Source organism: Poromitra crassiceps (assembly GCF_964638095.1).
Source record: "Poromitra crassiceps genome assembly, chromosome: 9".
NCBI lineage: Eukaryota > Metazoa > Chordata > Actinopteri > Beryciformes > Melamphaidae > Poromitra > Poromitra crassiceps.
In genome coordinates, this window is record NC_139630.1 from 34,598,001 (window position 1) to 34,726,727 (window position 128,727).

The 128,727-nt window shown below is 41.5% G+C and overlaps 4 protein-coding genes across 8 annotated transcripts in view; all 4 read right to left on the bottom strand.

Annotated features, from left to right (window-relative positions):
• The window catches only part of vash2 (vasohibin 2), a gene marked incomplete at both ends in the record, with an annotated part of 51,519 nt that extends 45,656 nt beyond the window's left edge, over window positions 1–5,863 (bottom strand). The window contains one exon of the mRNA XM_083643126.1: window positions 5,534–5,863. Within this exon, the coding sequence (XP_083499252.1) occupies window positions 5,534–5,863 (330 nt within the window). The remainder of the gene's footprint in view (window positions 1–5,533) is intronic.
• A 3,871-nt stretch (window positions 5,864–9,734) lies between these two features.
• LOC310782462 (uncharacterized protein) lies at window positions 9,735–89,467 on the bottom strand. 3 transcript variants are annotated; one of them, XM_083643136.1, is made up of 13 exons: window positions 89,363–89,467; window positions 88,845–89,168; window positions 88,450–88,707; window positions 88,136–88,174; window positions 86,681–87,028; window positions 86,285–86,545; window positions 85,410–85,682; window positions 84,127–84,219; window positions 84,004–84,032; window positions 83,326–83,394; window positions 11,116–11,184; window positions 10,549–10,644; window positions 9,735–9,958 (listed from the first exon to the last, which is right to left on the bottom strand). In XM_083643136.1, the coding sequence occupies exons 1-13, from the start codon at window positions 89,421–89,423 to the stop codon at window positions 9,845–9,847; spliced, it is 2,034 nt and encodes a 677-aa protein (XP_083499262.1). In that variant the 5' UTR covers window positions 89,424–89,467; the 3' UTR covers window positions 9,735–9,844. The 3 variants fall into 3 exon arrangements, with proteins under 3 accessions (XP_083499262.1, XP_083499261.1, XP_083499263.1); XM_083643135.1 differs by having other exon boundaries at window positions 85,410–85,688; XM_083643137.1 differs by lacking the exons at window positions 9,735–9,958; window positions 10,549–10,644; window positions 11,116–11,184 and adding exons at window positions 79,966–81,053; window positions 82,643–82,732 and having other exon boundaries at window positions 85,410–85,688.
• Window positions 42,323–52,970, bottom strand: LOC310782952 (uncharacterized protein; the record flags this gene model as incomplete). Its single annotated transcript, XM_083643734.1, has 8 exons — window positions 42,323–43,464; window positions 43,736–43,825; window positions 44,523–44,591; window positions 45,256–45,284; window positions 45,379–45,471; window positions 51,654–51,695; window positions 51,925–52,188; window positions 52,910–52,970. The coding sequence occupies 8 exons, from the start codon at window positions 52,968–52,970 to the stop codon at window positions 43,348–43,350; spliced, it is 765 nt and encodes a 254-aa protein (XP_083499860.1). The 3' UTR covers window positions 42,323–43,347.
• On the bottom strand, window positions 58,328–67,602 carry LOC310782131 (uncharacterized protein). Of its 3 annotated transcripts, none has more exons than XM_083642824.1 (11): window positions 67,495–67,602; window positions 66,904–67,221; window positions 66,491–66,757; window positions 66,166–66,228; window positions 64,500–64,859; window positions 64,109–64,363; window positions 63,873–63,899; window positions 62,060–62,088; window positions 61,689–61,757; window positions 60,243–60,338; window positions 58,328–59,292 (listed from the first exon to the last, which is right to left on the bottom strand). In XM_083642824.1, the coding sequence occupies exons 1-11, from the start codon at window positions 67,553–67,555 to the stop codon at window positions 59,179–59,181; spliced, it is 1,659 nt and encodes a 552-aa protein (XP_083498950.1). In that variant the 5' UTR covers window positions 67,556–67,602; the 3' UTR covers window positions 58,328–59,178. The 3 variants fall into 3 exon arrangements, with proteins under 3 accessions (XP_083498950.1, XP_083498949.1, XP_083498948.1); XM_083642823.1 differs by having other exon boundaries at window positions 60,243–60,329; window positions 63,873–63,926; XM_083642822.1 differs by having other exon boundaries at window positions 63,873–63,926.
• Window positions 89,468–128,727: the final 39,260 nt, after the last annotated feature.

Sequence of the window (128,727 nt, forward strand, 5' to 3'; positions counted from 1 at the left end):
TTTGAGTGTCCGCCCTGAGAATGGGAGGTTGTGAGTTCGATCCCTGGCCGAGTCATACCAAAGACTATAAAAACGGGACCCATTTGCCTCCCTGCTTGGCATTCAGCATCAAAGGGTTGGAATTGGGGGGTTAGATCACCTGATGGCTCTGCTGCCGCTCACCGCTCCCCCAGGGGATGGGTCAAATGCGAAGAACAAATTTCACACATTGTGGGACTTTACTTTAACAACCAGAATCTATTTTGTTTACCAAAAGTATTTGACTGGATGAAACGTATTCTTTCATTCTCACCTGGAAGCTGCCCAGTAGCACCAGTCTAGTTATTTGATGTGAAGTGCCTTGCTCAGCAGCACCTCAACAGTGTTTTGCCAGCAGTTCCATGGATTTAAACTTGCAACCTTTGTCACAAGCTCTCTGCTCTAAACTTACAGCTCTAAGTTGAAAGAGAAACTCAACCGCTGCAGGCACACACTGTTCAAAAGCTGAAAACGGGTCGGAGCTACTGTCATGATAAATATAACACTATATGAGCCATGGCCAAAGGCTTATATCCTATATAAACAATACAAAGATCCCTATGTGTGTCTATGTGTGTGTGTGTGTGTGTGTGTGTGTGTGTGTGTGTGTGTGTGTGTGTGTGTGTGTGTGTGTCTATGTGCGTGTGTTTGTGTGCATGTGTCTGTGTGTGCACGAGCATCACATACTGCAGTATGTGTGTCTATGTGTGTGTGTGTGTGTGTGTCGATGTGCGTGTGTTTGTGTGCATGTGTCTGTGTGTGCACGAGCATCACATACTGCAGTATGTGTGTCTATGTGTGTGTGTGTGTGTGTGTGTGTGTGTGTGTGTGTCTATGTGTGTGTGTGTGTGTGTGTGTGTGTGTGTGTGTGTGTGTGTGTGTGTGTCTGTGTGTGCACGAGCACCACATACTGCAGTAAGTGTGTGTGTGTGTGTGTGTGTGTGTGTGTGTGTGTGTGTGTGTATTTGTGTGCATGTGTCTGTGTGAGCACGAGCACCACATACTGCAGTATATGTGTGTGTGTGTGTGTGTGTTTATGTGTGTGTGTGTGTGCGTGTGCGTGCGCGTGCGTGTGCGTGCGTGCGTGCGTGTGTGTGTGTGTGTGTGTGTGCGTGTGTGTGTGTGTGTGTGTGTTTGTGTGCACGTGTCTTGTGTGTGCACGAGCAGCACCCTATACTGCAGTATGGGGGCACTGGCACTAGTGTTGTCACGGTACTCGGTACTTCGGTACTTGGACGGTACTACATTGCTACGGTACTGAACGGTACCTGTTTTTCATGGTACCGAGGGTACCGAATTTACTATTTAGTTTGCCACCATGGCTTGGCTTCATGGACCCAGCCGCCAGCTAACGTTAGCCTGTCTGCCTGATCAACATACATACATACTGCGCATACAGCCCCGCGCACTTCCGGGACTACGGTGTCCCCGAACGTCCACACGTAATCGCAAACAGTCATTCACAGCTTGTAATGTTGACACGAGCAGCGCAGGCAGCGAAGATAATGGCTAACAGCTACAGCAGGAGCGGCTGCTCCTGTCCTATTCCAACAACTCAACTTGTTGAGAAGAAGAATGCAAAGAGTCGCATTTGGAAATATCAGTCCCCAAAGTCCCATCTGCAAAAAGTGTGAAAGGGAGTTCCAAACCAAACAGGATAACACATCCAATCTCGCCAAGCAGCTGAAAGACAGGCACCCAGACCTGTTCAAATGATTCAAGGTGGGTTACTTATTTCAAACGGTGTAAAATAACACGTTTAACAACATATCAAACAGACCTTATCCTGTCACATTCGTTTTTGAGATAGCTGGCAATGCATTGTGTAACCAAAAAACGTTTGCGCTAACGTTAACGTAACGTGTTTTGTAATGGAATCATTATGGGACCCGGCTAATACCTGGTACGGCGTTAGCTAGCATAGTATAACACGTGTGCAATGCAATGTTTGTAATGGAAACATTATGGGACACGGCTAATAGCCGAACTTAGCCATAGTTCAAAATAAATACAAGCTTCTTTCGGGTGAAACATGTCCGTGAATTAAAACTAGCTACATAAAATTGCTTGCACTCTACATGTGTGTATGTGCAGTTGTCTCTATCATCTCTTTATTTTAGTAAATCTCACTGACGTTACTTTCCATTTAACAGTATGCGAGAGATGAAGATGAAGAGGAAGGCACAAGTCGCGGAGCCCAAAAGACCACCCAGCAGACAATTCCTGATGTTTTTGAAAAGCAGAGGAAATATGACAAGAACTCACATGAAGCAAGAAAGTGTGATAGGGCATTGGCAGAATTCCTATGCATCGATCAAATACCAATATACACCGTTGAAAAAAAAGGATTCCAGCAATTCTGTGAAATAAATTAAATTATAATATTTAATATAATAATACAGTTAAATACTTGAGGGCTACATGCCACTGGTGTTGCACTGTCTGTACTCACTGCCATACAGAGTTGAATGTAAGAAGAAGTAAGCAGAAGCACATTGTTTTGTTTTAAAGTTGAAGGCTACATGCCATTTGTTAATTGGAAATGGTTGCATACTTTAATAAAGGAGAATATGTTCAAGAAATATCAGTCTGTTTTTTTTACCGTGGTACCGAAATTGGTACCGAGTACCGTGGAAATTCACTAGTACCGGTACCGACTACTGAATTATTGGTACCGTGACAACACTAACTGGCACTGACAGCCAACCGGGTCACTAATGACCACATGGCCAATTAGTGGACAAGCAGAGTTCCTCCTCTGCAGCCTGAGAGACATGCTGAAGAAAAACATGTATTCTTCCAAATCACTGATGGGTAAATGATGAGGGAAATCAGGAGCGAGGGGCCTCAGGAACAGCTATGCCTCATGTGCATTGTGCAGGGGACGCCATTTCTTCCATGTCTACAACATACTTTATAGCCTGTCACACATCTTTTCCATCTCTCCTGAGGCTTCACGCTACATAAACATTCAATAAAGCAGGAAATGACCTCAAGAAAGACACTATTACTCAACTTGTTTCTTTCTTTTTTTACCTATAGAGACACTGCGTAACGCGTCATCATTCAGAAACCACGCCCAAAACGGGGTAAAACAGAAACCCCCCCTCCAATCCTGGCGTTCTCCTATGTCGCGTGCATGGTTGCGTGTTGCACAAAAAGATTGTATATACGAAAGATGAACACTCCAACTTACTTCTTGCCAGCTAGATCCACATTTTTCTTCTCCCCAATTCTCAATGGCTTCCTTGTTTTGCTCAGGAGCACAAAAAAAACTTTAACTGGCGATTTTTTACATTTGTTGTCTGCGCAGCCCACCACACAACAGCTTTTAGCTATGTTTAATTCAAGGAAAATGACGCTGGTGTGTGGAAATGAACGGAGCTTTTCCCCCGTCACGGGCTATTTCATGCAGTGTCTCTATAGCGTGTTTGTGCTCTCAGAATGCTGTAATAACATTGTTAATGTTGTTCCTGTGAGTCCAATGTGCTTTACAGGAAAGTCTGTTTTTACCGTAAAATGAAAAGGAAGGAAGAGAAACAAGGAGAAGGAAATGATTCACAAGCGTCATATAGTTATAACCAAACAGCTGACAACAGACGACAAAATGTCCAAAACAAAACGGTCAGAAGCTGTGTTTATATGGAGCTTTTTGTAATCACAAGAGCAGCCCAATCAGAATAAAAATATGCCACATATAAACATAATAAACTGGCTGATCTGAATGAAATGTCATTCTGTTCTGTTTGAGAGGGGTGCTATAACAGTTTCATAGTCAGACACGTGTCAGTTTCTATCCAAATTAAATCCAAACCATCACTGCCTTCAGCTCTGTAGGAATGAACTGCGTGGCACTGATGGTGCTACAGTGTTAATTTCATACTGTACGTGGTTGATACTCTGTTGATCCCTGTAGGGAAAATCTGTGTGTGTGTGTGTGTGTGTGTGTGTGTGTGTGTGTGTGTGTGTGTGTGTGTGTGTGTGTGTGTGTGTGTGTGTGTGTGTGTGTGTGTGTGTGTGTGTGTGTGTGTCTGTGTGTGTGTGTGTCTGTGTGTGTGTGTGTGTGTGTGTGTGTGTGTGTGTGTGTGTGTGTGTGTGTGTGTGTGTGTGTGTGTGTGTGTGTGAAACAGCAATTTGAAGCTATCATTAAGAGCTCAGTGGGAGAGGAAAAGATGATGATCAAGAAGCACATACACACACACAATGAGTCACTCTCTCTCTCTCTCTCTCTCTCTCTCTCACACACACACACACACACACACACACACACACACACACACACACACACACACATACACACACACATGCACAAGCACACACACTGTGATGAAAAGTCAGAATTAACCTCACTTGACAGGTATGGCACCCCAACTTAGCACAGTTTTTGTCATGGTAACGTGTGTGTGTGTGCGTGTGTGTGTGTGTGTGTGTGTGTGTGTGTGTGTGTGTGTGTGTGTGTGTGTTTGTGTTTGTGTGTGTGTGTACGCACTAATGCGTGCATGCATTGAGGCAAGTGTCAGCGAAAGGGAGGGACAGACAGGGCATTTGTTATATTCCTGCACAAACTGAAATTAACCACCTGCAGGAGGATACCTGAGCTCTCTATCTCACCCGTCCTGCTAGTGTCTCCTCACAGCAGAGCAGAACTACACTGGCCTGGTGCGCACACACACACACACACACACACACACACACACACACACACACACACACACACACACACACACACACACACACACACACACACACACACACACACACACACACACACACACACACACACACACACACACACACACACACCCATGAGACCAGGGGAACCACAGAAGTTCCATGAGGAACCCCTTCACAAAGGACCCAGGAACCCCCCTGATGGCACTTCCCTGATCATTTACATGGTGGTGTTGTCATGTGAAAACTTGTCTGTCCAATTTTGGCTCTTTTATGGATTTTCTTAAACCTTTAGAATCCAATTAAATAACATAAAAAGTTCCTGCTGGTCGTTCTGAAAACAAGGCTGCTTTTTTTATTATATTTTTTCAGATTTGTCACCATTTTCTCCCCAATTATACTTGGCCAATTTATCCCCATGCTGCCCTATTGGCTGCCCCGGTCGCTGCGCCACCCTCTGCCGATCTGGGGAGAGCCGAGACTAGCACCATGCTTCCTCCAACACATGCGCAGTAGCCAGCCGCTTCTGTTCACGTGACAGCGGGGAGCTTCACCGACAGGACGTAGCACGTGGGAGGATCACGCTATTCCCACCAGTTCCCTTCCACCCCGACCAGGCGCCCCGGCCGACCAGAGGAGGCGCATTATAAAGTGAATACTTTGCAGTTTTTGGCTTTCTTGTACATTTTAAGAATTCGTTTGAGCTTTGGTACTTGTGATGGGCGTGTAGACTTATTTTAGACTAAATGGTTAATCGAAAAAATAATCAATAATGAAAAAATCTATGATTACAGTCCTAAGTAGTGTCCTCCTAACATTTATGAGAGGCGTGAAGCGGTCTTACCTTGTGGAGGTACGCAGCGTTTCGTATCCTGTCCACCATCTCCTGGCCCTCTGGGTGCACGGCGCCCACGTGGGCCCACATCCTCTCCCAGGTGACGCTCTCGATGGGGAAACCCGCGCGGTTAACGTAGAACAGAGCGCCCCCGTCCTTCTCCTCCTCCTCGCCCGGCGAGCGGGAGCTGTTGTTGGGGGGAGAGGAGAGGGCGGGGGACTCGTCCCCCCCGGCGCTGCAGCGGAGCAGGCAGTGGGAGCTGGAGCTCTTGGAGCGGCCGTGCCGGCTCAGCTTGGCCGGGGAGGTGCCGGCCCGGCTCGGGGAGTTGGGCCCGGTCATGGATCCCAGGAGGGCCAGAAGGAGGAAGGCTTTAGTGGTCTCCTCCCCTCCCGGTTCAAGGGCTTCTCCTTGCCTGTCAGTGTTGATCAGTTCATGGTGATCTTCGGCGGGCAGACCTGGTAGTGAGTGATACATAAACCAGAAACATTGATTGCACCGATATGCATTTTGCATCGACAAGGCTTCATTATCAAGACAGCAAAGCAGGGAAAAAGAAAGTTATCCTTATAGTGTCAGAAACTGGGGTACATTACTGTACACAAACGTACCCATGAGGTCCATCAGGTACTTGTTGCTGTGTTGGAACTTAAGTTACCCCTAAGGGTCATGTGTGCTTTTTAGCTTTGTACCAAAGCACCACAGGAAGCACATTCTGTGGGGAGTGATTTACACATCAGCTGTTCCTTTTGAGGTACAGGTGGGTACAAATATGGACCCATGCACAACGGTACAATATCCATACCCTATCAGTAAGCATTCATACCCCTTTAGGTAGGCTTACATTCTGGTACATGTAGGGAAAAGAAGAGTAATCCTGTAATGACTTTTAATATAATACTACGAAAATCACAGAAATCTGCTATATTATAGGAGTATGCTGCTGCTGTAGTAGTATATAGCAGTTAAAAACCCTAAACCCAAAGTGACCAGTTCATCCCTTAGTAACGTTAACCCTATAATAAATGTTAGAAAAATACACATATGACAGCAAAACATAGCCTAAATATTTTGATAAAAAAAAAATACCATACACTTTATGGTATATGAATTATGGCATAAGGCACACGCATGCATGCACACATACACACACACACACACACACACACACACACACACACACACACACACACACACACACACACACACACACACACTTTAATGTCTTATAATAGGAATGATAGTGATACCATAGGTTGTAGAAAAAAGTCAAAATTATAAAATTATGCTACTGTATAAGGTCACTATAAAGATGCTTATATGATATTATTACACCTATTTTATTGTGATACAAGATGACATAAAGAAATGCCATAAAGCATGATAAGGTCACTATTAATAGTGAGTATTGAACACACTACAAGCCTCTATGGAAATGCCATAGTGATTTCTCGTCAGGGTGCATGGCTGATATCAAACCGTTATTAATCCAAGTCCAACCGTACCGTATTTTGCACCGAGGCTGGACGTGAAATCAACCAGGGAAGCTCCGGTTTAAAAGGCATCTGACTGGGACACAACGCGGTGAGGTAAGTCCATTCATAACACGGTGTCGTTGTCCACAGGAGGCTGGTAAGTCTTGTTTTGGGCTCAAGGCTTTGTAACTTCACCCTTCTTATCGTCTACGTCAGGCTGGCCAGAGACAACCACAGCTGCGCCGGACATCAGCTGATGTCACTTCAAAGTAAAAGCAAAACGAGTCGCTTTTTAATAAATTAAATTTGTAAGTAATGCGAAGGTGTTGCAATCAATACACGTAAGAACAGCGATCAGTAAGGGTTTAACTAGTAAGGACTTTACGTAATTTTTTTTGGCCAAAATCAACCAACATTCACCAGGTTGTTTTTACATTGAAAATATCAACCGGAAGTCGTGGTGTTGTTTCTGGCTAGCTTGACACTGGTCCTTCTCTTCGCTCTCTCGCAGCAGTGCGGGGGCCGTTTCCTCCCACCACTACTACTCCGGTCTGGTTAAATGACCTGTGTGCGCCCCTCCCCGCCAGCAGCTACATGGCGCCTCGGTATCAGATATCCCTCCAGAAAACCCTTCTCCATGCTGATGAAGGTCCTTCTTCAACCCGTCACATGCTTCTATCTCCGGGGATAAAACGGTCCTAGTAGCTACTGTTGTCCTGTATCTCTCTCGAGCTCGTATCCCCGGCAGCCACCAACCTTTAACGGGCTCTCATTGGCCGAGCCAACAAAGAGGGGCGGGCTTGAGAGTACGTAATACCATATTTGGAAGTGACGCCTCTCTCTCATTGGTGGATTTTGATTGATGAAGGCGTCAACAAGTGACAACTGCAACAATTTGGACCCCCCCCCCCCCCCCCACTGATTGTTGCTGCATTTTGTGAGTGAACACATTTAGAAGTAATTAACGAGGTAACTGTCAATTGATAGAATAGAATAGAATAGAATAGAATAGAATAGAATAGAATAGAATAGAATAGAATGGACCCATTTCACAGCAACCATTTTGGTGGTTCCATTCCATGGTGGGCCAGTGCCAGGACCCAAATGAATGTTATTGGTTACGCATGCTTTACTTCCTGCTTTACCATCTCAAAAGGGTTGCTGTGAAAATGGGCTGTGGAATAGGATAGTGCTAAATCATACACAACAACCTAAATCTTCTTGGATGGGGGTCCATGATCAAAATGTTATCAGATCCGTAAGGCCTTCACATGAAAATGTTTGGACTTGAATAGAATAAAACAAACGATAATAGAATAGAACGACTTTATTATTATTACAGTATATTTACAACAGTACATTGTATGAACATCTAGAGCAGTGGTTCTCAAAGTGGGGTCCAGGGACCCCCAGCCACAGGGGTCCTTCTGGGGCTTCCACGGTGTCCCCAACAAAAATGTGATTATTTTTATTTTCACTATAATTCCATCCATAAGTAACACAATGACAGCATGTCTCTTTTGTTCATGGGGTTCATATACTTTCTGTAATAAAACATCTAAAACAATTCTTATCAGGTGGGCGATCCGCTGGAACAAAATCTTATACCAGTATGCTATATGCTGTGGTCTAATTTGTGTCAGTTAGGTGTCTTAGATGTGAAAAAATTTGAGAACCACTCATCTAAAACATCAGAGAAACCAACACTTTTAAAAGATTAGAAAAGTAAATATAGTAGTAGATATAAATCTCAAAATAATTCCACATGAAATAATTGTAATATAATGGTATTAAATGCTTAATCATAAAATGCAAACATAAAAGCAGTAATAAAACCTATAATAATCAAATCTAAACACAAGCACATCATCACTAAGCACAATACATTAACTATTAATGATTATATTTTAAAGCCAATGGCTATTGTCCATTATGCATATTTAGCTTTATTCAAGTACAGCACCCAGTCCATGAATGGTGGGTTATCTACTACTTCTACTTTTCACACTGTTCACTACTTTTCGCCAGTTTTCAACTGGTTAGCTTATGGCTCCCTCTTCTGGACAAAATACACACTGTCAAAAAGCTTTTTACAGCAACAAATCCTTAAAATGATCATACACAGGACAGGATAATTATAATAAAGTGAATATTAAGTCACTTGTTGTTATGGAAATTATGCTTTAAAATGTTGCAACTACAGTATGTATTGGCCTATACGCCCCCCCCCCCCCACACACACACACACACACACACAGATCATGCAATTTTCTGCTCACACCAAGTAACTGGATACAATAATATAAAATTGAATATTTTTACACATTCCAAGATTTGGACAAGCAAACACAATTCCCCCCACAGGGATCAATACAGTATCAATTAAGGTCAATATGGTAAAGGGGAAAAAAGTAACTAATATATATCACCATGAAACTTCCCCATGGTAATTATTTACATTAAGATGATTATTTTCCACGTTTTCTGAAATTGTATGTTTAAATATGCAAATGCTTCTTCCCAACTGAAATCTGCTTCTTCGAGACCCGAAATCCCCCACAAATAAGGGCTTTATCACTTCCGTCATTTTTACTAATGAAATGTTATATAAATCAGGATATGAATGATATATGAACAAACCCCTCTGTAAAAACAAACAAACATCAACTTCAGAATATTGATATAAATAAAACTGGAAAGTTTTGTGTAGTAAGTGCTACTGAAGTGGAGATTCTGGTTCGGAGTATGAGGGAAAAAACCTAATTTTAAGAAAACAATTAAAATGTATAATATGGCTATGAATGATATGAACAAACTTCTCTGTAAAAACCCTCAGAATAGTGGGGTGTTACTTCCTTGGCTTGTTGACGGTGGCGTAGAGGCTGCTGGGATCAAAGTCTCCAGCAGAGGCAGAGGAGGGTTTCACAGCAGCATAGGTCACATCTTCCTCACCATCATTAACCTGTAAAACAACATCACACCAATCACCCAACATGTCAATGCAGAAAAGTCAACACAACAAAGCACAGAACATAATACAAAAAAAGAAAAAAATCACAACAAAGCAAAACACAACAAAACAAAACACAACAAAACAAAACAAAAGACACAACAAAACACAATACAAAACAAACAAATCAGAACAAAACAAAAAGCACACAACATTGACACAACACAGCAATATGTTAATATATTAAAGGAACACTAGTTCGACAGTTTGACAGTTATTGAGAGTTGATTTGAGTAAAGTTGTGGACCAGGGATGTCATTTGTGCATGAATGACAACACTGATCATTGTTGTTAGGTCCGGTGCACTTGACAACAGCGTTGTCAAGTATATATATATACCGGTATATATATATATATATATACATGTGTTGGAACCTTAAAGCCTGATTTAAAAACTATTGTGTAATGTAAAAAATACATGGGTGGTAAAAATATGAATTATTGTCTTTTTTATATTTTTATATACATATATATTTTATAATACCTAAAAATGTTGTTGTTGTTGTTTTCCCACCAGTGATACAACAGAACAGACAGCTCACCTGTGCTTTACCAATGGTCTTCTTCTTCCTCTTCTCGTTGTTGTGGGAGTAGCTGACGGAGGCGTAGGTGAGTCCATCATCATCTGTCTGACCAGTCTGACCAGTGAATGCAACACAATGGCAGGTCAGTGGCACACTGATTTTAACGAACACGTCCACTGATTTTCTATTCTATTCTATTCTATTCTATTCTATTCTATTCTATTCTATTCTATTCCATTCTATTCTATTCTATTCTATTCTATTCCTTAACTTTTAGTACCTGTGCCAGTTATGTTTTCGTCCCGGTTAGTTAGTTTGTTGTCTGTCTGTCAGCAGGATTTCTGGTCTGGACTGGTTGACTGAGCATCTATGCACTTTGTCAGCCACACCCTGCTTCACACTTATGTCCCACTTCCTGTCTGCATGAGCTGCTCTACTCTACTCTACTCTACTCTACTCTACTCTACTCTACTCAAGGAGAGTCGAGTGTAGTCTATCCTCTGATCCTTTTAATCCCAGAAGGAAAACAGACTGCACTTTGTGTCAGTCACATGTAGTGGATAGTGTGTGTGAGTGTGATCTGACCTGGTCCTGGCTGGTTCCTGGTCCAGACTGCTTCACTACAGGATTGGCAGTGCTGACTGAGGTCAGAGCCTGGACACATATCAGCCCAGTTAGCTTTCCATTCCAGTAAAGACCGTTCTTCTAACACAATACATGCTGTGAGGTTGGGACTTGTTACAAAACCAGAAGTGGATACAAGTCTAACATGGGAAGTGTCAGTGCCATGTGTAAATTCACATATCGCTTCAGTTTTTCCTCACATTATATTTTTGCTGAATATATTGCATATCATATTCAGTAATCCATATCTAATCAAGATTGTTCATAACATCAATAAGTAGGCTAAATCCATACATGAAGTAATCCATAATCTTCCCCATGCTTGCCAGCCATACACTCTGCTAAACGTGTTGAAACTTTCAGCAGCATTATGCTCTAATCCTACAACTGTATATTTTGGGGATTTTATTGCTTTTATTATGCCTCCGCCGGCGATAGCCAGGCCGGAGGCATTATGGATCCGGGTTGTCCGTCCGTACGTACGTACGTACGGCTGTCCGTACGTCCGTACGATGTTTGTTAACGCGATATCTGAGGAACGCCTGGACGGAATTTCATCAGATTCGCCTTAAACATTCACTTAGGCTCAAGGATGATCTGATTAGATTTTGGTGGTCAAAGGTCAAAGGTCAAGGTCACTGTGACCTCTCGAACGCCATTTTCAAGCTTGTTAACGCGATATCTGAGGAACGCTTGTACGGAATTTCATCAGATTCGCCTTAAACATTCACTTAGGCTCAAGGATGATCTGATTAGATTTTGGTGGTCAAAGGTCAAAGGTCAAGGTCACTGTGACCTCTCGAACGCCATTTTCAAGCTTGTTAACGCGATATCTGAGGAACGCTTGTACAGAATTTCATCAGATTCGCCTTAAACATTCACTTAGGCTCAAGGATGATCTGATTAGATTTTGGTGGTCAAAGGTCAAGGTCACTGTGACCTCTCGAACGCCATTTTCACGCTTGTTAACGCGATATCTCAGGAATGCCTTGACAGAATTTAATCAAACTTGTCTCAAACATCGACTTGGACTCAAGGATGAACTGATTAGATTTTGGTGGGCAAAGGTCAAAGGTCAAGGTCACTGTGACCTCTCGAACGCCATTTTCAAGCTTGTTAACGCGATATCTGAGGAACGCCTGGATGGAATTTCATCAAATTTGCCTCAAACATCGACTTAGACTCAAGGATGATCTGATTAGATTTTGGTGGTCAAAGGTCAAAGCTCAAGGTCACTGTGACCTCTCGAACGCCATTTTCACGCTTGTTAACGCGATATCTCAGGAATGCCTTGACGGAATTTAATCAAACTTGTCTCAAACATCGACTTGGACTCAAGGATGAACTGATTAGATTTTGGTGGTCAAAGGTCAAGGTCACTGTGACCTCTCAAACGCCATTTTCCAGCTTGTTAACGTGATATCTCACGAATACCTTGACGGAATTTCATCAAATTTGCCTCAAACATCTACTTAGACTCAAGGATGAACTGATTCGATTTTGGTGGTCAAAAGTCAAAGGTCAAGGTCACTGTGACCGCTCAAACGCTATTTTCAAGCTTGTTAACGTGATATCTCAGGAATGCCTTGACGGAATTTAATCAAACTTGTCTCAAACATCGACTTGGACTCAATGATGATCTGATTAGATTTTGGTGGTCAAAGGTCAAAGGTCAAAGTGAGCTCTCGAACGCCATTTTCAAGCTTGTTAACGCGATATCTCAGGAATGCCTTGACGGAATTTAATCAAACTTTTCTCAAATATCGACTTGGACTCAAGGATGAACTGATTACATTTTGGTGGTCAAAGTTCAAGGTCACTGTGACTGTGACCTCTCACACACCCAATTTCCAAGCTCTGTAACGCAACATCACAGGAGCGTCTTGACGGAATCTCTTCCAATTTGCCTCAAATGGCGATTTGGACTCCAGAATCAACTAATGGCGGAGGCATAAGTCCGCGTTGCGGTCGTTCTAGTTCTTTTATTGTTCTTGTTTTTACTGTTTCTTTTTGTACATATTTGTTTTGCTATTATGTCATTTTTTATTTTGCTTTTTCATAATCAATTCATCATTATTTTGACAAGGATCAATGAAGTTTCATCTTATCTCATGCTCTGCACATTTATGGTAGACATAATCACACAGCTGATTTGCTACAGCTGTGTAAAGTCCTGACAGCATAAACATTGTATCCTTCAGTTTTAAACTCACAGTGTTGTCCTGCACTGCTGTTTGGTTCCCTGAAAAAAGCAAAAGGGAGAGGAGAGTTTATATTCTGCAGCCACAGTCTGACTTCATCAATGTGACCACATTTTACACAAGAAATGCTCTCACCTCTAGCTCTCTTCCAGTACACGACCAGGGCGACAACTATTATTATGAGTCCAGCTAAACCCACTACGATGTACAACCATTGTAGACCCCCACCTAGAAGAAGTTAAAACATTTTGTCAGCAGCTTCAAGTGACTTATTCAACTAAAATCAATTCAAACTCCTGTCAGTTAAATTGGAGAGAGTTGAACATGTGTTTCACAAATATCACATTTGGAATTTGTTGTGGTGATGAATTACAGTATGTGCTTATTGTGTCGATGTGCTTCTATTAGTTTTTTGTCTGCAAAACAAATTTCCTGTATAGGACAATGCATTTACTATAGAATATAGAACTTAGTTGCATACACAAAAAGTCAACTTTTTTTTAGAAATATCCTTAGAATTTGCAAGCAGACTTTATTTATGAGATAAAAAAAACAAGTACAAATAAAAATCAGGTAGAGAAAATGCATTCCATTAACCATGCCTGCCATGCAACAACATGTGTCATATACAAACCAGAACGCATTTAAAAATCAAATTTTTCGGAATGTGTTCAGTCTATCTTTGAAAGGTATGACTTTAAATATACTAGTCAACCTCTTCAAGAACACATTGCTTTTGTTAAACATAATCAACTTATGTGATTTCCATGTTTCATCTGAAGGATTAAATGCTCCTCTGCGGGTTCAGAAAATGATTTGCCAAGCTTGACTTATGAAACCATTTCAAAAGGTTTCTTTATTTACCATATTGTGTCGAAGGGTGCTTTCACACTGGCGCCCAGGTACCGTTCCCGAGCACACTTGTCCCCAAATTGACCCCAGTTTCGGAACGTTTGATGATTGTGAACATTGCGTTGCGTTCCGCGCCCGGGCGGGCAACGGGGAACTATGACAGGATCCACTTGAAAAGGTGGTCTGCATGGGGAATGCTTTGGCGTGCCCGGGCACGGAACACTTGCGAATGTGAAAGACAACCGTTCTGAACCACATAGACAACACACGGGCGAGGATACACTGCAGGCATAGTGCAAGTGCACTCTGCTCCGTTTCCGAGCGCGGAAGAAATGTTGTAATGTGAAAGCTGACCAGCGGGGGAGAGGGGAGGGGGGTAGGCTAATCGTACCCGGCTTAGGTCGATCTAATACAAATGGCACAGAGGTTGCTAAATAGACTACAGGTTTTCCAAGCTGAGAGAGAGGGGGGGGGGGGAGAGAGAGGAGAGAGAGAGAGAGAGAGAGAGAGAGGCTGAACTCTGGAAATATGTAATGCAAGATGGAAAGTGATTACCTTTTGAAGTGGGTGTAGAATTGGTCGTGGGCCCTGGTTTCGGTGTAGAATTGGTCGTGGGCCCTGTTTCTTTTGTTGGTGATATTTTTGGGACAAATGAAATAACAAAGCCCAACAAAATAAAGGGTCAGTCAAGAGCTCAGCAGTATATTCTATCTGTTCTGCTCTCCTCTTCCCCCTTCCCCTGCTCCCTCCCCACCTCCTCCCTTTCCCTGCTCTCCCCTCCCCCACATTCCCCTGTTCCTTCCCCACCTCCTCCCTTTCCCTGTTCTCTCCTCCCCCACATTCCCTCCCCCTTTCTCCCTTTCTCTCTGTCTCTCTCTCTATCATATGATTGTTCAATCATGTTGTTATTATTACTACTGTAATTGTTACTGTTTAGCTAGACATGTTCTCTGTGAAGTCCTCTGAGACATGCTTGTGAATTAGGGCTATACAAATAAACTTGACTTGACTTGACTTGACTCACGTGTATCATATCCAGTAAATAGGAAATAATAAAATAATATTTTGCATGGTTACTACGTTGAAAGTTTCAAGTTATGTTACATATCAAGATGCAGATACTTAAACAGTTCCTTATCACATTCTCAAAGTTTTCTCACCTGAGGACAGAGAGGGGAAGTTAAACTTTTGCAGTGTTCCACTGCGATCATCAGTCACTTCACACTGGAATCTCTTTTTGATATAATCAGGAGTCAGAAAGGACACAGTGGTCTTACAGGTAGACTTTGATATCTGAATGTTTTTGATGTTTCCACTCAAACTCACACCGTCATACAGCCACCTCAGTGTCTGCTGACAGTGTCCATATCTCACCACAGAGCAGGACAACGTCAGATTGTTCTTGTTCTTCTGTTCAGTCGCTGGTGAAGATGGAGATATTGTGAGAGGAAGAGAATAACAGGAAAATTAACTACCTTACTGTAATCAGAATTCTGATCATGTTTTATATTTTTACAAGAAGGCAGTTTGAGCTAAATAGGTAACAATGTTAATACTCACTGTTTACAAGAGACAGATAAACCGGAGCATCTGGAGCTTGTTTTCCTCCTCCTCTTTCTCTGAACTGTTGGCAGGTGTAGAGACCAGCATCCACAACTGTAACTTTCTTTATAACCAGAGAACAGTTGGCTGTAAGACTCAGTCTGGCTGCTTTAGCTTTAGCTAACTGATTTGATGCAATCTTCCCATGGGCAAACAGCTCTTCTGCGTACATGTATCTATTTGTATCATGATTTAAGTTCCAGGTAGTAAAGCCACATTCATCCTGGTTGGGTAACACATTGTCACAAGGCAGAGTGACTTTATCTCCATCTATGGCATAGAAGAAGGAGGGTGAACGTTGACCTGCTGTGGAGAAAATAATAGAGAAATATTATGAAAATTGAAGTGAATTGAATCAGAATAGGAATATGGCTGGTATGTTGATAATATATTTAATTTTCATATCGTTAATTTTTTCTTATACAACATAATTTTGCAAATGTGCCCCGATAAGTTAAAAACAGTCCACTAAACAAATCATTCAGCATGTTGACAAAAATGGCATCATTAACCGTCTTAAATTAACATTAATGAATAAAATGCAGTTATACTAATATTAGTAAGTAGTATACATTCAGTTTTGTAATGTATCTGTTATTTAATATACATTTTAATGCACCTGGCTGTTCCATGAAACACGGGTATCAAACACAAAGTGATTTTAGTCCATCTGAACTAAGCCATTCTGCTCTTTTTCTCAGTCTCTTTAACTCTATCCATATTGTTCTCTCACTCTCAACAAGCCTTTACTAATGCTTCTTAAATACAAAGATTTACTTCCTGTGGATATAGCTTGGCACTTCCTCATAGCAGCCCCAATTTCTTTCCTTTCCCTTTGTATTTGTATTTTCTCTCTCTCTTCTGTCTGGTTGAATTTAAAGAGACATACAGAGAGAGTGTCTGTGAGTTTCTATCAAACTAGATTGTGGTCATGACTTTGAATTCTGGTGAATTTTGGTGGTTGATTTCAAAGCAGCAGTGCATTGTGTGGTTGGAAAAGCAAGCAACAAGGTTTGAACCTCAGCCATGAGTGAAGAGAGAGTGAGATAAGGAGAGAGACAGACAGACAGACATGGGCCCCACACTGTACACACAGACAGAGAGAGGGAGATACAGACAGAGAGACAGAAAGAGGGAGAGACAGACAGACAGATGGACAGATGGACAGACAGACATACAGAGAGAGGCTGGATTGTGAAAATATCTAATGTGACTACCTTTTGAATCGGGTATAGGCTCTGCTTCTTTTTTCGTCGTTGTTGTTGTTGTTGTTGTTGTTGTTGATTTAGTACCTTAAATAACAAAGTCCACAAAAATATAGGGTCAGTCAAGAGCTCATGTTTATCATATCCAGTAAATGAATAAGAAATAATAAAATGGTCTTTTGTATGGTCACTTTGAAGCTATCAAATAAAAAATATTGTTTTTGTTATTTTTCATATCAAGACGCAGATATTTTAAACGGTTCCTTAACTTCCTTATATTCTCAAAGCTTTCTCACCTGAGGACAGAGAGGTGAAGTTAAACCTTTGCAATGTTCCACCATCAGTTACTTCCCACTGGAATCTCTCTTTGACATAATGAGGAGTCAGAAAGGTCACAGTGGTGTTGCAGGCAGACTGCTGTGATATCTGAATGCCTTCAGTGGTTCCACTCAACCTCACACCGTCATACAGCCACCTCAGTGTCTGTGTACACCATCCATATGTCAGCACAGAGCAGGACAACGTCAGTTTACCTGTGTCCTCCTTTTCAGTCACTGTGAAGATGGAGATATTGTGAGAGGAAGACAATAACAGGAAATTTATCTCAGAATTATTATAATGTTGTAGTATATTGTTCAAAGAAGGTATTTTGAGCTGAATAGGTTATTATGTATATATAATGTTAATACTCACTGTTTACAAGAGACAGAAAAACGTGAGTATTTGAACGTTCTGGCAGGTGGCAGGTGTAGCGACCAACATCCTCAACTGTGACTTTCTTAATAACCAGAGAACAGTCGGCTGTAACACTCAGTCTGTCTGCTCTAGCTTTAGCAAACTGATTTGATGCAATCTGACCACTGGAAACCAGCTCTACTTTAGGCTTTCTATTTGTATAATGTTCGAAGCTCCAGCCACATTTCTCCTGACTGGGTGTCACACGGTCACCTACCCAAGGCAGAGTGACTTCACCTCCATCTCTGACAAAGAAGGAGGGCCAAGCTTGTCCAGTTACTGCTGTGGAGAAAATGAGAGAAATATTATGAACATTGAATTGAATCAGAATAGGAGGCTGATATGATAGTTTCAAGTTTGCAAATGTGCATCATTGTTAAATGAAGATTATTTAATAAAGTCCAGTTAGAGTAATATTAGTAAGTTCAGTTTTGTAATGTATCTGTTATTTAATGTAAATTGTAATGCAGCCTTACCTGTTCCATGAAACACGAGTATGAAACACAAAGTGATTTGAGTCAGTCTGAATTCAGCCATTCTGCTCTTTCTCTCAGTCTCTTTAAATCTATCTATCCATCTTGTTCTCTCACTCTCAACTGTCAAAGTATCTGAACTGATGCTTCTTAAAGACAAAGATATACTTCCTGTGAGTAAAACATGTCACTTCCTCATAACAGTACCAATTTCTGCTCCGCCCCTCCCCCCTTCAGTCTGGTTGAATTTAATATATCCAATATAAACAGATATTGAAATGAAGCCATGTCTTATAAAAGTGTATTAAGCCATAACAAACTTCTCTAAACAGCATTAGAGAAGTTACTGATCATCTCAATGTATACATGATATGAAATACAGAGTTTACAGATTCAGTGAAGATGTCAAAATTGTCAAGTGTCTCTGTGTCAGCAAGGTCACTGACATGCAGTGTTGCTGAAGACCAGAGGGTGAACCTGCTCAATAACTGTCTGTATGTAGATTACGGTAATGGTGTCTATATATTGCGTCTGTGCATACGTACATTTATGTAATAACTCATATCAATAATTATCTGTATGTAATTATATAGCTTATTGAATATGAAATTTAATGAATGGAACTTTTCCATATCACTGTGAGTGTATATCTTATCGGTTTTATATCTCTCTGAATTTCTCGCAGCTGACAGAGACAGATAACAAAAGATCTGACCCACAGAATGATGTCTGTTTTGTTACAAATTGTTACATTTGAGCCATCTATTCTAATATAAAGTGACAATTAGAATGAGCGCAACACTAGAATCAGCTTCAATTCCTTCAATTGAGAATCCAGGATGAGGTGATTGAGGGGGCAGTTAAAAATTGTGATTTGAAAATGGCCATGCCAGTTTTTTCCTCACCAAGATTTACTCTCACTTGTGAGCGTTATTGCAGCCGCTTGCCGACAAGCTGGTTGGTACCAATGGATGTTTCATGATCCCAGTATCTTCACTCTAGCTTTAAAAAGGATCCTGCTACAGCCTCTGAAAACAGCAATGCCATGCTGCAAGGAGTAGAAGAGGAATTAAACTGGAGGGGCAGAAGATACAGCTGAGGGGGTGCTATGCACACTCGATTCCTAGGCTCGCCCGCTGCACGGGCTCGCCCACCCTGCACCTCGCATATGCAGCTTGGCCGCTGCGTGGCCTTGCCCTGGCTGCTCCTTGATGGCATACTTCAGGGATGCTCGATCACCTGTGCTGGAGCTGGCAACATACAGCTGTCCATGGCTGAAGATGGGGGTCTGAAGCCAGACTCCCACTGCTTTCAGTGTCTGTCCCTGGGACTTGATTTGCTCTTATGACATCACTGATGACATCATCAGTGGGACTCTTATGTCATCAATGATGATGTCACAACTGATTTCATGACATCACTGATGACATCACAACCTCTTATGACATCACTGATGATGTTACAATGCCTCTGACATCACTGATGTCACAATTTATGACATCATTGATGACATTTTCACTGGGACTTTGTGTGTGTGTGTGTGTGTGTGTGTGATGTCACAATGCCTCTGACATCACTGACGATGTCACAATTTATGACATCATCAGTGGGACAGACAGACAGAGCCCTTATTCAATTATACTAGGCACCTCGCTCGCTACTCGGCTGCTGTGTGGCCTTGCCTGCCCTATTGGTGCGCATGTCTCCCTCTCTCTCTCCCTCAGTCTCTCTCCCCCTCTCTCTCTCTCCCTCAGTCTCTCCCCCCTCTCTCTCCCTCTCCCTCCCTCTCCTCTCCCTCTCCTCTCTCTCCCTCTCCCTCAGTCTCTCTCCCCCCTCTCCCTCTCTCCCTCTCCCTCAGTCTCTTGTGAGCATCCTGTCTCTCTCATGAGCCTCAGATTGATGACATCATGACTGATGACGTCATCAGTGTATGTGCATGTGTGTGCCTGTCTGTCTCTTGTGTGTGTATGTGTGTGTCTCTCTATTTGTGGCAATGACGTGTAGTTCCCCCTCAAAACCACAAGAGAACTGAGGGAGTTTCACAGCTCACAACTAAGGTTTGAAGATTCACAGTTCAACACAAATACTGACATTATTGCAACGTTTATGTCCTTTGATTGTTTAGATTCTGCTCAGTAAAGAACAGACAGGATTTGTGCCGTGATGAAGTCTGATATCACTATAGAGGAGTGGAGAGTCTGATATCACTATAGAGGAGTGGAGAGACTGATAGCACTATAGAGGAGTGGAGAGTCTGATAGCTCTATAGAGGAGTGGAGAGTCTGATAGCTCTATAGAGGAGTGGAGAGACTGATAGCACTATAGAGGAGTGGAGAGTCTTATCGCACTATAGAGGAGTGGAGAGACTGATAACACTATAGAGGAGTGGAGAGACTGATAGCACTATAGAGGAGTGGAGAGTCTGATAGCACTATAGAGGAGTGGAGAGACTGATAGCACTATAGAGGAGTGGAGAGTCTGATAGCACTATAGAGGAGTGGAGAGTCTGATAGCACTATAGAGGAGTGGAGAGTCTGATAGCACTATAGAGGAGTGGAGAGACTGATAGCACTATAGAGGAGTGGAGAGTCTGATAACACTATAGAGGAGTGGAGAGACTGATAGCTCTATAGAGGAGTGGAGAGACTGATAGCACTATAGAGGAGTGGAGAGACTGATAGCACTATAGAGGAGTGGAGAGTCTGATAACACTATAGAGGAGTGGAGAGACTGATAGCTCTATAGAGGAGTGGAGAGACTGATAGCACTATAGAGGAGTGGAGAGTCTGATAGCACTATAGAGGAGTGGAGAGTCTGATAACACTATAGAGGAGTGGAGAGTCTGATACCTCTATAGAGGAGTGGAGAGACTGATAGCACTATAGACCAAATCAGCGGGGATGTTTACATTTACTTCCGGGTACCCCTGAGGTCCACACATTATAATGGCGGTGGACGGCACAAACTGACGTGTTGAATACAAAAACAGACAAAGAAGACAAAAATGGTTCGTCCGTGTTGTGTTGTTGTTTAATATCATTCATAACAACACTTTCACTAACGTTAGTGGAGACCAGACTAGCTAATTTACCTGTTGGACCAGACCAGAGTAGACTTGAAGCTAAATTAAATTAACGTGGCGTCAGTAGCTCTGTCTGTAACGTTAACGAGTCTGCAAAAAAACAGCGAGTTTGACAGACAAACAAACGTTATTAGCTAGCTAACACTACATAAAACAAACACAGAAGAAAGGCTAGATACGTCGGACAAGCATGTTTACCAACCGTTTAACCATTTAAATTGAAAGTACTCGGCTGAAAACAGCGAGAGGGTTTGACAGCATTTATTTGACAACACGCACATTTAAACCTGCCGCCTTCCCCAAGTGGTACCCGGAAGTAAATTTGTTTACATGGTGACGTCACGGTGATTTGGTCTATAGAGGAGTGCAGAGTTGCACTCTAAAACAGGGCAAACCCAGGTGTAACCAATACATTAATGATGGTTCCATTCCATTTAGGTATTCCAGTGCCAGGGCCCTCATTAGTGTTACTGGTTACACATGTTTACCCTGCTTTGACAGATCAAAATAGCTGCTGGGAAAAGGGTATATTTGGTTCTTGATCGCGGTGGTGCATTTGCATTATACTGTGGCAAAACACAGATATGAGGACACTTTAGTACAAGAAGTGTCAGTTCCTCATTGCAGCTTGACTCTATTTTCTGCTGAGAGATGTGAAGGACGTGTGTTGGGTGTGAACGTTGGTCCAGCCAGCAGAGGTCTGGTGGTTTGGCCTTCTCACGAGCAGATCAGCTTAACCACAGCAGGCTGACACAAACAGCCTGTCCTCAAGTGTACTTAGGAAATGATGCCAATTACAACAGTTAAATGCAACTATTTAATGAAGGTTAACTAAAATTAGTTCTCAGCTGTGGCTTAATAGAAATGATACTGCAATAGGTTGATTCAAAGTTTAGGGGCTCTGATACCAAATGCCTGATCACCTTTTGAACAATCTAAGAGCCTTTCTGGTAAATATAAGACTATGTATAAACAAATACTTACAAAAATCAACATTTTAAAATCAAGTCTAAATTCAACTTCAAGCCAATTCAAGGCAACTAAAACAAGAGTTCTATGATCTCTATGAATCCTAGCTGCTGCTCTGAACTATCTGCAGATGAGAACTAAAACAAATGAGGCAGGAAAAGACACACTTGTTTAAAACAGACTTAGTTATTACAAGATGAACAGCTTGAATATCTTTCTCCAAGTCAGGAAGAGAGAAATACACGTCTTTACTGTCATAATGCTCATTTCCTTACTTTCATAGCTGCAGTCTTTTTGTAGGCCTCAGTTAATTCTGTTGAAAACCACAAGAAGACTGAGGGAGTTTCACAACGAAGGTGTGAAGCTTCACAGTTCAAGATACATACTGACAATAATGCAACTTGTATGTCCTTTAACTGATTACATTCTGTTCTTAAAGGACAGGATTGTGTGCCGTGATGAAGTCTGATAGCAGGGCCACCGCGTACAGGTAGCGCAGGTTCGAGCCCCCGTGTTGCCTCCAGATCAAAACAAAACAAACAAAAACTGATAAAAAGAAGAAAAAGACGCCAGACCCAGACTGCAGCAGCTTCAGGCCCGGCCAAGAAATGTCTCAGGGGCTTACTGACTGACTGAATGACTGACTGACTGACTGACTGTTTCACTCCTGACTAGTCTAGGGCTGTGACGACCACTACCGGGATACAGCGTTATTAAGCAACCACGGTTATCATACCATAAGCTTTCCCTTTGATACCGTGCCCACGATATTTTGTGCAATATGCAGGCCGCCACACCTCACTACAAATAAGTTCATAATGGAGGACATGAGACCACATCTCTACATGAGATCTTTGGGTCACGTAATTTCCTCTCACGGGTTCTCCTATCACTCCTACGCAGACGACACACAGCTCTATCTCTCCTTCCCCCCCTCGGACTCCTATCTCTTCCCGTATCTCTGCCTGCCTCAAAGACATTAGCAACTGGATGTCTTCTCACCATCTCAAACTCAACCCCGACAAAACCGAACTTCTCTTCTTCCCCTGCAACGACTCCCCCCTATCCGATCTGTCCCTATCCATTGTCATTGACAACACCACCGTCCTCCCCCCTCAATCAGCCAAAAATCTCGGAATTACCATCGATAACCAACTATCACACGAGCACGTAATACCATATTTGGAAGTGACGCCTCTCTCTCATTGGTGGATTTTGATTGATGAAGGCGTCAACAAGTGACAACTGCAACAATTTGGACCCCCCCCCCCCACTGATTGTTGCTGCATTTTGTGAGTGAACACATTTAGAAGTAATTAACGAGGTAACTGTCAGTTGATAGAATAGAATAGAATAGAATAGAATAGAATAGAATAGAATAGAATGGAATAGAATAGAATAGAATAGAATAGAATAGAATAGAATAGAATAGAATGGACCCATTTCACAGCAACCGTTTTGGTGGTTCCATTCCATGGTGGGCCAGTGCCAGGGCCCAAATGAATGTTATTGGTTACGCATGCTTTACTTCCTGCTTTACCATCTCAAAACAACCTAAATCTTCTTGGATGGGGGTCCATGATCAAAATGTTATCAGATCTGTAAGGCCTTCACATGAAAATGTTTGGACTTGAATAGAATAAAACAAACGATAATAGAATAGAACGACTTTATTATTATTACAGTATATTTACAACAGTACATTGTATGAACATCTAGAGCAGTGGTTCTCAAAGTGGGACCCCCAGCCACAGGGGTCCTTCTGGGGCTTATACGGGGTCCCCAGCAAAAATGTGATGATTTTTATTTTCACTATAATTCCATCCATAAGTAACACAATGACAGCATGTATCTTTTGGTCATGGGGTTCATATACTTTCTGTAATAAAACATCTAAAAAAAATCTTATCAGGTGGGCGATCCGCTGGAACAAAATCTTATACCGGTATGCTATATGCTGTGTTCTCAATTGTGTCAGTTAAGGGTCTTTGATGTGAAAAGAATTGAGAACCACTCATCTAAAACATCAGAGAAACCAACACTTTAAAAAGATTAAAAAAGTAAATATGTCATAGTAGTAGATATAAATCTCAAAATAATTCCATATGAAATAATTGCAGTAAAATGGTATTAAATGCTTAATCATAAAATGCAAACATAAAAGCAGTAATAAAATCTATAATAATCCATGAACTACAGTATAAAAACAAGCACATCATCACTAAGCACAATAAATTAACTATTAATGATTATATTTTAAAGGCAAATGTCGGCTATTGTTCATTATGCTTATTTAGCTTTATTCAAGTACAGCACCCAGTCCATGAATGGTGGGTTATCACTTATACTTTTCACACTGTATATCTGGTTAGCTTACAGCTCCCCCTTCTGGACAAAATATACACAGTCAAAAAGCTTTTTACAGCAACACATCCTTAAAATGATCATAAAAAGGATAATTATAATAGAGAATATTAAGTCGCTTGTTGTTAGGGAAATCATATGTAGCACTGCTTTAAAATTTTGCAAATACAGTATGTATAGGCCTACAGCCCCCCCCCCCCCACACACACACACACACGCACAGATCATACCATCTTCTCTACAGACTAAGTAACTGGATAAAATAATATAAAATTTGGACAAGCAAACACAATTCCCCCACAGGGATCTATACCGTATCAATAAAGTCAATAGGGTAAAGGGGGAAAGTAACTAATATAAATTATATCACAATGAAACATCTATTTACATTAAGACCATTATTTCACAAGTTTTCTGAAATTGTAAGTTTAAATATGCATAAGTGAATAAGTATACCTGTACATTACTTCTTTATTAAATTATTCTATAAGCATCAAGAAGCTCCCTTTTTCTATTTACTATTTAAAGTTTAAATATGCAAAATGAGTGCAAATAAATAGCCTATGCAAATACTTCTTCCCAACTAAAATCTGCCTCTTTGAGACCCGAAAGCCCCCACAAATAAGGACTTTATAATTTCTGTCGTTTCTACTAATAAATAGATAGGAAGTTTGGTGTAGTAAGTGCTACTGAAGTGGAGATTCTGATTCATATGAGTATGATAAAAATGAAAATAAACTCACTTTGAGAAAACAATTAAAATGTATAAATTTGGCTATGAATGGTATGAACTAACTTCTCTGTAAAAACCTTCAGAATAGTGGGGTGTTATTTCCTTAGCTTGTTGACGGTGGCGTAAAGGCTGCTGGGATCAGTAGCGTCTCCAACAGAGGAAGAGGATGGTTTCACAGCAGCATAGGTCACGTCTTCATCACCATCATTAACCTGCAAAACAACAACAACAACAACAACAACAACACCAATCACGCAACATCTCAATGCAGAAAAGTCAACACAACGCAACAAAACAAACAGACACAGACAACTGTAACACTGCTGTTGGGTAAAAACCACGCATCTGAAATAGTGTGCCATTTTCTTCAAAAGTGGAACTTTTTTATTTTTGCTTCATGACTTTTATGGAGCCTTAAAACCTGAACCCCCCCCCCCCCATGAAAATACATGGGTGGCAGAAATGGGAGTTATTTTGCTATATATACAGAACAGACAGCTCACCTGTGCTGTACCAGCGGTCTTCTTCTTCTCCTTGTTGTTGGAGTAGCTGACGGAGGCGTAGGTGAGTCCATCATCATCTGTCTGACCAGTCTGACCAGTGAATGCAACACAATGGCAGGTCAGTGGCACACAGGTTTGAACTAACTCTTCCACTGATATTCTATTCTATTCTATTCTATTCTATTCTATTCTATTCTATTCTATTTCTTAACCTTTAGTACCTCTGCTAGTTATGTTTTCATTTCGGTTAGTTAGTTTGTTGTCAGCAGGATTTCTCAAAAACTTACAAAAGGATTTCCATGAAACATGAAATTAAGTTGACAGATCAACCTTGGTCCAAGGAACAACTGGATGAATTCAGGTGCTGATCCAGATTCAGGATTTCTGCCATTAGATGATTGTACATGTTTCGCCATAACTATGAAACTAACAAAAAGAGAGAGACTTGACTCGTAATCATATAAGGGGATGGTTGAAGTGTCAAGAAATCAATTTAAACAGCAAGTTGGAGAGTTGTTCAGCACTGGCAGAGCAGCGCCATCTAGTTCAAGGACTGGTTGGCTGAGCATACATGCACTTTTTCAGCCACATCCTGCTTCACAATTACGCCCCACTTCCTCTCTCATCTACTCTACTCTACTCTACTCTACTCTAGTCGATTCGAGTCAAGTCTATTCCTTACTTCTCTCTGATCCTTTTTACCACAGAAGGAAATCAGACTGTGTCTCATGCACATGTAATGGATAGTGTGTGTGTGTGTGTGTGTGTGTGTGTGTGTGTGTGTGTGTGTGTGTGTGTGTGTGTGTGTGTGTGTGTGTGTGTGTGTGTGTGTGTGTGTGTGTGTGTGTGTGTGTCTGTGTGTGTGTGTGTGTGTGTGTGTGTGTGTGTGTGTGTGTGTGTGTGTGTGTGTGTGTGTGTGTGTGTGATCTGACCTGGTCCTGGCTGGGTCCTCCTGGTCCAGACTGCTTCACTGCAGGATTGGCAGCGCTGACTGAGGTCAGAACCTGGACACATACAGCCCAGTTAGCTTTACATTCCAGTAAAGACCACTTATAACACAATACTGCTGTATGTGATTGAGACTTGTTACAAAACCAGAAGTGCATACAAGTCTAACAAGGGAAATGTCAGTGCCATGTGTAAATTAATTCAAATTCAGTAGGCTATAAGCAAATATATATCTTTTCATGATTCAACATTGTGTAAAGATATATATTAATAATCCTTGATATTATTGATATGTATTATTTTATATTTATTGATATTTGCATATCATATGCAGTAATCCATATCTAATCAAGAATGTTCACAACATCCATAAGTAACAACTGTAAGTAAATCGATACTATTATCTTCCCCATGCTTCCCACCCATACTCTGCTACACACTCTGAAACTTTTAGCAGCATTATGCTATAACCCTACAACTGTTTATTTTGTGATTTTTTTTTTTTTTTTACGTTTCTTGTTTTTACTGTTTTTCTTATGTTTTGCTTTTATGTTGTTTTTTGATAAAGACCAATAAAGTTTCTGGTTATCATGCTCTTCCACAGTTATGGTAATAGACTTTATCACACAGCTGTTTTGCTGCAGCTGTGTAAAGTCCTGACAGCATAAACATTTTATCCTTCAGTTTTAAACTCACAGTGTTGTCCTGCACTGCTGTTTGGTTCCCTGAAAAAAGCGAAAGGGGAGAGGAGAGTTTATCTTCTGCAAACACAGTCTGGCTTCATCAATGTGACCACATTTTACACAAGAAATGCTCTCACCTCTAGCTCTCTTCCAGCACACGACCAGTGCAACAACTATTATTATCAATGCAGCTAAACCCACTAAGATGGGCCACCATTGTAGTCCTCCACCTAGAAGAAGTTACAAACATTTTGTCAGAACTAAAATAGATTCAAACTCCTGTCAGTGAAAGAGGAAAGAGTTGAAAGAGTTGAATCCAAAATTCATCTACCAGAGCCTCTACCAGAGGAGACTGTAAAATTCCACATAGGAGAAGTAGCTTTGGGCAGTCAGCCTTCTCCTACAGAGCAGCACATACCTGGAACACTATACCCGTAGAACTGAGAAACATCACATCTCTCAACTCCTTCTCCAACTCCATAAAACATTGGCTATTGAACAATCAAACATGCATCCATACTCCAGGATAGCATTTTTCGTTGTTTGTCATTGTTTGTCTGCTTTGTAGGGCATGTGCTTTTGTCTGTGCTTTTGTCCGTGCTTTACAGTAAACCAGGGGCTGCATAATTGTGCTTATATGCTTTTGTCTGTTTTTATGTGCTTATGTGCTGTTGCTCTGGCATGTATTGTATAGAATATGCTAATGTCATCTTGCATGTTCTTTTTATATGTGCTCATGCATGTTCTTTTTATATGCTATTAATCTGCTTGTGCTTTTCTTCTTTTACATGCTTTTGTCTACTTATGTCTTCTGTACTATTGCATGTGTTTGTTAATGTTTCACATATAACATCAACCTGCCAGGGACTGCAGATGAAAATGAGCCTGTATGGCTAAATCTGGCACATTTACATGATGGACTCACATGCTCATGTTAATTAATGTGCATTGTCCTTTTTCTTAAATAAATAAACAAACAATATGTGTTTCCAAAATGTCATATTTGGCTTGTGGTGATGAGTTACAGTATGTGTTGTTATTGTGTCATATGATGTGCTTCTAGCAGTTTTTTGTCTGCAAAACAATTTTCCTGTATAGGACAATTATACATTTACTATAGAATAGAATGTAGTTGTGTAATCTATGTTAACTGTATGTTGAAAGCACGGACGGACGGACGGACGGACGGACGGACGGACAGACAAGACAACCCAAATGCATAATGCCTCCGGCCTGGCTATCGCCGGTGGAGGCATAAAAATGCATTCCATTAACAATGCCTGCCATGCAACAGCATGTATGCTACTATGCTCTGACTGTGTCTCAAAGATGTCTAAACAAGAATGCATTCAAAAATCAAAATTCTGGGAATGTGTATCCTTGAAAGGTTTGACTTTAAAGTGATCCATAAGATTTCCATCTAAATAAATGTCTGTTAAGTCACCATCTATCTGATAGTGACTTAACACAATGGTGATTGAGCCTATGGCCCATTGATGGAAGCCTTTGCATTTTCAGTATTGCAGCATTTATCAACCTGGGGCCAGTTGCACCAAGTGGTCTTAACTATGCCTGGTCATAACTCCTACGTCGGTCTTAGTTAAGACCAGTCTTTAGAGTGGATTTACGCCTGTTGCACCAATAGGGCTTACATCTGGTCTTAACTACGCTGGTCGTAGCAATGCGCGTATTATCACTTTAAATATACTAGTCAACCTCTTCAAAAACACATTGCTTTTGTACAAAACCTTGTAGCTCCAACTTTGGTGATTTCCATGTTTTCATCTGAAGGATACATGCTCCCCTGTGGCTTCAGACAATGATTTACCCTGCTGGACTTATGAAACCATTTCAAAATGTTTCTTTATTTGCCATATTGTGTCTAAATAGGCTACATGTTTGCCAAACTGAGAGAGAGAGACAGAGGGAGAGAGAGAGAGATGGAAAGTGAATGATTACCTTGTGAATAGGTTGCAGAATTGGTTGTCGGCCCTGTTTTGGGTGCAGGCTTGGTTGTCGGCCCTGTTTTGGGTGCAGACTTGGTTGTCGGCCCTGTTTTGGGTGCAGGCTTGGTTGTCGGCCCTGTTTTGGGTGCAGACTTGGTTGTGGGTGCAGACACAACTATGAAACAAACAAAAAACACAACAGGATAAAAGAGACCGAGAGAATCTATGAATTTCTTTCAAAATACATTTGTGGTCATGATTTGAATTTTAGTGGTTGATTTCACAGCAGCAATGGATTTTGTGGTTGGAAATGCAAGCAAGAAGGTTAGAGCCTCAGCCATGAGTGGTAACAGAGAGTGAGACTGAGCAGTTGAGACAGGAACTCCTGCTAATGCAAAAAGTGTCTACCTTGTGGTTGTGAAATGGGTCTAGGCCCTGTTTCTTCTGTCTTTGTTGTTGCTGTTATTGACTTTGCTGGTGTTGTTGTACCTGGACAAATGAAATAACAAAGCCCAAAACAAAATAGGGTCAGTCACGTTTATCATATCCAGTAAATAAATAACACACAATCAAATATTTTGCATGAATTTGAAACGTTCAAGTCAAATAAAATGTATTTTTGTTATTTTTCATATAAAGATTTTCAACATTCCTCATCATATTCTCAAAGCTTTCTCACCTGAGGACAGAGAGGTGCAGCCAAACGTCTGCTTTTCACTGCGATCATCAGTCACTTCACACTGAAATCTCTCTTTGATACGCTTATTAAACTTCAGAAAGGACACAGTGGTGTGGCAGGGAGACTGTGATATCTGAATGTTCTTGGTATTTCTATCCACCTTTTTACCATCATACAGCCACCCCAGTGTCTCTGCACATGGGGTGGCTGACACTGGGGTGGCTGTCACCACAGAGCAGGACAACGTAATGTTATGGTTGACCTCCTGTACAGTCACTGGTGAAGATGGAGATATTGTTAGAGGATGACAATGACAGGGAAAATAACTATATTACTGTAATCAGAATTATTATAATGTTTTAGTTTATTGTTCTAAGAAGGCAGTTTGAGCTAAATAGGTTATAATGTTAATACTCACTGTTTACAAGAGAGAGATGAACTGGAGCATCGAAACCTTGTTTTTTGTCTTCTATGAACTGTTGGCAGTAGTAGCGACCAACATCCTTAACTGTGACTTTCTTTATAGTCAGAGAACAGTTGGCTGTAAGACTCAGTCTGGCTGCTTTAGGTTTGTCATCCTCATCTGATTTAATCTGCCCACCGTTAACCAGCTCTACTGTGTGTCTATTTATATGACGATTGAAGTTCCAGGTAGTATATTCACATGTATCTTGTTTCATCACATTGTCACAAGGCAGAGTGACTTCATCTCCATCTCTGACATAGAAGTAGGGGGGTAAGGTTTGATTACTGGTTCCTGCTGTGGAGAAAATTATACAGAAATAGTGTGAACATTGCATTGACCAGAACAGAATATGGCTGGTGTGTTCACTTCTTAGTTTATTTTTCACAGTTAAGATAATTTGGCATATAACATACGTTTGCAAAAATGCCCTGACAAGTCAGAAAGTGTCCACTAAACATACTGCTTGTTAATAAAAATTGCACCATTGACCATCTTAGTTAAATGAAGATTCATTAATAAAGTACAGTTAGTAATATTTGGAAGTAGTAAGTAAGTTCAGTTTTGTAATGTATCTGTTATTTAATTAATGAGCTTTTTCCCCTCAGCTGCCAGGCTGCTAAATGCCTCTGGGTTCCCTCCCACCCCTGCCCCCTAGGCAGTGTCACCGGACATTTTTGCACTATGTTCCTTAACTCTGCACTTTATATCTATACCTCCTGCACTGTGCTATGTTTGTGTTGTTGTCTTGTTGTTATATGTGGAAAAGATTAAGGAATGCGCATTGCGCACACTGTCAATGTCAAAACAAATTCCTATGTGTTTTACACAATGGCAAATAAAGATATCTGAATCTGAATCTGAATCAGCCTTACCTGTTACATGAAACATGAGTATCAAACATAAGGTGATTTTAGTCCGTCGGAATTCAGCCATTTTGCTCTCTCACTCTCTTTAAATCTGTCTATCGATTTTGCTCTCTCACTCTCTTTAAATCTGTCTATCCATCTTGTTCTCTCTCTCAACTGTCGAAGTGTCTGAACTCATGCTTCTTAAAGAGAAAGATATACTTCCTGTGATTAAAATGTGTCACTTCCTCATAGCAGCCCCAATTTCTGCTTTGTTTTCTTTTATCTGGTTGAATTTACTGTAAGTAGCTCCGTGGCCTTGCGGTTTGAGTGTCCGCCCTGAGACTGGGAGGTTGTGAGTTCGATCCCCGGCCGAGTCATACCAAAGACTATAAAAATGGGACCCATTGCCTCCCTGCTTGGCACTCAGCATCAAATGGTTGGAATTGGGGCGTTAGATCACCAAATGATTCCCGAGCGCGGCACTGCTGCCGCTCACCGCTCCCCCAGGGGATGGGTCAAATGCGGAGAACAAATTTTGCACACTCAGGTGTGTGACAATCGTTGGGACTTCACCTTTACCATATTCAGCTTATCAGTTTTCTTATCTATCTGAATTTATTGCAGCTGATAGCTCAGATAGCAAAATATCTGACCCACAGAAAGATGTAATTTAAAAACGCTACATTTGAGCGATCAAAAGTGACTTATGAGTGCAACAGTACAATATCACCAATATGACAAGCAACCAGTAGTGAGGAGGACAAGGGTCAGAGGTCACGGCACCCTGCAGTGATCATGTCAGATACATTCGCGGAAATCAGCAACGGAAAGAAGTAGCTGGATTATTTTAAAATCAGAGAGAGTAAAGGAGGAAGCTGTGGTTCAGCAGGGAGTGGTGGTCGATGTGTTTTCAGCAGTGCTTTTAATAACATCTAGGGACGGGCATTGCAAATTAGCTTAGGCTACAAATGTTGTGATACATGACACCAGATGTTTCTTGCTAAATGTTATTTCAATAATGAGAGACTAGAAGGAAAGTACAATAAACTTTAATGATAAAACAAACAACACTTAGATTTGGCGAATGACTCCATGGTATGATGACGGTCCTCTGAGACAAGAGGAGGATGTCAGTGATTTATAGGATAGAGAACCCCCATAGGGAGTTCTACTGGAGTCATGACATTGGTGGTGTTCAGGGGAGGAGGAGGGGCGAAGCAACAGCTACGCAGGAACAGCAGCTATGGGTGAACAAACAGGGTGAGTTACAACTTGCAAGAGTCTGAAATACTCGGCCGAAGAGAGGGAAAGCGTGGGAGACATTGATTGGACAGGGATAAAGAGGGCGTGCATATTTATGAATGGCTGATGTAACCTGAGGGCGTTGCTGCGGGGTCCACCCGCTATGCCGACCACCCGCAATGCCGACCTTAGGTTTAGGCGTGGGGGTGGGAGAGGTTAGGTTTTGGGTTAGGGTCTGGGGGAGGTTAGGTTTAGGCACGCATGGGGGAGGTTAGGTTTGGCGTGGGGGCTGGGAGAGGTTAGGTTTTGGGTTAGGGTCTGGGGGAGGTTAGGTTTAGGCATGGGGGGAGGTTAGGTTTGGCGTGGGGGCTGGGAGAGGTTAGCTCCACCGACACGCTGCACGCCGCCTCGCTCAGCTGGTTCTGCTTGTGGGCTATCGGCATTGCGACCTGTCGGCACTGCGGCCTGTCGGCACATAGACGCGGCACCGTTGCTGCAGGGGAGAGAGATATGAATGGAAAGGAACCATGGATTAGTGAATGGGATGGATAAACAATCATTGACTAGTGAAGTAGTCTTCATTATTGAAAACAGTCTAAGACATTATATGTATGTGTATCTGTCCATATGCAAATAAATGATAAATAAATAAATAATTAAATAATTAAATAATTAAATAAATTAGTGTTCATCCCCGTATAAGAAGTGAACAGACCCATACAGGAAGTGCAGAGACTGCTGTGCTCACTGAAGTGATGAGGTCATCCTCCACTGGAGAGACATACAGCAGTCCAAAATCAGATTTTTTTCCAGTCTGAGACAGGAAGTTGGTGTTTTGGTATGGAGGCTTAAGTTCAGACCTACAGTTGGAGGAATAGTCTGATATCAGACTGAACTGTCAACTCGTTACACTCATCTCCCTCTTCAGTCTGACATTGCCTCCACACTAACCCATTTCCATGGAGGAAATCACTGAAGCGGGTTGGATTTCCCCTAACCAATCAGAGACCACCGAATCTGACCGCCTGAATATAATCCAGTGGGAAGAATCCAAAAACATTTCCCTTTTGAATAAATGCCTTCAAAGCAGAGTGCTGTTTGGATTTCAAAGTAATTGGTACTTTTAATTGAGTTAGAACACCCTCGATAGCAGCGTCTATTTCATATATAGCGGTCGCCATTGTTGTTCTTAGGTCCTGCTTGACAACAACTTGACAACAGTGTTAGTCCCACCCGTTGTGCACTGATTGGCTAATATTCAGCCCCCCCTCAGCGCTCATTGGACCAAATATTTTTTCAACATGAGAAACCGATGCTAGACCAGAAGCACCTCCTTTGTGATCTTGTCACTGCTATGTTTTATTGTTTATATTGATCTATTCTTGCTAGCTTCTGACTTTGTATTGTTGTTGTTTTTTATTGTAGATAACTTGTTGTACGTCACTTTGGATAAAGGCATCTGCCAAATGAAATAAAGTAAAGTTAAGTAAAGAAGCAGCCACTTGGTGGAGTGGGCCAATGTGAAGCAGAGTCCTGCGCGGGTCTGATTTTCAAGACCCGGCCCCGCCCGGCCCCGCGACATGCAATACCGACCCCAGCGGCAACCCGCACATAATGACCAATCAGTCACCCACAGACATGAGACCCGCATCCCGACCCGGAACCGCATATATATAATAACCGATAATCTGCAGTGCAAACATTTTGTAGTGACTCTAACGAAACTGCCACGTTTCACGCAGGAAGCGAATAGACCCTTTTACAGCCTACCTCACCAAAATATGCGCGCGCAACGCAGTAAAGTCATCACGGAAGTGTTGCTGTTTTGCTATGCTTTCTCCCGTCGGCCAGCAAGCCTAGAACCGTCTAGAACAGGGGTGGGCAACTATTTTCTTTGGGGGGCCACATGAGAAACCCAGATTGTTGCCGGGGCCTGAACAAATATTGTCATGCCGTAAACAATGGATGGGCAACTTTGATGATAGAGAGGGCCACAAAAAAATGTCCTCGCTACCAGATTTTGCTGAGGGCCGAACGACGCCAGCACAAAAAATTTGGGGCATCTGAAGCCAGGTTTAGAGGAATAACTAATTTTAAATTAACAGTTGTGATGTCATTATTCAGTCTTAACCACCAATATTTGATCCTTTTCTCACTCATTCCTATGTCACCACCTGCTCTCCCTGCAGGGCTTGAAATTAACTTTTTTGACCACCTGCCAATATGGCTGCTAGATTTTAAAGTTACCAGTTATCCCACTCGGCCTGCGGCCTCGTGGGATAACAGCTTAGCAGCGGGATATATTTGCCACAACACACTGGCTCTCATGCTATATTGCTTAAATATATATATATATATATTAGGGGTGGGGGAAAAAATCGATTCACCTAAGTATCGCGATTTTTAATGTCACGATTTTTTGGATCGATCTTTTATTCCAGAATCGATAATCGCAAAAAAAAAAAAAAAAAAAAAAAAAAAAAAAATTTTTTTTTTTTTTTTTTTTTTTTTTGGGTGCTTGCAGTCAGGCCACTCACTGAACAGCAGGCCAGGCGCCGCCTACTGGTTTACTAGTGGTTTTATTACTTTATTAGTTAGTCTGAAGTAATAATTACACTTCAGGGTTAAAGTGGGTGCATCTCATTGTAAAATTGGACCCAAATCTGGCTTCAAACGGCCCAAATTTCACGCGCGTTGGCCCATATCGGCCTGGCCTGCTTGGTATCTAATGCCCGGCCTGAATTATGATCCCAGTCCGCCCCTGTTTTTAACTATATCGCCCAGCCCTACTCATGATATATAATATACAGTCTCTAGTGTATGATTCAACTTTTCCCATGTTCTAATCTAGTGTAAAAAAGCAAACAAACTGAAAAAATAAAAGAAAAAAATAAACAAAAATCGCAATAAATCGTAATATCGAATCGCAATAATCGTAGAATCGCAATAATCGTGAATCGCAATATATATCGAATCGGCACCAAAGTATCGTGATAGTATCGAATCGGGAGATAAGTGAATCGGCACAGCCCTAATATATATCATGGATTGTATATATATATATATATTTATTTATTTATTTATTTATTTATTTATTTATTTATTTATTTATTTATTTATTTATTTATTTTTCCCTGTAAACTTTTCGCGGACCCCCTTGAAAAAGTGCCACGGACCCCCTCAAATGGGGGTCAATGGGGGTCCCCGGACCCCCATTTGAGAACCACTGCTATAGAGGAGTGGAGAGTCTGATAGCACTGCTATAGAGGAGTGGAGAGTCTGATAGCACTATAGAGGAGTGGAGAGTCTGATAGCACTATAGAGGAGTGGAGAGTCTGATAGCGCTATAGAGGAGTGGAGAGTCTGATAGCACTATAGAGGAGTGGAGAGTCTGATAGCACTATAGAGGAGTGTAGAGTCTGATAGCACTATAGAGGAGTGGAGAGTCTGATAGCACTATAGAGGAGTGGAGAGACTGATAGCACTATATAGGAGTGGAGAGTCTGATAGCACTATAGAGGAGTGGAGAGACTGATAGCTCTATAGAGGAGTGGAGAGTCTGATAGCACTATAGAGGAGTGGAGAGACTGATAGCACTATAGAGGAGTGGAGAGTCTGATAGCACTATAGAGGAGTGGAGAGACTGATAGCTCTATAGAGGAGTGGAGAGTCTGATAGCACTATAGAGGAGTGGAGAGACTGATAGCACTATAGAGGAGTGGAGAGTCTGATAGCACTATAGAGGTGTGGAGAGTCTGATAGCTCTATAGAGGAGTGGAGAGACTGATAGCACTATAGAGGAGTGGAGAGTCTGATAACACTATAGAGGAGTGGAGAGTCTGATAGCACTATAGAGGAGTGGAGAGTGATAGCACTATAGAGGAGTGGAGAGTCTGATAGCACTATAGAGGAGTGGAGAGTGATAGCACTATAGAGGAGTAAGATAAGATAAGATAAGATAAGATAATCCTTTATTCGTCCCACAAGGGGAAATTTCAGTGCTACAGCAGCAAGTGGACAGGGTTAAAAAAAGAGACAGCAACATAATAGCACGTATGCTCAACATAATAAAAAACTGAATATAGCAATTACACAACTAAGAATTGCATTAAAAGCACAGAAATTACATTAAAGTGCTAGATAAAAGTGCATTTAGCAGCCATTTTAGCAGCAATTTAAAAACCATTGTTCACTCAAGAGTGTACAGAATTAAAAAGTCTGACAGCCGCTGAGTGGAGAGTCTGATAGCACTATAGAGGGGAGAATCACTCCTGACTGCCCACTATAGACCCTTTTCACAGCATCAATTTTGACAAGCAGGGCAAACACAGATGTAAGCAAAAACATTAATGATGGTTCCATTCCATTTAGGTGTTCTTGTGCCAGGGCCCTCATTAATGTTATTGGTTACACATGTGTTTACCCTGCTTTGACACATCAAAATAGCTGCTGTGAAAAGGGTCTATTAAATGGCCCTTGATGCCCATGGTGAAAGGGCATTACTGTGGAAAAACACATATTTAGTACGAGAAGTGTTCCTTCCTCAGTGCAGTTTGACACTATTTTTTGCTGAGAGATGTGCAGGAAGTGTATCTGTGTGAATGTTGGCAGTTTGGCCTTCTCATCAGGAGCACATCAGCTTAACCACAGCAGGGTGACATTAACAGTAACAGCCTGTCCTCAAGCATACTTTGGAAATGATGACAACGCAAGTTACCAATGCAACTATTTAAAGAAGGTTAACTAAAATTAGTTCTCACTTGTGGCTTAATAGAAATTACACGTTTTCTAATAGGTTGTTTCAAAGTTTCAGGGCTCTGATAGCACATCTTGATCATCTTTTGACCAAATCAAACAGCTTTCTTGGTTTTCTATTTTTGCATTCAATGTTAAAGGCTTAAATCAACCAAACTACTTACAACTAAAAGCAACTTTTTTTTTAAAATCAAGTCTAAATTCAACTTCAAGCCAATTTAAGGCAATTAAAACAGTCCTATGATCTCTCCTGTTAGATCTAGTTTAAATCCTAGCTGCTAAACTGCTAAAGAGATAAATTTAATGAGGCAAGAAAAGACACTTTTTTTAAACAGTCTTGGTTATTACAAGATGAACAGCTTGAATATCTTTCTCCAAGTCAGGAAGAGAGAAATACACGTCTTTACTGTAATAATGCTCATTTCCTTACTTTCATAGCTGCAGTCTTTTTGTAGGCCTCAGTTAATTCTGTTGAAAACCACAAGAAGACTGAGGGCGTTTCACAACGAAGGTGTGAAGCTTCACAGTTCAAGACAAATCTACACTATAATTCCGGTAGTGTGTGTGTGTGTGTGTGTGTGTGTGTGTGTGTGTGTGTGTGTGTGTGTGTGTGTGTGTGTGTGTGTGTGTGTGTGTTTGTGTACGTGTGTCCTTTGCATATCTTGAGAACCGTTTGTCGGAAAACTAGTAATGATGTTGTAATATCCACTACTGCCTGATGTGAACCAAAGTGCCCTTCTGGGACATGTATTAAACTGATTGATTGATTGATTGATTGATTGATTGATTGATTGATCAACTTCAAACTTGGGGAGTGTTCTGCTGGGAACCTGACAGAGTGCAGTGCCGAATTACGTGCAATCTGACCAATCACAACACAGCTTTCACGTAGGCTATCTGGAGAACCGTTCGTCCAATCGACGAAAGTGCAGTGTCGAATTTCATGGAATTGCTGTCATGTGATTCACTGAAGTGCCTAGCCATAGGGTAGTCTGTGTTCTTGGATCTGATAGCATATTTATGCTCGCTGACGCGGTCTTTGAGTCTACGTTTTGTTCGTCCAATATAGAAAAAACCACAAGGGCAGGTGAGACGGTACACAACATACGTAGTGTTGCAGTTAAAGAAATGTCTATGTTGGTAGGTGTGGTTGGTTTTCAAGTCTGTGAAGGTTTTGGTACGTATGATGTTGTCACAGTGGTTGCAATGTCCACATCTGTAGTTGCCCATAGGTCTTCTGAGCCATGACTCTTTTTGTTCGCCCGGCAGGTAGCTGTGGACAAGTTTGTCTCTGAGGGAGGGAGCTCTTCTGTAGGAAAAAATGGGAGGGGTGGGAAAAAGTTGTCTGAGCGTGCTGTCACAAGTGATGATGTTCCAATTGGATCTGATTATTTGGTTGATGTGAGGGGCCTGGGTGCTGTATGTTGTAGTGAAGAAGGTCCGGTTCACATTCTCCTTGGTTGTTCTGGTGCTATATACTAGTGTGTCTCTGTTTAAGGTGGTAGCTGACACTCGTGCTCTTAACACATGGTGAGGTTTGTAGTTGCGTTCAATAAAACGCTCTGCCATGTTGTGAGACTGTATAGTAAAATCTTGATCTTGATCACATATCCTTCTCAGTCTTAAGAACTGGCCCTGTGGAATGTTTTTCTTGAGATGGGGAGGGTGGAAGCTGTCTGCATGTAGAATGGTGTTACGGTCTGTGGGTTTTTTGTAGATGGTGGTGTGCAGCTGTTGATCTTCCCCCCTGGAAATAGTGAGGTCCAAGAAGTTAATCTTTTCTTTTGAGTATTCGAGGGACAGTCTGATGTTGTTGTTGGTGGAATTCAGGTATTTATGGAAATCTAGTAGATCAGACTCACTATTTCCAGGGGGGAAGATCAACAGCTGCACACCACCATCTACAAAAAACCCACAGACCGTAACACCATTCTACATGCAGACAGCTTCCACCCTCCCCATCTCAAGAAAAACATTCCACAGGGCCAGTTCTTAAGACTGAGAAGGATATGTGATCAAGATCAAGATTTTACTATACAGTCTCACAACATGGCAGAGCGTTTTATTGAACGCAACTACAAACCTCACCATGTGTTAAGAGCACGAGTGTCAGCTACCACCTTAAACAGAGACACACTAGTATATAGCACCAGAACAACCAAGGAGAATGTGAACCGGACCTTCTTCACTACAACATACAGCACCCAGGCCCCTCACATCAACCAAATAATCAGATCCAATTGGAACATCATCACTTGTGACAGCACGCTCAGACAACTTTTTCCCACCCCTCCCATTTTTTCCTACAGAAGAGCTCCCTCCCTCAGAGACAAACTTGTCCACAGCTACCTGCCGGGCGAACAAAAAGAGTCATGGCTCAGAAGACCTATGGGCAACTACAGATGTGGACATTGCAACCACTGTGACAACATCATACGTACCAAAACCTTCACAGACTTGAAAACCAACCACACCTACGTGGTCAGCGAGCATAAATATGCTATCAGATCCAAGAACACAGACTACCCTATGGCTAGGCACTTCAGTGAATCACATGACAGCAATGACACTTTACTCAGAGCAGAGGGAATTGAACACATACAGCAGACCACAAGAGGGCAGGATCGCCTCAAGAAACTTCTTCAGAGAGAAACTTTCTGGATCTTCAAATTTGATGCTATGGCTCTCCCTGGCTTAAATGAAGAGATCGATTATAGACCTTTTTTATAAATACTGTCCCATTACCAAAAATATTTTTTATTTTTTATTTTAATTTATTTCACGCAATTTTTTTCCATACTTTTATTTTGGAATTGGATACCATTTTTTTCACGTATTCCGGAAACACTTATTTTCCTAACCGGAAGCATAAACCACTACAAGTTCCGTGCACACCTGAGCACACAACTTTTGCCCTGACGAAGGCCACAGCGGCCGAAACGCGTAGGCAACTACACCTTTTTTCCTACTTTTCCCACTTTCCTTCCTCTTACCTTCCTCAACGAGTGTCGCCTTGGTTGCGCCTGAGACCACCAAACTGTCCAAGTAAGTGGCCTCTGGCACTTTATTTTATACTTGTCTCCACTACTCCATAACCAGTGGTGTAGTGGAGGATAGACGCAGGTAGACGGATTTGCCTCTACTCATTTCTAGGGGTGTCACGATACACTCAGTTCACGATATGATACGATACACGATATTGGGTTCATGATAACGATACGATAAGATATTTTAACAATATTTTTTGCGATCATCGATTTGTAAGTTGAGGGGGCATCCTCCACGCTAATTTGAGTAATTTTACCATTTTCATCCTCCGTGTCTGTAACGTCCCTCGTCTGTTCAAAACAAAGCGATGAAAAGGAGAGCGAGCATGCAATCAGATGCAGGTCAGTGCCACCATGTTCAGCTTCTTTTTCTCACGATATGAGATTTCATCTCAATGATACATATTGTCACGTTTTGATATCGCGATATATTGTGGGACCATATATTGTGACATCCCTACTCATTTCTAAATCTCCTTTGATGCGCATCCATTCAAGTTTTTTCTCTCTTCTGTCGGCAGCCGGGCAGATTGAGATTCCACCAGGAAACGTTGCATTATGACCGCGAGGCGAGGCGGACACCGGAGCTGGTCGCAGCCTGTCTAGTGAGCCTGTGTCCACCAGAGGCGTCCCCGAAGCGGCTCTCTGCTCTGCTCCACTAAACAAATCGGCCTGTGTATTTTTGCTTCTGTAGGCTATATAGACAGAGAAGCCGGCCAGAGATTATGTGATGATGTCAGGGGCGAGCTTGAGAGGTCGTATACCATTTGGAAGTGACGCCTCTCTCTCATTAGTGCATTTTGATTGATGAAGGCATCAACAAACTGCATTTTGTGAGTGAACACATTTAGAAGTAATTAACAAGGTAACTGTCACTTGAGAGAATAGAATAGAATAGAATAGACCCATTTCACGCAACCATTTTGAGGTGGTAAAGGAAGAAGTGAAGCAGGTGTAACTAATACCAATGGTTCCATTCCATTTAGGTGTTCCTCTCATAATGGGACAAGCCCCGTCTTTTATTGTCACACGAACACACTACAACACATGCATGCGGCCACAACACACTCATGCTGACGGTGGCCGGTGAAAAGTGTCCTCTGCATTTAACCCATCCAGGCATGTCCTTTCCTCTGGGGGGCAGGCCAGGAGCAGTGGTCGCTTTCTCGTACAGCGCCCGGGGACCAACTTCGGATGTTGTCGTCACTGGTCGGATGACGATGACGATCTGATCTTCTGCATGTTTTTAGTGGGGGGGTTATATATACGGAGGAACCCCCTAGGGGAGCACGGGGAGAACATGCAAACTCCACACAGAGAGAAAGGCCCTTACGATGAGATACCCCACCTGGGCAGTAGGCACTGAAGATATGGGGGGGAACACAACCACAGCGCCCACAGTGTCCCAGGCGAGAATCGAACTCAGGAACTTCTGACTGTGAGGCGACAGCTCTACCACTGAGCCACCGTGCTCAGTGCCAGGGCTCCAATTAATGTTACACAGCTTTACTTCCTGTTTTACTACCTCAAAATGTTTGCTGTGAAAAGGGCCTATATAGAATAGAATAGAATAGAATAGAATAATAGTGCTAAATAATATACAACAACCTAAATCTTCCTGGATGGGGTCCATCAAAATGTTATCAGATGAGGGTCTGCAAGGCCTTGACACGAAAATGTTTGGACTAGAATAGAATAGAATAGAATAGAACAAATGATAATAGAAGATAATTACTTTATTATTATTACAGTATATTACAACAATACATTGTATGAACATCTATGAGCAGTGGTTCTCAAAGTGTGGTCCGGGGACCCCCAGGGGTCCTTGAGGGGCTTCCATGGGGTCCCCAGAAAATATGAGAATATCTTTTTCACTATAATTCCATCCACAAGTAACACACTCAGAGAATGTCTATTATGGTCATGGGATTCATACACTTTCTGCAATAAAACATGAAAAAATCTTATCAGATGGGGGACCCTGCAAAATCTTATATGTTGTGCTCTAATTTGTGTCAGTTTAGGGGTCTTTGACGTGAAAAAACTTGAGAACCACTGATCTCGAGAATATTAGAGAAACCAACACTTTTAATATAAAACCCATAAACTAAGCACAATAAATCAATTATATTTCCAAGTAAAATATAGGCTATTGTCCATTATCCTTATTTAGCTTTATTCAAGTACAGCACCAAGTCAGAATGGTGAGTTATCAATTCTACTTTTCACAGTTTAACTGGTTAGCTTACGGCTCCCCCTTCTGGACAAAATGTACACTGTCAAAAAGCTTTTTACAGAAACAAATCCTGAAAATGATCATACAAATGATAATTATAATAGAGAACATTAAGTTGCCCTTTGTTATGGAAATTATATGTACAGTAATACTGCTTTAAAATGTTGCTATTATGTATAGGTCCACACACACACACACACACACACACACACACACACACACACGCACGCACGCACGCACACACACACACACACACACACACAAAGTAACTGGATAAAATAATATAAAATCTAATATTTTAACACATTCCAGGATTTGGACAACCAAACACAATTCCCCCACATCAGATCAATAGGGTAAAAAGTAAACTAATCACCACATATCACCATGAAACTTCCCCATGTTGATTACTTACATTAAGACAATTATTTTACACATTTTCTGATTTTTTATATGCAAATGAGTGCAAATCACTATGCAAATGCTTCTCCCCAACTACCATCCACCTCTTCACCCAGACCCGAAAGCCCCACAAATAAGGACTTTATTACTTCCATCGTTTTTACTAATAAAATGTTATATAACAAACCTTTCTGTAAAAACCTTCAGAATAGTGGGGTGTTATTTCCTTGGCTTGTTGACGGTGGCGTAGAGGCTGCTGGGATCAAAGTCTCCAGCAGAGGAAGAGGAGGGTTTCACAGCAGCATAGGTCACGTCTTCATCACCATCATTAACCTGCTAAACAACAACAACAACACACCAATCACCAAACATGTCAACGCAGAAAAGTCAACACAATGCAACAAAACAAAGCACAAAACATAATACAAAAAAGTTCGATCCTTAAAGCCTGATTTAAAAACTATTGTGTAATGTCGAAAATATATTTTTATATACATACAATATATGTATAATATATATATATATTTTTATATATTTTTAATACCTGAAGAAATTTTGTTTTTGTCGTTTTCCCAACAACAGTGATACAACAGAACAGACAGCTCACCTGTGCTTTAGCAGCGCTCTTCCTCTTCTCCTTGTTGTGGGAGTGGCTGACGGAGGTGTAGGTGAGTCCATCATCATCTGTCTGACCAGTCTGACCAGTGAGCAACACAATGGCAGGTCAGTGGCACACGGGTTTGAACTAACATGTCCACTGATATTCTATTCTATTCTATTCCTTAACTTTTAGTACCTCTGCTAGTTATGTTTTCGCTTCGGTTAGTTTGTTGTCAGCAGGATTTCTCAAAAACTTACAAAAGGATTTCCATGATACATGAAATTAAGTTGACAGATCACCCTGGGTCCAAGGAACAACTTAATGAATTCAGGTGCTGATCCAGATTCAGGATTTCTGCCATTAGATGATTGTACATGTTTCGCCATAACTATGAAACTAACAAAAAGAGAGAGACTTGACTCGTAATCATAGGGGATGGTTGCAGCGTCAATAAATCAATTTAAACAGCAAGTTGGAGAATTGTTCAGCACTGGCAGAGCAGCGCCATCTAGTTCAAGGACTGGTTGGCTGAGCAGCATACATGCACTTTTTCAGCCACATCCTGCTTCACAATTACGCCCCACTTCCTGTGTCAGCTACTCTACTCTATTCCTTACTTCCCTCTGATCCTTTTTACCACAGAAGGAAATCAGACTGTGTCTCATGCACATGTAATGGATAGTTAGTGTGTGTGTGTGTGTGTGTGTGTGTGTGTGTGTGTGTGTGTGTGTGTGTGTGTGTGTGTGTGTGTGTGTGTGTGTGTGTGTGTGTGTGCGTGCGTGCGTGATCTGACCTGGTCCTGGCTGGTTCCTGATCTAGACTGCTTCACTGCAGGATTGGCAGCGCTGACTGAGGTCAGAACCTGGACACATACAGCCCAGTTAGCTTTACATTCCAGTAAAGACCACTTATAACACAATACTGCTGTAAGACTTGTTACAAAACCAGAAGTGCATACAAGTCTAAAAAGGGAAGTGTCAGTGTAAATTCACATATCGCTTCAGTTTTTTCACATTATATACAGTAGGCTATAAGCAAATATATATCTTTTCATGATTCGACATTGTGTAAAGATATATATTAATAATCCTTGATATTATTGATATTTATTATTTATTTATTTATTGATATTTGCATATCATATGCAGTAATCCATATCTAATCAAGAATGTTCACAACAGCCATAAGTAACAACTGTAAGTAAATCCATACTATTATCTTTCCCATGCTTCCCACCCACACTCTGCTACACACTCTGAAACTTTTAGCAGCATTATGCTATAACCCTACAACTGTTTATTTTGTGATTTTTTTTAATTATTTTATTTTTCTTGTTTTTACTGTTTTTCTTACGTTTTGCTTTTATGTTGTTTTTCATTTAGCTTTTTCATCATTAATTTTGATAAAGATCAATAAAGTTTCTGGTTATCATGCTCTTCCACAGTTATGGTAATAGACTTTATCACAGTTGTTTTTGTGTAAAGTCCTGACTGCATAAACATTGTATCCTTCAGTTTTAAACTCACAGTGTTGTCCTGCACTGCTGTTTGGTTCCCTGAAAAAAGCAAAAGGGAGAGGAGAGTTTATCTTCTGCAGACACAGTCTGGCTTCATCAATGTGACCACATTTTACACAAGAAATGCTCTCACCTCTAGCTCTCTTCCAGCACACCACCAGTGCAACAACTATTATTAAGAGTGCCGCTAAACCCACTAAGATGGGCCACCATTGTAGTGCCTCACCTAGAAGAAGTTAAAAACATTTGGTCAGCAGCTTCAAGTGACCTATGCAACTAAAATAAATTCAAACTCCTGTCAGTGAAAGCGGAAAGAGTTGAATATGTGTTTCACAAATATCAATATTTGGCATTTGTTGTGGTGATGAGTTACAGTATGTGTTGTTATTGTGTCATATGATGTGCTTCTATTAGTTTATTGTCTGCGAAACAAATTTCCTGTATAGGACAGAAATTTACGATAGAATAGAATAGAACCTATAGCATACACACAAAAAGTCTACAGAAATATCCGTAGTATTTGCAAGCAGACATAGTTCTGAATTGAGCCATTCTTGAATTGAGCCATTCTGCTCTTTCTCTCAGTCTCTTTAAATCTATCTTTCCATCTTGTTCTCTCACTCTCAACTGTCAAAGTGTCTGAACTAATGCTTCTTAAAGACAAAGATATACTTCCTGTGGATATAGCTTTGCACTTCCTCGCAGCTCCAATAGAGAGCCGGAATGAGGAAAACATCGATGCTAACACTTCCGGGTTTAGACCAGAACTGCGTCGCGTCTTCAAGCGCCCAGCTCCAAGGCCGCGCCCCTTTTTAGGGGAAACCCACCATAGTAAACGGTACAAGAAGCCGAAACCACTTCAAACAAACTATTTAAAACGGTTTAATTTGATAGAGATATGCCGAAGAGTTGCTGTGTTGTTATAGTTTCACTAACAATAAAAAAAAAAAAAAAAAAACTGGTCTGCGATAGGGTAGGCGTGACACCGTCAATGTGGACGATGCATGTAACCTGGTGGAAACTGGATACAGCGTTCATATAAGGCAAGTACCTCGTGTCGATGTATCTTGCGCATTCTATGGCCGGCCGAGTTGAAATATATTGTCATGTCATGGTGTCTTTGGGTCATTTATAAAGGAAATTAATTCTGTTATTTTTCTATAGATGTTTTGGGTACTGCTATTTTACATTGAAGTCAACGCGAGTGGCTTGTGTTATCCCCTAAAAAGGGGCGCGGCCTTCAAGTTTTGCAAATTACCCTATACACATCACCCTTCAAAATAAAATACTCGTTATTTTTCTCTTGATTTAAAGAATTACAAGAACAATTATGCTTTCTATCTTCCACACTGAGCGTAGTTAGGCTCGTTTTCAACTCACCCAACACATTTTGTTTTTCATACTGTATATTTTATGGATTTGGAAAATGTTTCTAAATCATTTTTAAAGGTTGTAGACAGAGTAGAGTTTTGCTATACAGTATTTACATTTCTGTATAAAATATTTGGTCAAAATAATTACATTGTTCATTAAAAATTAAAAAATTTTACCTTCAATGAATATTCAAAATTTGACAGTTTCAAGTATAAATGGTGGTAGTGCATCAATGCTATATTTAATCCATAAATAAAAATAAATAATATAAAAATAAATAAATAAATACATACATAAATACAAAATAAATGAATAAATAAAAATAAATAAATAATAGGCTACAAAAAATAAAAAATAAAAATACATAGCTAAAAAAAAAATCAATAAGGTCTCTGCCTTTATACACTGTTCTCAAACTTTTTCATGTCAAGGTCCCCTAAACTAAAACAAATTAGACCACATGGACCCTCATTCGATCATATTTGATCAGGGTCCCCCATCTGATATTAGATGTTTTATTAGGAGATAGTGTGTGGCACCCATGGCCAACATTCTGTCATTGTCAACACAAAAACAGCCCTATATTGCAGCAGACAGACAGACAGACGGGGATCACAGACAAAGCTGTCTGTAGCAGGGCTGAGCAAGTGGACCTGGCTGAAATATCAGTTCTGGAATGAAGGTGAGTAACGTTATTTCGGTATGTTTTATGTTTGTCATTTTTATGTTGTCCTCTCCATGTGGCCATGCTTGCAAACTTATATCAGCTATAACAGATGTGTATGTTACATTAATGTGCTTTCAACAGGTAGACAGACAGTCAATATCCTACTTTCCGACTTTCTGTCTGTCTGCTCGACTGTCTCACTGTCTGCCTGTCTACCTGACTGACTGTTGTCAGACTGACTGCCTGTCTACCTGTCTGTCTGTCTGCCTGACTGTCTCACTGTCTGCCTGTCTACCTGACTGTCAGTGTCTGAACTGACTGTGTGTTTCACTGTCTGTCTACCTGACTGACTGATGTCTGTCTGTCACTGACTGACTGACTGTCTGTCAGACTGTCTACCTGACTGACTGACTGACCGACCGTCTGTCTGTCTAATTGTCTGCCTGACTGTCTCACTGTCTGCCTGTCTATCAGACTGACTGCCTGTCTACCTGACTGTCTGTCTACCTGACTGACCGTCTGTCTGTCTCACTGTCTGCCTGACTCTCTCACTGTCTGCCTGTCTACCTGACTGACTGTCTCACTGTCTGTCTGCCTGACTGTCTGCCTGTCCCACTGTCTGTCAGTGTCTGAACTGACTGTGTGTTTCACTGTCTGCCTGTCTACCTGACTGACTGATGTCTGTCTGCCACTGACTGACTGACTGACTGTCACACTGGATGTTATGTAATTTAGTGTATAGCTTTGTTGCTTTGAATTTGACATTAGGCCAGGCATGACAATCAAGGCCTCTTTTAGGGCTGTGACGTCTGACCCCTTTTGTTTTTGCCCATCCTTAGTCGCCAGCTTTCTCCACCGCCCAGCCACCGTCATGGTCTTCGTCACCAGTGTCCGGGCCGGCCTCCTGAAAGGTTCCGCCTGTGTCGTTGGTGTCCGGGCCATCGTCCAGGGTTGCTCCACCCTTCGGCCCTCTACACCTGGAGGCCGGCCCGGACACTGGTGACGAAGACCATGACGGTGGCTGGGCGGTGGAGAAAGCTGGCGACTAAGGATGGGCAAAAACAAAAGGGGTCAGACGTCACAGCCCTAAAAGAGGCCTTGATTGTCATGCCTGGCCTAATGTCAAATTCAAAGCAACAAAGCTATACACTAAATTACATAACATCCAGTGTGACAGTCAGTCAGTCAGTCAGTCAGTGGCAGACAGACATCAGTCAGTCAGGTAGACAGGCAGACAGTGAAACACACAGTCAGTTCAGACACTGACAGACAGTGGGACAGGCAGACAGTCAGGCAGACAGTGAGACAGTCAGTCAGGTAGACAGGCAGACAGTGAGAGAGTCAGGCAGACAGTGAGACAGACAGACGGTCAGTCAGGTAGACAGACAGTCAGGTAGACAGGCAGTCAGTCTGATAGACAGGCAGACAGTGAGACAGTCAGGCAGACAATTAGACAGACAGACGGTCGGTCAGTCAGTCAGTCAGGTAGACAGTCTGACAGACAGTCAGTCAGTCAGTGACAGACAGACATCAGTCAGTCAGGTAGACAGACAGTGAAACACACAGTCAGTTCAGACACTGACAGTCAGGTAGACAGGCAGACAGTGAGACAGTCAGGCAGACAGACAGACAGGTAGACAGGCAGTCAGTCTGACAACAGTCAGTCAGGTAGACAGGCAGACAGTGAGACAGTCGAGCAGACAGACAGAAAGTCGGAAAGTAGGATATTGACTGTCTGTCTACCTGTTGAAAGCACATTAATGTAACATACACATCTGTTATAGCTGATATAAGTTTGCAAGCATGGCCACATGGAGAGGACAACATAAAAATGACAAACATAAAACATACCGAAATAACGTTACTCACCTTCATTCCAGAACTGATATTTCAGCCAGGTCCACTTGCTCAGCCCTGCTACAGACAGCTTTGTCTGTGATCCCCGTCTGTCTGTCTGTCTGTCTGTCTGTCTGTCTGTCTGTCTGTCTGCTGCAATATAGGGCTGTTTTTGTGTTGACAATGACAGAATGTTGGCCATGGGTGCCACACACTATCTCCTAATAAAACATCTAATATCAGATGGGGGACCCTGATCAAATATGATCGAATGAGGGTCCATGTGGTCTAATTTGTTTTAGTTTAGGGGACCTTGACATGAAAAAGTTTGAGAACAGTGTATAAAGGCAGAGACTTTATTGATTTTTTTTTTTTAGCTATGTATTTTTATTTTTTATTTTTTGTAGCCTATTATTTATTTATTTTTATTTATTCATTTATTTTGTATTTATGTATGTATTTATTTATTTATTTATTTTTATATTATTTATTTTTATTTATGGATTAAATATAGCATTGATGCACTACCACCATTTATACTTGAAACTGTCAAATTTTGAATATTCATTGAAGGTAAACATTTTTTTTTTTTAATGAACAATGTAATTACTTTGACCAAATATTTTATACAGAAATGTAAATACTGTATAGCAAAACTCTACTCTGTCTACAACCTTTAAAAATGATTTAGAAACATTTTCCAAATCCATAAAATATACAGTATGAAAAACAAAATGTGTTGGGTGAGTTGAAAACGAGCCTAACTACGCTCAGTGTGGAAGATAGAAAGCATAATTGTTCTTGTAATTCTTTAAATCAAGAGAAAAATAACGAGTATTTTATTTTGAAGGGTGATGTGTATACCAGACCGTGTCAAGAGGCGTAGCCAGACCGTGTCAAGAGGCGTAGCCAGACCATGTCAAGAGGCGTAGCCAGCTGGCTCTGCGGCGCTGCAATTAGATGTATCTCCATTACCCGGATGTGCTGTTCTGGTCGGGTTTTTGGCACGATGCTTCAAATATGGTCTCTGGGCAACGCAAGCTTAATCAAATGCGAACCAGTGTTCAGCAGGATAATCTTCACACATGAGGACCACTTTTATGAGTTTTTAAGCTTTTACGTACCGTTAAAACGGGGGCTAGCTAGCAAATGGCTAAATGAGACTACACTGTTGAGTCGACGGGGATATTATACGTCAATAACGTCATCACTTCAAAGGGGGGCTCTCTATTTCTTTCCTTTCCCTTTTTATTTTTTCTCTCTCTCTCTTCTGTCAGCCGATCTACTATGAATCACCTCATTCAATGGAAAGGAATTGCTTCAAAATGTCCCCATTCGATGGGGTGGAGTTGTACAATCTCTACAACCCAGTTTCTCTGGGTTGTAGAGATTACTTGCAAAACCCCATTCAATGGATAAACCTGGGGTCTTCGAGGCCTGGGTGGGCCGCAGGACCCTGTGGAGGTCCTGGGGTCGCTTCGGGGGGTCTGCGGGCCGAACGGAAGGTCTGGGGGCCGAACGGAGGGTTCGAGACCCTCGGGGGTCGTCTCTGGAGACCCCTCCAAGCCTCTCCCATGCCCCATGCCTAATCCTAACCCAGACCCTAACCTCTTCCACCCCCATGCCTAAACCTAACCTCTCCCACCCCCATGAGTAAACCTAACCTCTCCCACCCCTAACCCTGAACCTAACCTCTCCCACCCCCCATGCCTAAACCTAACCTCTCCCACCCCTAACCCTAAACCTAACCTCTCCCACCCCCCATGCCTAAACCTAACCTCTCCCACCCCCATGCCTAAACCTAACCTCTCCCACCCCTAACCCTAACCCACCCCCCATGCCTAAACCTAACCTCTCCCACCCCTAACCCTAAACCTAACCTCTCCCACCCCCCATGCCTAAACCTAACCTCTCCCACCCCCATGCCTAAACCTAACCTCTCCCACCCCTAACCCTAACCTTTCCCATCCCCCATGCCTAAACCTAAGGACACAGGGGTCCAAGCAGACCCTCCCCATGCCTGCAGAGGTGGGCAGGGTGGTTGAGAGAAGAGCCAATGGAGAATCCTATCCATTAAATGAGGTTTTGCAAGTAATCTGTACAACCCCTGAATCCTACCCATTAAATGGGGTTTTGCAAGTAATCTCTACAACCCCAGGGAAACTGGGTTGTAGAGATTGTACAACTCCTCTCCATTCGATGGGGGCATTTGAATGCAATTCCTTTCCATTGAATGAGGTGATTCATAGTAGATCGGGTGCTTCTGTTTGGTTGCATTTAAAGTGACAAAAAGAGACAGAAAGAGAGAGTGCCTGTGAATATCTATCAAACTACAAATGTGTGAGCATGACTTTTCTTCTGGTGAATTCTGGCAGTTTATTTCACAGCAGCAGTGGATTTTGTGGTTGGAAAAGCAAGCAACAGGTTTTGAGCCTCATGAGTGGGAACAGAGAGTGAGACTGAGCAATTGAGAGAGAGAGAGAGAGAGGCTGGACTGTGAAAATATGTAATGCAAGATGGAAAGTGACTACCTTGTGGTTTTGAATTGGGTGTAGGCTCTGTTTCTTTTGGCGCTGTTGTTGTTGATGATGATTTCGACAGATGAAATAACAAAGCCCACAAAAATATAGGGTCAGTCAAGAGCTCATCTTTATCATGCCCAGTAAATGCATAAGAAATAATAAAATTATCTTTTGCAGGGTTACTTTGAAACTATCAAGTCAAAAAGATAGTTTGTTATTTTTCATATCAAGAAGCAGATATTTTAAACAGATCCTTTTCATATTCTCAAAGCTTTCTCACCTGAGGACAGAGAGGTGAAGTAAAACCTCTGCACTGTTCTAATTCCATTTTCAGTTACTTCACACTGGAATCTCTCTTTGATACGATGAGGAGTCAGAAAGGTCACAGTGGTGTTGCAGATAGACTGTGATATCTGAAGGTTTTCGATGGTTCCACTCAACGTCACACCATCATACAGCCACCTCAGTGTCTGTGTACACTGTTCATATCTCACCACAGAGCAGGTCAATGTCAGCTTACCTGTGTCCTCCTGTTCAGTCACTGCTGAAGATGGAGATACAGTATTGTGAGAGGAAGTCAATCACAAGAAAATTAACTCAGAATTATTGTAATGTTTTAGTATATTGTTCAAAGAAGGTAGTTTGAGCTGAATATGTTATAATGTTAATACTCACTGTTTACAAGAGACAGAAAAACTCGAGCATCAGAGCATCCTGGCAGGTGGCAGCTGTAGCGACCAACATCCTCAACTGTGACTTTCTTTATAACCAGAGAACAGTTGGCTGTAACACTTAGTCTGACTGCTCTAGCTTTAGCAAACTCATTTGATGCAATCTGCCCATTGGAAACCAGCTCTACTTTAGGCTTTACTTTTACATAATGATTGAAGTTCCAGCCACATTTATCCTGACTGGGTGTCACACGGTCACCTACACAAGGCAGAATGACTTCAGCTCCATCTCTGACAGAGAAGGAGGGCGAAGGTCTTCCAGGTACTCCTGTGATGAAAATGAGAGGAATATTATGAACATCGAATGTAATCAGAATAGGGATATGGCTGCTATGTTCATAGTTTCAAGTTTGAAAATGTGCCCTGACAAGTCAGAAAGAGTTCACTAAACAAATCATTCAGCATGTTAACAGAAATGGCATCATTGACCATCTCAGTCAAATGAAGATTAATTATTAAAGTCCAGTTGGTAATAGTAGTAAGTTCAGTTTTGTAATGTATCTGTTATTTAATATACATTTAATGAAGCCTTACCTGTTACATGAAGCACGAGTATCAAATACAAAGTGATTTGAGTCAGTCTGAATTCAGCCATTCTGATCTTTCTCTCAGTCTCTTTAAATCTATCTATCCATCTTGTTCTCTCGCTCTCAATTGTCGAAGTGTCAGAACTGATGCTTCTTAAAGACAAAGATATACTTCCTGTGAGTAAAACATGTCACTTCCTCATAGCAGCCACAATGTGTTTTGTCCCTCCCCTCTCTTCTGTCTGGTTGAATTCAAATATGTACAGCTTATCTGTTTTCTTAACTCTCTGAATTTCTTGCAGCTGATAGAGACAGACAGCAAAATATCTGACCCACAGAAAGATGCTATTTAAAATCTTACATTTGAGCCATCGAAAGTGACTTATATGAGTGCAACAGTAGAATATCACCAATATGACAAGCAACCAGTGAGGAGGACAAGGGTCAGAGGTCACAGCACCCTGCAGTGATCATGTCAGATAGAAACATTCTCACAAATGAGCAAAGGAAAGAATGTGTTTATTTTAAAATCAGAGAGAGTAAAGGAGGAAGCTGTGGTTCAGCAGGGAGTGGTGGTCGATGTGTTTTCAGCAGTGCTTTTAAAAACATCTTAGGCTACAAATGTTGTGATACATGACATCAGACATTTCTTGCTAAATGTTATATGTATGTGTATCTGTCCCTATGCAAATAAACGATAGATAAATAAATAAATAAATTTGGGTTCATCCCCATATAAGAAGTGAACAGACCCATACAGGAAGCGGAGAGAATCCGCTGTGCTCAATGAAGAGACAGACAGCAGTCCAAAATCTGATTTTCTCCAGTCTGAGACAGGAAGTTGGTGTTTTGGTGTGGAGTCAGGAGTATACCACGAAGCAAGATTAGTGGCTTAGCGAGGTAACTTCAGGTTTAACCCTGGGTTTGCCGTGCTACGACGCTACTTAACTTCTTACCGAGATATATTTCCATAGCAACTTATGCTTCATAGTTAACCTGGTCGATAGCAGGTTAAGTTGCAAGGATAAGATTAAACCTTAAAAGGCACTGCTCACGAAACAATGAGCTCCCTGGAAAAGGAGAGAAGAGTCTTTTGAGACCGCTAAGAGCCATTTAATCATATACATCTCCAAAGCGCACCGTGTGTCAAAATCAAGCAAGCTGAATAACTTTGGGCATTGAGACAATCTGCATTTTTTGCCAGCCCTCCTTTCTGTGATTATTATGTGCAGCAGTGTTGCCTTTGGTTTTTATTAGCCTTCATCTTTGAATTCTTCATATTTCCTTAAGATTATGGTTTGTTCCTCCAGCGTGAAGTATTCATTTTTATTTGCTCCCAAGCACGTTTGACCCTGCCGATAGCAGCTGAAAGCTGCATGGAGAAATATCACTAAATCACCTGCAAAAGGTTACCATAAACGTCTCCAAAGCGCACTAAGGTGCGCAGTGTGCAACGGAGCTGCTATTTTTATACGCAGAAACGGCAGCAGAAATCAAATGACTGATGTGAATAAAAGCGGTAACTTTAGACAGTCCTTCAGTAACAGACTCAAATCCAATGCAGACTTTGATTGTGACATGCAGTAAAGCTACATTAATTTGCCACTTTGATGTGGCTTTCAATGAATGAGGAAATAGGCGTGTCTGACGCTGTAAAATCCGGAGCTGTCCATATTGCATTGTGATTGCTAGTTGTCACAAACCACGCCTCTTTCGTGGGGACGAGCTCTGGTTCACATTCAAATTTTAGTAGCAGTAGAATCAGCTTCAATTCCTAGATCACCAATATGACAAGCAAGCCTAAAGGGCCTTTAAAATCTGAATTTTAGTCACTAGCCTACAAACTGCTGCTACTAGTAAAGCTGACCAAATCATATTCATCATAACAAGTCCAGCTTCTGTGCAGTCCCATGGTGTATTTGTGGCAATGATGACGTGTCGTTCCCCCTCAAAACCACAAGAGGGCTGAGGGAGTTTCACTGCTCATAAGGTGTGAATATTCACACTTCAAGACAAATACTGAGCTGACATTATTGCAACATTTATGTCCTTTAACTGTTTAGATTCTGCTTAGTAAAGAATAGACAGGATTTGTGTCATGATTAAGTCTGACAACACTATAGAGGAGTGGAGAGACTGATAGCACTATAGAGGAGTGGAGAGACTGATAGCACTATAGAGGAGTGGAGAGTCTGATAGCTCTATAGAGGAGTGTAGAGTCTGATAGCACTATAGAGTGTAGAGACTGATAGCACTATAGAGGAGTGTAGAGTCTGATAGCACTATAGAGGAGTGAAGAGACTGATAGCACTATAGAGGAGTGGAGAGTCTGATAGCTCTATAGAGGAGTGGAGAGACTGATAGCACTATAGAGGAGTGGAGAGACTGATAGTGATAGCACTATAGAGGAGTGAAGAGTCTGATAACACTATAGAGGAGTGGAGAGTCTGATAGCACTATAGAGGAGTGGAGAGACTGATAGCACTATAGAGGAGTAGAGAGACTGATAGTGATAGCACTATAGAGGAGTGAAGAGTCTGATAACACTATAGAGGAGTGGAGAGACTGATAGCACTATAGAGGAGTAGAGAGACTGATAGTGATAGCACTATAGAGGAGTGAAGAGTCTGATAACACTATAGAGGTGTGGAGAGTCTGATAGCACTATAGAGGAGTGGAGAGTCTGATAGCACTATAGAGGAGTGGAGAGTCTGATAGCACTATAGAGGAGTGGAGAGACTGATAGCACTATAGAGGAGTGGAGAGTCTGATAGCACTATAGAGGAGTGGAGAGACTGATAGCACTGTAGAGGAGTGGAGAGTCTGATAGCACTATAGAGGAGTGGAGAGTCACTCCTGACTACCACTATAGACCCTTTTCACAGCAGCCATTTTGACATGTAAAGCAGGGCAAACACAGATCTAAGATGTAAGATGGTTCCATTCCATTTAGGTGTTCCTTTGCCAGGGCCCTCATTAATGTTATTGGTTACACGTGTTTAACCTGCTTTGACAAATCAAAATAGCTGCTGTGAAAATGGTCTATTAAATTGGGAAAACTTAAAAAATTAGTTTTCCTGAGTCAGTTTACGGATATTCTATTGAAACCTCTTGTCATGGAGTGATCCAGCACTGGAGTGAATTGAATCAAGACTTTTTTCTTTTTTAGGGTGAGCACATTGGTTGTTGAAATCAAATTTGGCCCCTGATGCCCGTGGTGCATTACTGTGGAAAAACACAGATATTTAGTACGAGAAGTGTTCATTTCTCATTGCAGTTTGACACTGTTTTCTGTTGAGAGATGAGCAGGGAAGTGTGTTGGTGTGAATGTTGGGCGAGCCAGCAGAGGTCTGGTGTTTTGTCCTTCTCATCAGGAGCAGATCAGCTTAACCACAGCAGGCTGACAGGAACAGCCAGTCCTCAAGCACACTTTGGAAATTATGACAACACAAGTTACCAGTTAAATGCAACTATTTAACGAAGGGTAACTAAAATGAGTTCTCAGTTGTGGCTTAATAGAAATTAGATTTTTTTTAATGCTTCAAATGCTTGATCACCTTTTGAACAATCTAAGAGCTTTTGTGGTTTTCAATTCTTGCTATATGCAATGCTATAATCAACCAAAGTACTTACAACTAAAAGCAACTATTTTTTTTTATCAAGTCTAAGTTCAACTTCAAGCCGATTCAAGGCAATTAAAACAGTTCAATGATCTCTCCTGTTAGATCTGTTAAGATCCTAGCTGCTGCATTCTGAACTATCTGCAGAGCTAAAACAAATGCGACAAGAAAAGACAAACTTGTTTAAAACAGATTTAGTTATTACAAGATGAACAGCTTGAATATCTTTCTCTAAGTCAGGAAGAGAAAAATACACGTCTTTACTGTGATAATGCTCCTTTCCTTACTTTCATAGCTGCAGTCTTTTTGTCGGCCTCAGTTAATTCTGTTGAAAACCACAAGAAGACTGAGGGCGTTTCACAACTCACAACTGTAAGTGTGAACAAATCTACACTATAATTCCGGTAGTGTGTGTGTGTGTGTGTGTGTGTGTGTTTGTGTACGTGTGTCCTTTGCATATCTTGAGGAGAACCGTTTGTCGGATCGACTTCAAACTTGGGGAGTGTTCTGCTGGGAAGCTGCCAGAGTGCAGTGCTGATTGCAGTGCAATTTGAACAATCACAACATGGCTTCCACGTATCTGGAGAACTGTTCGTCCAGTCAACTTGAAACTTGAGCGTGTGCGCTGCTGGCAGGGGTGGGACGTTTGAAGCCCAATTTGGGCCGTTTGAAGCCCAATTTGGGTTGTTTGAAGCCAGATTTCGGCCGTTTGAAGTCCAATTTGGGCCGTTTGAAGCCAGATTTCGGCCGTTTGAAGCCCAAATTGGGCTTCAGACGGCCCGAGTCCAATTTTACAATGAGATGCACCCACTTTAACCCTGAATAAAGTAATAAAACCACTAGTAAACCAGTAGGCGGCCTGGCCTGCTGTTCAGTGAGTGGCCTGACTGCAGCCAGGCCAGGCCAGGGCACCGGGCATTTGCCCGACGTGCCCGATTATGCAGTCCGCGCCTTGCTGCTGGGGACCCAAGAAAGTGCAGTGTCGAGGCGGGGGGGAAAACAGGGGGAGGATGGGGGGTGAAGAGTGCAGAGCATGCATGGGGGAAAGGGGAGGGAGGGGAACGGGCACTGCACTATACTGAATATAATAACAATAATTCAACTTTTATGTGCTTTGACTCTGCTCATTAAAGAACAGACAGGATTTGTGCTGTGATGAAGTCTGATAGCAGGAGCGTCTGGGTAGTGCAACGGTAGATTCCCTGCCTACCAACACGAGGGTCGCAGGTTTCGAGCCCCGTGTTACGTAGGTCCTGGTCGGGCGTCCATACAAGGCACAATTGGTGGTGTCTGCGGGTGGGAATGTGAATTAAGCCTGGTCATTGCACTAGCGCCTCCTCTGGTCTATTTGGGGGGAGGGGAACTGGGTGGAATAGTGTGATCCTCCCACATGAAAATGTTTGGACTAGAATAGAATAGAACAAATGATAATAGAATAGAATGATTTCTTATTATTACACTATATTACAACAATACATTGTATGAACAGTGGTTCTCAAAGTGTGGTCCGGGGACCCCCAGGGGTCCTTGGGGGGCTTCCATGTCCCCAGCATTTTTTCCCCACTATAATCCCATCCATAAGTAACACAATGAGAGAATGTCTATTTTAGTCATAGGGTTCATATACTTTCTGTAATAAAACATAAAAAATATATATAATCAGATGGGGGACCCTGGGACAAAACCTTATCATATATTGTCTTCTAATTTGTGTCAGTTTGTTGGTCTTTGACATGAAAAAACTTGAGAACCACTGATGTAGAGAATATCAGAGAAACCAACACTTTTAATATATTAAAAAAGTAAATATGTGAGTATATATAAATCTCAAAATAATTCCACATGAAATAACCATTGCAGTACATGTATAATGGTATTAAATGCTAAAATGCAAACATAAAAGCCGTAATAAAACCTAATAATCCATAAACTATAACCTAAACACAAGCACATCATCACTAAGCACAATACATTTACTATCAATGATTATATTTTAAAGCAAAATGTCGGCTATTGTCCATTATGCTTATTTAGCTTGATTCAAGTACAGCACCCAGTCCATGAATGGTTGGTTATCACTTCTACTTTTCACAGGTTAGCTTATGGCTCCCCCTTCTGGACAAAATTTACACTGTCAAAAAGCTTTTTACAGCAACTAATCCTGAAAATGATCATACAAATGATTGCTTGTTGTTATGGAAATGATATGTAATACTGCTTTAAAATGTTACACACACACACACACACACACACACACACACACACACACAGATATAATGCCGTCTTCTCTACACACACTGTAAGTAACTGGATGAAATGATATAAAATCTGATGGATAGACAAGCAAACACAAATCCCCCACATCGGAGCGATAAGGTAAAAAAAGTAAAGTAACTAATAGATCACCATTAAACTTCCACATGTTGATTAGCCTACTTACATTAAGACAATAATTTTATAAGTTTTCAGAGTTTTTTTTGTTTAAATATGCAAATGAGTGCAAATAAATATTCAAATGCTTCTCCCCAACTGCCATCCGCCTCCTCAACGAGACCCGAAAGCCCCCACAAATAAGGACTTTATCACATCCATTCTTTTGACTAATAAAATGTTATATAACAAACTTCTCAGTAAAAACCTTTAGAAGAGTGGGGGGTTATTTCCTTGGCTTGTTGACGGTGGCGTAGAGGCTGCTGGGATCAGTGTCTCCAGCAGAGGCAGAGGAGGGTTTCACAGCAGCATAGGTCACATCTTCATCATCATCATTAACCTGCAAAACAACAACACGCCAATCACCAAACATGTCAACGCAGAAAAGTCAACACAATGCAACAAAACAAAGCACAAAACATAATACAAAAAAAGGGGGGGAAATCACAACAAAACACAACAAAACAAAAGACACAACAAAACAATATAAAACAAACAAATCACCACAAAACAAAAAGCACACAACTTTGACACAACACACCTTAACACTCTGCCGATTTTCAACCAGCTTTCTATCATTACAAAATCAATAAAACTGTAAACAGTTTCACAGGCATTCATTCAGCTTGACAGTTATTGAGAGTTGATTTGATTTAAGTTGTGGACCAGTGATGTCATTTGTGCATGAATGACATAACTGGTCATTGTTGTTAGGTCCTGTGCACTTGACAACAGCTTGCTTGACAACAGCGTTAGTCCCGCCCATTGTGCTGTTTATTCGCACTGATTGATTGGCTACTCATTAGTCCCCTCACAACATGATAAATCACTGTTGCATGTCACAAGCCTGGGTAAACCCAGCCTTCAACGTGACGTCACAGGCTATGCGTGTGTTTCATGACTGATAGCACATAGAGGTCACGTGGAGGCTGGGTTTACCCAGGCGAACGATGCCAGACCAGAAGCAGTCAACTCAGTGGAGTGGGCGGATTTGAAGATCTGGACCCAGACAACTGTAACACAACTGTAAAACCACACATCTGAAATATTGGCATCTTTGAAAGTTTACAAAACATTTTTTTGTTTTGTTTCATGAATGTTGGAGCCTTAAATCCTGATAAAAAAAGCTATTGTGTAATGTTGAAAATAGGCTACATGTGTGGTAAAAATATCAATTATTTTCTTTTTTATATTTTTATATAGGCTACATATATTTTTTTAATAGCTACCTGAAAATGTTGCTTTTGTCATTTTCCCACCAACAGTGATAAAACAGAACAGACAGCTCACCTGTGCTGTACCAGCGGTCTTCTTCTTCCTCTTCTCGTTGTTGTTGGAGTAGCTGACGGAGGCGTAGGTGAGTCCATCATCATCTGTCTGAACAGTCTGACCAGTGAGCAACACAATGGCAGGTCAGTGGCACACAGGTTTGTACGAACATGTCCCCTGATATTCTATTCTATTCTATTCTATTCTATTCTATTCTATTCTATTCTATTCTATTCTATTCTATTTCTTAACTTAGTACCTCTGCCAGTCATGTTTTTGTCTCGGTTAGTTAGTTTGTTGGCTGTCTGTCAGCAGGATTTCTCAAAAACTTATAAATGGATTTCAATGAGATTTAGTTGACAGATCACCCTTGGACCAAGGAAGAACTGAATAAATGTTGGTGGTGATCCAGATTCAGCATTTCTGCCATTAGATGGTTATACATTTTTAGCCATAACTATGAAACTAACAAAGACAGAGACTTGATTCCATGCTTGCAGGGTCAAGAAATACATTTAAACAGCAAGTTGGAGAAATGTTCAGGGTTGTAGTCTAGTTTATTAAGGACTGGTTGGATAAGCATGTATGCACTTTTTCAGCCACATCCTGCTTCACACTTATGTCTCACTTCCTGTCTCAGCTACTCTACTCTACTCTACTCTACTCTGCTCTGCTCTGCTCTGCTCTGCTCTGCTCTACTCTACTCTACTCTACTCTACTCTACTCTGCTCTACTCTACTCTGCTCTGCTCTACTCTACTCTACTCTACTCTACTCTACTCTGGCTCATTTCCACCACATATAACAGCACAGTACGGCTCTACTCTTAGTTGGCCTTATATGTTATAGTCTCGACCTGATAGACTGTCTGCTTCCATCACAAGTTTACTCGCCTCCGCCCACACCTGGTCGTCATAGCGACCGCATATCTGCCCTCCGCCCATAGCGACCACATATCTGCCCTCCGCCCTCCATTTGTATAACGTTAAATGAACACACGGAAATTTTAACAACCTGTAGATGGAAAAGGAATGGCGGATGAAATCCCTTGGTTGTATGTTGAATGCAGGAGAGGACGTGACTTTAGCCGACGTGACTTCAGTACTAGTACTTTAGTCAGTACTAGTCAGTACTAGTCACTGCGACCATACCAGGAAGTAGGCTATAACATATAACATTAAAATTAAATCCATACATGGAACTTCTAAACTGGTTATGAAATACTGGTGCCTCTATATGACCTACATGGGTAAATGAGACCATCGGCTAGGAGAATGGATCAATTTGTTGTTATTTACATGCATGCGCTACACTAATACCAGTGGTGGAAATGGGCCATAATCTACTCTACTCGAGTCGATTCGAGTCAACTCTACTCCTTACTTCCCTCTGATCCTTTTTACCACAGAAGTAAATCAGATGTGTCTCGTGTACATGTAGTGGATAGTGTGTGTGAGTGTGATCTGACCTGGTACTGGCTGGTTCCTGGTCCAGACTGCTTCACTGCAGGATTGGTAGTGCTGACTGAGGTCAGAACCTGGACACATACAGCCCAGTTAGCTTTACATTCCAGTAAAGATCACTTATAACAGAATACTACTATAATGAGACTTGTTACAAAACCAGAAGTGCAGACGAGTCTAACAAAGGAAGTGCAGTGCCATGTGTAAATTCATACATTGCTTCAGCTTTTTCACATTATATACAGTATGCTATAAGCAAATATATATCTTTTCATGATTCAACATCATGTAAAGATATATATGTACTTGTGTACTGTATATGTGTGGTGTAAAGTCCTGACTGCATAAACATTGTATCCTTCAGTTTTAAACTCACAGTGTCGTGTTTCACTGCTGTTTGGTTCCCTGGAAAAAAAGCAAAAGTGAGAGGAGAGTTTATCTTCTGCAGACACAGTCTGGCTTCATCAATGTGACCACATTTTACACAAGCTCTCTTCCAGCACACCACGAGGGCAAGAACTATTATTATGACTGCAGTTAAACCCACTATGATGGGCCACCATTGTAGACCCCCACCTAGAAGAAGTTAGACATTTTGTCAGCAGCTTCAAGTGACCTATTACTGTACATATGCTGTATATGGAACTAAAATAGATTCAAACTCCTGTCAGTGAAAGAGGAAAGAGTTGAATATGTTTCAGAAATATCATATTTGGCATTTGTTGTGATGATGAGTTACAGTATGTGTTGTTATTGTGTCACATGATGTGCTTCCAAATTATTAGTTTATTGTCTGCAAAACAAATTTCCTGTAGCTATAGGACAAGGAGAATACAAAGAAAATGGGACAAGAAAGCTCAGCAGGCCAAAGTAGAATAATCACGAGAAAAAAGGGAGCTTCTTGGATATTTAGGAGCACAATTCAATACAGAAGTAATGTACATGTGTACTGAAAAAGTTGACCAACAGTGTACATCTTCAATCAAACAAACACGGGCAACAAAACACAATGCGTTTCAACCTCGCTGTCTACAGCCTGACGAAGACCAGCGAGGTTGAAATGCGCTGCGTTTTGTTGCCCGTGTTTGTTTGATTGAAGATGTACACTGTTGGTAAAGTTTTTCAGTACACATGTACATTACTTCTGTATTAAATTGTGCTCCGAAATATCCAAGAAGCTCCCTTTTCTCTCTTGATTATTCTGTATAGGACAAGGAAAATACATTTACTATAGAATAGAATATAACTTGTCGTTGCATATACACACACAAACATCTACGAAAGGTCTTTAGAAATATCCTAGTATTTGCAAGCAGGCAATACTTTATATATTATCCATGTGATTAAAAAAAGTAAAAAAACAACAACACCATAATAGTCCTGTGACTGTGTCTCAAAGATCATGCCTAAACCAGAATGCATTTAAAAATCTACATTTTGGGAATGTGTACACTGTACAGTGTGTCCTTGAAAGGTTAAATATACTATCCTAACTCTTCAAGAACACATTGCTTTTGTTGTACAAAAACCGTGTAGCTCCAATTTAGGTAGTCTCGCTTGCCAGACTAGCTCCGTTTCCCACTGTACCAGCACAGGAGAGAGTCTGGCTCCTCCACTCAGGTATAGCGGGGAAAGGGGGGGGGGGTGTTTGTTGCTCTGTTATCTTTGCAACCATCCACCAAAAGTACCAAGCAGAACTGCTTTATTGCACAATCCAAATCTTTGTCAAAACTTGCCTCTCTCTCTGCATGTAGTTTACAAGTTTGCTAGCTTGCGCTGTTGTTGTTGTTTCACAGCGGCGGAGGAATTTGAGAGCAACATGCAGGACAGGAAAGGGATTTCCCTTCACTCCGACTGAAATGGTCGGAGCCAATGTCAGAGCTTACACCTGCAGCCTGCTTCCAGTGAGTCAGACTACAATTTAGGTGTTCTCTCTGGATTACGCTTCTCTGGGTTCAGAGAATGATTTGCCCCGCTGGACATATGAAACCATTTCAAAAGGTTTCTTTATTTGCCATATTGTGTCAAGCTAAGTCGATCAAATACAAATGCCACGGAGGTTGCTAAATATGCTACAGATTTGCCAAGCTGAGGGAGAGACAGAGAGAGAGGGAGAGAGAGAGAGAGAGAGAGAGAGAGAGAGAGGCTGGACTCTGGAAATATGTAATGCAAGATGGAAAGTCAGCTACCTTTTGAATTGGGTGTTGGCCCTGTTTCTTTTGTTGTTGATATCGTTGGGGGCCCTGGGACAAATGATATAACAAAGCCCCAAAATATATATGGTCAGTTAAGAGCTCACTTTCCGTATCCAGTAAATAATAAATAATAAAATAATCTTTTGCATGGTTACTTTGAAAGTATCAAGTTATTTTACATATCAAGATGCAGATATTTAAGCAGTTCCTTATTGTCAAAGCTTTCTCACCTGAAGACAGAGAGGCGAAGTCAAACGTCTGCACTGTTCCACCATCAGTCACTTCACACTGGAATCTCTCTTTGCCATAATCAGAAGTCAGAAAGGACACAGTAGTCTTACAGGTAGACTGTGATGTGTGAATGTTGCTGGTACTGCCCTCTAACGCTTTACTGTTATACAGCCACCTCAGTGTCTCTGTACACCGTCCATATTTCACCACAGAGCAGGACAACATCAGATTGTTCTTGTTCTTCTGTTCAGTCACTGGTCAAGATGGAGATATTGTGAGAGGGAGAGAATAACAGGAAAATTAACTACCTTACTGGAATCAGAATTTGGATGTTTTATATTTTTACAAGAAGGCAGTTTGAACTGAATAGGTGATAATGTTAATACTCACTGTTTACAAGACTCAGATCAACCTGAGCATCTGGATCTTGTTTTTCTTCTCCATTTTCATTTTTTATGTACTGTAGGCAGTAGTAGCGACCAGCATCCTCACCTGTGATGTTCTTTATAGTCAGAGAACAGTCGGCTGCTGTAACACTCAGTCTGGCTGCTTTAGCTCTGACAAACTCATTTGATACAATCTGCCCATGGTTAACCAGCTCTACTACGTATCTATGTATATAATGATTGAAGTTCCAGGTAGTAAAGCCACATTTATCCTGGTTGGGTAACACATTGTCACAAGGCAGAGTGACTTCATCTCCATCTCTGACATAGAAGAAGGAGGGTGAACGTTGATTACTGGGTCCTGCTGTGGAGAAAATAATAGAGAAATATTGTGAAAATTGAAGTGAATTGAATCAGAATAGGAATATGGCTGGTATGTTGATAATATATTTAATTTTCATATCGTAAATTTTTTCTTATACAACATAATTTAGCAAATGTGCCCCGATAAGTTAAAAACAGTCCACTAAACAAATCATTCAGCATGTTGACAAAAATGGCATCATTAACCGTCTTAAATTAACATTAATGAATAAAGTGCAGTTATACTAATATTAGTAAGTAGTATACATTCAGTTTTGTAATGTATCTGTTATTTAATATACATTTTAATGCACCTGTTCCATGAAACACGAGTATCAAACACAAAGTGATTTTAGTCTGTCTGAATTAAGCCATTCTGCTCTTTCTCTCAGTCTCTTTAACTCTATCCATATTGTTCTCTCACTCTCAACAAGCCTTTACTGATGCTTCTTAAAGACAAAGATGTACTTCCTGTGGATATAGCTTGGCACTTCCTCATAGCAGCCCCAATTTATTTCCTTTCCCTTTGTATTTGTATTTTCTCTCTCTCTTCTGTCAGGTTGAATTTAAAGAGACATACAGAGAGTGTGTCTGTGAGTTTCTATCAAACTAGATTGTGGTCATGACTTTGCCTCTGGTGAATTTTGGTGGTTGATTTCAAAGCAGCAGTGCATTGTGTGGTTGGAAAAGCAAGCAACAAGGTTTGAGCCGCCTCAGCCATGAGTGAAGAGAGAGTGAGACAGTTGAGACAGAGAGAGAGAGATAAGGAGAGAGACAGACAGACAGACAGACAGACAGACAGACAGACAGACAGACAGACAGACAGACAGACAGACAGAAGGAGAGACATACAGAGAGACAGAGAGAGGGAGATACAGGCAGAGAGAGGGAGAGACAGACAGACACACAGACAGACAGACAGACAGACAGACAGACAGACAGACAGACAGACAGACAGAGAAACATACAGAGAGACAGACAGAGAGAGAGAGGGAGAGACAGACAGACAAGCAGACAGAGGGAGAAACATACAGAGAGACAGACAGACAGACAGAGAGAGGGAGAGACAGACAGGCAGACAGACAGAGGGAGAAACATACAGAGAGACAGACAGACAGACAGACAGACAGAGAGAGGGAGAGACAGACAGACAGACAGACAGACAGACAGACAGACAGACAGACAGGCAGACAGAGGGAGAAACATACAGAGAGACAGACAGACAGAGAGAGGGAGAGACAGACAGACAGATGGACAGACAGACATACAGAGAGAGGCTGGATTGTGAAAATAACTAATGTGACTACCTGGTTTTGAATTGGGTATAGGCTCTGCTTCTTTTGGCACTGTTGTTGTCGTCGTCATCATTGCTGTTGTTGTTGTTGTTGTTGTTGTTGTTGTTGTTGTTGATTTAGTACCATAAATAACAAAGTCCACAGAAATATAGGGTCAGTCAAGAGCTCATGTTTATCATATCCAGTAGCCTAAATGAATAAGAAATAATAAAATTATCTTTTGTATGGTCACTTTGAAGCTATCAAATAAAAAATATTGTTTTTGTTATTTTTCATATCAAGATGCAGATATTTTAAACGGTTCCTTAACTTCCTTATATTCTCAAAGCTTTCTTACCTGAGGACAGAGAGGTGAAGTTAAACCTTTGCACTGTTTGTGTTCCAGCATCAGTTACTTCACACTGGAATCTCTCTTTGGTACGATCAGAAGTCAGAAAGGTCACAGTGATGTTGCAGGGAGACTGCTGTGTCATCTGAATGTTGTCGATGGTTCCACTCAACGTCACACCGTCATACAGCCACCTCAGTGTATGTGTAGTACACCCTCCAAATGTCAGCACAGAGCAGGACAATGTCAGCTTACCTGTGTCCTTCTGTTCAGTCACTGTGAAGATGGAGATATTGTGAGAGGAAGACAATAACAGGAAAATTATCTCAGAATTATTATAATGTTTTAGTATATTATTCAAAGAAGGTAGTTTGAGCTGAATAGGTTATACTGTATTGTATATACTGTATAATGTTACTCACTGTTTACAAGAGACAGAAAAGCTTGAGCATCAGAGCGTCCTGGCAGGTGGCAGGTGTAGCGACCAACATCCTCAACTGTGACGTTCTTTATAGTCAGAGAACAGTTGGCTGTAACACTCAGTCTGTCTGCTCTAGCTGTAGCAAACTCATTTGATGCAATCTGACCATTGGAAACCAGCTCTACTATAGGCTTTACATAATGATCGAAGCTCCAGCCACATTTATCCTGACTGAGTGTCACACCTACATGTACACAAGGCAGAATGACTTCATCTCCATCTCTTACAGAAAAGGAGGGCCAAGATTGTCCAGTTACTGCTGTGGAGAAAAAGACAGACATATTACGGACATTTAAATTGAATCAGAATAGGTTCATAGTTTCAAGTTTGCAAATGTGCCCTGACAAGAAAGAGTTCACTAAACAAATCATTCAGCATGTTAACAGAAATGGCATCATTAGCCATGTTTCCATTTAAAATGTGAATAAAAACAGTCAAATAGAAACCCAGCTATTGACTGTCTCAGTTAAATGAAGATTAATGAAGTCCAGTGATATTTGTAAGTAAGTTCTACATTGTAATGCAGCCTTACCTGTTCCATGAATCACGAGTATCAAACACAAAGTGATTTGAGTCAGTCTGAATTCAGCCATTCTGCTCTTTCTCTCAGTCTCTTTAAATCTATCTATCCATCTTGTTCTCTCACTCTCAACTGTCAAAGTGTCAGAACTAATGCTTCTTAAAGACAAAGATATACTTCCTGTGAGTAAAACATGTCACTTCCTCTTAGCAGTCCCAATTTCTGCTCCGCCCCTCCCCCCTTCAGTCTGGTTGAATTTACTGTGTGTTGTAGAATGGAATTTCACCATCCCTCATCCGCTATATAATAACAATATTTCAGCCAAATAAACAAATATTGAAATGAAGCCATGGAGAAGGAAAGATGTCTTATAAAAGTGTATTAAGCCATAACAAACTTCTCTAAACAGAATTAGAGAAGTTACTGATCATCTCAATGTATACATGATATGAAATAGAGTTTACAAATTCAGTGAAGATGTCACAATTGTCATGTACTTATAGGCAGAGAGGAGAGAGGGGAGAGGAGAGGGATAATCTCACTTGAAGCACACAAGATTGCGTGTGTTCCTGTGTCTCTGTGTCAGCAAGGTCACTGACATGCAGTGTTGCTGAAGGCCAGAGGGTGAACCTGCTCAATAACTGTCTGTATGTAGATTAATGGTGTCTGTATATTGCGTCTGTGCATATGTGCATTTATGTAATAACTCATATCAATAATTATGTGTATGTAATTATATAGCTTATTGAATATGAAATTTAATGAATGGAACTTCAATTTTCCATATCACTGTGAGTGTATATCTTATCGGTTTTATATCTCTCTGAATTTCTCGCAGCTGACAGAGACAGATAACAAAAGATCTGACCCACAGAATGATGTCTGTTTTGTTACAAATTATTACATTTGAGCCATCTATTCTAATATAAAGTGACAATTAGAATGAGCGCAACACTAGAATCAGCTTAAATTCCTACATCACCAAAATCACAGGGAGCCAGTCGTGAGAATCCAGGATGAGGTGACTAAGGGGGCAGTTAAAAATTGTGATTTGAAAATGGCCATGCCAGTTTTTTCCTCACCAAGATTTACTCTCACTTGTGGGCGTTATTGCAGCCCCTTGCCGACAAGCTGTTTGGTACCAATGGGTGTTTCATGATCCCAGTATCTTCACTCTAGCTTTAAAAAGGATCCTGCTACAGCCTCTGAAAACAGCTATGCCATGCTGCAAGGAGTAGAAGAGGAAGTAAACTGGAGGGGCAGAAGATACAGCTGAGGGGGCGCTACGCGCACTCGATTCCTAGGCTCGCCCGCTGCACGGGCTCGCCCGCCCTGCACCTCGCCGAGCTGGCCCTGCACCTCGCATATGCAGCTTGGCCGCTGCGTGGCCTCGCCCTGGCTGCTCCTTGATGGCATACTTCAGGGATGCTGGATCACCTGTGCTGCAGCTGGCAACATACAGCTGTCCATGGCTGAAGATGGGGGTCTGAAGCCAGACTCTCACTTCTTTCAGTGTCTGCCCCTGGGACTTGATTTGCTCTTATGACATCACTGATGACATCATCAGTGGGACTCTTATGTCATCAATGATGATGTTATAACTGATTTCATGACATCACTGATGACATCACAACCTCTTATGACATCACTGATGATGTCACAATGCCTCTGACATCACTGATGTCACAATTTATGACATCATTGATGACATCATCACTGGGACTTTGTGTGTGTGTGTGTGACGTCACAATGCCTCTGACATCACTGATGATGTCACAATTTATGACATCACTGATGACATCATCAGTGGGACAGACAGACAGACATAGCCCTTATTCAATTATACTAGGCATCTCGCGCGGTACTCGGCCACTGCGCGGCCTTGCCCGCAGCTCGGCTGCTGTGTGGCCTTGCCTGCCCTATTGGTGCACGCACAATGTCTCCCTCTCTCTCTCCCTCAGTCTCTCTCCCCCTCTCTCTCTCCCTCAGTCTCTCCCCCCTCTCTCTCCCTCTCCTCACTCGCCCTCTCCCTCAGTCTATCTCCCCCTCTCTCTCTCTCCCTCTCCCTCAGTCTCTCGTGAGCATCCTGTCTCTCTCATGAGCCTCAGACTGATGACATCATCACGTGTGCCTGTCTGTCTCTTGTGTGTATGTGTGTGTGTCTCGTGTGTGTGTGTGTGTGTGCATCACTGATGATGTCACAATGCCTCTGACATCACTGATGATGTCACAATTTATGACATCACTGATGACATCATCACTGTGAATTTATGACATAACTGATGATGTCATCAGTGGGACAGACAGAGACACAGAGCCCTAGCAGGATTCTCACCTTATCGATAAACTGTGAATAAGTCAACACACTCGATGGACGATGATACAGAGCTAACATGCTAATTGTATTATTTTTACATCTCTCTGAATTTCTTGCAGCTGTTGAAACAGAGACAGACAGCAAAATATCTCACCGACCGAAAATTTCATTTTAAAATAAAAATTTTAGTAGCAGTAAAATCAGCTTCAATTCCTAGATCACCAATATGACAAGCAAGCCTAAAGTGCCTTAAAACTGAATTTTAGCCACTACCTACGAACTGCTGCTGCCAGTAAAGCTGACCAAATCATATTCATCATAACAAGTCCAGCTTTCCACAGTTTATTTGTGGCAATGACGTGTAGTTCCCCCTCAAAACCACAAGAGAACTGAGGGAGTTTCACAGCTCACAACTAAGGTTTGAAGATTCACAGTTCAACACAAATACTGACATTATTGCAACGTTTATGTCCTTTGATTGTTTAGATTCTGCTCAGTAAAGAACAGACAGGATTTGTGCCGTGATGAAGTCTGATAGCACTATAGAGGAGTGGAGAGTCTGATAGCACTATAGAGGAGTGCAGAGTCTGATAGCACTATAGAGGAGTGGAGAGTCTGATAGCACTATAGAGGAGTGGAGAGTCTGATAGCACTATGAGTGGAGAGTCTGATAGCACTATAGAGGAGTGGAGAGTCTGATAGCACTATAGAGGAGTGGAGAGTCTGATAGCACTATGAGTGGAGAGTCTGATAGCACTATAGAGGAGTGGAGAGACTGATAGCACTATAGAGGAGTGGAGAGTCTGATAGCACTATAGAGGAGTGGACATAGCCTGGGTAAACCCATCCCCCACGTGACCTGCTCTCAGACCTGTTCTCAGTCACTAGGACTAACCCTGGGAACTGAGAGAGCAGGTCACGTGGGGGCTGGGTTTACCTAGGCTAGAGTGGAGAGACTGATAGCACTATAGAGGAGTGCAGAGTTGCACTCTAAAGCAGGCCAAACTCAGGTGTAGCCAATACATTAATGACGGTTCCATTCCATTTAGGTATTCCAGTGCCAGGGTCCTCATTAATGTTACTGGTTACACATGTTTAGCCTGCTTTGACACGTCAAAATAGCTGCTGGGAAAAGGGTATATTTGGTTCTTGATTGCGGTGGTGCATTTGCATTATACTGTGGCAAAACACAGATATGAGGACACTTTAGTACAAGAAGTGTCAGTTCCTCATTGCAGCTTGACTCTATTTTCTGCTGAGAGATGTGCAGGGAGTGTTGGTGTGAACGTTGGTCCAGCCAGCAGAGTGGTTTGGCCTTCTCACGAGCAGATCAGCTTAACCACAGCAGGCTGCCAGGAACAGCCTGTCCTCAAGTGTACTTTGGAAATGATGCCAATTACACAAGTTACCAGTTAAATGCAACTATTTAACGAAGGTTAACTAAAATTAGTTCTCAGCTGTGGCTTAATAGAAATGACACTGCAATAGGTTGATTCAAAGTTTAGGGGCTCTGATACCAAATGCCTGATCACCTTTTGAACAATCTAAGAGCCTTTCTGGTAAATATAAGACTATGTATAAACAAATACTTCAAAATCAAGTCTAAATTCAACTTCAAGCCAATTCAAGGCAACTAAAACAGGAGTTCTATGATCTCTATGAATCCTAGCTGCTGCTCTGAACTATCTGCAGATGAGAACTAAAACAAATGAGGCAGGAAAAGACACACTTGTTTAAAACAGACTTGGTTATTACAAGATGAACAGCTTGAATATCTTTCTCCAAGTCAGGAAGAGAGAAATACACATCTTTACTGTAATAATGCTAATTTCCTTACTTTCATAGCTGCAGTCTTTTTGTAGGCCTCAGTTAATTCTGTTGAAAACCACAAGAAGACTGAGGGAGTTTCACAACGAAGGTGTGAAGCTTCACAGTTCAAGATACATACTGACAATAATGCAACTTGTATGTCCTTTAAAGCAGCTACGAGCAACTTTTTCGATTGTTATTAAACAGTATAATTACAATATTGATGCATCACATCTTACCTATAATAGAAGCTGAGACCAAAGCCGTGTGTATCTGAGATTGCTCCCTTAGGTGATTATTAGTCTGTGTCTGTCTAAACTCGCGTCAACAGGGGGCTCTCTCTCTCTCTCTCCTTACCGCCGGCCCGGCTACCCGGAAGTGAAACGCGCAAGTGAAACCCGGAAGTGAAACGCAGCTGCCTGCCTCGCCGTTTGCGCTGCCTAGCAACATAACATAAACAATGTGAACGCCACGCATACTCTCGCGAACATCTTTCGTTATATTCTAACAAGTTTTTTGGAAGTTATTTTGTGGTTATGGCCGAAGTGGCTGCTGCAAACCGTTTCATTTCACTTCCTGATCTTCCCTGGCCACAGACAGCCTACACTGGCCGATTCACTCGGGGCTCAAGCGAGACTACTCTGCGTTGGTCTCGTCGACTATTAGAGGTAAGATGTGATGCATTGATATTAAATTTATACTGTTTAATAACAATCGAAAAAGTTGCTCGTAGCTGCTTTAACTGATTAGATTCTGTTCTTAAAGGACAGGATTGTGTGCCGTGATGAAGTCTGATAGCAGGGCCACCGCGTACAGGTAGCGCAGGTTCGAGCCCCCGTGTTGCCTCCAGATCAAAACAAAACAAACAGAAAATGATAAAAAGAAGAAAAAGACTAAGCCATAAAGCCAGACCCAGACTGCAGCAGCTTCAGGCCCGGCCAAGAAATGTCTCAGGGGCTTACTGACTGACTGACTGAATGACTGACTGACTGACTGTTTCACTCCTGACTAGTCTAGGGCTGTGACGACCACTATACCGTGATACAGCGTTATTAAGCAACCACGGTTATCATACCATAAGCTTTCCCTTTGATACCGTGCCCACGATATTTTGTGCAATATGCAGGCTGCCACACCTCACTACAAATAAGTTCATAATGGAGGACATGAGACCACATCTCTACATGAGATCTTTGGGTCACGTCATTTCCTCTCACGGGTTCTCCTATCACTCCTACGCAGACGACACACAGCTCTATCTCTCCTTCCCCCCCTCGGACTCCCATATCTCTTCCCGTATCTCTGCCTGCCTCAAAGACATTAGCAACTGGATGTCTTCTCACCATCTCAAACTCAACCCCGACAAAACCGAACTTCTCTTCTTCCCCTGCAACGACTCCCCCCTATCCGATCTGTCCCTATCCATTGACAACACCACCGTCCTCCCCCCTCAATCAGCCAAAAATCTCGGAATTACCATCGATAACCAACTATCCTTCTCTGTCCACATCACAGCGACGGCACATTCCTGTAGATTCTCCCTCTTTAACATCCGAAAGATCCGCCCTTTTCTTTACCATAGAAGCAACCCAAATTTTAGTTCAGGCCATGGATTTATCTCGTCTTGATTATTGTAATGTTCTTTTAGCCGGTCTCCCCACCTCTGCCATCCAATCCCTTCAACTCATCCAGAATTCTGCTGCCTGCCTTGTTTTTAACCAACCCAAATTCTCCCACGTCACCCCTCTCCTCCATGACCTCCACTGGCTCCCCATCCTGTCACGCATCAAATTCAAAACCCTTGTCCTCACATACAGAGCTGTCCACTCAACTGCCCTCCAATACCTTCAACCCTTGGTCACGTTCCAACCCTCCCACCGCTCCCTCCGCCCCTCCACTAGCGCAAGCCGTCTCGCCCCCCCCCCCCCCTTGCCCCGTAACCTCGCGTCACCAGGCTCTTCTCGGCGAGAAAGAGCCTGGCTCCCGCCCACAATTGATTTTGTCACCCTACTGGTTCCCGCCTAGAGCCCGCCCTAGACCGGATGGCAGCGTTTCTAGCTCGTCAACTTTCACGTTAACTTGACAATTTGACCCAAGTATCAGAACGGCAAACAACAAAACAAAAGATGGACGTACCGAACAAAGTTTTTGAAGAAGTTCTTTTAGAAACATTGCAGATTCACAATCTCACATATTTTAAGCCAATACAGAAGCTTTGCATCAGACAATTAATCGAGGGAAGAGACGTTCTCGCATGTCTACCAACTGGTTTTGGGAAAAGCTTAGTATTCCAAACCTGGCCGACGGTGTGTCGAGCCATATTGCATGAACGTTTTGTTTTATGTAACGCTAGCTTTGTTTTGATCAGGCTCTAGTTTAGGTAACATCACCGCGTCAAGCTAACGGCAACAAATACGTTGTTAGGCGCATTGCCATCCGGTGTTAATTCTGGTTCCCGGGTTTACGCCCCCATGACAAAAAGCGGGGTGGAAGGTGCCCAGACTACTTGCCCCGCGGGCTCAAGGGCCGCTCTCAAGCTCGCCTTTTTTCCTGTCTCGCCCCCAAATGGTGGAACGAGCCCCCCCCCCCATGGTCAGGACATCAGAATCTCTCCCCATCTTCCGCAATCGGATAAAAACTCATCTCTTTTCTCTCCATTTTACCTCCCCCTAACCTTACTTCTTCATCTCCCTTATATGCTGCCCACGGACTTGTTTTTATCGCAAACTGTCAACTGTTTTTGGTTTCTTTATTTTATTTATCTTTTTCATTATCACTGCTTTCCACTATGTATGTTACATGATCTATGCTTGTTTTTTATCCCTCTGTACGTCGCTTTGGAGAAAGGCGTCTGCCAAATGAAAATAAAGTAAAAGTAAAGTAAAGGACAGTCACACATCATCCATCTTCACAAAATAATTCAATTATATATGATCCTACCCTATACTGTTAACTTGACATAGGCCTACATCGTTTACTAATGTTCCAAATGTTATTTAAAAAATAAAATAATTTTGTTCAATGATATTATCATTTATTTATTTATTTTGACACAGATTTGACAATAGCACATCATAGAGGTGTGTGTGTGTGTGTGTGTGTGTGTGTATGTGTGTGTGTGTGTGTGTGTGTGTGTGTGTGTGTGTGTGTGTGTGTGTGTGGGTGTGTGTGGGTGTGTGTGTCTGTGTGCCTAAGGTTATCATACCGTCAAAATCTCATAACAGGCCACGCCTACTCTTACCAGAATTGAGGTGTTAGTTCCTCATTGCAGCTTGACATTATTTTTTGCTGAGAGATGTGCAGGAAATGTGTTGGTGTGAACTGAGACCAAGACGTGTTGATTTTAGTTTACTTTTGTTTTTCTAACTTGAGAGAGATCATTGCAGGACGCACTAAAGCAAAAGACAAGACAGCAACAAAACCTGGTCCACTGACAAATGACATCCACACAAAAGCTTTATGAAAGATAACTTCCCCAAAGAAGACATCGCTGCTGCTGACAAGTCTGAGCAAAAAGGACTCAAGTAGAAGTATGATGATGATGTGATGCTGAGGCTCATTTCAAGTCATCTACATGTCTCTTCATTCCTTGTGAAAAACCTAGAATGATGTTGATGTGACAGCTCGCCTCGCACTGTTTAAAAGCCATGTAAATACAGTTCATTGTTTGTGAAATTCAGAGCTGTCTTTCTTATATCAGTTTAAAATGGTTTAAATATGAACTTTTACTATGTCATAATATCAAAATATCCTTATTGACATTGAACATCAGCGTCCATCAACTGCTTGCTGGTAAGAAGTGGCCAAACCACTAATCATACTGGCTGGACTGTAGAAAGATGTCACCCAACGTGGTTCCTCGAGCAGCAATTATTACCTTGGACTGCTGACATGCTGCCATGTTTTCTGCCTGTGTTGATATCAGAGCTGACAGCAAACTCCCTCATGTCCTACAGTATTTATCACTAGACTGATTGACCCCCCCCCCCCCCCGTCCCCGTCCCCCCCCCACAGTCATAGTAACTCTGAAATGATGTGAATGCAGCATCAGCCATTAGGATGATTTGAAGATGGTCACATGGCAACCTGCCTGGGAACCTGACAAATCTGCCTCTGCCAGCTCATGTTTTATTTGCTCTGACACATTCACATAATTTGTGAATTGGTCTGGTGATGTCAGGCTAATAGCTACCAACTCTTGATAAAACAATTACACATTTTAGAGGAAAATATATAGCCTAACTTATGTCATTGATTGATTGAGCATTTGAGGGACATTTAATATAGAAATCAAGTAACAATTTTCTACCAGGGTGGGAATTTGGGCTTTTTAGGGGCGTGGCCATTTAGCCTTTGGCGTCGCAAAATCTTTTAGGGCACAAGGCCACATGCCAGCGCACAAAGGCCATTGCTCTATTGACATCGTGAAGAGCGATTCTTTCTGAAATGTGTGTTAAAATGAGACAATGACACATCCTTTGCATAGAGCAGGCTACATTAAACTGAGACCTCTAGCGCTTTTAAAGCAACTGACAGTAGCAGGCTGGTAGCAGGGCACTGCCAAGGTGGCCTTAGGGATCTCAGGGCATCACGGCCAGAGGGAGGGGCAACTGAGGGCATGGGCTCCATGTAGGCTAATTCCCACCTGCATGTATCCATTTGGCAACCCAGTGCCAGATGAAACCACGCCCCAAACTCACTTGATTGGTCACCACCGCACGCCGCAACTACACTTTGCCGCCTTGCCAAGCAAGCCACTCCTCCAAACTCATACGCCCAAGCGAGGCGCACACACACACGCACACCGCTTTCCCGCCATACGTGTCAATGTCCCCCCGCCACCACTGACAATAAACTACCGTAAACAGCAGAGGAGACTCCGCTGCACCCCGAACACCTCTCTTTACAGCCACGAAGGTCAAAGTTTTCCCCAAGTCGAATGTGTTTTCCCCGTTTCTCCTTCCCCTGGAGATGTGTGGCTCGGAGAACTAGGACTCAGTGTGGGCAACTCATCCTGGCTTCAATTATGCAACAGGGAAAACACACTCGACTTCGGGGAAAGAGCTATCTTTGACCGGTGTCTGCCTGGTTGTCAGGGGTGGTGGAGTGCAGCGCGATCACTGCAGAGCTGGAAAGCCCTGCGCGCGGGGGCGACCAATCAAATTAGTTTGGGGCGTGGTTTCACCTGGCACTGCATGGGTTGCCAAATGGGCACATGCTTCCTACCCTGAGCCTAACTATGTCATTGATTGATTGAGCATAATGGTAATTTACAGTTGAGTGACATTTAATATAGAATTCAGGTAACAATTTCCCCTAAAAGAGATAATACAACTTTAAAAGTATAGTAGCCTACTTATCTCCACCTTCCATTGTGAAAGTCATGGCACATGGATGAATTATGATGATACATGATGACACAATGTGTGACTGAGTATTAAACAATCTTTTATTTGCAGATAATATAAATGAACAGCAATAATCAGCTAACAAAGGGAAGAATATACTGACTCCATTAAGGCCCACAGATCATCAAGCATGATATACAAAATCCAGGAAGACATGTTGGACTCCCAACAAACAAGTTAACAGTACTACCAGCATAATGATAACAATGTTAACAAGTTACCTCTAAAGAAACTATAAAGTTCTCTAATATGCTCATGTTGTTTCAAAGTGTCCGATTGCAAATGCATGATCACTCTGTAAACTAAACTCTGGAACAATTTAAAGTAGGGTAAGTTACACTTTAAGCTTATTTGAGCTTATTTGTTTAATCTAAAACAATTGTTATGTAGGCCTACATGAGATGTTGTGCTGTGTAATATAAACTGAGGCTAAGCTACTTACTTCAAAAGCAATACATACAATCTTAAAATTCTTAAAATCAAGACGCAAATTAAACATCAAGCCAATTCAAGGCAACTAAAATAGGAGTTCTATGATCTGTGCTGTTAGATTAGTTAAAATCCTAGCTGCTGCGTTCTGAAAGACACATTTTACAAAGACTTATAATAGTTAATACAAGATGAAATAACAGCTTGAATATCTTTCTCCAAGTCAGGAAAAGATAGAAATGACCTATACTCTAGAAAGAGAAAAATATATACAGAGTGGAGCACACCCAAACAAGTTGAAGAGGTGCAGACTAACAAAACATCAAAATAATAGAAAGAAAGAAAGTCACACAGTCAAAAATGATCCTCTGCTGTGTATAATATACTGTACCAACATACCCTGACGAAGGCATACTCTGCCAAAACATGTATGTTGGTATATCAAACACAGCAGAGGAACATTCTTGAGTGTGCAAATTTCTTTCTTTCTACTATAATCTAGCAACAAAGAGAAAATAATATACTCTATGATATATACATGATGATAATAGTACAATATGATATGATACAATACAATATGTACAAAATGTTGTATCTCAATAATCAGTTATAAAGGGAAGATCTCTAGACTCTTTTCTCAGAAACCGTAAGGTGGTAAAGCAGGAGCAAACACAGGTGTAACTAATACCATTAATAATGGTTCCATTCCATCATGTTCCAGTGCCAGGGCCCTCATTAATGTTATTGGTTAACTTACACCTGTGCTTACCCGCTTTTACACTCAAAATGGCTGCTGTGAAAAGGGTCTGGAATTCAGAAAACATTGGGGACTATACAACATATAAAGGTTTTGTTGTTGTTCTTGTTGTTGTTTTTCAGCATGTTTCAAAGTGTCTGGTTGCAAATGCATGATCACCGTCTGTTAAATAAACTCTGGAACAATTTAAAAGCTTTCATAGAAAATCTAAAACTGTCTGTACATCAGGTATTGTTCTGTGAAATATAAACTAAGATACTTAAAAAGCAATCCATCAAATCTTAAAGGAACACTCCACCCATTTTCAACCAGCTTTGTATCATTAGAACATCAGTAGTATATCAGCTTGACATTATTTTTTGCTGAGAGATGTGCAGGAAATGTGTTGGTGTGAACTGAGACCAAGACGTGTTGATTTTAGTTTACTTTTGTTTTTCTAACTTGAGAGAGATCATTGCAGGACGCACTAAAGCAAAAGACAAGACAGCAACAAAACCTGGTCCACTGACAAATGACATCCACACAAAAGCTTTATGAAAGATAACTTCCCCAAAGAAGACATCGCTGCTGCTGACAAGTCTGAGCAAAAAGGACTCATTAACTCAAATCAACTCAAATCAACTCAAATCAACAGCAAAAAAGGACTCATTAACTCAAATCAACTCTCTACTTTGACAGTTATTGAGAGTTGATTTGAGTTAATGAGTTATTAATTTGAGTTAGTGTGGACCAGTGATGTCACTGATCCACACTTTAACACTCAATAACTGTCAAATTAAATGACAGACTTCAAAACCGTTTACAGTTTTCTGATATACTACTGATGTTCTAATGATACAAAGCTGGTTGAAAATGGGCGGAGTGTTCCTTTAAAATCAACTCAAAATTCAACTTCAAGTGAATTCAAAGCAAGTAAAACAGGAGTTTAAATCATAGCTGCTAAACTGCTAAAGAGATCAATTTAATGAGGCAAGAAAAGACACTTTTTTTAAGCAGACTTGGTTATTACAAGATGAACAGGGGGAGGATGGGGGGTGAAGAGTGCAGAGTATGCATGGGGGAAAGGGGAGGGAGGGGAACGGGCACTGCACTATACTGAATATAATAACAATAATGCAACTTATGTGCTTTGACTCTGCTCATTAAAGAACAGACAGGATTTGTGCTGTGATGAAGTCGGATAGCAGGAGCGTCTGGGTAGTGCAACGGTAGATTCCCTGACTACCAACACGAGGGTCGCAGGTTTCGAAACCCGTGTTACGTGGGGCTTGGTCGGGCGTCCCTACAAGGCACAATTGGCGGTGTCTGCGCGTGGGAAGGTGAATTAAGCCTGGTCATTGCGCTAGCGCCTCCTCTGGTCTGTTTGGGGAGAGGGGAACTGGTTGGAATAGTGTGATCCTCCCACATGAAAATGTTTGGACTAGAATAGAATAGAACAAATGATAATAGAATAGAATGATATTATTACAGTATATTACGACAATACATTGTATGAACATCTCGAGCAGTGGTTCTAAAGGTGTGGTCCTTGGGGGGTCTTCCACGGAGTCCCCAGCATTTTTTCCCACTATAATTCCATCCATAAGTAACACAATGAGAGAATGTCTATTTTAGTCATGGGGTTCATATACTTTCTGTAATAAAACATAAAAAATATATATAATCAGATGGGGGACCCTGGGACAAAACCTTATCATATATTGTGTTCTAATTTGTGTCAGTTTTTTGGTCTTTGACGTGAAAAAACTTGAGAACCACTGATGTAGAGAATATCAGAGAAACCAACACTTTTAATATATTAAAAAGGTACATATGTGAGTAGATAGAAATCTCAAAATAATTCCACATGAAATAACCATTGCAGTACATGTATAACGGTATTAAATGCTAAAATGCAAACATAAAAGCCGTAATAAAACCTAATAATCCATAAACTATAACCTAAACACAAGCACATCATCACTAAGCACAATACATTTACTATCAATGATTATATTTTAAAGCAAAATGTCGGCTATTGTCCATTATGCTTATTTAGCTTTATTCAAGTACAGCACCCAGTCCATGGGTTGGTTATCACTTCTACTTTTCACAGGTTAGCTTACGGCTCCCCCTTCTGGACAGAATTTACACTGTCAAAAAGCTTTTTACAGCAAAATGATCATACAAATGATAATTATAATAAAGAACATTAAGTCGCTTGTTGTTATGGAAATGGTATGTAATACTGCTTTAAAATGTTGCAAATACAGTATGTATAGGCCTATAGCCCCCCCCACACCCACACACACACACACACACACACACACACACACACACACACACACACACAAACACACACACACAATGCCGTCTTCTCTACACTGTAAGTAACTGGATAAAATAATATAAAATCTGATATTTTAACACATTCCAAGATTTGGACAAGCAAACACAATTCCCCCACATCGGAGCGATAAGGTAAAAAAAAAGTAAAGTAAGTAATAGATCACCATGAAACTTCCACATGTTGATTACTTACATTAAGACAATTATTTTACAAGTTTTCATCTTTTTTTTGTTTAAATATGCAAATGAGTGCAAATATTCAAATGCTTCTCCCCAACTGCCAGCCGCCTCTTCAATGAGACCCGAAAGCCCCCACAAATAACGAGTTTATCACTTCCATTGTTTTTACTAATAAAATGTTATACAGTATAACAAACTTCTCTGTAAAAACCTTTAGAATAGTGGGGTGTTATTTCCTTGGCTTGTTGACGGTGGCGTAAAGGCTGCTGGGATCAGAGTCTCCAGCAGAGGAAGAGGAGGGTTTCACAGCAGCATAGGTCACGTCTTCATCACCATCATTAACCTGTAAAACAACAACAACAGACCAATCACCCAACATGTCAATGCAGAAAAGTCAACACAATGCAACAAAACAAAGCACAAAACATAATACAAAAAAAGGGGAAAAAATCACAACAAAACAAAAGACACAACAAAACAATATAAAACAAACCAATCACAACAAAACAAAAAGCACACAACTTTGACACAACACACCTTAACACTCTGTCGATTTTCAACCAGCTTTCTATCATTACAAAATCAATAAAACTGTAAACAGTTTCACAGGCATTCATTCAGCTTGACAGTTATTGAGAGTTGATTTGATTTAAGTTGTGGACCAGTGATGTCATTTGTGCATGAATGACGTCACTGGTCATTGTTGTTAGGTCCAGTGCACTTGACAACAGCTTGCTTGACAACAGCGTTAGTCCCGCCCATTGTGCTGTTTATTGGCACTGATTGATTGGCTACTCATTAGTCCCCTCACAACATGAGAAATGACTGTTGCATGTCACAATGCCATAGCCTGCTGCCTGGGTAAACCCAGCCTTCAACGTGACGTCACAGGCTATGCCTGTGTTTCAGGACTGATAGCACAAAGAGGTCACGTGGAGGCTGGCTTTACCCAGGCGAACGATGCCAGAGAAGCAGTCAACTCAGTGGAGTGGGCGGATTTGAAGATCTGGACCCAGACAACTGTAACACAACTGTAAAACCACACATCTGAAATATTGGCATCTTTGAAAGTTTACAAAACATTTTTTTGTTTTGTTTCATGAATGTTGGAGCCTTAACGTGAGAAAACATACTGTTGCATGTCACGATGCCAGACCAGAAGCTGCCAACTCTGTGGAGTGGGCGGATTTGAAGGTCTGGACCCAGGTAGTCTTGCTGGCCAGCCTCCCCCTCCCTATCGTGAGATGAATCTGGCGGCGCAGGTCTCCATTGTGGGATTGCAATGGGTGGCGCTTAGTGGCAGTGGCCTTGGAAAATAGTTTCCAACAATCCAACTTGCCATTTTCAGCGTGTAGCAACGAGCTAGCGTGTAGGTTTCTGTCGTTAGCTTGCTAGCTAGTTAGCATTGTTGTTTTCACTGAGGCGGCAGGGCACTATTTACAGTGACAGGAGGGAGCGGAAGCCACTCTGATTGACATGGTTGGAGCCAATGACAGAGCTTGTAATAAGCCGGGAGCGGACATCCAGCAGCGACTGAAACAGTCGCTCCAATGGGACCAGCTGTAGAGCAGGGGAGGGCTTATCCCAGTTGCCTGTTTCCGTGCAGTCAGACGACTCACGGTAGGGAGGGGAGGCTGGCCAGCGAGATTAGGACCCAGGCAACTGTAACACTGCTGTTGGGTAAAAACCACACATTTGAAATAGTGTGCCATTTTCTTTGAAAGTGTACAGAACATTTTTTTGTTTCATGACTGTTGGAGCCTTAAAGTCTGATTAAAAAAAACAATTGCCTAATTTCGAAAATACAATGGTGGTAAAAATATGAATTATTTCCTTTTTATATTTTTATATACAATATATTTTTTTAATACCTGAAAATATTGTTTTTGTTGTTTTCCCAGAAACAGTGATCCAACAGAGCAGACAGCTCACCTGTGCTTTACCAGCGCTCTTCTTCTTCTCCTTGTTGTTGGAGTGGCTGACGGAGGCGTAGGTGAGTCCATCGTCATCTGTCTGACCAGTCTGACCAGTGAATGCAACACAATGGCTGGTTAGTGGCACACAGGTTTGAACTAACACATCCACTGCTTTTCTATTCTATTCTATTCTATTCTATTCTATTCTATTCTATTCTATTCTATTCCTTAACTTTTAGTACCTCTGCCAGTTATGTTTTGGGTGGTGATCCAGATCTGTTATTTCTGCCATTATACATCTTTACCCATAAATATGAAATTAACAAACAAATTAACAAAGAGGGAGACTTGATTCCAAATCATATAAAGACATGCTTGCAGGGTCAGTAAATCAATTTAGCTTCAAATGTAAGTGATGGGAACGATGTGTTTTGGTGAAACAGCAAGTTGGAAGATTGTTCAGCACTGGCAGAGCAGTTAAGGTCTGGTTGTCTGAGCAGGCATACCTGTCTCAGGTATTCTACTCTACTCTACTCTGCTCTACTCTACTCTACTCTACTCTACTCTACTCTACTTTACTCGAGTCTACTGTACTTCCTTACTTCCCTCTGATCCTTTTGACCACAGAACTAAATCAGAATCAGCTTTCTTTGTGTCTTGTGCACATGTAGTGGATAGTGTGTGTGAGTGTGATCTGACCTGGTCCTGGCTGGTTCCTGGTCCAGACTGCTTCACTGCAGGATTGGCAGCGCTGACTGAGGTCAGAACCTGGACACATACAGCCAAGTTAGCTTTCCATTCCAGTAAAGACCACTTATAACACAATACATGTGTGTTGAAACAAAACCAGATGAGCATACAAGTACTGTATAACAGTGCCAGTGCCATGTGTAAATGCATATATCGCTTCAGTTTTTTCATATTGTATTCTGCTTATACAGTCTATATTGCATAGCATCATATATGCAGTAATCCATATCTAATCACGATTTTTCACAACATCCATATTAAGTAACAACTGTAAGTAAATCCGTACATGAAGTAATCTAGTATCTTCCCCAGCCATACACTGCTAAACGTGTTAAATCTTTTAGCAGCATTATGCTATAACCCTACAACTGTTTATTTTGGACTTTGATTGCTTTGATTGTTCTTGTTTTTACTGTTTGTTTTTTTACATATTTGTTTTGCTATTATGTCATTTTTCGTTTTGCTTTTTCATAATCAATTCATCATTATTTTGACAAGGATCAATAAAGTTTCATCTTATCTCATGCTCTGCACAGTTATGGTAGACATAATCACACAGCTGATTTGCTACAGCTCTGTAAAGTCCTGACTACATAAACATTTTGTATCCTTCAGTTTTAAACTCACAGTGTCATCTTCCACTGCTGCTTTGTTCCCTGAAATAAGCAAAAGGGAGAGGAGAGTTTATCTTCTGCAGACACAGTCTGGCTTCATTAATGTGACCACATTTTACACAAGAAATGTTCTCACCTCTAGCTCTCTTCCAGCACACGACCAGGGCAACAACTATTATTATGACTGCAGCTAAACCCACTAAGATGGGCCACCATTGTAGACCTCCACCTAGAAGAATTTAAAACATTTTGTCAGCAGCTTCAAGTGACCTACAGTATGCAACTAAAATCAATTCAAACTCCTGTCAGTGAAAGAGGAGAGAGTTCAATATGTGTATTCACAAATATCACATTTGGAATTTGTTGTGGTGATGAATTACAGTATGTGCTTATTGTGTCGATGTGCTTCTATTAGTTTTTTGTCTGCAAAACAAATTTCCTGTATAGGACAATGCATTTACTATAGAATATAGAACTTAGTTGCATACACAAAAAGTCAACTTTTTTTTAGAAATATCCTTAGTATTTGCAAGCAGACTTTATTTATGAGATAAAAAAAAACAAGTACAAATAAAAATCAGGTAGAGAAAATGCATTCCATTAACCATGCCTGCCATGCAACAACATGTCATGTCCAAACCAGAACGCATTTAAAAATCAAAATTTTCGGAATGTGTTCAGTCTATCTTTGAAAGGTATGACTTTAAATATACTAGTCAACCTCTTCAAGAACACATTGCTTTTGTTGTACAAAAACCTTGTACACATAATCAACTTATGTGATTTCCATGTTTTCATCTGAAGGATTAAATGCTCCTCTGCGGGTTCAGAAAATGATTTGCCAAGCTTGACTTATGAAACCATTTCAAAAGGTTTCTTTATTTACCATATTGTGTTGAAGGGTGCTTTCACACTGGCGCCCAGGTACCGTTCCCGAGCACACTTGTCCCCAAATTGACCCCAGTTTCGGAACGTCTGATGATTGTGAACATTGCGTTCCGTTCCGTTCCGCGCCCGGGCGCGCAACGGGGAACCGTGACAGGATCCACTTGAAAAGGTGGTCTGCATGGGGAACGCTTTGGCGTGCCCGGGCACGGAACACTTGCGAATGTGAAAGACAACCGTTCTAAACCACATAGACAACACACGGGCGAGGATACACAGGTATAGTGCAAGTGCACTCTGCTCCGTTTCCGAGCGCGGAAGAAATGTTGTAATGTGAAAGCTGACCAGCGGGGGAGAGGGGAGGGGGGTAATCGTACCCGGCTTAAGTCGATCTAATACAATGTCACAGAGGTTGCTAAATAGACTACAGGTTTGCCGAGCTGAGGGAGGGAGGGGGGGGGAGAGAGAGAGAAGGGAGAGAGAGACAGGCTGAACTCTGGAAATATGTAATGCAAGATGGAAAGTGATTATTACCTTTTGAAGTGGGTGCAGAATTGGTCGTGGGCCCTGGTTTCGGTGCAGAATTGGTCGTGGGCCCTGTTTTCGGTGCAGAATTGGTCGTGGGCCCTGGTTTCGGTGCAGAATTGGTCATGGGCCCTGGTTTCGGTGCAGAATTGGTCATGGGCCCTGGTTTCGGTGCAGAATTGGTCGTGGGCCCTGGTTTCGGTGCAGAATTGGTCGTGGGCCCTGGTTTCGGTGCAGAATTGGTCGTGGGCCCTGGTTTCGGTGCAGAATTGGTCGTGGGCCCTGTTTCTTTTTTTGGTGATATTTTTGGGACAAATGAAATAACAAAGCCCAACAAAATAAAGGGTCAGTCAAGAGCTCAGCAGTATATTCTATCTGTTCTGCTCTCCTCTTCCCCCTTCCCCTGCTCCCTCCCCACCTCCTCCCTTCCCCTGCTCCCTCCTCCCCCACATTCCCCCGCTCTCCCTCAACACCTCCTTCCTTTCCCTGCTCTCCCCTCCCCCACATTCCCCTGTTCCTTCCCCACCTCCTCCCTTTCCCTGTTCTCTCCTCCCCCACATTCGCTCCCCCTTTCTCCCTTTTTCTCTGTCTCTCTCTCTATCATATGATTGTTCAATCATGTTGTTATTATTACTACTGTAATTGTTACTGTTTAGCTAGACATGTTCTCTGTGAAGTCCTCTGAGACATGCTTGTGAATTAGGGCTATACAAATAAACTTGACTTGACTTGACTTGACTTGACTCACGTGTATCATATCCAGTAAATAGGAAATAATAAAATAATATTTTGCATGGTTACTACGTTGAAAGTTTCAAGTTATGTTACATATCAAGATGCGGATACTTAAACAGTTCCTTATCACATTCTCAAAGTTTTCTCACCTGAGGACAGAGAGGTGAAGTTAAACGTCTGCACTGTTCCACTGCGATCATCAGTCACTTCACACTGGAATCTCTTTTTGATATGATCAGGAGTCAGAAAGGACACAGTGGTCTTGCAGGTAGACCGTGATATCTGAATGTTTTTGATGTTTCCATTCAAACTCACACCCTCATACAGCCACCTCAGTGTCTGTCTACACTTTTCATATCTCACCACAGAGCAGGCCAACGTCAGATTGTTCTTGTTCTTCTTTTCATTCGCTGGTCAAGATGGAGATATTGTGAGAGGAAGAAAATAACAGGAACATTAACTACCTTACTGGAATCAGAATTCTGATGTTTTATATTTTCCAAGAAGGCAGTTTGAGCTGAATATGTAACAATGTTAATACTCACTGTTTACAAGAGACAGATAAACGGGAGCATCTGGAACTTGTTTTTTTTCATCTATTTTTCTGAACTGTTGGCAGGTGTAGAGACCAACATCATCAACTGTGACGTTCTTTATAACCAGAGAACAGTCGGCTGTAAGACTCAGTCTGGCTGCTTTAGGTTTGGCAAACTTATTTGATGCAATCTGCCCATGGTTAACCAGCTCTACTCCGTCTCTATTTATATAATGATTGAAGTTCCAGGTAGTGAAGCCACATTCATCCTGATTGGGTAACACATTGTCACAAGGCAGAGTGACTTTATCTCCATCTATGGCATAGAAGGAGGGTGAACGTTGATTACTGGGTCCTGCTGTGGAGAAAATAATAGAGAAATATTATGAAAATTGAAGTGAATTGAATCAGAATAGGAATGTGGCTGGTATGTTGATAATATATTTAATTTTCATATAGTTATTTTTTTTATACAACATAATTTTGCAAATGTGCCCTGATAAGTCAAAAACAGTCCACTAAACAAATCATTCAGCATGTTGACAAAAATGGCATCATTAACCTTCCTAAGTTAATATTAATGAATAAAGTGCAGTTATACTAATATTAGTAAGTAGTATACGTTCAGTTTTGTAATGTATCTGTTATTTAATATACATTTTAATGCACCTGTTCCATGAAACACGAGTATCAAACACAAAGTGATTTTAGTCAGTCTGAATTCAGCCATTCTGCTCTTTCTCTCAGTCTCTTTAACTCTATCCATCTTGTTCTCTCACTCTCAACAAGCCTTTACTAATGCTTCTTAAAGACAAAGATGTACTTATGTGGATATAATGTAGCTTGGCACTTCCTCATAGCAGCCCCAATTCTTTCCTTTCCCTTTGTATTTGTATTTTCTCTCTTTCTTCTGTCTGGTTGAATTCAAAGATACATACAGAGAGAGTGTCTGTGAGTTTCTATCAAACTAGATTGTGTTCATGACTTTGAATTCTGGTGAATTTTGGTGGTTGATTTCAAAGCAGCAGTGCAATGTGTGGTTGGAAAAGCAAGCAACAAGGTTTGAACCTCAGCCATGAGTGAAGAGAGAGTGAGATAAGGAGAGAGACAGACAGACAGACATGGGCCCCACACTGTACACACAGACAGAGAGAGGGAGATACAGACAGAGAGACAGAAAGAGGGAGAGACAGACAGACAGACAGACAGACAGACAGACAGACAGACAGACAGACAGACAGACAGACAGACAGATGGACAGACAGACAGACAGACAGACAGACAGACAGACAGACAGACAGACAGACAGACAGACAGACAGACAGACAGACAGACAGACATCTACTGTACACACAGACAGACAGACAGACAGACAGACAGACAGACAGACAGACAGACAGACAGACAGATGGACAGACAGACATACAGAGAGAGGCTGGATTGTGAAAATAACTAATGTGACTACCTGGTTTTGAATTGGGTATAGGCTCTGATTCTTTTGGCACTGTTGTTGTCATCGTCATCATCGTTGTTGTTGTTGTTGTTGTTGTTGTTGTTGATGATTTAGTACCATAAATAACAAAGTCCACAGAAATATAGGGTCAGTCAAGAGCTCATGTTTATCATATCCAGTAAATGAATAAGAAATAATAAAATGATCTTTTGTATGGTCACTTTGAAGCTATCAAATAAAAAAGATTGTTTTTGTTATTTTTAATATCAAGATGCAGATATTTTAAACTGTTCGTTAACTTCCTTATATTCTCAAAGTTTTCTCACCTGAGGACAGAGAGGTGAAGTTAAACCTCTGCACTGTTCCACCATCAGTTACTTCACACTGGAATCTCCCTTTGATACGATGAGGAGTCAGAAAGGTCACAGTGGTGCTGCAGATAGACTGTGTTATCTGAATGTTGTCGATGGTTCCACTCAACCTCACACCATCATACAGCCACATCAGTGTCTGTGTAGTACACCCTCCATATGGCAGCACAGAGCAGGACAATGTTGGTTTACTTGTGTCCTTCTGTTCAGTCACTGTGAAGATGGAGATATTGTGAGAGGAACTATAACAGGAAAATTATCTCAGAATTATTATAATGTTTTAGTATATTGTTCAAAGAAGGTAGTTTGAGCTGAATAGGTTATTATGTATATATAATGTTAATACTCACTGTTTACAAGAGACAGAAAAACGTGCGTATCTGAAAGTTCTGGCAGGTGGCAGCTGTAGCGACCAACATCCTCAACTGTGACGTTCTTTATAGTCAGAGAACAGTCGGCTGTAACACTCAGTCTGGCTGCTTTAGCTCTGACAAACTCATTTGATGCAATCTGCCCATTGGAAACCAGCTCTACTTTAGGCTTTACATTTATATAATGATTGATGCTCCAGCCACATTTACCCTGACTGGGTGTCACACGGTCACCTACCCAAGGCAGAGTGACTTCACCTCCATCTCTGACAAAGAAGGAGGGCCAAGCTTGTCCAGTTACTGCTGTGGAGAAAATGAGAGAAATAGTATGAACATTGAATTGAATCAGAATAGGAGGCTGATATGATAGTTTCAAGTTTGCAAATGTGCATCATTGTTAAATGAAGATTATTTAATAAAGTCCAGTTAGAGTAATATTAGTAAGTTCAGTTTTGTAATGTATCTGTTATTTAATGTAAATTGTAATGCAGCCTTACCTGTTCCATGAAACACGAGTATCAAACACAAAGTGATTTGAGTCAGTCTGAATTCAGCCATTCTGCTCTTTCTCTCAGTCTCTTTAAATCTATCTTTCCATCTTGTTCTCTCACTCTCAACTGTCAAAGTGTCTGAACTGCTTCTTAAAGACAAAGATATACTTCCTGTGAGTAAAACGTGTCACTTCCTCATAACAGTACCAATTTCTGCTCTGCCCCTCCCCCCTTCAGTCTGGTTGAATTTAATATATCCAATATAAACAGATATTGAAATGAAGCCATGGAGAAGGAAATATGTCTTATAAAAGTGTATTAAGCCATAACAAACTTCTCTAAACAGCATTAGAGAAGTTACTGATCATCTCAATGTATACATGATATGGAATACAGAGTTTACAGATTCAGTGAAGATGTCACAATTGTCAAGTGTCTCTGTGTCAGCAAGGTCACTGACATGCAGTGTTGCTGAAGGCCAGAGGGTGAATCTGCTCAATAACTGTCTGTATGTAGATTAATGGTGTCTATATATTGCGTCTGTGCATACGTACATTTATGTAATAACTCATATCAATAATTATGTGTATGTAATTATATAGCTTATTGAATATGAAATTTAATGAATGGAACTTACATTTTCCATATCACTGTGAGTGTATATCTTATCGGTTTTATATCTCTCTGAATTTCTCGCAGCTGACAGAGACAGATAACAAAATGATCTGACCCACAGAATGATGTCTGTGTTGTTACAAATTGTTACATTTGAGCCATCTATTCTAATATAAAGTGACAATTAGAATGAGCGCAACACTAGAATCAGCTTAAATTCCTACATCACCAAAATCACAGGCGGCCAGTAGTGAGAATCCAGGATGAGCTGACTGAGGGGGCAGTTAAAAATTGTGATTTGAAAATGGCCATGCCAGTTTTTTCCTCACCAAGATTTACTCTCACTTGTGAGCGTTATTGCAGCCCCTTGCCGACAAGCTGGTTGGTACCAATGGGTGTTTCATGATCCCAGTATCTTCACTCTAGCTTTAAAAAGGATCCTGCTACAGCCTCTGAAAACAGCTATGCCATGCTGCAAGGAGTAGAAGAGGAATTAAACTGGAGGGGCAGAAGATACAGCTGAGGGGGCGCTACGCGCACTCGATTCCTAGGCTCGCCCGCTGCGCAGGCTCGCCCGCCCTGCACCTCGCCGAGCTGGCCCTGCACCTCGCATATGCAGCTTGCCCGCTGCATGGCCTCCCCCTGGCTGCTCCTTGATGGCATACTTCAGGGATGCTGGATCACCTGTCCTGGAGCTGACAACATACAGCTGTCCATGGCTGAAGATGGGGGTCTGAAGCCAGACTCTCACTTCTTTCAGTGTCTGCCCCTGGGACTTGATTTGCTCTTATGACATCACTGATGACATCATCAGTGGGACTCTTATGTCATCAATGATGATGTCACAACTGATTTCATGACATCACTGATGACATCACAACTTCTTATGACATCACTGATGATGTCACAATGCCATGATGTCACAATTTATGACATCACTGATGACATCATCAGTGGGACAGACAGAGAGACATAGCCCTTACCCAATTATACTAGGCATCTCGCGCGGTACTCGGCCACTGCGCGGCCTTGCCCGCAGCTCGGCTGCTGTGTGGCCTTGCCTGCCCTATTGGTGCGCGCACAATGTCTCCCTCTCTCTCTCCCTCAGTCTCTCCCCCCTCTCTCTCCCTCTCCTCTCTCTCCCTCCCTCTCCTCTCTCTCCCTCTCCCTCAGTCTCTCTCCCCCCCCTCTCTCTCTCCCTCTCCCTCAGTCTCTCGTGAGCATCCTGTCTCTCTCATGAGCCTCAGACTGATGACATCATCACTGATGACATCATCACTGATGTCATCAGTGTGTGTGCCTGTCTGTCTCTTGTGTGTATGTGTGTGTGTCTCTTGTGTGTGTGTGTGTGTGTGTGTGTGTGTGTGTGTGTGTGTGCATCACTGATGATGTCACAATTCATGACATCACTGATGACATCATCACTGTGAATTTATGACATAACTGATGATGTCATCAGTGGGGCAGACAGAGACACAGAGCCCTAGCAGGATTCTCACCTTATCGATAAACTGTGAATAAGTCAACACACTCGATGGACGATGATACACAGCTAACATGCTAATTGTATTATTTTTTACATCTCTCTGAATTTCTTGCAGCTGTTGAAACAGAGACAGACAGCAAAAGATCTCACCGACAGAAAGTTTCATTTTACAATTTTAATTTTAGTAGCAGTAAAATCAGCTTCAATTCCTAGATCACCAATATGACAAGCAAGCCTAAAGTGCCTTAAAACTGAATTTTAGCCGCTACCTACGAACTGCTGCTGCCAGTAAAGCTAACCAAATCATATTCATCATAACAAGTCCAGCTTCTGTGCAGTCCCACATTTTATTTGTGACAATGATGTGTAGTGTAGAACTGAGGGAGTTTCACAGCTCACAACTAAGGTTTGAAGATGCACAGTTCAACACAAATACTGACATTATTGCAACGTTTATGTCCTTTGATTGTTTAGATTCTGCTCAGTAAAGAACAGACAGGATTTGTGCCGTGATGAAGTCTGATAGCACTATAGAGGAGTGGAGAGTCTGATAGCTCTATAGAGGAGTGGAGAGACTGATAGCTCTATAGAGGAGTGGAGAGTCTGATAGCTCTATAGAGGAGTGGAGAGACTGATAGCTCTATAGAGGAGTGGAGAGTCTGATAGCACTATAGAGGAGTGGAGAGTCTGATAGCACTATAGAGGAGTGGAGAGTCTGATAGCACTATAGAGGAGTGGAGAGTCTGATAGCTCTATAGAGGAGTGGAGAGACTGATAGCTCTATAGAGGAGTGGAGAGTCTGATAGCACTATAGAGGAGTGGAGAGTCTGATAGCACTATAGAGGAGTGGAGAGTCTGATAGCACTATAGAGGAGTGGAGAGTCTGATAGCACTATGAGTGGAGAGTCTGATAGCACTATAGAGGAGTGGAGAGTCTGATAGCACTATAGAGGAGTGGAGAGTCTGATAGCACTATAGAGGAGTGGAGAGTCTGATAGCACTATAGAGGAGTGGAGAGTCTGATAGCACTATGAGTGGAGAGTCTGATAGCACTATAGAGGAGTGGAGAGTCTGATAGCACTATAGAGGAGTGGAGAGTCTGATAGCACTATGAGTGGAGAGTCTGATAACACTATAGAGGAGTGGAGAGTCTGATATCACTATAGAGGAGTGGAGAGTCTGAAAGCACTATAGAGGAGTGGAGAGTCTGATATCACTATAGAGGAGTGGATAGTCTGATAGCACTATAGAGGAGTGGAGAGTCTGATAGCACTATAGAGGAGTGGAGAGACTGATAGCACTATAGAGGAGTGGAGAGTCTGATAGCACTATAGAGGAGTGGAGAGTCTGATAGCACTATGAGTGGAGAGTCTGATAGCACTATAGAGGAGTGGAGAGTCTGATAGCACTATAGAGGAGTGGAGAGTCTGATAGCACTATGAGTGGAGAGTCTGATAACACTATAGAGGAGTGGAGAGTCTGATATCACTATAGAGGAGTGGAGAGTCTGATAGCACTATAGAGGAGTGGAGAGTCTGATATCACTATAGAGGAGTGGAGAGTCTGATAGCACTATAGAGGAGTGGAGAGTCTGATAGCACTATAGAGGAGTGGAGAGACTGATAGCACTATAGAGGAGTGGAGAGTCTGATAGCACTATAGAGGAGTGGAGAGACTGATAACACTATAGAGGAGTGGAGAGTCTGATAGCACTATAGAGGAGTGAAGAGTCTGATAGCTCTATAGAGGAGTGGAGAGTCTGATAGCACTATAGAGGAGTGGAGAGTCTGATAGCACTATAGAGGAGTGCAGAGTTGCATTCTAAAGCAGGGCAAACTCAGGTGTAGCCAACACATTAATGACGGTTCCATTCCATTTAGGTATTCCAGTGCCAGGGCCCTCATTAATGTTACTGGTTACACATGTTTACCCTGCTTTGACACGTCAAAATAGCTGCTGGGAAAAGGGTCTATTTGGTTCTTGATCCAAATATGGGAATATCGTGGTGGTGCATTTGCAATATACTGTGGCAAAACACAGATATGAGGACACTTTAGTACGAGAAGTGTTAGTTCCTCATTACAGCTTGACTCTATTTGAAGTGTGTTGCTGTGAATGAAGTGTAGAGGTCTGGCGGGTTGACCTTCTCATCAGGAGCAGATCAGCTTAACCACAGCAGGCTGACAGGAACAGGCAGCCCTCACACGTACTTTGGAAATGATGACAACACAAGTTACCAAAAGTGAACTAAAATTAGTTCTCAGCTGTGGCTTAACATGTTTTCTAATAGGTTGTTTCACATTTTAGACGCTCTGATAGCAAATGCTTGATCACCTTTTGAACAATGTAAGTTTTCTTCTGGTATTTCTAGATAAGACTATTATTGTGTACATACAATGTTACTCATATAAACCAAACTACTTACAACTAAAAGCAATCAACATTCTAAATTCAACTTCAAGCCAAGAATTAAAAACAGGAGTTCTGTGATCTCTCCTGTTAGATCTGTTTAAATCCTAGCTGCTGCCTTCTTAACTATCTGCAGAGAAAGAGCTGAAACAAATGCGACAAGAACACACTTGTTTAAAACAGACTTAGTTATTACAAGATGAAGAGCTTGAATATCTTTCTCAGGAAGAGAAAAATACACGTCTTTACTGTAACAATGTTCCACAGTCTTTTTGTAGGCCTCAGTTAATTCTCTTGAAAACCACAAGAAGACTGAGGGCGTTTCACAACGAAGGTGTGAAACTTCACAGTTCAAGATAAATGCAACTTTTGTGTCCTGGCTAGATTCTGCTCAGTAAAGAACAGACAGGATTTGTGCTGTGATGAAGTCTGATAGTGGGGGTGTCTGAGTAGTGCAGCGGTAGATTATCTGCCTATCAACACAAGGGTTCCAGGTTCGAGCCCCCGTGTTACCTCCATCTTGATCAGGCGTCCATACAGGCATAATTGGCCGTGTCTCCGCGTGGGAAGCCGATTTAAGGGTATGTGTGCTGGTCGCTGCATTGGTGCCTCCTCTGCACAGTCGGGGCACCTTTTCGGGGGGAGGGGAACTGGGGGGAATAGAGTGATCCTCCCATGTGCTTCGTCCTATCGGCGAAACTCCTCATTGTCAGGTGAAAATAAGAGGCTGGCAACTGCACGTGTATCAGAGGAAGCATGTGCTATTCTACAACTCTCCCCAGATTGGCAGAGGGGGTGGAGCAGTGACTGGGACAGCAGGGGAAATTGGTGAAAAACAGGGGGTCGGGGAGGTCAGAACAAAACAAAACAAAAAAACTTGATAAAAAAGAAGAAAAATAAATAAGACTAGGCAAGCCATGAAGCCGGACCCGGACTGCTGCTGCTGCAAGCCTGGCCAAGAAACATATCAGGGGCCTACGGACTGTCTGACTGACTGTCTGACTGACAGAATCATTATGAATAACTATGTTATTTAAAAATAAAATATATTTTGTTCAATTACATTATTTATTTGTTTATCTTTTTACAATAACACATCATGGTGCGTTTTTGTTATTATTATTTTTAGGTTATCATACCATCAAAATCCCATACCAGCCCATGCCTACACTAACCAGAATTGAAGTGTTAGTTCCTCATTGCAACTTTGCACAATTTTTTTTTGCTGAGAGAGATGTGCAAGAAATGTGTTGGTGTGAACTGAGATGAAGATGTGTTCATTTTAGTTTACATTCTTTTTTCTAACTTGAGCAAGATAATTGCTGGACACATTAAAAGCAAAAGACAATCAACAATAAACTTCAAACACCACTGTAAAAGCCACAGCAATATTAATACATGGATGAATTATGATGTCACAATATGATGACACAATGTGTGACTGAGTATTACACTTTTTTTTATTTGCAGATCATTTTAATGAACAGTAATAATCAGCTAACAAAGGGAAGACCTTACTGACTCCATTAAGGCCCACAGATCATTCAAGCATGTGTTAGACAATTCAGGAAAAAATGTTGGACTCCCAACAAACAAGTTAATTTTCTCAGGTTGTTTCAAAGTGTCTGAATGCAAATGTATGATCACTATCTGTAAGCTAATCTCTGGGACAGTTTAAGAGCTTTTTTTTCTTTTTCTTTTAAACCTAAAACCTTTCTTTAGCGATGCACAATATATCAGCAATCATCGAACGATTTTAGTAATCTTTTTTTATATTTTGGGATCGGTCTAATGAGCAAAATAACAGCAATGTTAATATGGGTTATAGGTATTGGACAAAACTTTCATATTGAGAGGAAACAATGCAGTAAGTCTATGATTTATGCTTATGGGCTTTTCCAAATGTTTTGGAAATAAAGAAAAACATTAGTTTTTCAAATACACAGTGTTTATATGTGTTTTTCAGTATGTAAAAAAATAATTGTCATAGAAACTTGGTTTTATACAGATCATATCAAGATTGGTAAATATCGACCATAACAGCAATCGGTTATTGTATCGGCCAAAACTTTCATATCGATGCATCCCTCCTTTAATATGTACATGTTGTGCTGTATAGATAACATACACTGAGGCTAAGCTACTTACTTCAAAAGCAATATGTACAATCTTAAAATTCTTAAAATCAAGTCTAAATTAAACTTCAAGCAATTCAAGGCAACGAAAACAGGAGTTGTTTGCGTAACTGATCTCCCATTGGTTTACACTTCTGAGTGATTCCACCCCACGTTATGACCCAACCCAACATCCTGTTTCAACACGAAATAAGAGCAGAGCATTTTATACAAATTCAAATAATTTTGTTGTTTCATCAAATATAGGGACAACTACAAACTCCAGCATCTCAGCACTCCTCTACAATCTATTCTGTCTGAGTGTAGAGTATGTTTGGTCCTGATCCATGGTGGCTGGACTGAGGCTCTGGTAGGTGGAGTCTGGCTGCAGAGTAGAGTACGTTTGGTCCTGATCCATGGTGGCTGGACTGAGGCTCTGGTAGGTGGAGTCTGGCTGCAGAGTAGAGTACGTTTGGTCCTGATCCATGGTGGCTGGACTGAGGCTCTGGTAGGTGGAATCTGGCTGCAGAGTAGAGTACGTTTGGTCCTGATCCATGGTGGCTGGACTGATGCTCTGGTAGGTGGAGTCTGGCTGCAGAGTAGAGTACGTTTGGTCCTGATCCATGGTGGCTGGACTGAGGCTCTGGTAGGTGGAGTCTGGCTCGGATCTGGAGGCTGGAACATTCTCATAAGTGGGAATCTGCCAAAAATATATAAAAATAACAAATAAATAAATAGCGGAATATGATGACAACTGGTTTATATTTTAATGGGAGATCTGTGCATAGAGCACCATCTCCAAAAACATTATGAATAGCACTCATTAGATATTGAAACCTCTCCCCCTGCCCACAGAGACAACAGCACCACGGAGATCTCAGTGCTCTGTGCATACATGTCTACGTCTTAGAGGCTTAGACAGTTCAAATGTCCACATTTATTCTAAAATTTTTTTTAGTTTGAAACGGTCCCTAAATCCCTTACAGGTGTCCCCTGTGTGTCCATCTCTCACTTCAGCACCATGGACATCGCCCACTGAAAAATAAATGATTGATCTTGGGGTGTGCGCGCACGCCTGTGTGTGTGTGTTTATTCATTTATTTATTTATTGTGATGTAGCCTATATGAGTGAACGTGGGTTATATTAGTGCCTCTGCCTCACATGCGTAACGGCACACCCAAGCCTTTTGCGAAGATAGCAAGGATTTAGCCTACTGAGCCAGTCTTTAGACCAGGTAGGCTACAGAGCTGAACAGTCATGGGATGTCTCTTGCCCACGGAAGAGAATTCCCCATTCCTTTTCTCCATAGACACTTCGAAAAATCCTCCAAAAAATAACAACCGGCGAAAAAAATCAAATTTTCAATTTGTTCCCCCGTTTATATTTTTAGTTTTTGCTCCAACTGAAATATTTTATGGTGACTCACCATTCAGTAGGTCATGGGTTAGCTTTGTTCCAGCCTTAAAACTCGTTATATATGGTTTCTTCCAAAAGTCTATGGAGAAAATGAATGAGGAACTCACTCCCGGACCAGGAAACATCATGGAAAGTCACGTGACTATTGAGTTCTATAAGTAACAATCTAGAAGTATAACAACTGTAGCTAAGTGAATCCATGAAGTCATTAACTTCCCAACCATACTCTGCTAAACGTGTTGAAACTGTCAGCAGCATTATGCTATAACCCAACTGTTTCTTGTTTTTTTACACATTTGTTTCACTTTTTGTTATTTATCTTTTTCATGAGCATCAATCAAATTAATTTTCATAAAGATCAATAAAGTTTCAGGTTATATCTTATACTCTTCTGCAGTTGTGGTAATAGGCAGATCTCACACAGCTGTTTTGCTACAGCTGTGTAAAGTCCTGACTGCAGAAACATTGTATCCTTCAGTTTTAAATGATGTCTTGGACTATTTTCAATAATAAAGACTACTTAACAGCCAATGCCCAGTTCGTCATATCACAGTGCACGCCCCCTTTCTTTGAGGATGTATAACCCATTCATTGTTAGGCTCGCCCCCTTTCTCTGATGCTGTCTCCTCACCCATTCACAGTTTACCACACATGTGGCAATAACCAATCAGCCCAAGGTATTCCTCTCCAGCTGATCCCAATCACCTAATCAGCGTAGTATATCAGGGTCCATGTTTTACTCTGTTTGCTATGTGCTGTGTATGTGCCATGTGTCATTCTCAGTTGCTGATCATCATCGCTGAAGCAGTTGTTTTCGCCCCACCTCCTCCCCTGACCACCACCATCGTCATGACTCCTGATTGAAGAATTCCCTATGGGGGATTTCCTATCCTATTCTTCACTGACGACGCCCTCTCATCATCTCAGGAGAGCGTCATCATATCATGGATTCATACGCCAAAATTAATTTGTTGTATCATTAAAGCTTGTTATACTTTCTATTAGTCTCTCATTATTGAAACTCACAGTGTCGTCTTCCACTGCTGTTTGGTTCCCTGAAAAAAGCAAAAGTGAGAGGAGAGTTTATCTTCTGCAGACACAGTCTGGCTTCATCAATGTGACCACATTTTACACAAGAAATGTTCTCATCTCTAGCTCTCTTCCAGCACACGACCAGGGCAACAACTATTATGAGTGCAGTTAAACCCACTAAGATGGGCCACCATTGTAGTGCCCCACCTAGAAGAAGTTAAACACATTTTGTCAGGAGCAGCAGCAGCAGTGACCTTCAGTATGCTACTAAAATCGATTCAAACTCCTGTCAGTGAATGAGGAGAGGGGTGTACATGTGTTTCACAATATGTAAAAGATCACATTTGGAATTTGCTGTGTTGATGAGTTGCAGTATGTGTTGTTATTGTGTCATATGATTTTCTTACAGTATATTAGTGCAAAACAGATTTCCTGTATAGGACAATACATTTAGAATAGAATAGAATAGAATAGAATGGTGGAGAAAAACATGTCAGTAAAGACAGTTAAAGACAACAGAGCAGTCTGTGTCAGCTGTGGAACATGGTGGAGAAAAACATGTCAGATTGTCAGTACAGTAAAGACAGTTAAAGAGACTTGTTTAATCAGATACAACTGTTCTTATATTATCAATCGCTCAAAACCCAATAATACTTGAGATCAGTAAGAGCTCCTGGTTATCATACCTTATAGTAAATAAATAGGATGAATAAAATAATGTTCATCATTTTAAGTAAATGAAAATACTTTGGTCACATCATGTTAACAATGATATATATATTTTCATACAAAAAACCATCACATGCTTTATTTCTTTCTCACCCTAACTAGTCATAGTGCGAACACTGCGTGAGACTGAGCAGTTGAGAGACTAACCCCTCCCACAGCCAAGTACCCAGTTACACAAAGAGAGAGAGAGAGAGGAAGAAGGAGAGAGAGGGAGAGAGAGAGAGAGGGAGAGGAAAAGAGAGAGGGAGAGAGAGAGAGAGGGAGAAGGAGAGAGAGGGAGAGAGAGAGACGGAGAGGAAAAGAGAGAGGGGGGGAGAGAGAGAGAGAGGGAGAGGAAAAGAGAGAGTGAGAGAAAGTGAGAGAGAGTGAGAGAGAAGCGGGGGGGGGCTGGGCTGTGGAAATATGTAAGATGGAAAGTGACGATTTAATTTGTAAGCCGTGAAATGAAATAACAAAGCCCAACAAAATAGGTCAGTTAAGAACTCACATTTATCATAAATAAGTAAGAAATAATAAAGTAATGTGTTGCATGGTTAGAGAGAGAGAAAGAGAGAGAGAGAGAGGACTGTGGAAGATGGAAAGTGACTGTACCTTGTGTAGAATTCGATGTAGGCTCTGTTTCTTTTGTCACTGTCACTGTTGCTTTTGTTGTTGTTGTTGTTGTTGTTGTAGTTGCTTTCATGGGCAAATGAAATAACAAAGTAACAACAAAGTATAACAAATATAACAAAGTATAGGCTATAGGGTCAGTCAACATCTCACGTTTATCATATCCAGTAAATACGTAAGAAATAATGAAATAATTTATTTCATGGTTACTTTGAAACTTTCAAGTAAAAGAAAGATAGTTCTAATTATTTTTCATTTCAAGATTTTTTTTTATCAGTTCCTCATATTCTCAAAGTTTTCTCACCTGAGGACAGAGAGGGGAAGTTAAACGTCTGCACTGTTCCACTGCGATCATCAGTCACTTCACACTGGAATCTCTCTTTGATATGATCAGGAGTCAGAAAGGACACAGTGGTGTTGCAGGTAGACTGTGATATCTGAATGTTTTTGATGTTTCCACTCAAACTCACACCATCATACAGCCACCTCAGTGTCTGTCTACACTGTCCATATCTCACAGTCACCACAGAGCAGGCCAACGTCAGATTGTTCTTGTTCTTCTGTTCAGTCGCTGGTGAAGATGGAGATATTGTGAGAGGAAGAGAATAACAGGAAAATTAACTACCTTACTGTGATCAGAATTCTGATGTTTTATATTTTTCCAAGAAGGCAGTTTGAGCTGAATAGGTGATAATGTTAATACTCACTGTTTACAAGAGAGAGATAAACCTGAGCATCTGGAGCTTGTTTTTGATTTGATATGAACTGTTGGCAGTAGTAGCGACCAACATCATCAACTGTGACGTTCTTTATAACCAGAGAACAGTCGGCTGTAAGACTCAGTCTGGCTGCTTTAGCTCTGACAAACTGATTTGATGCAATCAGCCCATCGTTAACCAGCTCTACTCCGTATCTATTTATATAATGATTGAAGTTCCAGGTAGTAAAGCCACATTCATCCTGATTGGGTAACACATTGTCACAAGGCAGAGTGACTTCATCTCCATCTCTGACATAGAAGGAGGGTGAACGTTGATTACTGGGTCCTGCTGTGGAGAAAATAATAGAGAAATATTATGAAAATTGAAGTGAATTGAATCAGAATAGGAATATGGCTGGTATGTTGATAATATATTTAATTTTCATATAGTTTTTTTTTTTATACAACATAATTTTGCAAATGTGCCCTGATAAGTCAAAAACAGTCCACTAAACAAATCATTCAGCATGTTGACAAAAATGGCATCATTAACCTTCCTAAGTTAATATTAATGAATAAAGTGCAGTTATACTAATATTAGTAAGTAGTATACGTTCAGTTTTGTAATGTATATGTTATTTAATATACATTTTAATGCACCTGTTCCATGAAACACGAGTATCAAACACAAAGTGATTTTAGTCCGTCAGAATTCAGCCATTCTGCTCTTTCTCTCAGTCTCTTTAACTCTATCCATATTGTTCTCTCACTCTCAACAAGCCTTTACTAATGCTTCTTAAAGACAAAGATGTACTTATGTGGATATAGCTTGGCACTTCCTCATAGCAGCCCCAATTTCTTTCCTTTCCCTTTGTATTTGTATTTTCTCTCTTTCTTCTGTCTGGTTGAATTTAAAGAGACATACAGAGAGTGTGTCTGTAAGTTTCTATCAAACTAGATTGTGGTCATGACTTTGAATTCTGGTGAATTTTGGTGGTTGATTTCAAAGCAGCAGTGCATTGTGTGGTTGGAAAAGCAAGCAACAAGGTTTGAACCTCAGCCATGAGTGAAGAGAGAGTGAGATAAGGAGAGAGACAGACAGACAGACATGGGCCCCACACTGTACACACAGACAGAGAGAGGGAGATACAGACAGAGAGACAGAAAGAGGGAGAGACAGACAGACAGACAGATGGACGACAGACATACAGAGAGAGGCTGGATTGTGAAAATATCTAATGTGACTACCTTTTGAATCGGGTATAGGCTCTGCTTCTTTTTTCGTCGTCGTCGTCGTCGTTGTTGTTGTTGTTGTTGTTGTTGTTGATTTAGTACCTTAAATAACAAAGTCCACAAAAATATAGGGTCAGTCAAGAGCTCATGTTTATCATATCCAGTAAATTAATAAGAAATAATAAAATTGTCTTTTGTATGGTCACTTTGAAGCTATCAAATAAAAAATATTGTTTTTGTTATTTTTCATATCAAGACGCAGATATTTTAAACGGTTCCTTAACTTCCTTATATTCTCAAAGCTTTCTCACCTGAGGACAGAGAGGTGAAGTTAAACCTCTGCACTGTTGGTGTTCCATCATCAGTCACTTCACACTGGAATCTCTCTTTGGTACGATCAGAAGTCAGAAAGGTCACAGTGGTGTTGCAGGTAGACTGCTGTGATATCTGAAGGTTTTCGATGGTTCCACTCAACCTCACACCCTCATACAGCCACCTCAGTGTCTGTGTACACCTTCCATATGTCACCACAGAGCAGGACAACATCAGTTTACCTGTGTCCTCCTGTTCAGTCACTGCTGAAGATGGAGATATTGTGAGAGGAAGACTATAACAGGAAAGTTATCTCAGAATTATTATAATGTTTTAGTATGTTATTCAAAGAAGGTAGTTTGAGCTGAATAGGTTACACTGTATTGTATATACTGTATAATGTTACTCACTGTTTACAAGAGACAGAAAAGCTTGAGCATCAGAGCGTTCTGGCAGGTCGCAGGTGTAGCGACCAACATCCTCATCTGTGACTTTCTTTATAGCCAGAGAACAGTTGGCTGTAACACTCAGTCTGGCTGCTTTAGCTGTAGCAAACTCATTTGATGCAATCTGACCACTGGAAACCAGCTGTACTTTAGGCTTTACATTTATATAATGATCGAAGCTCCAGCCACATTTATCCTGACTGGGTGTCACACGGTCACCTACACAAGGCAGAATGACTTCATCTCCATCTCTGACAAAGAAGGAGGGCCAAGATTGTCCAGTTACTGCTGTGGAGAAAATGAGAGAAATATTATGAACATTGAATTGAATCAGAATAGGAGGCTGATATGATAGTTTCAAGTTTGCAAATGTGCATCATTGTTAAATGAATATTATTTAATAAAGTCCAGTTAGAGTAATTTTAGTAAGTTCAGTTTTGTAATGCAGCCTGTTATTTAATGTAAATTGTAATGCAGCCTTACCTGTTCCAGGAAACACGAGTATCAAACACAAAGTGATTTGAGTCAGTCTGAATTCAGCCATTCTGCTCTTTCTCTCATGTCTCTTTAAATCCATCTTGTTCTCTCTCTCTCAACTGTCAAAGTGTCAGAACTGCTTCTTAAAGACAAAGATGTACTTCCTGTGAGTAAAACATGTCACTTCCTCATAGCAGTACCAATTTCTGCTCCGCCCCTCCCCCCTTCAGTCTGGTTGAATTTACTGTGTTGTAGAATGGAATTTCACGATCCCTCATCCACTATATAATAACAATATTTCAGCCAAATAAACAAATATTGAAATGAAGCCATGGAGAACAAAATATGTCTTAGATGTGTATTAAGCCATAACAAACTTCTCTAAACAGCATTAGAGAAGTTACTGATCATCTCAATGTATACATGATATGAAATACAGAGTTTACAGATTCAGTGAAGATGTCACAATTGTCATGTACTTTATAGGCAGAGAGGAGAGAGGGGAGGGGAGAGGGATAATCTCACTTGAAGCACACAAGATTGCGTGTGTTCCTGTGTCTCTGTGTCAGCAAGGTCACTGACATGCAGTGTTGCTGAAGGCCAGAGGGTGAATCTGCTCAATAACTGTCTGTATGTAGATTAATGGTGTCTGTATATTGCGTCTGTGCATACGTGCATTTATGTAATAACTCGTATCAATAATTATGTGTATGTAATTATATAGCTTATTGAATATGAAATTTAATGAATGGAACTAAAATTTTCCATATCACTGTGAGTGTATCTTATCAGTTTTATATCTCTCTGAATTTCTCGCAGCTGACAGAGACAGATAACAAAAGATCTGACCCACAGAATGATGTCTGTTTTGTTACAAATTTGTTACATTTGAGCCATCTATTCTATAAAGTGACAATTAGAATGAGCGCAACACTAGAATCAGCTTCAATTCCTACATCACCAAAATCACAGGCGGCCAGTTGGGGGGAATCCAGGATGAGCTGACTGAGGGGGCAGTTAAAAATTGTGATTTGAAAATGGCCATGCTAGTTTTTTCCTCACCAAGATTTACTCTCACTTGTGAGCGTTATTGCAGCCCCTTGCCGACAAGCTGTTTGGTATCAATGGATGTTTCATGATCCCAGTATCTTCACTCTAGCTTTAAAAATGATCCTTGTTCAGCCTCTGAAAACAGCAATGCCATGCTGCAAGGAGTAGAAGAGGAATTAAACTGGAGGGGCAGAAGATACAGCTGACGGCTCGTGCACACCATGAAACGCTCGGCGGCATGCCTCCTGTGAAAGCCTCTTTGACGCTGCATCTTGATAGGCTGTCTTGCTCTATTTCCGCGTCTGATTGGTCCATTTCAACCTCGCGCCCCCTGCCGCTGGAACCGCCCAGCGTTTCGCTGTCACAGACTAGAGGCGGCTTGTCTCCGAGCGGCTTCACGCTCGCGGGGCGGGACTAGGGCGGGACCTTTCGTTAAAGCTACCCAATGACAGCTCTTCCTACACATTTCCTCCCCCCACCCTCCTGTGTACCTCGACCTGAAAATGTTTCTACAGGCTACAGCTCCAAGCTGGAAGCTGGTTTCCACGCCCACAAAATGCTGCGACGAGGCGGAAAAGCGATTTTGCCATTGTAGATGTGCACGAGCCGTGAGGGGGGCGCTACGCTCACTCGATTCCTAGGCTCGCCCACTGCACGGGCTCGCCCGCCTTGCACCTCGCCGAGCTGGCCCTGCAGCTCGCATATGCAGCTTGGTCGCTGCGTGGCCTTGCCCTGGCTGCTCCTTGATGGCATACTTCAGGGATGCTGGATCACCTGTCCTGGAGCTGACAACATACAGCTGTCCATGGCTGAAGATGGGGGTCTGAAGCCAGACTCCCACTTCTTTCAGTGTCTGCCCCTGGGACTAGATTTGCTCTTATGACATCACTGATGACATCATCAGTGGGACTCTGCTTTCATGACATCACAACCTCTTATGACATCACTGATGATGTCACAATGCCTCTGACATCACTGATAATGTCACAATTTATGACATCATTGATGACATCATCACTGGGACTTTGTGTGTGTGTGTGTGTGTGTGTGTGATGTCACAATGCCTCTGACATCACTGATGATGTCACAATTTATGACATCACTGATGACATCAGTGGGACAGACAGACAGAGCGTTTACTCAATTATACTACTCGCGCACTACTCGGCCACTGCGCGGCCACTGATATGCCCGCAGCTCGGCTGCTGCATTGCACCCTTATTTTAATTGTCTGCATGCTCAGTTGAAAAGTAAAAAAAAAAAAAAAAAAAAATTTTTTTTTTTTTTTTTTTTTTTTTTTAAATAAATGCTACAGCTGCACACTTACTGTTTAAACTTGAATTATCGTTGTTGTTTTTCTTTGTTCTTTGATGTGATTTTATGGCTTTTTGGCACCTATATGTAACCTTTTAAGGTTGAGATAATTGTATTATCATTATATGGTCCAAATATTTCAGTAAAGCACTTGAAACACTTGAAATATTCTTGCTTGGGTGGTATCATTCTACTTGAAATGATGGTCAAATGCATTATTTTTAGTAAAATAACATGTCAAATTTTTCGGGCGGCCGGCCTTCGGCCGGCCACCCGAGTGGGCCCGGCCTTCGGCCGGGCATCTGCACCCCTTCCTATCTTGGATGCACCCTTAGTCATCTGGTTCTGGAACCGGCCCTGGGCCTTGCCTGCCCTATTGGTGTCACAATGTCTCCCTCTCTCTCTCTCTCAGTCTCTTATCTCTCCCCCTCTCTCCCTCTCCCTCTGTCTCTCTCTCCTCATCAGTGATGATGTCATCAGTGTGTGTGTGTCTGTCTCTTGTGTGTGTTTGTGTTTGTGTGTGCCTGTCTGTCTCTTGTGTGTGTGTGTGTGTGTGTGTGTGTGTTACGGCCTCCACACATATGACTGAAAGAAGGCTCAAGTGGAAACCACAACATAAAAAGGACGCCAGACAAGAATCAAAATAGGGTTTTTTATTTCCTTTCCCCAAAGTATTTAGAGAAAAGGCCCAAAACCATAAAACAAGATAACCTGACAGTTCGGCCGAAATAAACAAAAGGGAAAGGGGTCTGGGCTGGCCCATATAGGGCCGTCGAAGCCAGCCCATCTCCTTAAACGAACAATTGAAAAACGTTCAAAGAATAATTTAGAATAAAATAAACTAAAACTAAGAACGGAAACATCACTACCGAAACTGCCAGGTTAAACTAAAACAATAAAGCCTGGCACCTATTGTGCCAGGACCTAATAAAGGAAAGAAATGGGCAAAAGTATCAAACCAAATGTACAGGTGCTGCTGGGCTGCATTCAGGTGTAGACTGCCTGTGTGCCAGCAGCAAGCCAGCTTATACCTGCAGGCAGAGCTGCATCAGCAATCAGCTCATAGGCTGCAGGTGTTTCAGCCTGAGGTAAGGAGGAGCAGAGGAGATCAATTAAGGAGCAGCATAAACACAGAATGTAAACACATGAATAATGTGCAACATGATACATACCATGTGTGAAGTTTATTATGCACTGTCCATGGCCACATGCAACAGTGTGTGTGTGTGTGTGTGTGTGCATCACTGATGATGTCACAATGCCTCTGACATCACTGATGATGTCAAAATTTATGACATCACTGATGATGTCATCAGTGGGACAGACAGACAGAGACACAGAGCCCTAGCAGGATTCTCACCATTTATCGATAAACTGTGAATAAATGGTAAATGAGCTAACAGAGCTAACATGCTAATCCGTATTATTTTTTACATCTCTCTGAATTTCTTGCAGCTGTTGAAACAGAGACAGACAGCAAAAGATCTCACCGACCGAAAGTTTCATTTTAAAATTGAAATTTTAGTAGCAGTAAAATCAGCTTCAATTCCTAGATCACCAATATGACAAGCAAGCCTAAAGTGCCTTAACTGAATTTTAGCCACTACCTACGAACTGCTGCTGCCAGTAAAGCTGACCAAATCATATTCATCATAACAAGTCCAGCTTCTGTGCAGTCCCACAGTTTATTTGTGGCAATGACGTGTAGTTCCCCCTCAAAACCACAAGAGAACTGAGGGAGTTTCACAGCTCACAACTAAGGTTTGAAGATTCACAGTTCAACACAAATACTGACATTATTGCAACGTTTATGTCCTTTGACTGTTTAGATTCTGCTCAGTAAAGAACAGACAGGATTTGTGCCGTGATGAAGTCTGATAGCACTATAGAGGAGTAGAGAGTCTGATAGCACTATAGAGGAGTGGAGAGTCTGATAGCACTATAGAGGAGTGGAGAGTCTGATAGCACTATAGAGGAGTGGAGAGTCTGATAGCACTATAGAGGAGTGGAGAGTCTGATAACACTATAGAGGAGTGGAGAGTCTGATAACACTATAGAGGAGTGGAGAGACTGATAGCACTATAGAGGAGTGGAGAGTCTGATAGCAGTGCAGAGTCTGATAGCACTATAGAGGTGTGCAGAGTTGCACTCTAAAGCAGGCCAAACTCAGGTGTAGCCAATACATTAATGACGGTTCCATTCCATTTAGGTATTCCAGTGCCAGGGTCCTCATTAATGTTACTGGTTACACATGTTTAGCCTGCTTTGACACGTCAAAATAGCTGCTGGGAAAAGGGTATATTTGGTTCTTGATCGCGGTGGTGCATTTGCATTATACTGTGGCAAAACACAGATATGAGGACAGTTTAGTACAAGAAGTGTCAGTTCCTCATTGCAGCTTGACTCTATTTTCTGCAGAGAGATGTGCAGGACGTGTGTTGGTGTGAACGTTGGTCCAGCCAGCAGAGGTCTGGTGGTTTGGCCTTCTCACGAGCAGATCAGCTTAACCACAGCAGGCTGCCAGGAACAGCCTGTCCTCAAGTGTACTTTGGAAATGATGCCAATTACACCAGTTAAATGCAACTATTTAATGAAGGTTAACTAAAATTAGTTCTCAGCTGTGGCTTAAAGGGATAGTTCGGTTTGTTTGAAGTGGGGTCCTATCAGCTAGTTCGATACACTAACTTAATTAGGTTCAGTGGTCTGCAGGCTGGGCGCATTGTGGAACGAGACCGCGCACTCAGAGCAGCACCTAAACCAGCCTTTTCTCTGTAAGTACGGGGGGTCAACAACTAAAACGTAATTTAGCCACCTAAAACACCTAAAACAATGCCCACCTAAACAAATCGATATCCGTGTACATGCACGCTCTATTTTGACAATTTTCAGCACTTTACTTTTCCGCAAAACAGCAGTTTCATATGGCACTGCTTTTTCTCCCAACCGTACAACTACCGTATTCCTCCGCTAAAAGCCTGCACAGAGCACAGAGCCGCGGTTTACAAAACAGGAAGGCTTAGAAGAGAGATAAAACACTGACTTACTTTAGAGACAACAAGTCACCTGGCCTCTCTGGTCTGGGACGTTTTCACAATTTATCCTGGGAATGGTGAATAAGGTCTGCAGGGCACCCCGGCATTTAGGCAGCAGGCGCATCTCTCTGCCTGTTCACTCTCTGCAAAAGTTCCTCTTCTGTATATTACTCTCTCTGGTTCATAATTGTATCCTCTTGTCACCAAGGTGAATGGCATATCATCCTCGCTATCAAAATCACTCATATTTTCGTTCGTGTATTCTAATTGTTGTGTCTTCACTAACAAACCGGGAGAAATAAAATAACTCAAAACAGCTGATCTGCGGAGTAATCCAGTGCTGCGGCTTTGTGCAGGCTTTTAGCGGAGGAATACGGTAGTTGTACGGTTGGGAGAAAAAGCAGTGCCGAATGAAACTGCTGTTTTGCGGAAATGTGAAGCGCTGAAAATTGTCAAAATAGAGCGTGCATGTACACGGATATCGATTTGTTTAGGTGGGCGTTGTTTTAGGTGTTTTAGGTGGCTAAATTACGTTTTAGTTGTTGACCCCCCGTACTTACAGAGAAAAGGCTGGTTTGGGTGCTGCTCTGGGTGCCGGATCTCGTTCGACGCTGCGCCCCGCTTCAAGACCACTGTACCTAATTAAGTTAGTGTATCTTACTAGCTGATAGGACCCCACTTCAAACAAACCGAACTATCCCTTTAATAGAAATGATACTGCAATAGGTTGATTCAAAGTTTAGGGGCTCTGATACCAAATGCCTGATCACCTTTTGAACAATCTAAGAGCCTTTCTGGTAAATATAAGACTATGTATAAACAAATACTTACAAAAATCAACATTTTAAAATCAAGTCTAAATTCAACTTCAAGCCAATTCAAGGCAACTAAAACAGGAGTTCTATGATCTCTATTGATAGAGAATGAAATTCCACAGCCAAAAGGTAAACAGTGAACCACTTGAAGGAAACCAGTTGAAATGAAATGATGGAGCCAGGAGTCAGAAGAAGTCGTCTGATATATGATGTATTGAACATAGATCTTGGCCAAGAGATGCACTCTTGTATATTCACGGATGGATACACAGGCTTACATACATTGAACAGAAACTCAAGGCTTCCGGTTTGGCGATGAACGGGTGAGACGTTTGTTTGAGGGTCTCCCGTTTCACTACCTGAATTTACTTCAAAGCACCAAAGCTAGAACGAAAAGTGTCTTTTATTTTTCGTTGAGAGAGTTGCGGGGGGCGCCCGGACTATATGATGAGTAAAAAAGACAAGAAGGACTCTATCAAACAACAAGCTGTCCGAGATACACGCTTAGCTGGGAAACTAGCAGCAATGGCCGACGCAGAGAAGAACGCCGAGATTGGAGCAGGTGCTATCACAATGGCTCAACTAACTGCGGAGCTGGACAGACAAAGAAACGGCTTCAAAGAAGACATGTCCTCCTTAATAAGAGAATCAATCGAGCCTGTCCAGTCCTCCGTGGATTCACTTTGTAAACGTATGGATGCACTCCGGAGCCGCCTCGACCACACAGAAACTTTAGCTGGCGAAAACTTTGGGAAACTCACTGCAGCCGAAATTACCATAAATTCACTGCAGACACAAAACACCTTATTACAGGACCGTGTTGATGACCTGGAGAATAGGTCCCGTAGGTCTAACCTACGTGTCATAAATATTCCCGAGGGTAGCGAATCTGGCCGGGACCCAGTCGTGTTCATGTCTGAGTTGCTGAAGGAGACTCTGGGCCCCGACGTGTTCCAGAAACCTCCCAAACTTGAGAGGGCACACCGTACGGGACCAAAGCCAGGACAAGGTGGATCGCCGAGACCCAGGACGTTCCTGGTTTGTTTTCATCATTTTCCTGAGAAGGAACGAGCTTTGCGCTGGGCAAGGCTAAATGAGGTAAAGTTCCGCGGGGCCGTTTTGAGGATGTACCCAGACCTGAGCAACGCTCTCGCCAAGAAGAGGGCGACATTCAACAGCATCAAACAAGCTCTGTATCAGAGAAAGATAGCCTTTCGCCTGCTTCATCCTGCCCGACTACAGGTCACATGGAGTGACAAAATGCAAGTCTTTGAGACACCCGAAGAAGCACAATCATGGTTTCAGAGTCATGTTGAAACAGGTTAATTGCATCGCCGCGACCCGTCTATTTCCTGGAGTTGGCGTTCATCGAGCCGATCACCGACTAACGTTAATCCCTTTCCCCGACCAAAAAGTCAATGGAACGGACACTTCAACCAGCTGATTGTGTGGGACTTTATTTTTATTTTTCTCTTTTCTTCTCTCTTTTCCTCTTTCTCTCCTGTTTTTTTTTTTTTTTTATATTATACTACTATTTCTTTTGAAACCAGCTCGACTCTTTAGACCGTCTTGTTTAAATATGATCAAAAGTACTCCCCCTACCGCTTTCCGCAGAGGTTATGTTGTTGCTTTTTCTTTAAGTAGCCTAGTTTATTATTTTTTAAATAAAGTAACACTGTAATTGGTTATATTATTATACTCTTGACACGTTTGAGGCCTCAATACTCAACGCTACTTCCACACTAATCTCTTATTTCTAAACTTGAAATGGAACTAATTTAATCTGAAACCTTTCTCACCTGTGGCCACTGGCCACTGTCTCGGGTTGCATTAAAGGAACACTCTGCTCATTTTCAACCAGTTTTGTATCATTAGAACATCAGTAGTATATCAGAAAAGTGTAAACGGTTTTGAAGTCTGTAATTTAATTTGACAGTTATTGAGTGTTAAAGTGTGGACCAGTGACATCACTGGTCCACACTAACTCAAATTAATAACTCATTAACTCAAATCAACTCTCAATAACTGTCAAACTAGATGAATGATGAATAGTTTGACAGTTATTGAGAGTTGATTTGAGTTAATGAGTTATTAATTTGAGTTAGTGTGGACCAGTGATGTCACTGGTCCACACTTTAACACTCAATAACTGTCAAATTAAATGACAGACTTCAAAACCGTTTACAGTTTTCTGATATACTAATGTTCTAATGATACAAAGTTGGTTGAAAATGGGCGGAGTGTTCCTTTAAGGCTTGCTTTAATTCTCTAATTGCTAATCAGTCAGGCTTAAGCCTATATGTTTTTTTTTTTTGTTTTTGTTTTTTGTTTTTTACACTTCTTGTTGGGGGGGGGGGGAGAAAAGGGGAATTGTTTACACGTATCTAGTGGCATCATAATGCGTGTGTGTGTGTGTGTGTGTGTGTGTGTGTGTGTGTGTGTGTGTGTGTGTGTGTGCGTGTTTTTCTCGTTTTTGTTTTGTTTTTGTTGTTTCTTTTATCTCTTTCATCACCATAACTGCTGTTCACTGGGGCGAAATCATTAAGATGTAACCCTGAGCTTACACTATAAACTGATGTAAAAAAAAAAGAAGGTAAAGGATAGATGTTTGTTTATTAATTTTCTTCTTAATTGATGGAAGGATTTTGATGTTGATTTTTTTTTTTTTTTTTTTTTTTTTTTTTTTTTGGGCTTTATGTGGTGAAACCCTTGCATTCGCCCCCTATACATAATGAACCTGATTTAGAAACATTGATGTAGGTACTAATTTAATCTAAAAGCATTTTCACCTGTGGCCACTGTCTCGGGTTGTATTTAGGCATGTTTTAATTTTCTAATTGCTAATCAATCAGGTTTAAACCTATATGTTCCTTTTACATTTCTAGCGGGGGGGGGGGGGGGATGGGAAGAGTTTTCACTCCTATAGTGATATCATATGTCAAGTGTGCTTTATACTTGCTTTGTCTCTTATCTCTCTCACCTCCAAATAACAATCGCTTTTTGGGGTGAAATCACTAAGATATAACTCTAAGCTTATACTGCAAACCGACGTAAAAAGGGGGAAAAAAAAGGGGGAAGAAAAGGAAAGAGACAAATGTTTATTTGTTTATTTCGTTTATTTTTTATTTTTTATTTCTTAATTGATTAACCATTTAGACGTTGTTCTTTTTGGGCCTTGCTTACATGATGAAACCCGTGTACCCGCCTCTTACATATAAATGATCCCTACTTGGGAACAGTAGACTGCGTTTACATGGACTTGAGTATCCCGGTTATGAGGCTTATCCTGGTTTTGATCATATTCGGGATATGGCGTTTACATGGAAGAGAGAGAAAGCAGGTTACTCATATCCCTGTATACATGATAAGTAGTAGTATCCTGGTTACTGATCACTGCATGCTATTTGCGCAGGCGCCTGTGATCGTTACAATACAAACCGGGGTCATTATTATTATTATTATTTGCTTATATTGGGTGCGTGTGACGTGACGTCATTCACCTTTTTTGGGCAAAGACGTGGGATTCCCTTGGATTCCGTCTTCATGGTGGAGTGTCCCTGTTTGCACGCAGCGCGCGGCTTTGGCTTTAATTTGAGTCACACAACACCTTCGTCCTGTAGTCTGTATACTACAGACTTGAATAGGGCAGCATTTTGATGCTTTCTCCTATCTAAGCTGCCAAGCATTTAATTATTTCATCACCGAAATACAAAACTCGGCAAAACTCTTTCCTCATCGCTTCAGAAGTGAGACTTACTTTTAAGTCGAATTGCACTGACATTTGCGCGTGAGTATTTCCAGGTATTAACGATTATGTGCGGGACCTACAGCAGCGAGGTTAGAGAGGAAAATGCCTCAGTGGGTTGCACCAGCTGTGCGTAAGTTGGAACAGCTAGTTTGAACGTAAAGTCTCACTAAGTCCGAGTTTACGCACTACTAAAAATATTTGGGTTGCACCAAGTGAAATAGTTACAACGTAGGCTAAGTTAGAACTTAAATTTTACACTTACATCTTACTAGGTGTAAAGTCCTCCGTAGAGTTGGCGGCAATATTGGCACCATGGCGCAGCGTTTGGAGAGGTGGGAGAACTTGGTGGAGGATGAGGAGGACCAAATTCCGTTTGTTTTGCGTCGTCAACGTGTTCTCCGTGACAGATTACATCCTTTTGATTTATATGATGATGTTGATTTATATGCACGTTTCCGTTTTCCCCGAGCAGAGATCCAAAGAATTGTCGATCTTCTCACGGCAGATCTGCAGCACGAGACCGATAGAAATTGTGCCCTCAGCCCTTCCTTACAAGTATGTTTGGCACTTCGGTATTTCGCCACCGGGTCTTTCCAAAACTTGGTTGGCGACTCCATCCAAGTGCACAAATCCACAGTGTGCAGAACAATCCGGGCAGTTTCACTGGGGTTATGCCAGCGCATCAACAACTATGTGAAATTCCCTTCACATCCCGAGCAGCAAAACAGAGTCCGTCAAAAGTTTTATCACATTGGTCACTTCCCTGACGTGCTTGGATGTGTGGATGGCACCCACATCCGAATCAAGACCCCCAGAGAAGACGAGAATGACTTTGTGAACAGGAAAGGCTACCACTCCATCAACGCACAGATTGTGTGTGATGCTGACCTCAACATCACAAATTGTGTGATTAAGTGGCCCGGGTCCAAGCACGACAGCTTCATTCTGAAACAGTCCAGTCTCTGGAGAGACTTTGAAGCAGACCGATATCCTGGGAGATTGTTAGGAGACTCAGGTTATCCACTGAAAAAATGGCTCATGACGCCTTATCTCAGCCCTGCAAACGAGAATCAGCAACGCTACAACACAGCGCACATAAGAACGAGGAATGTCGTAGAGCGCTGCATCGGAGTCCTGAAAAACCGATGGGCGTGTTTACAACGAGGTGGTTATATTTAAATTACACTTGAATTTAAAAAGTAGGCTATTACTATTATTGTCTGCTCTTTGTCCGTCTTTTCCTGCTCTTCATCCATCCGTGTTTCAATTGGAGTCCGCAGCCGCTAAAACTCTTTGCAACCCGAAAAAAATCCACATCGTCGTCCCAAATTCTGTTGTGTCTTGAGCCAAAGACACGTCTACTCAGTTTGGAAGGCACCTGACAGAACATTCCACAATCAGGCGGCTCTAGCTTGATCTTGGCGCAGCCAATCAGCTTACACCAATTTAGTATTAACCAATTAAGCTCTGCTCTACTCACAGTGCACACAATATTTATCATTAAGCTACTTGGTTTCAAACACCACACTTGTGACCTAGATATTATGCCCAAGTTAATACCTACATGCCTTATTTTGGTTATAGGCATCCTGATGGAACCGGACAGGGCTGCAGCTGTAGCTGGTGCCTGTGTGGTGCTGCATAACATGGCGATGATGTGGAAGGTACCACTGGTGGAAGGAATAGGAGGAGATGATGGGGGGGATGACATTCCCTTTGGAAATGAGGACCACATCCCAGCTGAAGCTGCCACTGTCCGGGCCTACCTTACTGCCTCCTTCGGGTGAAAAGCCTCACAATGTGACACACCCCAGAGGAAGACAGATAGATAGATAGATAGATAGATAGATAGATAGATAGTATTGTGATTTTGATATTTTTTGATTAATTGTGCCTTATGGCATATGGGCCTATGGGTCCAGGAAGGCTGAGCAGACCAAAAAAGAGGTCGCAAAGAAAAGGAAGAAGTGCCCCATACTGTAAATGGCAAAGATGGGGATGTGTGGGATAACTGCTGTTATCAGATTGAGGTTCACCCTCTGTGGAAGGTTGGTGTGTTTGTGCTGTTTAGGGTTTCCACTACAGCCTCCCTCCCACACCTCCACAATTATTGTCTGAAACTCTAGATTTCCTCTTCGATAAATGTCAAAAGTGTTATTCAATATTCTGAAGAGTGAATGATACACTAGGTATTTTCATTGCATGCATCCCAGGTTTTACAGTATATCCGCTTTATCATAATACACATTTCCGATCTGCTACAAGTAGCTCTGTCTCTTTGACAGACTTGTTAATTTTTCAGTTGATTGTGGTTAAGTTGTGAGTTCCTGGGCAGCTGTCATTTCTGTGCAAGTGTGTGCAGCTAAAGGGGAAAAAATTGTAATTGCATATGGGCCAGTTATCTGTGATACAAGTGTATTGGAGTGAATGTCATTCATCGATTGTATAAGTTTACAATCTGAATTTTCATAATACACCTATACATGTGGGTCAAAATACCAGCAGCTGTCACATTAATTGTAATAATTTTATTACTGTAAAATTTGTAAATACAACCCAACAGCACAGTGCGTCATGAACAAGCATTGGTAACAGCAATAGTAAACAGTATAATAACAGTTGCCTATATAATAGTATACATAGTAGTAGTAGCTAGTAGTATAATATAATAGTATAAGTATTAGTAATAAATAAATAGTAATATTATACTATATATAATATAGTAGTATTAGTAATAAAATAAAATAAATAGTGGTATTAATAAATAACATTGGGGCTTAACAGTCAGCCGAATAAGATTTAGCTCTTACATTTTTTTTTACTGTCTAGAAATACTAGGCTAATTCCTATGGCTCATGTTCAATTGAGATGGTGTATCCCTGTGTTTTTAGTTCTTCTTGGAGTTTAAATATTTCTATGTTCAATTTCACCTTTTCTAGCTCAATTTTTTCTTTTTCTGCTTTAATTTTTTTTGTTTCCTCGATGGCTTTCTCTATTTCAACTCTAAAGAGTTGACATTTTAGTGTGTCCAAATCTGTGCTGCTCGCAGCAGAAGGCCTTCTGTTGTGTTTAGCACGCTTGGCTGGTGGTGGTTGGCTGCTGGACATATCCTGGGGGGGCTGTGTAGGCTGACTATCATCAACATCCAGTCCGTCGGGCTCTGGAGGTTGAAGGGATGTTGGTGCAGGCACACATGTTTCTGCAGGTGGGGGAAGAGGTTGTTCAGGTGTAGTGATGGGTGCAGCTGCTTTTGGTGGCAGGGCTGGTGTTGCTGGTGGGAGAGATGATGGTGACACCTCTTCTGCTGCTGCTCCACTCTCAATCCCACATGGAATGCCAATCACTGAGGGGGAGTCCTCTCCAACTATATCCAAAACAAGTGAGGAGTATGGCCCCATGTCTGGCTTTGGTCCACCTCCTGTTGGGACACTTCGTGGAAAGTCCTCAACGGCCTGCATTTTCAGGTCACTCCACTTCTTCCTCACATCTTTAATCTCCCTGTGCTCCACTCCTTTTGCATTTATGGTTTCTGTGATGTTCTCCCATAGTTGTTGTTTCAGTTTATTGGTGATAAAGTTGTTGAATTTATTTTCTAATGCCTCTTTGTTTTCTTTATATTTTGAGAGCAGGATGATAATTTCATCATGTGTGAAGTTTTTCTTCCTTGGTCTACGGTCAGCCATGGCCAAATCCCTGAAATGGTACACAAACTGACGTCAACATAGCATTACACTATGTGATGTAGGGCTATAGCTAAACTGGCAATGACTCAAATTGTGAAATTGTGGTCACTTTCTTGTTAGGCTACTTGGCAGATTAGACACTGTTATAGTGACAAGCATACTGTATATAGGGTAGATAACGTTCTAATTAACAACTACCAATTTATAACAGTTTGCCAGTGTAGGTCATCTTCTAGCATGGGCTTTGTTTTATTTAGACTAGAATCGTCTACAGTCATAATTGTAGTTGACAGTGCTCGATGTCACTGTAACGTTTTTAGATTAGCTGTATAGGATAATAATAATAATATTGCTTTGTGATAGTTTACATACCTTTTGTTGGCTATTTTAGCAGTTGATTTAAGCCGTAGCAGTCCCTGCTGTTGCGTAGTAAAGTGGTCAAAGACGAGCGCGAGACATGTTATTGTTATTGTAGTTTGCGCGCGTACTGTACAATGTAGGCTACAAAATATAGTCACATTAAAAACGACAAGATTGACAGCACACCCAGAAGCAAAGTAAAGTTTATTTGTATAACACAATTCACAGATAGTAGGCTACAGGATCACACAGTGCTTTACAGAAATAAAACAAATAAAAAAATAAAAATAAAAACGAATTAATTAACAAGACATGGGGTTACAATACAATGCTGATGAAGTGCTCATCACAGACGTTACAGCTTATGAACCTAACAAATAGCAATAACGTTATTATTTGGGTTGATGCAATATGAAATCAAGTCAGCGAGTTTTCATACCACTTAATTTGGTATTAAACATCTATTTCACCGTGCTTTTCTCTGATTGGTCACAGGTAGTGTATACGTCATATTCTGCGACACTATTTTGGCTAGTGTGGACTTTAGGGTGTACTAGTTAAGATGTAACTTACGTCTCCGTGGTGCAACTCAACAAAGACACACTTTTAGTGTCAAACTAACTAGTGTGAACGTAGCAGTTAGTGTGGACTTTACACCCTAACTTAGGACACAACTTACGTTCAGCTGGTGCAACAGGCTGAGAGTCTGACACGGCGGTCTGATGAGGAAGTAGCCTAATCGTGCGGCACTTCTATACTTTCTAATGTTACTGGAGGAAATTCTGATTGTGAAACGGGTCATTTTGCGCAAGCTGTGTTGTGTACGGTAGCCCCTCGCGTTGGAGGGTGTTCACGGTGTGTTTTTGCGTTGTTTGGTCATGAAATGGAGGGGGGGGGGGATGCCTGCAACTCTGCTGCCTTTTGGAGATTAATGTGAACTGAAGCCGCGCCTGCGCAGGAAGTCTGCTGCGGTCAGAAAGCAGGATAAGGTGTATACATGCAGCAGTATCCCGGGTTCTTTCGGAGTACTCCACCTCGCATAACCGGCTTTCTCAAAACCGGGATAAGGGCTTATCCAGCTTTCTGAAAGCGGGATATGATGTTTACATGCGCAAACACAAAAACGGGATACTCCAAAACCCCGACAGTAACCGGGATACTCAAGTCCATGTAAACGCAGTCATTGAGATGTTTGAGAAATACATATCTGCGAAATGGTACAGGTGTTCATATAATGGTTGCCAATTAAAGTAACTCGGGTTAGCTATATGTTTCGATCTGAAAGAGATATTATGTAAAATAAGGTGTGAGTCTAGTCAGACTGATTTATCTACTCACCTATTATTATTTATTTATCTACACCTATATATACATGACGCTTAAACTAACCCCTCAGTATTTTGTTTTTGTTTTGATGTTTTGAATGTTGTAAGAAACAATGGGAACCCTCTCTATCGGAAGTCCAAGTTTAGAGTGGGATTTAGGCAAGCCTCAGTTAGGGGGGCTATCTTAGGGGTAACTGGTATCTCAATGGGTTTTGGTTTCTATGTTGTCTATTCGTTTTTTTGTTTTTGTTTTGTATGTATGTTTTCTTTTTCTATCTGGATTGCATTGTATATCGCAGCTAATATGTCTTTACAGCTCCACTGCTACTATTGCAAAATGGTCAAGAGAATTCAACCCCACCCGACATTGCTCATTTTGCCCCCAGTAGAATATGGCTAATTCACCAAAGAGTAGAAGAATTGGAGGGGTGGGATCAGAAGTCCGCTTTACTAGCTGGAACGTAAAGGGGCTAAATGGACCAGTGAAAAGGGCCAGGATTTTAACCCACCTTAAAAATCTAAAAACCGATATAGCGTTTCTTCAGGAATCACACTTGAAAAATGCAGATCACACCAGATTAAGGAAACCCTGGATAGGACAAATCTTTCACTCAAATTTTAACACTAGGGCAAGGGGAACAGCTATCTTGATTCATAAAAAAATTAACTTCACTGCAGAAGAGATAGGTTCAGACCCACAAGGGCGCTTTATCATAGTCTCTGGTTCATTATTTCACACCCCAGTTGTACTTATAAGTGTCTACGCTCCTAATTGGGACGATGCAGCGTTTATTAATAATTTAATTTCTTTAATCCCCAATCTAAATTCTCGATATATGATTTTCGGTGGCGATTTGAATTGTGTCTTGGATCCAGCTCGTGATCGTTCAAACCCTAGATCACTGTCTCTATCTAAAATGGCGAAAACCATCTCGACTTTTATGACCGAGACAGGATGTATCGACCCCTGGCGCTTCCTCTACCCCCATAGTAAAGAATTCTCTTTCTTTTCACATGTCCACCGTACTTACTCAAGGATAGATTATTTCTTTATAGATAAAGCCCTTCTCCCTTCAGTCAAAAAGGCTGAATATTCAACTATTGTAGAATCTGACCACGCCCCTGTGCTGCTTGACATAACTTTTGCCCTTCATCAAACAGAACGCCCTAGTTGGCGATTTAACTCAACACTATTGGCAGATGAAGGCTTCTGTAAACATATATCCACAGCTTTAGATAACTTTATATTAACCAACAAATCAGATTCAATTCCACCGTCACTGTTATGGGAGACACTTAAAGCTGTAATTAGAGGAGAAATAATATCATATTCTTCAACACTGAATAAAGCAAGGAAACAAAAATCAGAACAACTTATTGATTCCATCAATGCACTGGATCAACAGTACTCTATCTCCCCTACACCTGAACTTTACAAAGAGAGGCTGGATCTTCAGACACAATACAACCTGCTATCAACCGAGAAAATCGAACAGTACCTACTACGCTCCCGTGGGCACGTGTATGAGCATGGGGAAAAAGCAGGTCGTCTTCTTGCACACCAATTAAAATGTAAAAGCGCCTCACAACTTATCCCACAGATATATAACACTTCCCATGTAGTAACAGTGGACCCTGTAGAAATCAATGAAACTTTTAAAGACTACTATGCACGACTATACACTTCTGAGTTCCCAGATGACATAACAAAAATTAATACATTCTTTGAAAATCTAAATGTGCCCACCATAAGTCGTGACCAAAAAAGCAGATTGGATGAACCTGTACTGCTCGGGGAGGTGATTGATGTAATTAAGAAGATGCAGAGTGGCAAGGCCCCTGGTCCAGATGGTTTCCCAATAGAGTTCTACAAGAAATTCTTTCCCAAACTAGCTCCCTTGCTACTTGAAATGTTTGAGTACTCTCTGGAACAGGGGACCTTGCCACAAACCCTCACTGAGGCATCCATCACGCTTTTACTTAAGCCCGGTAAAGATCCATTGGACTGTGGTTCATACAGGCCCATCTCACTCTTAAACTCGGAGGCAAAAATTTTGGCTAAAATTATTGCCTCCAGATTGGATAACATCATGACAGATATTATTTCAACAGATCAGACAGGTTTCATTTTGGGTCGTCAATCCTTTACTAACATCCGCCGGGTGCTTGGTGTCATTCACTCCTCCGCACCCCGGGAGACTCCTGAGGTGATTGTCTCCCTGGATGCGGAGAAGGCGTTTGACAGAGTGGAGTGGGAATATTTGTTTACAGTGTTGGACAAATTTGGTTTTGGTCAAAAGCTTATTTCGTGGGTTCGCTTGCTCTATTCTTCCCCTAAAGCCGCAGTTGTCACAAATAAAATACGTTCTCAGTCTTTCCCGCTTTCAAGAGCTACGAGACAAGGTTGCCCTCTTAGTCCTTTATTATTCGCGCTCGCCATAGAACCACTCTCTATTTCACTTAGACACTCAACACTCTTTCAGGGTATCCATAGGGGAGGGGTAGAGCATAGAGTTTCGCTTTATGCTGATGACCTTTTATTATTCATTTCAGATCCAGTATTAACTGTTCAGCACGTAGTGGAGACTCTATGCAACTTTGGTTCTTTCTCGGGATACAAATTGAACCTGTTAAAAAGTGAATGTTTCCCTGTTAATAACCTTGCGTTACAAATGGAAGAAAGAGCTTTGCCTTTTCGAATGTCTAAACTTGGTTTCAAGTATTTGGGCATTAACATCACTCGAACTCTTTCCAGCCTGAAGGACAATAATTTGACACCGTTGATTGATAAAATCAAACTTGATCTCCAGAGATGGAGTGCCCTCCACCTATCTCTGGTTGGCAAAATCAACTGTATAAAAATGAATATTTTACCAAGATTTTTATACTTATTTCAATGTTTACCTATTTTTCTTTCCAAATCATTTTTTACATCCATGGATAAACTGATCTCATCTTTCATATGGGGAGGTAAACATCCCAGAATACGTAAAGAATTTCTGCAACGTAATAAAGCGGAGGGGGGATTAAGCCTTCCAAATCTCAGGCACTATTATTGGGCCGCAAATATCCATAAGATACTTTATTGGTTTCACTCCCCCAATGTTGACTGGTGTCAGGCAGAAACAAATTCCTGTCCATTAACATCACTTCCAGCTTTGGTTACAGCTAAATTACCTTTCTCCCTTGATCAATATACAACCTGCCCTCTTGTATCTTCTACATTAAAAATCTGGTCTCAGTTTAGACAAAACTTCCATCTAACTGACTACTCCATGTCAGGTCCAATATGTAACAACCATTCTTTCCTTCCTGGTAACCTGGACAATACTTTCTCTCTCTGGAAAAATCGGGGCCTCCAGAAGTTTAGAGACTTATATATTGATGGAATCTTTGCAGATTTTAATACCCTCTCCATTAATTTTAATTTACCCCCAACACATTTATTTCGTTATTTCCAGATTCGACAACGCGTCAGGCAAATTAGTCCAACTTTTCCAAATCTGCCGCCCAAAACAGGATTGGACACTATCTTGCAACTCTCTCACACCCAAAAAGGTCTAATATCTCAACTATTACATATTATCTCGTCTCTTAGAAAAACCACAATGGAGAAAATTCAGTCAGGCTGGGCAGAAGAGCTGGGTTTAGAGATATCTGAAGAGACTTGGAATAGGGCTTTATATAGAGTAAACAACACAACCACATGTGCTCGCCTGAGCTTGATACAGTTTAAAGTCTTACACCGTGTTCATCTGTGTAAGGCCAGACTTTCTAAAATGTATGTTAATATTAATGATAAATGTGACCGTTGTCATATTGCAAAGGCAGATCTAGCACACATGTTCTGGCAGTGCCCTAAACTAACAGGATTTTGGGCTGCAGTATTTGGAATTCTGTCTGACGCATTTCATATCGATCTTCAACCTCAAGCTGAATTGGCCATTTTCGGGATATCAAATGACACATCTCTGACAAAGTGTAAAAAAGATGCAGTTGCCTTTGCCTCCCTAATAGCTAGGAGAAGGATTCTGTTAGAGTGGAAATCTGCTAAACCACCCAAAGTCTCTGTCTGGCTGAGTGACTTGATGCTTTTCCTCAGGCTGGAAAAGATAAAGTATTCTAATAAGGGATCAACCAAGAGATTCCACTTAACCTGGGACCCTCTTATATCCCACTTCAATAGATTAAAAACTCTTCCCTTAAATTGAACACTACAGTTGTTTTTCTCTTCCTTTTTGCTTTCTCTTTGTTGCTTTTTTTTTGTTTTTGTTCTATCCATCTCTTGTGTGGTATGATGATCTGAGGATGTCTAAATACTTTCACAGATTGCGGCTGTATAGACAAACATCCATACTGATGCCCCTGTCAACCAATAATGTTGGGATGTAGATAGCTTATATCTCGGATTTCTATAAATATAGCAACAGAGCTTGGTCTCATGATGGAAGCGGAGAATCAGAACCTTGATGTTTTTTGCAATCCTGTAATTTTTGTTGTTGTTTTTTTGTTTGTTTTTTTAATGGTCGTTATTGTTGTTTTTGTTGTTGGTTATTGATATCTCTCTCTCTAGTATACCTACCTTTACTATTTGACGTGTGACTGAGAGAACCTGCTAACTACACTTTCATATTAGTTTGTTTTTGTTGTGGTGGTTTTGTTTGTCAGTTTATTTTTGGAAACTCAAAGAATGTGAAAATATCCAATATCAAACATGATGGGTGGGAGTGGGAGGGGGTGGGGGGTCAAGGGTGGGAGAAAATGAGACAAATGTTATGATGTTACCTGTATATTATCTGACTACTCCAATAAAAACATTATTAAAAAAAAAAGAAACTCAAAGATACTTATAGGACACACATCAGATTACATGTCTTGACGCACACTGGAAGGCCATTCTGTAGACTCAACCTATCTGTTATTCTGGCCCTGTAGAGCGCACCGTGGCAAGGTGACAGGGCACAGTGTGCGATAGAGAGGAGCTGCAAATGTATGGTACAAGTTATCTAAATACGTCTGTCTGTGTATGTACACAGGTTATCCAAATATGATGTCTATCTGTGTATGTACACAGGTCATCTAAATATGAAGTATGTCTGTGTCTGATGTCTATCTGTGTATGTACACAGGTCATCTAACTATGAAGTATGTCTGTGTCATAACTATATGTAACTAAAATGGAAATGTATATGAATATATTAATAACTAGTGATTGTCCAAATAAAGGCTAATGTGATGTAAATTTTCTCTATCATCTATGAATCCTAGCTGCTGCTCTGAACTATCTGCAGATGAGAACTAAAACAAATGAGGCAGGAAAAGACATTTGTTTAAAACAAACTTAGTTATTACAAGTTGAACAGCTTGAATATCTTTCTCCAAGTCAGGAAGAGAGAAATACACGTCTTTACTGTAATAATGCTCATTTCCTTACTTTCATAGCTGCAGTCTTTTTGTAGGCCTCAGTTAATTCTGTTGAAAACCACAAGAAGACTGAAGGAGTTTCACAACGAAGGTGTGAAGCTTCACAGTTCAAGATACATACTGAGAATAATGCAACTTGTATGTCCTTTAACTGATTACATTCTGTTCTTAAAGGACAGGATTGTGTGCCGTGATGAAGTCTGATAGCAGGGCCACCGCGTACAGGTAGTGCAGCGGTACATTTCCTGCCTATCAACACAAAGGTCGCAGGTTCGAGCCCCCGTGTTGCCTCCAGATCAAAACAAAACAAACAGAAATGATCAAAAGAAGAAAAAGACTAGGCAAGCCATAAAGCCAGACCCAGACTGCAGCAGCTTCAGGCCCGGCCAAGAAATGTCTCAGGGGCTGACTGACTGTTTCACTCCTGACTAGTCTAGGGCTGTGACGACCACTATACCGTGATACAGCGTTATTAAGCAACCACGGTTATCATACCATAAGCTTTCCCTTTGATACCGTGCCCACGATATTTTGTGCAATATGCAGGCCGCCACACCTCACTACAAATAAGTTCATAATGGAGGACATGAGACCACATCTCTACATGAGATCTTTGGGTCACGTCAATTCCTCTCACGGGTTCTCCTATCACTCCTACGCAGACGACACACAACTCTATCTCTCCTTCCCCCCCTCGGACTCCTATCTCTTCCCGTATCTCTGCCTGCCTCAAAGACATTAGCAACTGGATGTCTTCTCACCATCTCAAACTCAACCCCGACAAAACCGAACTTCTCTTCTTCCCCTGCAACGACTCCCCCCTATCCGATCTGTCCATTGACAACACCACCGTCCTCCCCCCTCAATCAGCCAAAAATCTCTGAATTACCATCGATAACCAACTATCCTTCTCTGCCCACATCACAGCGACGGCACATTCCTGTAGATTCTCCCTCTTCAACATCCGAAAGATCCGCCCTTTTTTAACCACAGAAGCAACCCAAATTTTAGTTCAGGCCATGGTTTTATCTCGTCTTGATTATTGTAATGTTCTTTTAGCCGGTCTCCCCTCCTCTGCCATCCAACCCCTTCAACTCATCCAGAATTCTGCTGCCTGCCTTGTTTTTAACCAACCCAAATTCTCCCACGTCACCCCTCTCCTCCATGACCTCCACTGGATCCCCATCCTGTCACGCATCAAATTCAAAACCCTTGTCCTCACATACAGAGCTGTCCACTCAACTGCCCTCCAATACCTTCAACCCTTGGTCACGTTCCAACCCTCCCACCGCTCCCTCCGCCCCTCCACTAGCGCAAGCCGTCTCGCCCCCCCCCCCCCCCCCCCCCTTGCTTCGCGGGCTCAAGGGCCGCTCTCAAGCTCGCCTTTTTTCCTGTCTCGTCCCAAAATGGTGGAACGAGCCCCCCCCCCCATGGTCAGGACATCAGAATCTCTCCCCATCTTCCGCAATCGGCTAAAAACTCATCTCTTTTCTCTCCATTTTACCTCCCCCTAACCATACTTCTTCATCTCCCTTATATGCTGCCCACGGACTTGTTTTTATCGCAAACTGTCAACTGTTATTGGATTCTTTATCTTATTTATCTTTTTCATTATCACTGCTTTCCACTATGTATGTTACATGATCTATGCTTGTTTTTTATCCCTCTGTACGTCGCTTTGGAGAAAGGCGTTTGCCAAATGAAAATAAAGTAAAAGTAAAGTAAAGGACAGTCACACATCATCCATCTTCACAAAATAATTCAATTATATATGATCCTACCCTATACTGTTAACTTGACATAGGCCTACATCGTTTACTAATGTTCCAAATGTTATTTAAAAAATAAAATAATTTTGTTCAATTATTTATTCATTTTTACACAGATTTGACAATAGCACATCATAGAGGTGTGTGTGTGTCTGTCTGTGTGTGTGTGTGTGTGTGTGTGTGTGTGTGTGTGTGTGTGTGTGTGTGTGTGTGTGTGTGTGTTTGCCTAAGTAATCATACCGTAAAAACCTCATAACAGGCCACGCCTACTCCTAACCAGAATTGAGGTGTTAGTTCCTCATTGCAGCTTGACATTATTTTTTGCTGAGAGATGTGCAGGAAATGTGTTGGTGTGAACTGAGACCAAGACGTGTTGATTTTAGTTTACTTTTGTTTTTCTAACTTGAGAGAGATCATTGCAGGACGCAGTAAAGCAAAAGACAAGACAGTAACAAAACCTGTTCATGTCCACTGACAAATGACATCCACACAAAAGCTTTATGAAAGATAACTTCCCCAAATAAGACATCGCTGCTGCTGACAAGTCTGAGCAAAAAGGACTCAAGTAGAAGTAAACACGATTAAACACGATTTCAGACGGCAGCCCGTCTTTATTGTCACACGAACACTACAACACATGCATGCGGCCACTACACACACTCATGCTGACGGTGGCCGGTGAAATATGTCCTCTGCATTTGACCCATCCAGGCTTGTCCTTTCCTCCAGGGGGCAGGCCAGGAGCAGTGGTCGCTATTTCTTTCCAGCGCCCGGGGACCTTCATTGGACCATCATTGGACCAACTTCAGATGTTGTCGTCACTGGTCGGATGACGATCTTCTGCATGTTTTTAGTGGGGGGTTATGTACGGAGGAACCCCCTGGAGGGTACGGGGAGAACATGCAAACTCCACACAGAAAGGCCCTTTCGACGAGATAGCCCACCTGGGCACTGAAGATATGGGGGGGTCACAACTCCAGCGCCCACAGCGTCCCAGGTGGGAATCGAACCCAGGACCTTCGAGCTGTGAGGCGACAGCGCTTACCACTGCACCACCGTACCCCCTTGTCAAGTATGATGATGATGTGATGCTGAGGCTCATTTCAAGTCATCTACATGTCTCTTCATTCCTTGTGAAAAACCTAGAATGATGTTGATGTGACAGCTCGCCTCGCACTGTTTAAAAGCCATGTAAATACAGTTCATTGTTTGTGAAATTCAGAGCTGTCTTTCTTATATCAGTTTAAAACGGTTTAAATATAAACTTTTACTATGTCATAATATCAAAATATCCTTATTGACGTTGAACATCAGCGTCCATCAACTGCTTGCTGGTAAGAAGTGACCAAACCACTAATCATACTGGCTGGACTGTAGAAAGATGTCACCCAACGTGGTTCCTCGAGCAGCAATTATTACCTTGGACTGCTGACATGCTGCCATGTTTTCTGCCTGTGTTGATATCAGAGCTGACAGCAAACTCCCTCATGTCCTACAGTATTTATCACTAGACTGACTTGCCCCCCCCCCCACAGTCAGCAGGTCATAGTAAATCTGAAATGATGTGAATGCAGCATCAGCCATTAGGATGATTTGAAGATGGTCACATGGCAACCTGCCTGGGAACCTGACAAATCTGCCTCTGCCAGCTCATGTTTTATTTGCTCTGACACATTCACATAATTTGTGAATTGGTCTGGTGATGTCAGGCTAATAGCTACCAACTCTGGATAAAACAATTACACATTTTAGAGGAAAATATATAGCCTAACTTATGTCATTGATTGATTGAGCATTTGAGGGACATTTAATATAGAAATCAAGTAACAATTTTCTACCAGGGTGGGAATTTGGGCTTTTTAGGGGCGTGGCCATTTAGCCTTTGGCGTCGCAAAATCTTTTAGGGCACAAGGCCACATGCCAGCGCACAAAGGCCATTGCTCTATTGACATCGTGAAGAGCGATTCTTTCTGAAATGTGTGTTAAAATGAGACAATGACACATCCTTTGCATTGAGCAGGCAACCGAGGGCATGGGCTCCATGTAGCCTAATTCCCACCTGCATGTATCCATTTGGCAACCCAGTGCCAGATGAAACCACGCCCCAAACTCACTTGATTGGTCACCACCGCACGCCGCAACTACACTTTGCCGCCTTGCAGCAAGCCACTCCTCCAAACTCATACGCCCAAGCGAGGCGCACACACACACGCACACCGCTTTCCCGCCATACGTGTCAGTGTCCCCCCACCACCACTGACAACAAACTACCGTAAACAGCACAGGAGACTCCGCTGCACCCCAAACACCTCTCTTTACAGCCACGAAGGTCAAAGTTTCCCCCAAGTCGAATGTGTTTTCCCCGTTTCTCCTTCCCCTGGAGATGTGTGGCTCTGAGAACTAGGACTCAGTGTGGGCAACTCATCCTGGCTTCAATTATGCAACAGGGAACACACTCGACTTCGGGGAAAGAGCTATCTTTGACCGGTGTCTGCCTGCCCTGGTTGTCAGGGGTGGTGGAGTCACTGCAGAGCTGGAAAGCCCTGCGCGCTGGGGCGACCAATCAAATGAGTTTGGGGCGTGGTTTCACCTGGCACTGCATGGGTTGCCAAATGGGCACATGCTTCCCACCCTGAGCCTAACGTATGTCATTGATTGATTGAGCATAATGGTCATTTACAGTTGAGTGACATTTAATATAGAATTCAGGTAACAATTTCCCCTAAAAGAGATAATACAACTTTAAAAGTATAGTAGCCTACTTATCTCCACCTTCCACTGTGAAAGCCATGGCACATGGATGAATTATGATGATACATGATGACACAATGTGTGACTGAGTATTAAACAATCTTTTATTTGCAGATAATATAAATGAACAGCAATAATCAGCTAACAAAGGGAAGAATATACTGACTCCATTAAGGCCCACAGATCATCAAGCATGCTATACAAAATCCAGGAAGACATGTTGGACTCCCATCAAACAAGTTAACAGTACTACCAGCATAATGATAACAATGTTAACAAGTTACCTCTAAAGAAACTATAAAGTTCTCTAATTTGCTCATGTTGTTTCAAAGTGTCCGATTGCAAATGCATGATCACTCTGTAAACTAAACTTTGGAACAATTTAAAGTAGGGTAAGTTACACTTTAAGCTTATTTGAGCTTATTTGTTTAATCTAAAACAATTGTTATGTAGGCCTACATGAGATGTTGTGCTGTGTAATATAAACTGAGGCTAAGCTACTTACTTCAAAAGCAATACAT

Excerpts from the sequence above, each read along its gene's own strand:
- LOC310782131 (XM_083642822.1), bottom strand. The coding sequence starts at position 67,555 with ATGGCTGAATTCAGACTGACTCAAATCACTTTGTGTTTGATACTCGTG. Across the intron at positions 64,860-66,165 it reads TATACCCAATTCAAAACCAG|CAGGACCCAGTAATCAACGT; the intron begins GTAGTCACATTA and ends TTTTCTCCACAG. Across the intron at positions 64,364-64,499 it reads TGATCTGAGTCTTGTAAACA|TGACTGAACAGAAGAACAAG; the intron begins GTGAGTATTAAC and ends CATCTTGACCAG.
- LOC310782462 (XM_083643135.1), bottom strand. The coding sequence starts at position 89,423 with ATGGCTGAATTCAGACTGACTCAAATCACTTTGTGTTTGATACTCGTG. Across the intron at positions 88,708-88,844 it reads TTTTCTGTCTCTTGTAAACA|TGACTGAACAGAAGGACACA; the intron begins GTGAGTATTAAC and ends CCATCTTCACAG. Across the intron at positions 88,175-88,449 it reads CTTCACCTCTCTGTCCTCAG|TGCCAAAAGAATCAGAGCCT; the intron begins GTGAGAAAACTT and ends TGACAACAACAG.